General features: G+C 43.1%; 7 protein-coding genes across 16 annotated transcripts; 4 read left to right on the forward strand and 3 right to left on the reverse strand.

The window, feature by feature from the left end:
• Positions 1–685: 685 nt before the first annotated feature.
• vdac2 (voltage-dependent anion channel 2) lies at positions 686–7,996 on the forward strand. Its single transcript, XM_018730117.2, has 9 exons — positions 686–928; positions 1,885–1,956; positions 2,257–2,306; positions 2,577–2,729; positions 2,813–2,865; positions 3,886–4,113; positions 4,693–4,843; positions 5,700–5,757; positions 6,477–7,996. Exons 1-9 carry the CDS (start codon positions 715–717, stop codon positions 6,566–6,568), a joined length of 1,071 nt encoding a protein of 356 aa, XP_018585633.1. The 5' UTR covers positions 686–714; the 3' UTR covers positions 6,569–7,996.
• An 80-nt stretch (positions 7,997–8,076) lies between these two features.
• lrmda (leucine rich melanocyte differentiation associated) lies at positions 8,077–19,132 on the reverse strand. The gene is made up of 7 exons (XM_018730118.2): positions 18,971–19,132; positions 15,400–15,500; positions 12,699–12,825; positions 12,284–12,423; positions 11,483–11,609; positions 9,889–9,973; positions 8,077–9,728 (listed from the first exon to the last, which is right to left on the reverse strand). Exons 1-7 carry the CDS (start codon positions 19,010–19,012, stop codon positions 9,649–9,651), a joined length of 702 nt encoding a protein of 233 aa, XP_018585634.1. The 5' UTR covers positions 19,013–19,132; the 3' UTR covers positions 8,077–9,648.
• Positions 19,133–21,706: 2,574 nt separating this feature from the next.
• On the reverse strand, positions 21,707–41,017 carry washc2c (WASH complex subunit 2C). 5 transcript variants are annotated; one of them, XM_018730218.2, is made up of 31 exons: positions 40,865–41,017; positions 40,315–40,461; positions 38,850–39,014; positions 38,577–38,645; positions 38,219–38,392; positions 37,583–37,676; positions 35,285–35,346; positions 35,001–35,054; positions 34,615–34,719; positions 34,136–34,223; positions 33,945–34,001; positions 33,494–33,609; positions 32,797–32,866; positions 32,143–32,202; positions 31,759–31,965; positions 31,438–31,592; positions 30,409–30,519; positions 30,141–30,233; positions 29,721–29,831; positions 29,442–29,549; positions 28,052–28,221; positions 27,556–27,673; positions 27,039–27,215; positions 26,357–26,536; positions 26,041–26,169; positions 25,816–25,914; positions 25,228–25,284; positions 24,018–24,233; positions 23,413–23,880; positions 22,640–22,811; positions 21,707–22,519 (listed from the first exon to the last, which is right to left on the reverse strand). In XM_018730218.2, exons 2-31 carry the CDS (start codon positions 40,459–40,461, stop codon positions 22,392–22,394), a joined length of 3,960 nt encoding a protein of 1,319 aa, XP_018585734.2. In that variant the 5' UTR covers positions 40,865–41,017; the 3' UTR covers positions 21,707–22,391. The 5 variants fall into 5 exon arrangements, with proteins under 5 accessions (XP_018585734.2, XP_018585739.2, XP_018585733.2 ...); XM_018730223.2 differs by having other exon boundaries at positions 23,491–23,880; positions 31,438–31,595; XM_018730217.2 differs by having other exon boundaries at positions 31,438–31,595.
• Positions 41,018–41,115: 98 nt separating this feature from the next.
• LOC108921029 (graves disease carrier protein-like) lies at positions 41,116–48,020 on the forward strand. Of its 2 annotated transcripts, none has more exons than XM_018730232.2 (10): positions 41,116–42,073; positions 44,671–44,830; positions 45,084–45,176; positions 45,605–45,738; positions 45,863–45,926; positions 46,046–46,167; positions 46,273–46,339; positions 46,756–46,918; positions 47,371–47,439; positions 47,864–48,020. In XM_018730232.2, exons 2-10 carry the CDS (start codon positions 44,734–44,736, stop codon positions 48,018–48,020), a joined length of 966 nt encoding a protein of 321 aa, XP_018585748.1. In that variant the 5' UTR covers positions 41,116–42,073; positions 44,671–44,733. The 2 variants fall into 2 exon arrangements, with proteins under 2 accessions (XP_018585748.1, XP_018585750.1); XM_018730234.2 differs by having other exon boundaries at positions 44,675–44,830.
• A 2,742-nt stretch (positions 48,021–50,762) lies between these two features.
• Positions 50,763–60,319, forward strand: LOC108920855 (graves disease carrier protein-like). Of its 3 annotated transcripts, none has more exons than XM_029247410.1 (9): positions 50,763–50,779; positions 50,916–51,073; positions 51,819–51,911; positions 52,180–52,313; positions 53,865–53,928; positions 57,337–57,458; positions 57,605–57,671; positions 57,792–57,954; positions 59,272–59,344. In XM_029247410.1, the coding sequence occupies exons 2-9, from the start codon at positions 50,977–50,979 to the stop codon at positions 59,342–59,344; spliced, it is 813 nt and encodes a 270-aa protein (XP_029103243.1). In that variant the 5' UTR covers positions 50,763–50,779; positions 50,916–50,976. The 3 variants fall into 3 exon arrangements, with proteins under 3 accessions (XP_029103243.1, XP_029103241.1, XP_029103242.1); XM_029247408.1 differs by lacking the exon at positions 50,763–50,779 and adding an exon at positions 59,765–60,319 and having other exon boundaries at positions 59,272–59,340; XM_029247409.1 differs by lacking the exon at positions 50,763–50,779 and adding an exon at positions 59,765–60,319 and having other exon boundaries at positions 57,849–57,954; positions 59,272–59,340.
• A 3,034-nt stretch (positions 60,320–63,353) lies between these two features.
• Positions 63,354–76,101, forward strand: alox5a (arachidonate 5-lipoxygenase a). Its single transcript, XM_018730229.2, has 15 exons — positions 63,354–63,637; positions 67,486–67,684; positions 67,784–67,865; positions 68,966–69,088; positions 69,490–69,596; positions 70,196–70,368; positions 70,815–70,961; positions 71,359–71,562; positions 71,750–71,836; positions 72,238–72,416; positions 72,561–72,682; positions 73,067–73,167; positions 74,370–74,540; positions 74,999–75,209; positions 75,357–76,101. The coding sequence occupies exons 1-14, from the start codon at positions 63,488–63,490 to the stop codon at positions 75,176–75,178; spliced, it is 2,025 nt and encodes a 674-aa protein (XP_018585745.1). The 5' UTR covers positions 63,354–63,487; the 3' UTR covers positions 75,179–75,209; positions 75,357–76,101.
• Positions 76,102–76,222: 121 nt separating this feature from the next.
• marchf8 (membrane-associated ring finger (C3HC4) 8) lies at positions 76,223–105,942 on the reverse strand. 3 transcript variants are annotated; one of them, XM_018730185.2, is made up of 9 exons: positions 105,690–105,942; positions 96,389–96,558; positions 86,629–86,679; positions 85,212–85,291; positions 83,926–84,660; positions 80,710–80,890; positions 80,470–80,605; positions 79,929–79,943; positions 76,223–78,635 (listed from the first exon to the last, which is right to left on the reverse strand). In XM_018730185.2, the coding sequence occupies exons 2-9, from the start codon at positions 96,482–96,484 to the stop codon at positions 78,331–78,333; spliced, it is 1,599 nt and encodes a 532-aa protein (XP_018585701.1). In that variant the 5' UTR covers positions 96,485–96,558; positions 105,690–105,942; the 3' UTR covers positions 76,223–78,330. The 3 variants fall into 3 exon arrangements, with proteins under 3 accessions (XP_018585701.1, XP_018585700.1, XP_018585699.1); XM_018730184.2 differs by lacking the exons at positions 79,929–79,943; positions 83,926–84,660; XM_018730183.2 differs by lacking the exons at positions 79,929–79,943; positions 85,212–85,291; positions 86,629–86,679; positions 96,389–96,558; positions 105,690–105,942 and having other exon boundaries at positions 83,926–84,684.
• Between the last annotated feature and the right edge of the window lie 2,508 nt (positions 105,943–108,450).

Consider the following 108,450-nt stretch of genomic DNA (forward strand, 5'->3'; position numbering starts at 1 on the left):
TTAAGAGCTTTAAATACATACACACGCGACCGTGGCGTTTTTCCGCGCGCTCGTCTCTGGAGAACAAATCTACAGAATCGAGAATTCAGATGGGAAATATCAAGGGCTTAACAGATAGTGTGATGCAGATTTATTTAGTCACTAGTGGTCACCAGTGCATCACTCACTGTTCTTAACCATGTGTGTCCCAAGTCAGGGTTCCGGCAGCGCGGAGCCCATCCTGGAAGCACACTGACTCTCTGGAGTCAACAACTCGTCAGAAATACATGATGTTTTTGAGGAACGTGCAGCAGCCGGGGAAAAGTCACGCGAACATTGGGAGAACGCGTACGGTCCAGACGAACCGAACCGGAACCCAAGTCCGAGCCCGCAGCCCAGAAAGGGCGGGGCACCAGCGCTACGTGCTGCGCAACGTGACCTGTAGCTACTGCTCTGTGCTGTTTTCTTCCCAACCGTTTCGGTTGCGCCCCAAGCGGAGTCACATAATTTAGGCTGAGAGTTGTGCAATAAATACTTCCTCCTCACAGAAAAGACATTTTTTGACGACATTTTAGCGCGTGTGCCCCACAGATAATTGAAAACGAATACTAAGGTAACTGCGCCAAACTAGCACTTTCTACACACGAACTCCAACCGAAACAGGTAGTGTGTCTCAAAAAAAAAAAAACAACTAACTTTAAGTAATCATTATGGAGCACAGAATACCTTTTATAAATGCCTGTGTATATTTTTGACATTCTGGTTCTAGAAAAGCGTTTTAATTTCATTTTCAGACAGGCACGTGTGCGGCCACCCCGCGGCAGGGGTCCTGATTCGGGGGCTCCGCTCTTTCTCAGTGGAGCGGCGGAGCTGGACGCTGCTGTTGCCGTCACTTCGCCTTCTGGCCCAACAAACAGCCGCGAAGCGACCCCGAGGTCACCTTGGACCAGTAAGCGGAGCTGCGGGAGTTCGTCACAATTACGACGGATTTAATATCGGAATTCGGCTGCGTTATTATCGCAGCTATTTTAAGAAATAAGGGGAAAAAAAAGTCGCCTGACGCGTATAGCTCGGCAGCAGAGCAGCGCGGTGCGCGCGGTCACGTCACGTGTGTCCGCGCGCATCTGCACCGCCGGTCCGCCGTTTGAACCTGTGTGTGTGTGTGTGTGTGTGTGTGTGTGTGTGTGTGTGTGTGTGTGTGTGTGTGTGTGTGGGAGAGAGACAGAGAGAGACAGAGAGAGACCCATCCATCCATCTGCGCTCCGGTCCTGTGTTTAATTTCCTGCTCATTGATTGTCATTGTGGCCATAGTGCAGACTCACTGCAGCTGCCATAGTGTCAAGGCAAATAATATTTGGACATGTGTGTGTGAGACACACCTTCCTCCCCCGGTGTGTGTGAGGTGAACGCTTCACCCACCTCTGAGCCGTGGTGTGTGTGTAACACGTATGGAGTGATACGTTGAGGGTTGGGAACCGGTGGGCCCCGACATGGAGAGGAAGGCATTCCCCCCCCCCCCCCCCCCCCGGTGTCTTTGCACTGCTGGGGGTCTTGAGGGACACCTGGGGACACACGTGCTGCTGGAAGGAACCCTCGGGTAGAAATCGCTTGTATTCCGACAGCACTGGGTTCGTAACGTAGACGTGGAGATGTTTACCTTTACTCCGCAGGCCCAGGGCGCCGTCGCTCCGAGCCGCTGTCCGTTCGGCCAAGAGTCCAAAGGGTCCTGTCCCGCTCTCGGTATTGCGCTCCCGCGCATCCCTACGGCAGTACGGGTGCAGGCTGTCCGGGTGCTTGCTGGGGGGCCCTCCTGCCATCAGCCCAACCCCCCCGAGAGTGTGTTGGGATCCCAGTGAGGCCGTTCTCTGGGCTACACCTTCAGCTTGCCGCCTTCTCTCTTTACAGGCACTATGGCTGTACCTCCAGCATACAGCGACCTTGGAAAATCTGCCAAGGACATCTTCAATAAAGGATATGGTATTGTATCCAGGCACAACTCTTACACTTTGCATAGTCTTGCCTCTGAAATCCATGCCTGCAAAATTATCTTTACGTATTAAGAGAGATACAGAGCGACAGGAAGTCATTTACTCTCATGTTAATTGTGATTTTTGCCCTGATAAATGTTGGGTAGTGTCAGTTAGTATGTTTCAGGGGTTACCCCACTGAAAACCTGTTAATTTAATTTAATTTAATTTAAACGTTAAGTCTAAAATAGCCCGTTAATCCATACTGTAGAGGTAAGCAGATATTTAACTTTTTATCCGTTCTTCCTAGGTTTCGGTATGGTAAAACTTGATGTCAAGACCAAGTCTGCAAGTGGAGTGGTAAGTTCATCAGTGAATTTTTCCGAATTAAATGAAAGCGATGATTTTTCAATAGCAATTTTCTAGAGGCTGAAACGTTTCTGTTGTCTGCTGGGGTTTGTTTCCTTCAAACTGTCTTTTAATGACTTCACATTATTCTCGGGGGAGCAACAGTTTTAGGTTTGGAGTCTAAATGTTTGCGCACTTCTAGATAGTGTGTGTGTGTAAATAAACAGTAAACCAAATGGGATTTACTGTAAAGTCTGTTTGTAAAATGTGTGTTTTGTCCAGGAGTTCAAAACATCAGGCTCCGCTAACACTGACACTAGCAAAGTGGCCGGGAGTCTAGAAAGCAAATACAAGCGTTGCGAGTACGGACTGACCTTCACGGAGAAGTGGTCCACAGACAACACGCTGGGGACCGAGATCACTGTGGAAGACCAGGTGGGGAAAAGAGACCGTCGAGCCGGTTACCTGCATAAGGGCCGACGAACTGCGCTCTGACGACTGCTTTTCATTTTTCACAGCTTGCCAAAGGACTGAAGCTCACCTTTGACACCACTTTTTCGCCAAACACTGGGTAAAAATTTTTCTTTATTATTTTATGACTATTACGACCATTGTATAACTATGTCGTAGCTATTACAAGTATTTTATGTTATAAAATCCAAGAATTAAACTTAAGACGGTTAAGTATCTTATTGACACTTTGCAATAATTATTTTCAATATTAGTGCATGGTTTTGTGCGGTATTAAACACAACTGATTTGCAAATTTAACGTGTGAGGTATTAGGAGGTTGCAGATCCGAAATCCGACAAATGTTATTGTTTTTTTCGGCTGATCCGATTTTGATGTGGGGAATGCAGTCAAAGCGACGCAGCTCATTATAAGTTTTATTTTTTATGTACGTATATGCATTGCTTTCTGGAAGTGTAGGCGCACTTGAGAGAGAACGTTCATCAATGAGTGTATTTTACTACAGTAAAGTACTACATTCACACTGCTATATACCTTCATATTGATTATGCAGTGAAATGCATTGTTCCTACTTTGTAACACTTTGCATACCATTTACGTCTTTGGTCTTCAGCGTAGTGAACGACAGTTTGTGTAAGTTCACATACATGCAGCTTGTTTTGAGGTTTTAAGTGGAAATACTCATACTGATATAAATGAATGTTTATATTGTTATGAATATTTAATTAGAGTGTAAACCAAAGGTTTTTTTTTTTTTTTTTTTTTTTTTGTTGTTGTTGTTGTTGTTTTTTTTTTCCTCTCTCAATTGCCGAAAAGGAAAATGAATCCAGTGTGTAAAGTTGAAACCAAATAAATATTTATTTTTATCTTTTAAGTGATGATGCGGATTAGTAAAAACGATGCTTTTCATTTTCATTAAAAACCGCATCCGTACGGATTTATACGTTTAAATCCGCATTCGACGGATGCAGATTTTAATCAGCTCTGTCACATCCCTAAATTCCGCTGATTGTTTGCAATATTTCTGATGAAACTGTGCAGCGTGTCATGTTTTTGCGAACAGCGCTAAGTGAGAAACGAATGGAATAACATGACATGGCATCTCATTCCTTGCACTCAGCAAGAAGAGCGGAAAGGTGAAGACTGCCTACAAGCGTGAATACATCAATGTTGGCTGTGACGTGGACTTCGACTTTGCTGGGCCCACCATCCACGGTGCGGCTGTGATCGGCTATGAGGGCTGGCTCGCCGGGTACCAGATGACCTTTGACACGGCCCAGTCCAAGCTGACGCAGAATAACTTTGCAGTGGGCTACAAGACCGAGGACTTCCAGTTGCATACCAACATGTGAGTGTGAGCTGAGCTTCTGAAAAGCGATAGATGGTAGGAATGTATGTACTGTGTACCGGCCTTTACAATTGTCCTTTAGTGATTTCACACCGGTCCTTACTTGTGTGGGGTCTCAGTTCCTTTGTACACGTAATGTACACGGTACCATATGAGCACATAAAATATTACATGTCTGGTGTCGTTGAGTGATCCTGTGCGCTGATAATGTGATTTTTACAGACATGTTACAGCTTGTTTTGCTTTATATAGAAATAGTCATTTGTGACTTGGTGCTGTGATGGGATATAATTACTACCTTTACCTGTGTCTTAGCTTTTCTGAACAATGGAAGCCATCCAAGATCAAATTGTTCACTCTGGAGAGAGATTTTGCTTTTAAAGCACCAATGTTAAATGTTTAGTGTATTTTGAGTGTGTATAGCTGAAAACAGAGTATAGACTGTCCACACTGGTGTACAGTGCTGCTTGAAACCACATGAACCCTGTTTCAGTGCTGCTGCTACATCTCTCTGCTGATCCAGTCCTGTGGCCACAGCGGGCCAATAAGCAGTGATCACCTGTTCCTCTGTTGTCGCAGAAATGATGGCTCGGAGTTTGGCGGTTCCATCTATCAGAAAGTGAACGACAAGCTGGAGACGGCGATCAGCCTGGCCTGGGCCGCCAGCAGCAATAACACCTGCTTTGGCATCGCTGCCAAATATCAGCTGGACTCCAGCACCTCCGTGAGCGTAAGTGGTACCGGTTAGCGCTGAGCTCATCATCACCCACCGACTGTACCAGAGAGGTTGTTTATAAACGAAACACTGGTCCTGAACTTATGAACACAAGTGGCCTCGGCAGCGTGTTCATAAATCTAAGCTGTACGCCACAAACAATAAAACCAGAGTAATACAGATGCCCCTCCCTTTTCTTTTTCAGAACCTGATCCAATTTATTCATGGGCTACATTCTGTAAAAAGAAAACCCGAGATAAAGCTATAACGAGCTGTTAATTTGTGGTAGTACTATTTTTTTAATTAATTTATCAGCTGCTTGTCCCTTATGATGTGTCTCTATGTTCCAGATCCTTCCTGGAAGCATTGTGTACCAAGCAGGGCTCACTTTAGATGATAAGCAGTCCATCACAGGGCTTTTCTTTTATTAACTTCAGACATCATCACAATTAGGTCTGCTTTAAAATTACTCAAAGAAAAAAAGTTATATATATAATATACACATTTGAATCCAACGCCATGCACACACTTGTACACTGTGCCACTTTTTTGGCCCTGTGGGCAAACGTAAGTTGTAAATTATTTACTAACTACATTTACTGTACCAACCCAACCTCGTGGTGTGCAGGCAAGTGCAGTTACTGGCAGCACTTCAGTCCCTGGAAACACCTAGGCAATGACTGTACGAATCTTGAATTGTTCTGGTAAAAATTGCCCAGCTGTATAAATTGGTCAATAATTGTATGTAACTTAGTAAACCTAACATTGCACGTTGCTTTGAAGAAAAGCATCTGCTAAATGAATAAATGTAATGTTTTGCTGATGTACGTCCTCTGTTGTTTGAGGTTAATGGTTATTTTTGTTTTTTCAGGCTAAAGTAAATAACACCTGCCTGATTGGAGTAGGCTGTACCCACAGTCTGAGACCAGGTACAGTATGTACAGTTTATCCTCACACATGGTGACAGCATTATTCTTCTTACTCCTATTGCTCCTGTTACAGTGTCCTGAGAAAGACCAGAGACACTTATTTAGAAATTATAAATGTCTATGACCTTTCATGTGTTTTGTTTTTGAAAACAATCGTGCCCATTTCTGGAAAAAAATATATATTTACATACAACACATTTAGTAGAATAGGCAAAACTGTTCTATTCAAACATTACTCATGTTTTTTAATAACATAGGGGAAAATATTCCATTGGACAGCTGGTAGTGTTGTGGTTGGAGCTACTGCCTTTGGATGCAAAGGTCGCAGGTTCGATCCCCACCTCTGCTTATAGTACCATTTGAGCAAGGTACTTACCCTAAATTACCCAGCTGTAATAAATGGGCTGATAATTGTGACCTTAACGTTGTAAGTTGCTTTGGAGAAAAGCGTCAGCTAAATGAATTAATGTAAGTTGTTGTAGGAATACATTTGGAGATTTATATTATATGCCAGGAGGCTTAACAGGTGTTTGTATGAAGGAATAGTAATTTTGTACATTGGTTAGTCCCTAGTTGTAATGAGGTAGTATTTTCAGGGCAACGGCACCTCGTTTCTCTCTTTTAAATCCTGATGTGACCTTAACTGCACATTCTTATTTTGTTCATGATTTTTGCATGTTTCTAAAATTGAATAATTTAAACCAATGTCCTTATTACAGGTGTGAAGCTCACACTATCTGCCCTGGTAGATGGAAAAAGCATCAATGCTGGGGGTCACAGACTGGGCCTGGGCTTAGAGCTGGAAGCCTAGGGCTCCCATTTCCCCTCTGACCCGGAAAACAAGAACTCAGCCAGCAGCTGATTGTTGACAGCAGTGTGTTCACTTGGAGAAACCAGTTAATTTCAATAGAAACCTAAATATTTATCCCATAATTGTTTTCTGAGCACCCATCATAGCAGACATGGCTCTAACTTTAGAGAATGAGAGAACTACTCCTTGCGTGCTTACATTCCCTTTTCCATGGTGAACACTTTCCTTTTTCATTCTCATCTTCGCCATGGCAAACACTCCCATCTGTGATGGACTCCATCTCCTCTTCACTTAAGTACCCTTTCTGTGATTGGTACGTACCCAGTCCGTGCATTTGTGTGTATTATTTATTACCTGTTAAAGCACTTAATTACAATGTTAATTGTCGTGTTTTGTTGGCAAGGTATAACTGGTGCTCAGTTGTGCCAGTAGCTGGTTACCAGTTTACTGCAGTCACGTGCAGTCAGAATTTTGAAGTTTAAAAACCCAGTAAGTAATAGTTTATCATATGCTTCAAAATTGTAAGCATCAACTCATACTCCATTTTTTTTTAATTTACTGAGAAGTGTTTTTCTGGCATCAGCTTTTTTGGAACACTATTCAAAGGTGGTAACTGAGCTGTAATACATGAAATAGCAAAAAAACTTGGCAAAGTTTTCTGTTAGCAATAACTTGAAATAAAGTATTTTGGTTTAATCAGTCATTTGTGTCTTTGAAAGCTAGATTGTTGATGGGATAGTGAAAAGATCACTGGCATTTAAAGAAATGGCAGCTGAGTCTATAAATATAGCTCAAAATGTTTATTTTGTGCTGTAACCTGAAAATCTGACCTGTTAAAAGGTCACTTTTTTTAGCAAGGTACCAAACTATGCCGTAAAACAGGTGGCTACAGAAAATGAAAAAACAAAAACTCAAGGGGGGAAAAAAAAAAAAGGTTCATTCCCAATATGAAACTTCAAAAGGTCTGTCCTGTATTGTAAGAAATCGCTGCTCTACAATCATGAATGATGCTCAAATTTGTCATCTGCAAAATGTGGAAAAGGGCCTTTTCCTTTTCTGTATTTTTATGAGTTCTGTTTCGCCACTAAAACTGAGAAAGTTTGAACTTTTTTTTTTTTTTTTTAAAAATTGTCAAAGAATCCGGTTTCAGGTTTCACGGAAACTACCTACAGCAGGTCCTCCACTTAAGATGGGGTTCTATTCCAACAACCTCATTGTAAGTCAACCTTGTCATCTTAAACCTCCTGAATACATTGTATAATAGCACTGTTATTTTTCTTAATGCATTTGTGTTAATATACATATACAGTATTATATTTTCATGTTGTGCTATTTTTCACTTTCATTTCTCAATCTTTCACGTTTAGTTTTCCGTGCCACCAAACTCAATTTCATGCTCGGCCTAGTTTATTTTAAAAAAAAAAAAAAAAGTATGGAATCAAACAAAATGTTCTGTAAAGAAAATGCAATCGCTGAAAGATGCACTAATGCCATAAGAAAAATGGTGCATTGCAGTAGTGCAGTCGTCATTACGAGTAACAAATCAGCGTTGAGCCTCCAAAGTAATAAGGTTGATGGTTGCTATTGTCGCAAGTTACATATGTCATAAGTCTTAAGACCACCCGTAGCTGTTTTGTCAGAGTTCTATGATAAACTATGAAAAACTCAGTTTTTCTGATGTATTTGTATGTAGCCATACTGTTGATTCTGATGTATTCCCTACTGCTGTTTTAAAACTTCTTGTTTTATAAATGAGCTGTTCATAACGTTTAGCAACATGTAGCAAAATACCTAATATCCATAATTTAAGAGCAGCATGTTTTACTTTCATAACCACTTGTCTACTTGGAATGCTACAGGTATTAATCAGTATTGACAGCAAAAATAAATTAGAATCATTTAAAGTAATAAATAGACATTCTATTTCAATTACTAAAGGATTTCTTTACACAAAATAAACCTGTTTTATTGCTATACTGGCTCCTCCTAGTGCAAATATTCAAGGAACAACTGACTATTTTCCAGTTTAGTTTAACTACTGCGTTTAGTACAGCAATTGGTCAGTGATGTGAACTTCACCTTTATTTGCCAAGCTAAAAGGTGGCTTAAAGTGCATGCACCCATTTAAATTAGTTTTAATATCACTCAAAGTGAAGAAAAGTATTAAACTTACTTATTTTCCATCCATTTTTACATAACCTATTGTAACTGGCAAATAAATTCAGGGGCAGCTGTACTGTTGAGCTTTTGCTCATTGTAACTTCCTGGGTAAGACTGGAGATGTGAGCCAACCTATGGTCCCAACTACATTCACACATTGAGGAGCCAGTAAGCAGAGCAGAGTTAATTTACTGGATTGAATGGTTGAGTTGTCAGTCCAGTGTATGAGTAAAGAGCTGTTATATAGCTCAAATTGCATTCAGACAGGACATCAGAAATATTTCATAACGGGGAGGAAAAAAAATGCAAACTTTCATTCCTCATTCAAAAATATGCAACAATAAGTAAAAGGAAACTCAGTAGAAAGTAAAGCACAATGCAGTATGCCAGTATATATTCAAAACAAATGCATCACTGCTTGCCTACAGTCTCTTTGAGGATAAAGCAGTGTATAGTAATAAGTTTGCATATACTATTAACTGGCATACCTTTCACTAAAGCATGTAACCGTAACTGTTACATCTTCAGAAAATGATCAGAAAGGACATGGGTCTCACACTTAATTGCCACATACCCTCAGTACAAAAGATTCTCACATGAACACAGCAGCTGATGTAAAATTTGGGCTTGCTTACTGTAATGTTGGTTTCTTCACAAGCTGTCACAGAATTTAGCATTTTTCTGAGAAAAATATTCTTCTGTGCCCATTTGGGAAAGAATAAATCAAGGGGCTAAAGGTACGGACCCACCAACTAAGAACGCGCTCAAAAAGACAGGCACTTGTCACAGGGTTGTGTGTCGTGGTGAGCCAGGATTTACAGTAGCAACAGGGCGAAAAGTCCACTGTGCTTCTGCTTGATGGAGGTGTTTGCAGGAGCTCATGTCTTTGCAGGGCTGGACCACACATATCCAGAAGCTCGTCACAGTTGGTCATTTCGAATGAATCGGTTGCCCTCTGAGTGTTTTCCATAATAAACATAGCGGCACTTGGCAAAAACCCCTGGAAAACACAGAAAACCCTTCAATAACCCGTTTGGACTATTTTCTGGTTAACTTTATTGGTGACTACTTACCATGAATTGGTAATAACTTAAATTGTAGTATTCCAGGAAAGCCAATCCATTTTTATGTTCTTTACACCCCAAATAGGATCCACCTACCTTTGTGATTTTTGGCATCTCTGGAGCCCTTTGGTAAAGGAGTATATGGTGTGAGCACTGGGTCATATCTCAAGTTACTGGATTCCTGTAGGACAGAGCAAAGAAATGCTTATTATTCTGGTGACTGTCATGGTAACAATTCCTGCTCCCAACAGAAGGGTTCTGGAGCCCTTTCAAAGGAGCCCCAAGATGTGGAAAGCCCTCCCATCTCTCCTTAGGGGGTGACTTGAACCACCTGATCTCAAAAACTATACAGTGGCTGTTCCTCTGACAAAGGTGACATTTTTAAAGTTACAATCTACTTTCACAAAAATGTCTTACTACTATGGATCTGTTTTCTCAAATTTCAAATATGAAAGATGGCAAAGTAACCCCAAACATTTAATCTAGAATGCTCAGGAGGGGTGGTCAGCCACTGGCACTTGGGCCCCCAAAGTTTTTATTCGCCCCCTCCCTTGACTTTCAGTTGGGAGTTTTGTTCCTTTCCTCCATGGCCAGTAAGAATAATTATAGCTTTATAAAAGCATTGATAATGTATTACACTAGTCTGTAGTCAACTGTCTCCTTTCTTTGCCTTATGGCTGTGTTCAAGTGCTCTGTGTCACTGCCTGAGAAGAGCGCTCTAAAAATAAACTGAATTTGTGTGTTTGCCAGATGCTTCTCTCCAGCTGAGTTAAACTGAGTAAACGAGAGGATCCCACAGACAGCCTAGATACATACACACAATATTTGAAGCACAGCCTGTTTGATGTTGCCGATTTCATAGTGCACATATTCCAGTAGCTGCCCATACATGATATACAAATAGGAAAATGGGTGGATAAGTAGTAGCAGGTAGCAAAACTGAAGGTGAATATTTTATAAAAATAAATTCAAAACCTCACTGACATATTCCAAGATGTTTTTACCATTAAGCTTTTATTTACTGTGATTTAGGGGTAAACATGACTTTGGTGTCATGTAACTCATTACAGCCTTCTGTCCTAATTGTGTTTGTAAAACAAGTAGGCCAGTGTATATGATAGACTCCTCAGTTAACGTAAAAACTTGCTCAGCCTTGATTATATTTAGGTAAAGAATCTAGAAGCAACATGAAAGTGAAACTAACAGTCGTATTTAAATCAATGACATTTTTTCCATACAGTGCCTACATCTTAATACAGAAAATGTAGTCAATATCTAGAAAAGTGGAATGTCAAAGAATGACAAACTGACTACAAAACCAGATTATAAAAGTTATCTGAAATCAGTTTAAACTGAAATGTTTGTCATTTTTTTTGCAAGTGACCACAAACTACTCAAGTTACAAATATTTTGTATTTCATTAACTGTTGCACTATATGCTGTAATAGAATTAAGTTATAATTAGGTTTGTCCTTTCAAGGTATTTTCAATACTTTTTTTTTAAGGTATGTGCAATGAACCTTAAAGTAGTATTTCATTAAGTGGTTATTTTAATTTCTTGGAAACAAAAGGTATCTCGAACGCTAAACTAGATGAACATTTTTATGCCAAATTAAGAGTTCTTGTTCACATTTAGATCCATTTAAAAAATCTATTTCTGTACACAAGTGCAGCTCCCTCAACTTCGTACCGTGTCAGCCTTGGGCTTCACCACCTTCATGAAAGCGCCACGGGCCTCTGCCTCCGCGCGCTCCCTGTCCGACACCTGTCTGCTGTCGAGGAACTTCAACTTTTTCAGTTTATGCAGTACAAAATACCTTCCAAGAAACCACACAAATCATTTATACACACACACACACACACACACACACACACACACACACCAAACAAAACAATTAGTTTCAAATTATCAAAGCATTAACCTGCACATCAGTAAAGAGATATATATGTGTACCGTTATTGACATTTCTATGATGTACATGATAATGGGGGAAACTGTTGGGCGTCATGCTGTACAACACTAAAGTCAGAAGGTCAAGCATGGATCCCAAGAGAGAGACACCTATTGGGAGGTCAGGACAGGTGTATCTATGGTAAAAAGCACTGACACCTCGCAGAACACCAACACAGAACATAGTGAAGGTGCAGGTCCACGATGAGCAGAGACAACTCAACCTCTACCACGGTCAACGAGTCCTACCATGTGACACGATGACACCTATGTTAGCAAGCTGTCAATTATGGAGGAATTCCTCAGGTCCATACAAAACGTAGCAGGAGAGGTTTAAAAAACAAAAACACCCCTGACCACAGAATTTAGAGACAAATCACATGCAGGACTACTTTGTAACTCGAAATTTGACTGAAGCAACGTGCTCAGAGAGGATGGAAAAAATGCTCAATAGAGCATTTTTCCTCTGTGTATTTTGCAGTTCAAACACCATAGTGTAAGACTTTATTTTAATCCATGCTGTTGTCAGGCAGCACTTACCTGTAGCGCTGGTAGTCATCCTCATCTTTATCGATGCTCACCAGCTGGTTTGGACATGCCTCGTTACCAAGTAAACTCAGGTATTCCATGGAAGGTGCAACCTCATGTAAGTGCTCCAAGAGGGCTTCAATGTCAGTGATGTGGGCGAAGGGTCAAGGATGTATTCTTAAAGTAAATAACTCAGCGTTGTCCCCAGTCGCCACCTCCCAGTTCAGGGCCATTTCCAAGGGAGCTGAAGGACACATGTGCCAGCTTTGCCACTGCAGTAGCTCAGCTAAGAGGTTCCATTGATCCCAATGCTCTTATTCCATCTTTCATATGTATTGCAATGACTCAATAGTGGAGAAACAAATCGCCATGAGAGATGTAAGTATTGTTAAACAATAAGCTACCTGCTGTTTCCAGATAAGGATATTTTGTTCTTATTGAGGGTCAGGGTGTGAAGGTGGGCTAACCTAGGCAACTCAAGGTTGTTCCCCAGGAGATTGTTGTCCACAATCAGCTCTTCCAACTCACAGAAGTCCTTGAGACCTGCTAGTGACCTGCAATGATGAGTGAAGGGGAATATGAAGATGAATCAGCAAAGTCATGTATTCAGTGGAACCGTGGTGTATTTGTTTTTGGTTCAATCCAGTAACCAAGTGTATAGCAGGTAACAGTTCCTCGATCTTCTCTGCCTCCTGTAATTTTACCATCACTTATACTGACCAGTAATTTGTGCAGTTAAAAAAAAAAAAAAAAAAAAATTCTATACTGTTTTTGGAAGCACTGCCCTCACGGGGGGGGGGGGGGGGGGTGCGCTTAAGACTATCCGATGATACCATGATAGGTCTAACTTACAAATATTCATTTCCTTATGTCTGAGGATGAAACAGGCATGTAATGCTCAAGTTAATATTTCACGTGTAATATGACAAATGTGTACAAAAAACCTGAAAGACTTTCTCATTTGGGATGCAGGCACAACTAAAGTTGGCCAAGTTACAATAATTACGGATCGGCAACCAAAAATCTCGGCACACCCGTAGTTGTGACCATTTCTTCTTCGTATGCTGCTGGATTGCTAAGCTGTTGTGCAACTCACTGAAAGCGACCGGATATAAAATCCGGTCCCTGATCTGTCTGTATAACCTAAGCCTGCAAGTGAGAGAATTTGAACATGCTTCCCAATAACCATAGCTGTTGTGTTGCTCAGAGATGCCGTGTTAAGGAGCTGCAGAGACGCTCACAGTATAGTCCATACGTTCCGATTTCCGCACTTTGAGCAAAACAAATGTCCAGCGCAACTCAAAAGTTCTCCTAAACTGTTCACTCACTGCAGGAAGCATGTGATTTCATTTATCTCTGTGATCAGCCAGAATGCTGTCATTAGCCAGACCCAGTATCTCTTAAGTAAAACAAATAAATAATGATCACAATTTAACACACCAACTTCCACTCATCCCATGGGGAGGCTTTATGAGGTCACAGATATTGCAATATCTCTTCCTTCAAACATTTCATTAAAGTTATTATTGACCTCTTCCTTAGTGCATTTCCCATAAGAAAAAAGTACAAGCATATGGTGTTTTGGACATACTGTGGTATTTACGACATTAGGACTGCTGGAAGAATCATCGGCACACCCCCCCCCCCAGCCCTCCAAGAACTGTACTCGTCCAGAGTCAGTAAAAGGGCTAGCAAAATCATTCTAGACCCCTCACATCCAGGCCACTTCCTCTTCGAACCCTTGCCATCTGGCCGGCGCCACAGAGCACTGAGCACCAGGACAGCCAGGCACAAGAAAAGTTTCTTTCCTCAGGCCATCTACCTCATGAACAGCTAAATCCCCCCTAGAGAGTAAACCAGTGCAATACACAACACTATTTATATCTATTTATCACATCATGTCTTACTCACATTCCCTTGCATTTGTATGGAACATACCTGTACATACATATAATGTCTAGTGACTATTTTTTGTATATTGTGTACATTATATTTTTATATATTTATCCTTTATTCACATATTCTATCTTCTCATCTGTCTTGTCACTATCATTCTGTCTGTGCTGTGGAAGTTTCTGTCACCAAGACAAATTCCTTGTATGTGTGAACATACTTGGCAATAAAGCGCGTTCTGGTTCTGATAAATCCGTGTAGGTAGATTACATTAGGTCACAGATTAATTAAATCCATTTTGAGGAAATCCTCTGTTTCTTATGCAACAACCAACTCTTTTTGAACACACATTCCTTTGCCTCATTTGAAACGAGACTTTTTACATCTTAAATGGCTCTCAGACACTACAAAGGACATTACTTTAGACTAAGTCATACTTGTTGTCATCCCTAACACTTCCATTTTTATGGATAAATGGCCATTTCCTGCATTATAAAATAATTTTACAGCTCTTTTTCTGAAGATGTTATTTAACAGGCTGCTCATTTTTTATGTGCCATTTATGAAAACTACAGATTTGACTATTATGTACAGTTTCATAACAAGTCTACATGGTATACGGATGGAAACGCACTGAAAATATAATGTGCAATACATTGCTGGAAGTGTCAAGCATTCAGTTATTTTTGTACTGCATAATCTAACAAAACTTTCAGCAAAATACTTATGACAGGGCGAATGTATCACAGAAACCTACTTCCTCATATACAAATCCATTAAATGAGGCAAAGCAATTTCTCCAAACCTAACCCTTCTGTGCAAAGCATTCTAAATTACTGAAACTGTTTCTGAACATGTATAAAACAGACTGAACATTTCTCATTTACAAATTAATTTCAATAAAACTAGACAGGCAACACTTTCAAAACATTCCAAAGGGCAAACATCTTGTCAAAGCATTTTCTTCAACTAGAACAATACTATATAATTATCTACAAATAATGTATGTGGGGGGGGGGGGGTGGTATAAAGGTCATGGGGCTTTATGATACTCCCTTAATACAGGAAGTAAAAGAAACAATGCTCAACTGTCAACATGGCTTTATATCCGCAACAGGAGCTTGGACTACAGGCTGCGCTCAACGGTAGAAAAGCAAATATATTGCAAAAGAGACCTGGAGCCATTGGTCAACGAAAAGCCCACAGTGTGTGTTGTCGTGCTCATCATGTCTTACCTCAGCTGGTTGAAGCTGAGATCCAGACGCTTTGCCAGCTGGCCGTACCGCTCTCCTAGAAAGGCTGGGATCTGCTCACAGTCATGTCCCATGTAAGAAACCTGGAAATATAACCAGGCAGCGTAAAAGTGACCTATTAATAATTCTGGTGTTTGAACATTGTCATCCAATTTAACATTTGTCCCATACATGTGCTCGTGAGCACATACACAAACTCCTATGAACAAAGAACAAATATCCTTTTTCCGTTATTACTAGAACTGGATCATATTGCATTTACACTGTACTGGTCACATTAAAAAAGATTCAAGGACACCATGTCTGGAGAGAGGAACCAAACAAGGGGGGAAAAAGAGGAGAGGAAAGGGGAGAAAAAAAAAAAAAAAAAAAAAACCACACACACCACCTGCAGCTGTTGCCCACATCAGCTTTTCACAGATGGAGAGATACACACGCACACATGTGACTCACAGTCATGTGACTGAAGTCAATTAGTCCAACAGCACTACTTTTTCCTGAATGCACTGTGTTAAAGCTGTACGAAGAAGGAATTCACATGAAGTTTTCACTGTGTTTCAACAGGGAAGCAGTGAAGATTTAGGGAGCAGATCAGGAGAGGAGTAAGTGCAAAAGGGATGCATTTAAAGACTCTGAGTGCTGAGCAGAATTCAGCAATTCAGAGAAACATCATTTCACCAAACTGGAGCCAGAACAAAGAACCTTCTGAATGACCTGTGCCCCATCATTCTGGATCATCTGGAGAAGACCAAACGGGACAGTTTCCAATAGTCCAGGTGGGGTATCAACATGGCCTGGATCAGAAGTTGCATAGAGTTTGTTGCGAGATGAGGGCAGAGTCTATAGATGTTACACAGGAATATCTGCAGGACCAAGTTACAGCTTCAATATGCTGAGAGAAGCAGACTTGAGTCCATCTTTACTCCTGAGCTCTTAACTGATGAGATGAGCGAGTTGTCAGTTTGATAGTGTTACTGGCAGATGGATGGATGGATGGATGAGCTGGAGATGAAGAGTCTCTGTTTTGGAGCAGTTCAGTTGTAGATGGTGATCCATCCAAGCAGAGATCTCCAAAAGGCAAGAGGTGATGATACATGTGTACAGTATACAGCAGCAGTGAGTACACCCCTGTGCAATATCACTTAACTGTCAAATGATTAAAAATTGTATTACCTCTCAATAATTGCATTATTTCTTAAGCAGAACAGTAGCACATGCAAAATTAAAGAGGTTAGATTTACTATATTAAAAAATACAGGCCCGGCAGTAGGAACTAAATGCAACAAATGTCAGTACACCTTTCATTATACACACACACATATTCAAATTTGCTTTGTATGTCCACGTTTATTTTGATGACAGACTCAATCCTCCTTGGCAGGGAGGATACCAGTGTTGCACAAATTTTAGGAGAGATATTCTGCCATTCTTCAGAGAAGTTTTTTCAGCTACTCTTCACTGGAGGGGTTGCATTGTTCTTCCTTTCTCTTCAAAATACCCCAAAGGTGTTCTACTGGATTCAAGTCAGGCGACATACTTTGCCAGGTCAGTTTTTACTTTTTGTTTTCTTTAGAAACTCTTGTGTGATTTTGGCAGTGTGCTTTGGATCGCCATCATACTGGAATATCCCTCTTCTGCCAAGCTTCTGAAGGCTAGGAGTCATCTTGTCAGCCAGTATTTTGGTATATCCACAGGCATTCATGGTGCCACCTATAAATGTCATCTCCAACACCTTTTGCACTCATGCAGCCCCATATCATCACACTCTCATCTCCATGCAGTGTCGGGACTACGCATTCACTGTGGTAGTCCTGGCCAACTTCACGCCAAACATGCTGGACCCCATCAAAGCTGAACAAATTTATCTTGGTCTTATCTAACCAAAAAATGTGGTCCCAATATTTATAAGGCTTCTTCTCATGTTCTTTAGCAAAGTTTAATCTTGCAGTTTTGTACTGAAAAGCAAGCAAAGGTTTTTTTTTTTCCCCCCCTCTTGGACATCACCCATAGGGGGCGAAGTTATCCAATGTCCTTCGCACTGTCTCTGAGCTATCACAGAAACCCTGATTTCCACTGATAAGCAGCCTGTGCCAAGTCTGAAGCACTTGCAAGTCTGTTTTTCAGAGCTAGACCGTGGAAGTAGAACACTGTCCGTGGCGTCATTTTAGGAGGACGGCCACTGTGGCTCCGATTAGTGATACTAAGGCTCGTTATATACCTCCCGATTACTGCTGCAACTGCGTTCAAACCGATTTTCACTTGGTCAGTGATCTTCCGCTATCCTTCTCCATCTTCGTGGTGTCTCGCAATCAGAGTTAATTCCTCTGAGAATTCTTTTCCATGTTGAGCCATGCAGAAATGCAGACAGACACAGCCCATAGGTCCAAAAATTGAGAAAGCTCTGGTGTTCGCAAGTCATTTTATAACTATGTTCGTGCAAATTAGGCTGTCAGTGGTCAGAGCTGTATTCAGTTTTGTTGCACTGAGTCTCTGCTTTGGGGTTTGTATTTTCAATACAGTCTTTCCAAAGTATTTGTAGGGGAGCGCAGCGGGTTTGGCCGTGGCCTCCTCTCTGGTGGGTCTGGGGTTCGAGTCCCGCTTGGGGTGCCTTGTGATGGACTGGCATCCCATCCTGGGTGTGTCCCCTCCCCCTCAGCCTTGCTCACTGTGTTGGCAGGTTAGGCTCCGGTTTCCACAAACCTGCTCAGGACAAGCGCTTTCAGCCAGTGTGTGTGTGTGTGTGTGTTCATAAGAGGAAATACTCCACTACTCTTGTCAACTTAGAAATAATGCAATGAGAGAGAAAGCAGCGTACATGATGGGTGGGAGAGTCAAGGGCCAAGTACTGAGACCATGACCTAGCAGACCCCCCTCAAAGTGAGGCAACTGAATTATGTACAATATTATATATATGAATATGTAGCCGAGACCCTTCTCCGAACTGTCAACAAGATATTCACACTTATTTCGCGGACACTTTTCTCCAAACCAAAAGTGACCAATGCAACACACTAGTTGCAACGGGCTGTCGGAAATGCTGGTAAATATACTGTACAGGCCAGGGAGGGAGAACAAGACTCAAGAGTTACTTATAATCTCCGCGAGCCTGAGCGGCGCTCGAAGCCACTTCCTTTCCAGGCGCCTCCCGGCCGGACCGCGGCGCGTGACAGAGATTTTGCGGGACCCCGATGCGACACGACGTTCACCGCGCGGACAACTCGGAGACACACACTTTAAAAGTGCACAGCGGCGGTACAAACAACGTGCGGTCCGGTCCGGTCCAGTCCAGTCATAATAATATGTCATGTGTTACACAACCGGGCGGCTGGGCGAACAAGACCAGAAACGCCTCAGAACTCGACACCACCTCGGTCACGTGCCGAGGCAACGCGCTCGCGCGCAGCTCCCGGCACTGACTGCGTTCACCCACAAAGCGCGAGCCCCAACAACCACTACTAGTACTCGCAGTTCTACACAGTACAACTTGAACAAGACTTGTAACAAGTGTAAAGTAAAAGCGACAAACTTAAGGTCGCTCGTGACGGACACTTACTTGAGCTCCATCCGTGAGCACCATTATTTCGCCGCCTGCCATTGCCGCGGGGATCGCTGACCGAGTCAGTGACACACCTATGTGTGTCGTGTGTTAAGGAGGTTCGCTCGTTTTGTCGCTCCGCGCGGCGCTGCCGTAACGTTTCTCATTTACAGCTTCCGCGTGCAGTCAGCTGACCCGGCGGGGAAGCGCGAGCGCGCGCGCGCTCCTGCTGAGTCCGACGGGCGCGGCAACTGCAGTTCCTCCTGGTTAGACCGCGAATAAAACAATACATTACATGCGAGCGAATGAATGATTCAGTCAAAAAAGAGGTAATATTCTAAAAATCTCCTCCATGCACGTGACATGTTACAACACGAACTGCGCAGTAGGTAAAAGTACAGGTTCGGAGGTCTAATATGCATATTGATGAGCTTTATGCAAATCTGCTGTAATGTGTAATACCGTTGAGGCGCATAGACAGTCTGTGCAATATTCTCTCCTTTTCTTCTGTGATTAGGCTTGAAAGAACCTTGACAGCTGTCATGACCCCTGAGTCCATCCACCTCAAGCTTTTCCCAGAATTACTGCGTTTACCTGCTGTTTAGAGCTTTGTGCTCATTCATTGGACTTAAGTTTGAATCCCACCTCCTGCTTGACCCTTGAGTAATTCATTTACTCTGATTTGCTCCATTCAGGACCTGCCAGCTGTGTATAAACGGGTAAATATAAATCTCTTTGGAAGAAATCGTGGGCTAAACAAATGGTGTTTTACTTCTAAATGTCTTAGTCGTACATCTGTTCAACGAGTAAATGTAAATACAGGCAGTTCCCGGGTTATGAACGTTCAAGTTACGTACACCCTGTAGTTACTAACCACTCCCGTAAAGCCTCATATATTGAAAAATCAAGTGACATACGAAGGGTTCATAAAAACAAACGTCGTTACTTTGCGACGCGCATCAAAACATTGTGCGTCTACAGCGGTTCGTGAGCCCAAGGTATGACAAGGACTTCCTTCTTTTCAGTCGGACCACGTTGCTGTTAATGTCTTGTGTGTTACTGTATTTGGCTTTAATTTTTTGTTTTTACCCTCCTAGCTATGACACCAACTCCACAATAGATGGTCCCAAGCCCAGCTGAGAAAGGAGGAGGGCTGGGAATGGGGATAGCTACTCCACACCGTAAAAACCTTGCCAGCTGCAGAAACGCCAACAAAGAAACTTCATGACATCTCAGCTCTTAGGGACACCTGGAGCCCCTTTGTTGGCAGCCTATGCCCCAAGAGGGGTGGAAGGCATAAGAACCATGGCACCAAAGCGTAAATGTGATGCATCAAAGAACAGGAAAAGTCATGATTAAAACTAAAGTGGAAATAATAAAGCAAAAGGTGAAACGCCAACAAACATTGGAAAAGCAAACAGTTTAACTTTTTGCACATGGCATTCACACTCTCTAAGAGAGCACTTGGTTATAAAAGACATTTCTCAGCCTCTTCCCAGTTGCACAATCTGAGTCCACACAACTGTCCCCCTCTGCATTCTAAAACTTACCTCACCTTGCTCTTCCAAGTCCTGTCCTTCATCGATCCCGTCCTGTTCCACGTCTCTTTGACATTGACCACCCGCCTTGTCCCTCGATCACAATTTCAAATCCTCGCCTCTGTTCAGTTTGCCGATCGACCAACCGACCATTCACCCGTCCCAGAGCATGAGAACAAGTCTAGTCCTTTGATTCTGAATAAATGATCCTGCGCTTAGATCCGACGTCCTGTGTTCATCATGACAGTAGTAACTATCTCTTTATATGTCTCTTTATTATAAATACTGTAGCTACATTTGTCATTATTACATTGTATTACTACTGTATTATGTTAAAGATGTTTTAGTGTATCTAGAAGTATTTCTTTAATTTTTTTATGCATAGAGGTACACAATATACTAAGACAAACATCTGACAAACTGATGTTAGATACCCACCATACCTAACTGTTCCGACTTGCGTCAAAATCCAACTTAAAAGAGACTTAGAAACAGAACTCGTTCGTAATCCGGGAACTGCCTGTATGAGAGTCCAGTCTTCTCACGACGTGTTCAAAGCCTTGCCCTCACATGAAGATCATCTCAGAATAGCTTGATAAAACTATCGCACAATGACGGTTGGTTACCGAATGGAGAGACTTGTCTCTGGTCATTGGGAAAGAGTTGCTTTGTTTTTGGTTCTCAACCTTCACGAATAGCAGGAGCAGTAAATTCCAGTTATCAAAAGTAACTACCTGGTTAGCTCAGCCAACAATCCTTGTCGCTGAAGATTCAGAAATTGTATGACAGCGACGATAGCTTCCATTTGCTAGGCGGCTTTCCATTGAGAGGCGGGTAATAAGTTTTCAGGTTTCCCAGATTTCTTCGATTACCTTATGAATGTTCATCTCCAACAAGTGAGATGTTACTGAAATTACTTCAGTGCAGAGATGTAATATTTCAGCCTCTAGGAGACAGTTGTGTTGTATTACATTTCTTGGGGCATTATCCTCCAGTCCTTAGAAACAACACAAACACAGTATTTTGAAAAAGTACACTGTTTAATGTACAGTGTTGCTTGAAAGTATGCAATCCCCTAATGCAGTTCTCTATTGGACTTGGAGTTTACTTATGTTTGCCTATGCACAGGTTAACTTTTTAAAATGAAATTTTCTTTTAATCATTAACATGCATCAAGTCTTTTGAACAACCGTTAGAAGTTATGGGGGGGGGGGGGGGGGGGGTGCTTTCCTTTGGGGGAAAAAAAGGACTTTTGATTAAACAAACTTACATTTACAGAACTACATTTTGGGTCCACATGCTCAGAAGCAGCACTATTCTACAAGTAGTAATTCTACTACATTTAAAAGTTTATGCATATTGCATATCATAGGTTGCATACAGCACATCCTGTTTTTGAAAATGGACTTTATACATTTTTAAATTGAGTTTGTACATTATAGGAAACGTTTTATAAACACACTACTGAACAAAAATTAAACTGCAAAATGCAATTCACTAGTCTGACCGTAGTTCTATGAAATTACATCCTGATGCAGGAATCAACATCAAATTCCACTGTATTTGATGAACTATAAATGTTTCACCCAGCATTTATTAGCAAGTAATTTATTATCTTGGATAAATACATACTCAGAGAACTACAGAAATGAAATCAAATGGAAACTGTATGCAAGTTATTAATAATTGTTATTCAGTATGGAAAACATCTATAAGTCTGAAAATGTCAGTAGCAGTTAGGTGGTGTACTATTAAAGTGTATACATACACATATTTAAATTTCTTTTCAGAATTTAACAACTGAAATTTATGAACAGTCTATGGATAGTACTATACCCTTTTGGTTACTTCAAACTGCAAGTTTCTCTGCACAGTATTGTAGGTCTGGCCTCCGAAATACTTTACTTTCCACCCAAAGCATTTAAGGGATCGTCAAACAAGCTGCTGCTGGGCTCTTGGGCTGGAGCGCTTCTTTTTGATTTCGCCTGTTTGGTCACTGGCTTTGAGGGGCCTGATGAAAAGATGTCATCTTCGGGGAGAAAGAGAAAATGTGTGAATTCAGCCCTGGGAAGCTTATAATTAAAGTTTCACCTCATTGTCCCAATTTAGAAGTATGACATACAGTTGCATTTTATGTGATGAGACTTACCCATATCGTCATCAAATATAGACTTTGTTTCCACTTTCTTTTTTGACTTCTTTTCTACGGGAGCTGTTGTAGCTGTCAAGTCAGCAAAGATGTCAATATCATCATCAAACAAACCAGCATCCAGGGTACGTTCTTTCGCCTTCTTGGGAGCTTTCTTTCGGTCCACTTCATCCTACCAGGCAATACATATTTAGCGATGATGGATCCTTACAGTCAAATAACACATTAGATCTGTAGTTGGCCACACTATGTTGGTAAAGAAAGTATTTTTTCAATGGGATTATGATATGAAAAAATGGTATCGTTTTAAGTTACTGCATTGTGTAATTTTTGAAAAATCACTACTCAACAAAAAGAAAACAGAAGATGGCATAAGGGTGAAAAGCAAGAGAAGCACAAACTGGTATTTACAACATGTCACGAAAACAGAGGGTACATGCACTTCTATTTCAACATCAGACTTGTGGAAAGTGGCTCTCTGCAAAGTATTTTTGAAACTGATTTCTATGGATTTCACAAAAAAAAATCTGAGTTGATGGAAGTTCTTGATGCATTTCTGTTACACCCATTAGTCAAAACAGCGATTAAATAACGTTATTCTAGCAAATGGGTTTTTTTGCCTCTAACTGATAAATTCAGAGGGTTTTTATATACCAAGCATGGCAGATTTCATGCTTCATTCCCTGCACCAGTGGAAGGTCTCAAATTATGTCTCCAACTCAGTACTGGAATTGTCCACATCGTTGAACTTCCAGACATATTGCATGCATTACCTGAAAAATGTCGTGCTCTGGAGACTCAGCTTTTGTCTTAGTTTCTTTTGTAACCTGCACATCCGTGTCCTTCCTCACCGCAACAAAGTCTTCCTCTTCATCATCCAGGAATGGCACAGCCGTGCTCCTCTTTACAGGTGTCTGCTTGACATCTTGGAAGAGCTTCTTCCCACGGTCACCTCCATGGCTGTCGAAGAGAGACGCAGCCCTTGGCGTTTGCTCCAAAGTCCTGCTCTTGGGCGTCGTCTTGGCGACAGTGGTATACAGATTATCTGTCTTGAAAGTGTCCTCTGTGGCAGCAGGTACCCTTTCCACATGTGTGGGTAGCACCAACTCTGACACCTTGGCAGGAACGTGCACAGCAGGAGGTGGAGACGGGTCGAAGACCTGGCTGGCATCTGACTGCTGAGCTGCCAGCCTGGCAGCCCTGGTCTGGGGTCGCCGGTGCCCTGCTCCTTTGGGTCGGCTCTGTAGAGAAGTCAGTTTCACAGTGGCACATGTTTCACTGTCACAGGGTGGGTGTCCAGTGCAAGAGGATCCTGTGTATAGAAAAGCCACCTAAAACTGGGCAGGCTGTACAGGACAGACTCAGGCTAGGTACCCACCTTGTTGGCACTCTGTAATGTGGTGACTTGGGCAGGGATATCAAAGCTTACCCCCCCCTCCCATGTGCTCCCAGAGGCAGAGCTGCTGCTAAGGCTGGGGAAAGATTCTGTTGGGGACAGGGGTTTCTCAGAAGGGTGGGGTAGCGCGCTGGCAGTCCCAGGAATCCGTGGAACTGCCCCGGGAAGGAGGCTGGAGGGATCAATAGCGAGGTTCACCTGCATGAGGCACATGCAACGGGTCAGTACCAACAGTCAGCATTCGTAGCACTGGTCCTCAGTCCTTGTCTTTAAAACCCTTCTCATCTATGCTTTTTGTTTATAGTGAATTTATAATTCATTAGCCTTGACTAACAACGAATAGCATGATTCATGTTTAAACTAAAAGCATGCAGTAGAGGACTTGTGAAATTTGTATTAGTCAAAGTATGTGCATTCTTTCCGTGGTGACACAGTGAACAAATCCATGTTTGTCCAAAAAGGACAAGTTTCTAGGCCATGAATTACAATAATTTTTTTTTTTTTAATACAGACTTTCCTAACTGATAATCACTATGTTATAAAGTTCAACAAATTAATTAATTTATTAGCAAAAAATATGCCTGGAACAGATTTCCAGGATGCTTAATAATGGCACTTTCATTTTTAAAAAAAAAAAAAAAAAAAAAAAAACTGAAAACTCAACCAGTCCAGAAATAATGTTATATTTAACTTTTGTTGGCTTGGGCAGGTTATTCAGTTAAAAAGTTGAACAAGAAAACTATTTATCTGGAATAAAAGTATGGGAAACAAGACTAGGGACTGACATTTTGGAAGAGTACAGTGTTTCCCCTCAAGTGCTCTGTAATCACACACAATCCATGAATTACAAAATTCATTCATCTTTGAGATCCAGTATTTCACATTTAACAACTTTCACTCTGACCTGATTTACATGTGAGATTTCGAGGGAGTTCAGCCAAAAGATCAGCAGGAATAAAGAAAAACAGGCTCAAGCATCAAGAGGTGAGCGTTGTCAAGAGGCAGCAGCAGCAGCCTGCACACTATTGCACTGAGTAGAATGTACATTTCATTCTAAATTTTTGTGACCGACTGATGAAGTTGTCTTTTGATATAAATGATGTTCAGATCTGTAGAAACAGGCAGGTGGGAAAAGAAGCCTACAGACTGATAAGGAACAAGATTAAGGATTTAGGAGCAAAGTAAAATTTACTTGAAGCTTTCCAATCCGTGAAGAGGGCTCTTTTGATTTTATGACGACAGCAGGTTTCTGTACAATTGGATAAAATAAGTCACATTCAGTTCACTGCATCAAAATAAAATTATTAAGTAGGGTACATTTTTGGTCCCAACTCCTGACCTGCATGGCTTAGAGGCAAATTTATCCTACTGGTAGATATCTTGACATCAGATTTTAAAAAAATCCCACAAGGTCATACTCATTTCCCCCATATCCGATTTTTTGCCATTTTGAATTTCATCCATGCATCTTAAAAATACTCTGTGTCTCTTAAACAGTAAGACTGATTACCACCAAAATGAATAAGAAGTTTGAATTTTTGCTTGACTCCCATTTGCCTAAAAGATACACATTTTTGGTTAAAAACCCAACACTTCTGAGAAGTGAAGAATTTGTGACTCTTGGTAGCTGAAAAGAAAAGAAAAAAAAAAAAAAAAAAATTATATCTATATATATGCGCACGCACGCACGCACGCACGCACGCACGCACGCACGCACGCACACAAAAATTCCTTCAGACTGCAGAGTGTGATGGCCTTGTCCACAGGAAGAAAGCCTCACCTGAACTACTTTTGGCCTGGCAGTGATAATGGAGTCATCCTCATCATCCTCCCCGAACAGTGAGGTGGCTGCTGGTCTAGCAGAGCTGCCCTTGGGGCTCTGCAAGTGAGACAGCAATCGTGTTTTAGCACCATGCCTGGTAATGAACACCAGAAAACAGCAGGTCACCATTTCAGTGACCAGTGTAACACACATTTAGAAGCATCACAAGTCAGACAAACGTACGACAGATTTTCGCGGTGGGGCAAAGAGGTCCACATCTGGGTCGTTGTCCTTCTGCTGTGTCTGGCTAAAGAGCAGCTCCTCATCCTGGAACACCCTGGTGCTGGTAGTGCTGGGCCACTGCTCCTGAGGCTGAGAACAAAATCCCAGTGGGGTGTTATGATATGAAATTCTACATTCCCCACATATAAACTATAATATCAAACATGTAACCATGCACTTGCACTGTACAGTCTCATGTCAATGGAGGCCTTCTTTCATGTGTAATAGTCACAGTAAGTAAGAAATGATGTTATCAGATTCAATACTAAAAGCCAACCTTCTGTGTTTTTTTAGGTAATGTCTTGGGGGGTGTAGCTGTATGCGCAGTTTCTTCGTGTTCATCATCATCCTCTTCATCATCATCAAACAGGCTCAAAACCGTCTTCTTGGGTTTGGGACCTTCCTCCATCGGTGGTGGAGCATCAACCTGGTCAGTGTTCCCCAGGGTACTGTTGACCTGCAGATTGACAGTTCCACCATAAACACAAACACACTGACCATCTGGCCCCACCACAGAGGGCTCCTACCACACTCACGACTACTTACGGCAGAGGTTATCAATCGTTGTCATGAGCGTCTCCATGTATGTCCATTTTTGCTCAAACTGACTTTGCACTTAAGTCTAATGTTCATTAAAGACACGCGCACGCACAGTCTACAACCACTTGTCCCAAGCAGGGTTGCATTGAACCGGAGCCTAACCCAGCAACACAGGGGGGCAAGGAACACACCCCAGAGGGGATGCCAGTCCACTGCATGGCACCCTATGCAGGACTCGAACCCCAGACTCGCCACACAGCAGGCCCCGGTTGCGCCACACCCATTGTGCCACCGCACCCCCCTTGTTCATTAAACATTGCAATTGAAATAATGGTAAACTAACACCACTAGTTGAGGACAAATTGTATTATTCGCAGAATACCTACATTCATGTAATAATGAAAGAACATCAGACAAACCTTGGCAACAGTCTGTTGATCTCCCAGCACATCTATCCCACCAAATAAGCTGACAGCTCCAGCTGGGTGACCCCGGGCCTTGCCATTGTCACTCGGGGACTGCTTTGTGGCCTCTTTAGCCTCCTCCTTTACAGGGCCTGGTGTGACCTTGGTCTGGCTGTCAAGTATAGAGGGGGCCTGAAAGAGGAACACATACAACCATCTGAGGCAGGACTTGAATAGGAAGACAAAGAGCTCAGCTGAAGGCCAGGGCTGCTCACACCCATTCACATTCAAAACTAAACTCTTCTTTCAACAATTCTCACAATGAATTATTACACCTGAGCAGATCAAACACTGCCTGCGTGTTAACAACCCTGGGATAATCAGAGACCTACAAAATGATACATTTGAATAGGCAGGTGATGCATGAAACCTTAAAGTATTCGAACACAGAAAATGACCAAATCCATATTATAATAATGTGTTGGAGATTAATTACTGTTAAAACTGCTGGGACCAAAAAAAAAAAGCTTACTTTCTCAACAAGTATAGGTTTGCTGGATGATGACTTGAAACTGAAGAGTGACCCCTTGTCTTCATCAGTCTCATCTTCCTCCTCAAACAGTAGGGACACTCGCTGAGCCTTCTTCTTGCTGTAGCACCCAAATATGGCAACGTTAAAGAACGATGAAAGGATTCTACATTTACATTTATTCAGTTAGCTGACACTCTTCTCCAAACCAACTTAAGTGTTAAGGTACTTATAATATTCACCCATTTATACAGCCAGGTAATTTTACTGAAGCAATTTTTAGGGTAACTACCTTGCAGTACCTAACTGGAACACCTTATTTTCTGACAGCTTTTCTCTATCAGTCCACAAATTGCACTCTACATAATATCTTACGGCTCGGTACCTAAGGAATACTGAAAGGAATCAAAAGGAGCCACCGACTTCCTGTAGAATGAGCAATATTATATCCTTAGAATCATATTTAAAGCCACAAAATAACCCTGAATTGCAATAGTACCTGGATTCCTTTGTGGCAGCAAAGAGGTCACTGTCATCATCTTCATCATCATCGAAAAGGCTGTTTTTTTGTGCTGCCTTGACAGCAGGCTGCTTGGAAAGGGAGCTGGTGGTTCCTGTGGTCTTTGCTACCGGTTTTTCTACTTCAGGTACAGAGCTCATCCACTGATCCTGGCACAGACAAACAAGGAATGAATACAAAGGCAAAACTAGGACACTTTTTGGTTTATTTCCTTTCTTGGATTCATCTTGTAAACTCCTAATCTAAGCATCAACAATCTAAATGAAATGCCTTTTTAGTATCATGTCCCTTATTTCTCTTTACTCTGTAAACATTCACATAAATGCACACACTGACAATAGTCACCAATGCAATATTCAATATGCAAGCCACTAATGCACCCACTGCACCACCATGCCACCCATTTGTTCACTACAATATGCATAAAACAGTCTGTGCCCCCCCCCCCCCCAACACAATTCAAATTCATAGTCTAGAGTTTACACCTTATAATCACACTCTGGTTTAGACAATTCTTGCAATGCATTCTAGGCAAAGTTCAGTATTTTGTGCTTTGTTAGTTTTGAAATCTAGGAAGTATATTATCGATGTGCAACAATTTTAGACTGAAAGCACCATCACCAGCAGGAAAGGTATAGGGAAAAAAAAGTATAAAATATGGGGGATGAGTGTTGAGCTAATTATGACATTTATTACAACTGAGGACAGAGTCATTTTCAGAAGTTTAGCTACTGTTAACTGTACATTTTATATTACAAAAAGTACTACAGTGAGTCCTATTCTGTGTTATACAGTGTTAATTTATATAATGAAGTAAAAGGAGATTTCTTCATCCTGCCTGTCATGTACATTGATAGGACATAATTAAGAAGGTATTGAAAACTTTGTAGTGGCAAAAAAAGGTGCCATTCTTGGAACTTTGTCCAAAAACAAAAGAGACAACAAAAAACAACTTCACATATTTCAACGGAGAGACTAAAATTGGTTAACTGCACAAAAAAATCTAAGTCCATGTCAGGTCATTGTGGAAATTTGCTTATTTAATGAAAAAGGGGAAATAATTAAAATGCCAATGACTGATTTATAAACTGTCTGCAGTATCAAATCACTTCACACTAAAAATAGAAAAGTAAAGGAGATGTGTAAAGAAAAGAAAAGAAAGACAACCGTCTTATCCCTTCAACATGGCAACAGTAGCAAGAGGATACATGGATTCACAGTGCTCTACCGGGAAAAAGCACAGCAGGACGTCACCTGTGCAAGAGGACATTTCAAAAAGTAGCAATTGGGGCAGTGAGGGGCCACAGCCTGCAACATGTGTCACCATGGGGCACCGTGAGAAGTATGGGCAAGAGTGAATCCAACCTACCTCATCATCACTGAAGAGGCTGCTAGAGGTGACCTTGTTAGATTTTTGTAACGTGTCATTTTTGGCTTGGCTTGTTTTGACATTCACAGGTGCAGAAGCAAAAAGATCCTGATGGGGAAAAATGAGGGGAGCAAAAAAAAAAAAAAAAAAAAAAAAAACACCACACACACCACAATATTCAGTGAATACAAACACAGTCTTCTGTACATGTTTTTTCTACATGGCGTATTCCTGTCTTCCAGAGAGTTCGAAAAGACTTGCAGCTCTCAAAGTGCTCACCTGTTCTTCCTCGTCATCAAATAAAGACAGGGGTGCTTTGCTGGCTTTGCTTGGTTTAATCTGAGGTGAAGGATCCGGTTTTGGCGGACTCTTAGTGGGGGATGGAAAGATCTGTAAAGGTTAAACAAAGTCAGGAATTAACAGTTATAAACTGCCTAAACCTTATGGAATACTATGGAGTCCACTCTCATATATTCTAAAAAACAGACTGAGTTTCTTACTGAAGAAACTGAGAAAGTGAATACTCGGTTTCTAATTGATCCCTAAGCAACTTTGAAAAGCGAAAAGGGTGCAAAATGTGACTTTTCAATGTATCAGCATGTCAAGTGACAGAGAATAACAGGAAAATTCTGGCAGTGAATAAACTTCCAAAAATGTTCTACATTTTTACAGATCTGTGAAAAGCCTGCTGTTCCCCACCTGGGAGTCTTCATCATCGGAGAACAACCCCCTGACCTGGGGCTTATCTACAGCCTTTGCTGGTGTTTTAGCACTATTTACAGGAGTGATGTCCTGCAAAGAGGGGGGGAAGAAAGAAGAAGAAGAAGAAGAAAAAAAAAAAAAAAAAAAAAAAAAAAAAAAAAAAGAGGCTCACATACCACACCAAAGAGGCAAGACTGATTAAATAGTGCAGTGGAGTCTGAAGATGGAAAATAGGACGATGGGGAAGGATATAGAGGTCCAGTACCTCCCTGGGCTTTTGGGATTCATCACCAATGGAAGGTTGACGTCTTCTCACTGCATCCTGCAGCAAGCTGGTGGTCCCAGGGCTAAACATGGATGTGGCACCCGCAGGGAGCTGGGCAGTTGCAGCACAGCAAGGTTAGTGATGACCAGCAACCTGGCCATCTTACACCTGCAAAACTGAAGCCTACACTCATTATGCTTGTGTCTGAATATACAAAACACCCAAGACATTAGGCAAGAACACTCAATAAAAGAATGAAGAGACCAGCACTGACTAATGAGCTATGAAAAATAACTAACAACACAACGACATAAGGTCTGCATTGAAATCATTGCCAAGAAAAAACATCACTGTAATTGATGGGAATGCCACAAAAAAAAAAAAAAAAAAAGAAAAATCAGTGAAGGTACTAACCAATTTCTCATATTCTAGACATATCATGAACACTGGATTCTCTCAAAAAGTTGGTAATGGCTGGAAAAGTTGAAGGAGAAGAGGAGGACAACCAGCATCCAGATGGAAGGACTAAATTAAAATAACTATGGACGCAGCCCTTTCAAACTTTAAGGTACAAGGGGAAGAAACGACATCCTGGAAGTACTCCATTTGTCTGGTTGCCAAGAGTTGACATCGTCATGACAGCACTTAACAAGAACAACACTGCCGCCGTTGCCGCCAACACCTACTATGAAGTAGCTTATGCCCCATGGCACCAACACAGTACAAGAGTGTATCCACATTAAAGTGATGGAACCTTTATCCAAAACTCAACCTTCTACACTTACAGGTCTGAAATTTCACACCATAATAATGTGAGTCTTGTATTTAGTGTTAATAAAAACATACAAACCCAGAACTACAGTTCACACTTAAAGTTCCAGATTCTACAAGCACTAGAACCTGCACCCAAAGGAGTACAGCCTTTACACAAGGTAATCCTTCTAGTGGATCCAGGGACTCCATAAATGTTCCTGACAAGGTTCCTATGACACTATGTCACCCTACAGAAACTTTCACCTCCATGTGTACCTTTTTTTGAGGCACCTGAATCACATCCTCCTCTGGCTTCTTGCTGTGCCCTGATGGGGCCGAGTTAAAGTTTTCACTGAAAATGTCTCCTTCCTCATCGTCTTCACCTGCTCCAAAAAGATCCAACACCTTCTTCTGCTTGTGTTTCTCCAGTGCTGCTGAACAAGGAGGAATCACAGTGTTTATTGCTCTGTCTACAAATGAACACTGTTCCAGACTACCAGAGTTACTGATATCGTTTCAGGGATGTTTACTCTCCGACTTCAGGTAGTAAACATATCAGTGATGTGCACTGCAATTGTTTGTGTATTTAAAATATACCAGAGCTGGACTTTTTGAAAGCATTGCCACTGAAGAAGTCATCGTCATCGTCATCCTCATCCTCATCATCGAACAACCCACTCCCAGGGGTTGATTTGGGTCCGGTCTGGGCCTTCTGTTGGGTAGGAGGATTCTGTTGGGCAGAACACCTGCTTTCTCTGCTCTCTGAGGAGTCTGAACCCTGAGGGGAGCCAAACAAGCTGTTTCCTAGGGAAAGAAAGCAAGTTAAAATTAATATGACGACATCACTTTAGTGTCCTTTTAAAAATTGTTCCCCAGAGCACTTCTCGTAAAAGTTCACTGAAACAAACCACCGAAAACAATTTAATATGTCGCATAAAACGCAGAAGGAAAAGCACCATACTAGTAGCAGTTGCTTCTTACCTGGGAATATAGAAACCGCACCAGCAGGTATCTTCTTATTGGGTTTAGACAGAACAGTTTCTGGGGAGAAAAAAAAGAATATGGAACCAACATAGATGATTTCCAGGTTATATAACACGTGACTTATGTACTATGCAGCCATGAAGGGAACTGAGTTAGGAGCCTGAGGGATACACATCAAGAATGAGATCACACACAAACCCAGAGGCTGCACATCCTTGCAATAAATATAAAAAACACATGTGATGTAACGTTATTTGAATTCTGCTATGCGTTCGACAAAAAAACCCTGACCCCAGTAGTCTGGAAGTGTGATAATGACTTACACAATTAAATTGAATCTGCACACTCCAAAAAAAAACATTGGAACAGAAATTAAAACATAAAAAAGTTCTATAAAATGTTACATAAAAACAATTTGCAATTTCTGGGTCTACAGAAATATCTGCAATTTTTTTTGTTTAAACAGACACATTCTAAATACTCTACATCGGCTGAAACGCGTTATCTTGTGTATCAATACACTGCTACTGATTTATTCTGATACTTAAAGTGACACTTGTATCCGTTTCCGCTGTAAGACCCACCACAGTGGACACTAACGTCCATTAAAATGAAACAGAAAGAAAACAAATCGCCTGCTCTTGTACTTACCGTCGTCAGCTAGCGCTCTGCTACTGCTCTCTTCTGCCTCCTGTTTGGGTGCCTCAGAGAAGAGATCACCCTATGGAATAAACAGCCAAATAATGCACATTTTACCGCATTTAGTCTAATATTCAGGTTTACACAGAGGATTAAAAACTGCAGAAAACAATGTAGCATAATGGTTACAGCCACTGCCTTGCAATCAAATCCCTACTGGTGTTGCAGTACCACTGAGCAAGGTACTACTTACCCTGAACTGCTCTGGTAAATCTTACCCAGCAAAGCAGGTTATTATAAACAGCTTAGTATATAAACCTAACATTGTAAGTTGTTTTGGAGAAAAGTGTTTGCTAAATCAATATATGGATGTTTCACATTTAATCACTGTATTGTATGCCCCAATAAAGCATATATATATTTATTACTGCAACTTCAACTGGTGTAATACTCAAAATAACGAATTATTTGCATAACATTTCATAAAGCAAAATGAAAGAGAAGCAAGGTCAAACATTTCAAAGTCAGGTTATGTTTCAGTTTTCCAGCTGGGCTCGGGTAGTGACTGTACGTATGTACGTACGTCAATGCACATTTGTATGTTTGAATAAACCTTTCCATTAAAGAGGGACTGGGACGAGCCTCGCGTGCGTCCACGCTGACACGACCATTTCTCAACGTGTTGAAAAACAAGGCAGTCCGCTCTTACCTCATCGTCATCATCAAACAAGCCCCTCCCCCCGCTGAAGAGTCCTCCCTTGCTGCCGAACGGGGAGTGTTCAGCATCTTCCATGGGAGGGGGCTGGAAAATCTCCTCTTTTTCCTCTGTCACCAGGGGATAAAGCAGCAAATTAGGTCTTTTGACTCTTAATAATGGGTGAAGCGCACAGACAGTATCAAGCTACGCTTTATATTCTGAATAGTTATGATGTTGCTAGTAATTAATGTGGAATGGAATGGAGGTACATGTATTACATGGAGCTATGTCCTCAATACCACCTCAACATGTTTTGCTCTTAGAACTAAATCAGTTCTTTCTGCACCATGTCTCACTTTGACAGTCCCTCATTACAACTGAGTTCTCGCTCCAAAAGTCATGGCTGAGAAGGACGTTAGGCCTTCTAATTAGGCCTCAAAGTTGTCCACACCCTGGGTCTTACCAGCCTTCAAATCTTTCTTTACTTTACTCTTCTTCTTTGATGCGATGGATGGTGGCACTTCAGAGAAATGACACAAGCAAAAAGAATAATCATGCATGTTTGAGAGTGAGAAACGAATGGCCCCAGCTGTGAGTATCTGCGGACAACGACAACACTCAGGCACGTACGCTGCAAGTGCCGCACAGCCTTACCAGAGCGCTCGCCCTCAGGCTTGCTTGGGGTTTCTCCTCTGATACGCGCCGCGAGTTCATCTGCGAAGGAAGCTGAGCCTGTGGAGAGCTGCCAAAGACAGAGCAAAAACAGAGATAAATACCTCCACTAATGCATGTGCTCAAGAACTGCTTCAGGAATGTACTCCCACCACCAATGTGTCAGAGATTACAGTAAATGGGAAAACATGGTAATACATTGCAAAACAACTTCAAACCAATCCCACCAATTTGGTGCTGGTATTGACACCATGATACGCAGAGGACTCTGCAACATCACACAATTAATTAGATGAACAGAAACTCTTGCTGATGTGATGTTGTGTTTCTCTGCATCTTTAAGGTCACACGGCTGCTCCTGGTCACTGCACAATACAGTTGGAGGCCCATTCAGTGACCCAACAGAAGCTCCACACACGTCACACACCCAAAGGTAAGTCAGTTTGCTTCAGGATGGTTACCTTTTTGCCTTCTTCATCACCCTCCTTGTCCGATTCACCAAATATGTCAGAATCTTCATCTTCATCGTCCACAACTTCCTCTTCGTCACTCAAAGATGACTTTGGCTAAAGTGAGAAAATAACAGTATGATCTTTGATTTCCATCAACATTATCCAGCGCCAAGAAGAAAATAAATCAGCCTTCATTCAGACCTAGACAGGCAAGACATACCAGGCTGTATTGAGCCACCACACACACACACACACACACACACACACACACACACACACACACACACACACACACACACACACACACACACACACACACACACACACACACACCCCCCAATCAACAAGTACCTTGGGAGATGAGCTGCAATACAGAAATAATGTTGTTAACTTACTTTGGTGAAGCTGCCCTGTCCTGTATCATCCTGATCAAAATCTTCATCTGACTGCTGTGTAAAAACAGGTGGTAAAAAGACAGGTGTCTTTACCATTGTTCAGGCTAAACTCTAAATATCTTTATACTAAAACATGGAAAACGGGGGGGGAAAAAAAAAAAAAAAAAAAACATAAAAACCTATATTTTCACTGGGAAAGCATGTGAGCTCTGAATCGAATGTATGTCCCAACATTGAATAAGCACAAAAATTTCATAACCAGTGCAGGGGGCTAAAATACCGACCTCTCCATCTTTATCCTCCTCACTGTCTATGACACTGTCCCGCTCACTATCAATAGACATTTCTGCAAGGAGAAAATGTGAAAATAAAATTGTTTCAGTTAAAAGCAAGTTTCAAATCACTCACTGTCTTAAAATAACTGAAACCATGTAAATAATAATAATTTAAAACAAATGATGGAAAAATAAATTACAAGAAAGAAAAAAGATGTGTGGAAAATACAGCATTTTAGGTCCATAAAATCACAGATGTGTGTAGGGAGGGATTTCCACAAGCTGTGCAATAATGAAAGCCTGATGACCCCAACTATGACTGCTGACAAGGAGAATTAAAAACATTTTTGACCCGGGCAAGTAAACCAAGAGCATTAGAGGTCAGCAAGGGAGTTTTATATACAGCGGTTTATTTAAAAGGCAGCCAGGAAGCCAGGTAATTTTGATATATTGCCAGAGTTCAGAACAAACCTTCTACAGCAGAATGTGGCAAATATACCATCACTGATTCCACAAACATTACAATAATCAAAGCAAGATGCAGCAAAAACAGACTCTAGGCAATGAACTCATTTGGGGGAATATCTGAGAACAGAGGTGTTTCATAGTTGAATGAGCCGCTTCTTTAAATTAATATTTACCTACATTTATTTATTTAGCAGACACTTTTCTCCAAAGCGGCTTCCAATGAACTCTATGTAGTGTTACCAGCCCACACACCTTATTCACCGCGGTAACTTACACTGCTAGATACACTACTTATACTGGGTCACTCATCCATACATCAGTGGAACACACACACTATCACTCACACACGTCATGAACAGCATGTCTTTGGAGTGTGGACGGAAACCAGAGCACCCGGAGGAGACCCACACAGACACAGGGAGAACATGCAAACTCCACACGGGCTGAGTGGGGATCGAACCCACGTTCTGTTGCACCACCCAGGTGCTATGAAACACAGCAGCACTACTCGCTGTGACACCATGCCGCCCTGACACACTTCTCCACAGCAATTTACAATGTAAACGATTTACAATAATTTTCCCCATTTATTCAGTTGGGAAATTCTTACTGGAGGAATCTAGGGAAAGTTTCTTGCTCAAGGATGCATCAGCAGGAAGTGGGATTCGAACCTGAGTCCTTCGACTACAAGGCGGCAGCTCAACACTACTCTCAACTTTGCATCACCGGTGAAACCCAAATACTTGACCAGAGAATAGTGCACTAATCTATTAACACCTTTTGCCAAAATGCAGGACAGTTTCGGCAAAAAGCAGCAGGTCAATCTCCACTTAACATAAAAACCATTTCGCATCCAGGCTTTCATGCAGTCAAGAGTTGATGGAAGGACAGAAGTTTGCTTTTGCATAATAAATGTGGACTCCATGACCAGAGCAATGGCAACAAAGGCTACAAGGCCTAATGATGTCCCCGGGCCAACGTGACGGACTACGAAAGTAAAGGACTAATTGCAAAGTCTTTTAGGTACGCAAGCAAGAGAAAACGTGAATTTAATACTACTAATACTACTATTACTACTCGGATTCACAGCACATTTTCCAGGAGAACCGAGGAGTGGCTGTTTTACCGCCAAGCGTCACATCATTTGGAGGTGTGGTCGGAGCGGAGATTTTACGACCGGATTCCCTTCCTGAAAATCAACCTTCGCCATTTACGCGGACTTGGGAACGGTGAAAACTTGAGTTCACCAAGAGACAAAAACTGATGGTTCTTCTTTAAAACCTGGCAGTTTCTCATTTTGCATTAATATTTACATGTGCATTTATTCATTTAGCAAACGCCTTTCACCAAAGCGACATACATCCCGGAGAACAATACAGAAAGTGTACTACACCGACAGTAGAGATGTGGATGGAGACACATTACAGAGTACAGCCAATTTGTCACATACCACGGCATCAAAGTATACATTTCATGAGTAGCTGCATACAGGTTTTTAAAATATTTTTCATTATTATTTAGTGTGTGACCCGTTATATTATTTATCTTTAACATGAGGAGATTACAATGATTCATCCATTAATCCATCTAGATGCAGTTGTCCAATCAGTGTCCCCAGGATATTGAACCCAGAAATTATATTTGATCACCAACCAACAGGGTGCAGTTCAGAAGGTGATTAAAAGCTCTGCTGGTAGTTCAAATAAATATTTTAAAGGCCCGATATGATGATAATCATACTTGGTCAAATAATTTGCTTTGGCATGCAAATGATTTTGTGTACATATATAGTTACACAGGACAAGGGCATATCTTCTAAAGACAACAACGATGCCGTACCTTCACTTGAGAGATCACCCAGGCCTACATTATCTTGCTCCATGAAGAGCTGGGAACCTATCAGGTAAGGCAATGGCCTGTCCAGGTACAGATCCTGAGGACATGAAGGAGATACAAATACAAGGTTTTAAAAAGTACACTTATTCAAGTGAATGTTTCACACGAACACATTCGTATCACTGGTGCCGGCAAGTAATCATGATCAGGTTGCCTCTGGTACTGAATCTGTGTAAACAATGTGAAGACTTTCCTTCAGCTCTTCAAAACACAATGGATCCAGTGGCCTGGTGGATTCAGAATTCCACATACAGTCTACAGGTCCAGGAACACAATACCCCCTGTGGTCTTCATGGCTATGATAAGAACCTGCCCTACAGATTTTATGGTGAGGCACATAAGGCACCCTGTTATTGGCAAGTTCAGGATCAAAGCTCAACCTATAGCCTACAGCTTCAGTAGCAAATTTCACCTGTGGAGCCTCCTACATCAGGACCAGAACCAAACCAACGGCCAGCTTGGTCAACACATCTTACAGTCTAAAGATCTACAATCAGAAAGGTGAAGATGTCATGTGGTCAATACCTTAAGGCCTCCCAGGGGTGTTCAATCGCGCAAAAGATCGTTCAGAAACGGTACCTTGGGCTCCAGAATAGGCTCCACTCGACCAATAGCCTCTTCATCCTCCGAATCGGAGTTCCCGGCCTTGATGTCCAACTGTTCAAAAGCCGACTCCAAAACTCTCAAGCCATAGTTCACAGCCTCCTGCACTTTAGGTATCAGCTCAGCTTCTTTCTGCTCTCGTGTCTTCTCCTGCGTGAGTACAAAAAACCCCGGACACGTTTGTCTGGACAAGAAAACCTAGGCGGTTTCCTGTAAGAAACAATTACAATCAATTCTTTTCATATTTTCCCCATCTCCACAGATCTTACACAAGTGTTGTAAATGTTGTCAAACCACGCTGCATTCAGAAGAAGCATCCAGCCAAGTACTTTACCTGCTCAGGTTGCTTCTCTGGAGCTTCAGGTTTGGGCATCGCTTCCTCCACCTCCTCATCATAAACCCGCTGAGAAATTCATGATAATTAGTATAAGATCTGGACTCGTACCAGAAATACAATAAAAAAAGTGAATCAAGTAAGACGGAATTCACCAATTCAGATGCTGCAAAGTCCCCACTGAGCTGTATGACTAAACGAATGAAGACACCACTTCGGCTTGCGTGCCGTCGACCGTACGTACAACCCTCCCGGAAACGTGGCACGACTTACATTTTCAATGAACTGAGTGTTAGAGAGCATGAGGAAGTCATTGAAGACCGTGTGCAGGTGGCAGTCTGTGGCCTTGGTGTCTCGCAGGAGTCCGTCCAGCTGTTTCTCGATGTCGTGCGTCTTCGAGAGCATCCTCTGAGAGAAATCTTGAAGGTACAGGAACAACTGCAGGCACCAGAGGAAAGCAATCCATAATACAAGAGAGGGTAACCATGCTATGTGGCTATTATTCCCGTGTTGTCTCAAAGGGTTCAATCACATGGTGATTCTTCAAGGCACAATAGCAGTATCTACAGGAGAAAAATGTTGAGCTAGAGAAAGTGACAATAATAGCCAAGGGTACAATAAACAAACAACCTTTTGGCAGGAAACTGAAGTCCACACATACACACACCAAAAAAAAAAAAAAAACCTCAAATTCTGTACTAGTGGGTTCCTCAGTAACAATCACAATTTCTTTTAGAATTAGGCTTTACTCATATTATAGGGTGTCACATGTTCACCCAAGTTGTGTACAGACAAAGCAATGATGGAAATAAATATAACCACATAGCATTAGAGGAATTTTACTAGGCGCAAGTTTTGTGTGATCACAGGAATCTTTCGCCACATTATCCATCCTTAGCTTTTAAACTGCGGGAATATTAGGGGCAGCTACTCTGTTAGACCAAAATTAATAAATATTTTAATATGATCAAACTGTTCAATTTACAGAAGCCCTTATATTTATTTATTCAATAGATGCTTTTCTCCAAAGTGACTTCCAATGAACTCTATGTAGTGTTATCAGCCCACACACCTTATTCACCACGGTAACTTACACTGCTAGATACACTACTTACACTGGGTCACTCATCCATACATCAGTGGAACACACACACTCTCTCTGTCGCTCACACTGTGGGGGAACCTGAACAGCATGGATTTGGAGTGTGGGAGGAAACCCATGCAGACACATGGAGAACATGCAAACTCCATACAAACTGAGCGGGGATCAAACCCATGTCCTCCCGCACCACTTGTGTGTGCAGCTTCCTTCAGGATCACAGAAGTTTTTTTTTTTTTTTTTTTTGTTTTAAACATTTACCTGACACTTTTTTCCAAAGCAACTTACAATGTTAAGGTTACAATTATTTACCCTTTTACACAGCAGGGCAATTTTACTGGAGCAATCCAGGGTAAGTGCCTTGCTCAAGGATACTACAGCCGGAGGTGGGAATCAAACGTGCAACTTTTGGGTCCAAAGGCAGTAACCCTAAGCACTACGCTACCAGCTGTGGCACCATCCCCACCTATCTACTCACTCACTCACTCACTCACTCACTTCTATAAGCCTCCTCCTGTCCTTGTCAGGGTCACGGTGGTGCGGAGCCTATCCTGGAACCTCTATCTGGGGACAGGGGTTAGTACTAGGGTACACAGTCAGAGGGAAGCCAACACCGCCGCCGGCGGGCCGGGCTCTTACACCAGAGTCAGCTGCCAGGGACCAGGTGGCGCTGCTCCTGCGCATCTCGTCCGGAGACCAGGGCCTCTCCCACAGCTGCTCGCCGTCGGGGTCGCGCTGGCTGGGGCCGTTCGCCAGGCTCGAGGGCGGCGGCGGCGCGCGGCTCATCTGTAAGACAGCACGCGGCGCTCAGCATCCGGGTCCTCGGGAAGGCGCGCAGGAGCCCGGCTTCGCGCCCGAGCTGCACGCGCTGAAAAGCGAGGAAACTACAACGCATTCGTTTCGCCGCCCCCCTCCAAACAGCGCGACCAAAATCAGCTGGTCTCGACTCGAGACAGTCGTCTGGCGCTGCACGTGCAGAGCCGGGGCAGAGGGAGTGTGGGGCGCGCCGCCTCCCCAGTTACGCAACGCAAAAGCATGCGACAACTGCACGTAAAAGACATGCATTCTGTATTCTTATTCACGTCGGAGAATAACAACTTAGGGAAAGCAGTTTTACTAGGAGGAACAGAATTAGGCTAACTACTGACAGAAAACGAAAGCCGAACAACAGGCCTGTCCTAATTCTCACCGTAAAAGCTTTTCTTCAGAAACCTTCTCGACTTTGTGACTTGCTTCGAAATGCACCAGTAACAGGTAGCATGTAAGTGCGCTAAGAGACCCAGATTCGGGATTTTTCAGGGACTGTCTGACAGCTCCGCCATGTTCTCTTAGCAGATAATCAGCTGACAGGAGTCACCTGACCGACGCGCGGAAGCGCGAGGCGACGAATGTGACCAATCGGATGTTCCCGGGCTTGGGAGGCACGCAGTTGCTGCGCAGAACGAAACTTCGTTTGGACGTGTCATGACATTTAAGCTCCAGGTGGAAAAAGCAAAGTTATGCAGTTGGGGAGCGCGGTGGCAACGATTAGCCTTCTGCAAGATAAGTGTCAGCAATGTGCTGCTCCCAGTTTTAAAGTTATAAAGCACGAGTCATTATTCTTCATACTACAGCGTCGTTTCAGATTTACTACTTGCCCTGACCGACGTTATTACTAGGATGGCCGCGTGCTTAATGAATAAGTGGAGCGTTTTGTTCGGAACCAGTGTGTCCAAGCTGTAGACATAGTGGTACTGATCGGTAGCTCCTCTTCTACAGTTGCTATGACGTCTAAGCCATTCATTCAGTCATTTCCTCATCATCGTGGGCGTTCGAAAGATCGCTTACACAAGTAGATGGAACTCAGAATTACTTTTTATTTCTGATTTTTCAAATTTTCTTTATTATATGTAGCAGTGTTTAAAAGATTTTGTAACCCGCATCAATTTTATCCCAGCGGATGGTAACTGAGAAAACGTGAGTATTCCTTCCGGAAAGGGGGAAAGGTTTCTCGCTGCGTTTCAGGGTACATCACAATTGCGGAGTAACTGCATCGCCACCGCCTTGAACAGTGGCCGGATTGCTCAATGCCATGTTCTTCACCAACCATCAGTCCATCCCGTAGAAGTGGAGATCTGGGGGGGAACTGCGCAGTTAGTTTGCAACTGCGATGCGAAATCATAGCACGCTACTGGACAGTGGAGTTCCACGCGCGCTAGCCACTCGTACAGATGTCGTTTCACGGAACGTGGTCGGGAGACGTTAGTTGACCGCGCGACCGGACACTCGTTGCTAATGCCTTACATTAGTGGAGTGATCGGCGTTTGCGGATGAGCTTTTCGGGGATCAGCCTGATTTGGGCAGACAGTAAGTGCTGCAGTGGAGGATAGAGAGAGAACTCAGAACAGAAACGCAAACGGTACGTTGCGACACACACACCCGTCGGCACTTGACCTTCTTCGCGGTAACTTTTTTAAGTGTCCCCTTGACCCGACCTTTGCGATAAGACAGACGAGATGAGAATCCGACTAGTACATGATTTATTGACGATGATGAGCCCACTCTCTGAACATTTAGCGTCGCTCCCGTCACCGCTGGCGTAAAACACTGTTTGAAGCGATGTGAGGGCACGCGCCACGATTTCCGAGCTCGCGCTCTGTCTGTCCAGCTGGGGTCCCGGCTCCTTCCACCGGTGCGCTGTGCGCCGGCGCGGTCCTGCTTGTGCGGGCGCGTGCACGGCGAGGGCCGCGGTACCTGCCCTCACCTTTCTCATCATGTCCAGACCTGCGATAATACTTTAATAAAATAACTCAAGGATGTTGACTACCTCAATAATGGGACAGCTGGTACCCTAGTCCAGAGCTGCTGTCTTTGGAGCCAAAGGTCACAGGTTCGAATCCCACCCCCAGCTGCAGTACCCTTGAGCAAGGTACTTACCCTAAATTGCTCCAGTAAGGTAACCGTGCTGTAGAAATGGGTAAATAACTGTAAGTGGCTTTGGAGAAATGCGTCAGATAAAGTTGGTGAAGTTCTTTACAAAAATTGTTGCCAAGGTCACCGGTTCCTTCCTTAGATCCTCCCTTCAACCTGTCTGGTGAGAGGTGACGTTTCCGCACAACCCTGTGTGGTGTTAATGATCGTACCGAAGATGTCAGCTATGTCCTTTTGCTCCGCTGTCTTTGTCTTTTTTGCTCCCATGTCTTCCTTCACATCACGGAGGGATCAAACACACAGGGACTCGTCTCCTGAAGGGCTGCGGTCCAGTGAAGGACGGAGTTGACAACTGTTAGAAATGTTGCATTGAAAGTGGTTTCATTATATACTGTTTAGCCAGTTACAGCTGTATGCTCAATAAATTTGGATTTCAAATAAAAGGATGAATGAGACAAACCAGAGAATATTCCCACTATCTAAGTATTTTTATACATACAGTAGATTGTACACGGCACGTTTTGTTCAACCTCCTATACTTTAGTGTATTGGGGAAAAGGGGTTTATTGATGATTCTAACTGCCCAGGTATTTTGTGTCGCATGTATGTACATAAGAGTTTTAAAAGTCTATGTATGATCAAGGTCCTTTGAAATTGCTTTTGAAGGTTTTCTGTTAGTTATTATTAAACTAAGATGAACTAATTCACTTCGATAATGGACGCACAAGTGGAAGACATTAGGACATCATAATGCTGCTCTGTGTAGTCGATCAGCACTCAGCATCAACTCATCAGCATCTTTGTTAAGTGAACTTTACAGTTGTGGGTCCACCAATCTGAAGAATCATTTTTGACCTATGCTGTTGTTAGGTACGTCGAGTCATGGTGACTCTATGGATAGTTGTCCTGAAAAGCAACTGCTCTTCAACCAACCAGCTAAGACTTGAAAGTGGGGCATCCGTGGCTGTGGTGATTGTGTCGATCCACCTGGATGGACAGCTGGCCTTCCTTTTTACGTTCACTTTCCACTTTACCCAGCATGATGTCCTTTTCCATTGACTCTTCTATCCGTGATGTGTCCAAAGTAAGAGAGTCGAAGCCATGTCGTCCGAGCTTCCAGTGACGTCTTTGGTTTGATCTGCTGCAAACCCACGCATTTGTTTTCTGGGCCATCCAGGGTAAACGCAGGATTCTTCACCAGCACCATAGTTCAAAGGAGTCAGTTTCCTTCCTGTCCATCTTCTTCGCTGTCCAACCCTCGCACCCATATGACGTGACTGAGAAGACCATGGCTTGAACCAGTTGGGCTTTTGTGTGCAGAGTCACATCCCTGTACTTGAGAATTTTATCCAAGCTCTTCATGGCAGTTTTGCCTAGAGCAATTTGTCGTCGGATTTTTGACCTATACCGTACATGTATCGTATCTGTGTCACCTCCCCAAATACATTTTCACTTGTTATGGGTCCCAAAGATGTTGGTGTTCTTGTCAAGTGACACAGCATATTAAATTCACCAAGCAGTCGCTAGATAGTGACATTTTGATAGACTATGTGGCCAGTGAAGGAAGGAGAACTAAAAAAAAAAAAACTGCTACACCAAGGAACTGGGAGAAAAATAAACTGTAGGGCCGCCCAACAACACCAGTCGCTGCCAGGTTCCCAGTTGGCCCATATGCTGGATCCTTAATGGCACCATGATGCTACCCAGGAAGATGAAGCAAGGATTGAAAATAAGTAAAAGTTGTAAAGGTGGACTGATCACAAGAAATAGTTGTGAACAAGAGAATAATTAAGTTTAAAGGTTAGTCAAACATTAACGAGTAAGGAGCACTTTGCAGTAATATGGGAACAGTAGCAGAAGGTGTGGGACAGGTTCAAAGAGTAAGGTGGTGAGTCTTTAAAAGGAGAAGGAACATCAGAAGACTATTACACGTGATGGGACTGCAATCGTGATGGGGTGAAAAATAGTCGGGCTTCATTTTTCTTTATTTCAGCCCTCATATTGACAAAATTTCTGTGTTCGATGGGACTCTGCAGACTTTTGAAATGCGCTGTTGGTCAGTTGATTGTGTTTATGTCTGTTCAGACAGGATTCTGCTTTTAGAGGCATCCGCGATATGGAAGTGTCTGAACGCTGAACTGAGACGAAATGGTGACAGAAGCCTCCATCTCAGCAAGTGGGCGAACTCAGATGACCAACCCAAGGCAAAGAGACTACTATTGGCTCCGGTCCTTCATCGCTGGGGGTGAGACCATGTTTGTCCATCGCAGACCAAACCCACTTGAATTATGGCAGTGGTTCTCATGTTTAATATTTAAATAAATCATAGCTGCATGAATACAGTGGAGGAAAAATGAAAATACCACTTTTGAGGTTTTTTTTTTCCTTTTTTCAATAGGTTACGGTCTGACAGAGAATGAAAAAGAAGTCAGACTGAAAGCTCTTAAAAACAGGTGTTGAGTTTGACACATTTACTGATGTCTTTTTTGAATCAATAGGTGTTGCAGGATGTTGTGCCAAAACCAGCATTGCGCCACTTGACCGCGTGAAGATTTTACTTCAAGCACAGAATCCCCACTATAAACATCTGGGTGTGTAAACCTTCTCCTGAGGTCAAAGAACTTAAAGTGGTTAAAGTTTCTGTGTCTTGGAATTTCTACAACAGACATATTAATTTGTGAAAACTTCTTTAAGCTGATTTTTAAAAAAGGTGATTTACAAACAACTGTATGTGTCAAGATTTTGAGAAAACATCTTTAGTCCCCCATACCTTGGGCAGAAGTAGATGAGCTCCAGGGAGGAACTGTAGACAAGTATCACGTACAAGCTGCTGTAGTAATGGTCGTGTGCCTCGTCTGCAGACCTTACCGTACCTGTGGATGTGCTCAGGAATTTGTGTTCAAAAATACAAGTTCACGTATGACATTTGTTATGTAAAGTAAACATGTTAGGTCTGGACAGAACAGAAATAAGCGGCCGTTGAACCCCATGATAGTGGATTCCTCCTCACTGGCGACAGGTGTGCTGGCTGCCTTACGCACCGTGCCAAGGAAGGAGGGATTCTTCAGCTTGTACAAAGGAAACGGCGCCATGATGGTGAGAATATTTCCCTACGGCGCCATCCAGTTCATGGCCTTCGACAACTACAAAAAAGTGAGTCAAGACAGCATTGTGACTGGAGTGTTGAATTTTAAAAGGTTTGATTTGCGTCAACTACGTCTTTGGATTATTTGCTAGCATATATTGAAAATGTGTGGCTTCCGATTCTTCTCACCAGCTGCTAAGCAAACGACTGGGAATATCAGGGCACATCCATCGTCTTATGGCTGGATCTATGGCGGGTAAAGTAGTACCTTTAATTAGCTTATTTATCGTTTATTTTGCCTACAGTTCATACATGAATCCACTCCGTGATTTTGGTTATGACTCCTCTGCCCCGTCGTTGCACTTTCTCCTTTAGGAATAACAGCTGTGATTTGCACGTACCCCCTGGATGTCGTCCGTGTCCGTCTGGCCTTCCAGGTGAAGGGGGAGCACCGATACACGGGCATTTTCAATGCCTTCCAGACCATCTACAAGAAAGTAAGCCTTCCACTCATAGGCCTGTTTATGCCACGTCGTGTGGGCCAGCGAGCACCTCTACAAGCAGCCACAGCACTCTTTGTTTCTTGTGTTTTCTATGTGAAGGAAGGGGGCGTGTCTGGCTTCTACAGAGGGCTGTTACCCACTATTATCGGCATGGCGCCATATGCAGGTCAGAGATCGCATACAGTGGGCTGTTTCTTCCAGTTTGTTCATTTGGATAGGAAAACAATGTTCCTCAAAGCCAATAGCTCGTCCATATTTTTTAAAAAGATATGTGCTTTAAGCACTTAAAATGATTGCTGCCTGCTATTATGGACATGGCACCATTTGCAAATCAGAGGTCACACATAGTGAGCTGTTTCTTTAATTTGGGAATAAACAGAAGGAAATCAATCCACAAAGTATTTGGGGAAAAAAACATCTGGTTAAAAAAGCCCACAGTTCATTATTTCGAAAGTATGAGCTTCATTGTTTAAAATAATTTATTTTCAGCACAGACTATATCTCTAAATGAACTGAGTCATACAGACTGCTCTTTTAGTCATTTTCTCACCGATGCACATCGCTCACCTCCCTGCTTTTCAGGCTTCTCCTTCTTCACCTACGGCACACTGAAGAGCCTAGGCCTGGCTCATGCCCCAGAGCTGCTGGGCCGGCCGTCCTCTGACAACCCAGAGGTGCTGGTGCTGAAGACCCACGTCAGCCTACTTTGCGGTGGCATGGCTGGAGCTATTGCACAAACCATATCGTGAGTGTATTGGTTCATCGGATGCTGCTCTGCTAACTTTCTGCTCTTGCAACACACAATGCAACTTGTTTCTGTTGTTATGTTTTCTTGACACCCGTAACATTCATTGTCCAGACAATACAATACAATATGTACAATGATGCTTACAAGACTACAGGCAGCAATCTTTGGATGGCACCTAACATGAAATACAGTCAACACAAGATGAGGTTGTGAAGAATCAGAACTGATGAGATCAAGTTGACAAAATGAATTGCAAAATTATGCAAACAATTGCAAGATTAATCTATGTTCAAGATCACATTCATAGAAGCCATCCACTGACAGAACAGCAGAGATAATAGCTGAAGGTGCAGCGAGAGTGCAATGTGTGTACTGTAATAATAATAACTATACAGATACATTGTAATGTGAGCTTTGAAATAAATGTTCTCCGACTACTCACTGTCCAGGTACCCTTTGGACGTGGCTCGTCGACGGATGCAGCTGGGGACAGTCCTGCCCGACTCTGAGCATTGTCTGTAAGTGTCAGCCTCTGCACTGGGGGTTTCATGAGCTGTTATGTTCTTAATATGGCATCACCAAGCGCAGCTAGTGCAGTCTAAGGTCATGCCCTTACCTAACTGAACAAATAACCGTTGTGACACTTACAGATGCCATTTACAAATGAACATTGCAGTCTGTATTAGCTAAAGTTTGTCCCAGTCAAGTCAGAGAAATACATTTCAAAAGGTTACGAAGGTGCACATGTTTTTTCCTAGGAGAAATACAGGTAAACATTACTGTTGAATTTCTTTACAACCAGTTCAAAAAGTGACGCCCATAATAGTGAGAATTTAAAAATGCTGTGGAATGGGATAGGATTTGAGAGTGATTTGCTGCTAGGTACTGAGTTGAAAATGAGGAAGTCTCTTGTATTTGATTTTTTTTGGACATTATGAACAGTACCCTGACCAGGACCCTGAAGTATGTCTACAGCAAGTATGGGGTTAAGAAGGGACTTTACCGCGGCCTGTCCTTGAACTACATCCGCTGTGTGCCCTCTCAAGCTGTGGCCTTCACCACATATGAGTTTATGAAGCAAGTCCTCCACCTCAACTAAAACCAAAGGTGTCTGTGTTGCTGCTGTTTGGTTTGTGACGCACCCCCAGTGGATTAGTCTGGACTTCAGGCTAAATCTGCAGATTGCCATAAATGTACACAAGTCTCCTGTTCTCATATTTTCACACATAGTACAGGATTCTAATGAACTTTCAGTGAGGGCTTCATGAAAACCCTTCCTGAAATTGTTCTAAGAAATTCAGTCTGATGTGAAACATTTGAAGGTTCAAAATCAAATCATCTGCCACAATCAGTTGTTAGATATCTAATTTAAGCAATTTGTAAAAGAGAGATTCCTCTTTCCTGTCCACTTTAATCTTCCATCATAGATGGAGGAGCACAGTTTTAGCCATACAAGGAATTGTAATTATTTGCTCCCTTTCATTTTCTAAAGTAATATTCACTTGTTTATGCTATTATTTATTGTTAAACATTGGGAGTGACTGAATTATATGGTTATTCAGAGATACCCTCTGTGTTCTGGTACCTCGCTGTAGTCCTCTGAAATGAGTCTGTGCCAGGAGGACTCTCATTCAGGTTTCCCAGAATGAAAATAATCTGGTTTTTGTTCCATCTCAGCTCCAAATTTTTCAGCCATCGTTTAGATCTCGATTGAATGCATTGCACAGTTCAAATTTACTCTCAAATGAATTCAGCAGGTGAGCAGTTGTGAAATCACATTAAGTGTGTATCAAGGAATTTCTGCATCATAAGCATAGCTCTCTAAATATTTTCATATCCAAAAATAATTTCAATGAATCAGCGCTTAATTTTTTTCTTAACAGTCATGTACTGTTCAACGCCGAGTGATTGAAAAACTTTATGAAGTGTTCGTTTCTTTAAGGGACCCTAAAGGAAATAACATAAGCAGAAATGCACCGGTAAAAGATTTAACATAAAAAGTTCAGAGAGTGCATCTATTTTACTATAATTTGAATAATGCCATACATTCAATCAAAACTCATGGACAAGTGTGAGTAAGTAAGAGGGCAGATGAATGAAATCCAGTGTTCACTCTGGTCCACGCTGTTTGGATTTGGGATCTCCTGGGCTTGGCGGCACACGAGTCCCAGAGCATCTTCACTGTGCTTTTAGACACTGTCTGTCACATGAACATGTGGGTACTTTGTCTGCTACTGAGTCCACTATTAATTTATTGTTTACTTGAGTGTCATAGATGAGTGACATCTATACTTTTGCAAATAAACTACTTCTAAATTGTATCTCAGCTGACTGAATGATGAGTTTATGAGCATGGTCACTGTCACATGTATAATACATAACCTTATATTGTTCAAGTGTCTTACCATTATGATACATCTACTGTTAGAAGTACAGCCTACTGTGCTTATTGTGAAATGTTTATGTTTTGTGCCTTTTGGTGGACAATGGTGTTGACATGTACAGAATGTTAACTGACATGTCGCTTCCACGGTGCACCATATCATTTGTCGCTATGAATGTAAAATGGGCAAACTGCTAAATGCTTTGGGATTAGTTGCTTTCTGCAACTGTCATCCCCTGTAAAACCACCAAACATCTGAACAAATTCTAACAGAAAATGAAATGATCCAATTAAAAGGAACCAGTATTGCACCTGGAATGATACCATGTAGGAGTTGAATGCTGCTGAAGGCTAAGTGGGTCATGCTCAGGCTCTTTAGCCAAAGGTCAGCATAGACTGTGAAATGAAATGGCAATTATTAAACATGTACAAATTAAAGCAGTTATGCATGATTGGTGCAATTAAGTGTCTTAATGAAAAAATTACATGCTGGCATGGCTGGCATGTACATCTGATAGTACGATTACTCACAAAGTAATAGTGGGAGTTTAAAAATGAACCCACTCATCGGGGCTTTGTTGCAAAGGTTGGAAAATGGAATAAACGAACATTCACTTATAAACTGTGCTTTTACCTTTTAGACCAGTTGAAGAAACTGTTTCATTTGAACCAAACCTTGTGAGTTTGACACTCTTTTCCTTCATGTTCTGTGTTAAGTATTAAGCAAGGACGTAATGAGGGAGCGTTTATAGTGAAATAAACACAGTAAACAGCAACAAGGGGTGAGAGAAGGTAGCACACAGTGTCCCTGTCATTTACAGGTATCTACAAGTTTTTCATTGTCTGAAACTTGATCATGGTAAAAATAAGAATCATTAGTTCTAAAAGCACAATTCATAAGCTAAAGTCCCTGAGAAACTTCCCTGTAAATGAATATTCCTTTGCAGGGAGCAGATACTGAGAGCCCCAGACTGAGTAGCGTTTTTGACAGACCATCAAAACTCTGCAAGATGACAGCTGGGGGGGCAGAGGTGGCAGGATTTCACTCATTAACACTGCTTGTAAAAAACAAATCAGTGTTGGTGTCATCATTTAGACTTAGAACAAAACACGTGCAACTCATACTGGAGTACGGATGTTTTTACAAAAATTTACACTTAAATAAAAACACTTAGAAGCTGATGGATTTACACACTTACCCATAATCTGGTATCTGGAACCGGCCTGTTAACATCGGCTGCACCTGCCAGACAAAGTACTCGATGAACCTGGAAGTCGATAAACATTATATTTCGCAATGAGTCTGATGAACAAATGGCAGCCATAGAACCTTCTAGGGGGGCCCATGACAACTGCAGCTATTTGGGATACAAAGAATGTTCTGGCCGCTTCCATGACAACAACAACAACAGCAATGCAGATAAAGAATTTTCTAGTGGTCATGTCATATGAAGGGTTGGTTCCACTTATGTCAGGTAAAGCTCTCCCAGTTATGGGTCAACTAAAACACGAGGCCCTGAGCGCACAGATTTTTGACCTGGACTGTAGGGCTTATACATCTGTTCTGCTGACCTGTATTGGTTATGTTTATCTATATTTGTCTTTATTCAGACAGGATTCTGTTTTAGATGCATCAAAGGTATGGAAGTGTTGAACACTGAACTGGGACAAGATGGTAAGGGAAGCCTCCGTCTCAGCAAGTGGGCGAACTCAGACAACCAACCCAAGGCAGAGAGACTACTATTGGCTCCGGTCCTTCGTCGCTGGGGGTGAGATCGTGTTTGTCCATCATAAACAATAACCCACATGAACTACGGGAATGGTTGTAATGTTTAATAATATCCGTGTTATGGAAAATGAATATTGGCTGCAGATGGACAGTGGAAAAAATAAAAACGCTACATTTAGTGTTGTCCTGGCTGTTTACTCTTTCAAATTAAGGCTTAAACTTTTTCAAATTATGTTGCATTAATGAATGAGTCGCAGTGCTAACCAAATCATACGGTTATAGCTAGGTGAAGAAGGCAGTAAAATCAAAAACTGTGTGTCAACAAAGCTGGAACTCAGCAGGCTGGAAGAGGTTTTTCTTTTTCCCGCTCAGTATCAAAATTCTGCAGGTGGTCACAAACATTTACCAAAAATGAGCAGAAAATAAGTTGGCACTCCTGTAAAAGTGTTGAATTATATATTGATTCGACACATACGGGATTTGACATTTTGGGTAAAGAAACATGAGAATTCAGTCTTGAAATATATTTTCAGTTTATAATAATATAAACCACTATATAACCACTATGCTACCAGTTCTCGACAGTTGGTGGCGTAGTAGTTAAAGTTACTGCCTTTAGATCCAAAGGTTGCAGGTTTGATCCCCACCTCTGGCTGTAGGAGCCTTGAGCAAGGTGCTGCTTTACAGAAAAGCATAAGCTAAATGTAATGTGGCTTTAGTTTAAATAAACCAGTTTGATGGAACAAGTGTTTGTTTCTAAAACATTTTCTTTGTTGAAATAATAGGTGTTGCAGGATGTTGTGCCAAAACCAGCATTGCGCCACTTGACCGCGTGAAGATTTTACTTCAAGCACAGAATCCCCACTATAAACATCTGGGTGTGTAAACCTTCTTCTTCTCCTGAGGTCAAAGGCACACGTACAAATTGATTAAGTTTTCTGTATTTTGGAATTTCTGCACAAAGCCATGTTTTATTACTTATTTAGGTCTGCACAAAATTAAATGATAAGCCACCAGTGAAAGTTGTATTAAATACAAGTTCACGTATGACATTTGTTATGTAAAGTAAACATGTTAGGTCTGGACAGAACAGAAATAAGCGGCCGTTGAACCCCATGATAGTGGATTCCTCCTCACTGGCGACAGGTGTGCTGGCTGCCTTACGTACCGTGCCAAGGAAAGAGGGATTCTTCAGCTTGTACAAAGGAAACGGCGCCATGATGGTGAGAATATTTCCCTACGGAGCCATCCAGTTCACAGCATTTGAGAACTACAAAAAGGTAAACGATAATAACATTGTAACTGGAGTTGAACGTAAAGCGTTGAATTTTAAATATTTCATTGACCTCTACTATGTGGCTAGATTGCTGGCAAAACTGGGTACTGATGAGTTACTTTTACTCCATGTACTGTATGTGTACTTAAATAAATTCTTAAATTTCTTTTCACAGTAGTTTTTGGACTCAGTAATTTTTTTTTTACTTTTGCTAGAGCACATTTCAAAGAATAAATTAACTTTTACCTCATTACATTTTTTCAACCTTTTTCTCATTTATTTTTCACATTTAATATTTCAATTTTATGGGGGGCACGATGACACGGCAGGCCTGGCCTGGTCCCGCTCTCTGGTGGGTCTGGGGTTTGAGTCCCGCTTGGTGTGCCTTGTGATGGGCTGGCATCCCGTCCTGGGTGTGTCCCCTCCCCCTCTGGCCTTACGCCGTGTGTTGCCAGGTTAGGCTCCGGCTCGCCGCGACCCCACTTACGGACAAGCGGCTTCCGCAAATGTGTGTGTGTATATATAAACCCCAACTAACTATAATCAAATGATTTTTCTCAACTTGAGTAACCATTGCTGACTATCATTCCGTTTTTTACTCTGCAGTGAGGCCAAAAAAAGCAGTAAAACACCCGGAGACATAAAATTGCCATGTTACCAGGGTTACCAGCAAAAAGTGCCATTGTACTGAATAATTAACCCCTTGTGTAAAAAACTGTATATATTTTCATAAGCCATTGTAGTGATGTCCCATTGGATGAGACCCCGCTATGAGCTCAGTACCCACTTTAAAAACCAGCAAGTTGTTGCTCTACCAATATCCTGCTAGCTGTTCATTAATCACTAAAGTTTATAGACTCTTCATGCTTCCCAACGAGAGCAATCCTATCAATCAGTGTCAGAATTTGTAATGAATATCACATAAATAGATAATCAGACAACTAACGATACAACTTGTATTCAAACCAACGCTTACTCCTGTCTATTTGATGTCCTACTTGATCCGTTGCCTTTCTGCTGTAAATGGGTTAACATCTAAAAATTGCTTCGGATAAAGTTATCATCTAAACAAGTAATTTGAAGGCAGTGTGTAGAGTTACTGGAGCCCTGCAACCAAGGGGCATGCATTTGAATCCTACTCCTGACTACCCTGAATTGCTCCAGCACACACACAATGTCTACAACCGCTTGTCCTGAGTGGGGTCGCGGCAAACCGGAGCCTAACCCGGCAACAGAGGGCAAAGGCTGGAGGGGACACACCCCGGACAGGACGCCAGTCCATTGCAAGGCACCCCAAGCAAGACTCAAACCGCAGACCCACCACACAGCAGGCCCCGGCCAGGCCCCGGTCAGGCCCCGGTCAAATTCTAAAATGCCTCATTTAAATCAAAGGAACTTAATATTTCAGTAGTTTTTTTGACCTGATACATTTTTTTTTTTACTTTAATACATTTTTGGACAAGAACTTTTACTTGGTTATTGTTTTTGACTGCTTTTCCCATCTCCGTTTACTGGTGTATGTTGGAAAAGGTTGGCTTGTAATTCTTCTCATTAGCTTCTGAGCCAGCAGCTGGGAATATCTGAACACATCCATCGGCTTATGGCTGGATCTATGGCAGGTAAAGTACCTATAGTTGAACACCTGCTCCTTATGACTGGTTCAGTTATGGATTTTGGAAGATACATTCACACATGCACACACACTGGCTAAAGCTACTTGTTCCAAGTGGGGTCGCAGAGCCTAACCGGGCAACACAAGGCGTAAAGGAGGACCCAACCAAGCCCGCTCCGCCACTGAACCCCCTCAAGATACATTCATTTTTCTAGAATTTTGTGTACTCATATATTTACTTTAAAATTATTTAACTTAACCCTAACCCTACTTATTTATTGTATTTTTTTTAAATGTAGAAACTTTTACATTTCTTTATGTTTCTTGAAAATAATACAGAAGTCAGAAAGCCAAACCAACAGAGAGGCTAAAGAAGAACCCATCCAGAGCTATGGAAGTCTTTTATGCCACTGGGAGTCTTACTAACAAGAGTCTGTTTCAGATCCTCAGAGAATATTAAAACTCTCATTTTCATTCAGTATAAAACAGAGGACACTTATGCATATATATTTCTAAGATCTCAGACAATGTTTCAGCTACACTCCCACAACAATGTGAGTGGAATTTCTAATCATGCCAGAATGGCATAAATGAAAGAATCACATTCACAAATCACAATCATTGCAAAAATAACACATTGTGCCAACTCTTGAGCACTGGCTGCTCATCACTGATATCAGGGAATGTTGGAGAATTATTTGGACTTCTTTTAAGGGGAAGACAGCACATGTTTAGTTATTCTCCCACCCAGCTAATGTATTTCATTAAAGAAATGAAGTCAGGCTGTCACTAACAGAAAGGTTATCAGACATTATATGAAAGAGGAGAGGACTCAAATGACCATCTCTATCGATGGATCACATGGTCCTTTATCTTTTTTCTAAAATTTCTGTTGGCAGCACAACAACCATGACCTCTGTTTACATTGACAGCTGATATCAGTAAAACACAGTAAAATAGAACAGGAATCCATTACAACCTCAATCAGCTCTCAGCTTCAGCTTCCAGCTCTTCATGTTTCCTACAGTTCATACATGAATCCATCCATCCATCCATCCATCCATCCATCTTCCTCCGCTTTATCCGGGGCCGGGTCGCGGGGGCAGCAGTCCGAGCAGAGTCCTCCAGACTTCCCTCTCCCCGCACACCTCCTCCAGTTCCTCTGGGGGAACCCCAAGGCGTTCCCAGGCCAGCCGGGAGACATAGTCTCTCCAACGTGTCCTGGGTCTGCCCCGAGGCCTCCTCCCAGTGGGACAAGCCCGGAACACCTCCCCAGGGAGGCGTCCAGGAGGCATCCGGAACAGATGCCCGAGCCACCTCAACTGGCTCCTCTCGATGCGGAGGAGCAGCGGCTCTACTCCGAGCTCCTCCCGGGTGACTGAGCTCCTCACCCTATCCCTAAGGGTGCGCCCAGCCACTCTGCGGAGGAAACTCATTTCTGCCGCTTGTATCCGCGATCTCATTCTTTCGGTCATGATCCAGAGTTCATGACCATAGGTGAGGGTAGGAACATAGATCGACCGGTAAATTGAGAGCTTCGCCTTACGACTCAGCTCCCTCTTCACCACAACAGACCGGTACAATGACCGCATTACTGCGGACGCCGCACCGATCCGTCTGTCGACCTGCCGCTCCATTTTTCCCTCACTCGTGAACAAGACCCCGAGATACTTAAACTCCTCCACTTGAGGGAGCACCTCCCCCCTAACCCGGAGGGGGCAATCCACCTTTTTCCGACTGAGAACCATGGCCTCGGATTTGGAGGTGCTGATTCTCATCCCCGCCGCTTCGCACTCGGCTGCAAACCTCCCCAGTGCACGCTGCAAGTCTTGACTTGATGAAGCCAACAGGACCACATCGTCCGCAAAAAGCAGAAACGAGATCTCGTGGCCACCAAAACAGACACCCTCCGTTCCCTGACTGCGCCTAGAAATTCTGTCCATGAAGATAATGAACAGAATCGGTGACAAAGGGCAGCCCTGGCAGAGTCCAACATGCACCGGGAACAGGTCTGACTTACTGCCGGCAATGCGAACCAAGCTCCTACTCCGGTCATACAGGGAACGAACAGCCCGTAGCAACGAGCCCCGAACCCCATAATCCCGAAGTACCCCCCACAGGATGCCACGAGGGACACAGTCGAATGCCTTCTCCAGGTCCACAAAACACATATGGACTGGTTGGGCAAACTCCCACGAACCCTCCAGCACCCTAGTGAGGGTATAGAGCTGGTCCAGTGTTCCACGGCCAGGGCGAAAACCGCATTGCTCCTCCTGAATCCGAGGTTCGACTATCGGTCGGATTCTCCTTTCCAGTACCCCGGCATAGACTTTCCCAGGGAGGCTAAGGAGTGTGATCCCCCTGTAGTTGGAACACAATCTCCGGTCCCCCTTCTTAAAAAGAGGGACCACCACCCCGGTCTGCCAGTCCAGAGGCACCGTTCCCGAACTCCACGCGATGCTGCAGAGGCGTGTCAGCCAAGACAGCCCCACAACATCCAGAGACTTGAGAAACTCGGGGCGGATCTCATCCACCCCCGGAGCCTTGCCACCGAGGAGTTTTTTGACTACCTCAGCAACTTCAGCCAGGGTAATGGACGAGTCCCCCTCCGAGTCCCCAGCCTCAGCTTCCCCTACGGAAGGCGTGTCGGAGGGATTGAGGAGATCCTCAAAGTACTCCTTCCACCGCCCGAGAACATCCTCAGCTGAGGTCAGCAGCGCACCACTTCCACTGTAAACAGTGTTCGTGGAACACCGCTTCCTCCATCTGAGTCGCCGGACGGTTTGCCAGAATCTCTTTGAGGCCGACCGAAAGTCTTCCTCCATGGCCTCACCGAACTCCTCCCAAGCCCGAGTTTTTGCCGCGGCGACTGCCAGAGGCGCGCTCCGTTTGGCCCGTCGGTACCTGTCAGCTGCTTCAGGAGTCCCATGAGCCAGCCAGGCCCGATAGAACTCCTTCTTCAGCTTGACGGCATCCCTTACTTCCGGTGTCCACCACCGTATTCGGGGATTGCCGCCGCAACAGGCGCCGGAGACCTTATGGCCGCAGCTCCGAACCGCCGCCCCGACAATGGAGGCGCGGAACATAGTCCATTCAGACTGAATGTCCCCCACCTCCCTCGGGACCTGGTTGAAGCTCTGTCGGAGGTGGGAGTTGAAGACCTCTCTGACAGGGGCCTCCGCCAAACGTTCCCAACAGACCCTCACTATGCGTTTGGGCCTGCCAGGTCTGTCCAGCTTTTTCCCCTGCCATCGAATCCAACTCACCACCAGGTGGTGATCAGTTGACAGCTCAGCCCCTCTCTTCACCCGAGTGTCCAAGACATATGGCCGAAGGTCAGAAGAAACGACTACAAAGTCCACTCCGTGATTTTGGTTATGACTCCTCTGCCCCATCGTTGCACTTTCTCCATTAGGAATAACAGCTGTGATTTGCACGTACCCCCTGGATGTCGTCCGTGTCCGTCTGGCCTTCCAGGTGAAGGGGGAGCACCGATACACGGGCATTTTCAATGCCTTCCAGACCATCTACAAGAAAGTAAGCCTTCCACTCAAAGGCCTGTTGAAGCTGCATAAGGTCAGCCAACAATTTCTTTGAAGGGCAACCCTAATGGAGCCGAACTGTACCAAGCCCCTCCATGAGGAGTCATAAAACTGTTTGTTTTCTTGTTTTTCTACGTAAAGGAAGGTGGCGTGTCGGGCTTCTACAGAGGGTTGGTACCCACTATTATGGGCATGGCGCCATATGCAGGTTAGAGCTCACAGTGGCCGGTTTATTCCATTTGGAAATAAATAAATCCACAATTCCACAAATCTTTAATCTTGTCAGTATATCAATAAAAATAAGATTGCTTAATTCTTTGCTCTTTAGGTTTCTCTTTTTTCACTTACGGTACACTGAAAAGCCTGGCGCTTGCTCATGCTCCAGGGGTCCTGGGCCGGCCGTCCTCCGACAACCCAGAAGTGCTGGTGCTGAAGACCCATGTCAGCCTACTTTGCGGTGGCATGGCTGGAGCTATTGCACAAACCATATCGTGAGTGTATCGGTGTACAAGGCACTACTCTGCCATCCTGTTGCGACACATACTTTAACTGGACGTACTAAGTCACGCATATCCTACTGGGTTGCACTGTCACTGTTAGCCTTTTTCCAGGTTGACATGGAATGTGAGAATTGCAGAACAACACTGACAAAAGTACAGCGCCGCAATTGTATTATTATGTTTATGATGAAGTACAGTTAACATGTGATCCACCTATGAAGAAGCACACTTGACAAAGTCAAGGTACTAAAATCAGACTGCAGGCTTGCATAATGAACACAGATATTATGAGATCTGGATTGCCCAGAAAAGTTCTGACATTCTAGGCTTGGTTTTGAATTAGACTCCATCAGTCTTTAAAAGGTAAGGCAGCAATTTTTGGTGAAAATAACGGTTGATCCTTTTGTGGTTCAGGAACATATGTATTTTTCCCCTTTCAGTTGATGGTAATTCAGCACTCAATTCTGCTCGATGGAATAAAACATTTCAGTTTTAGTTGTCTTGATATTTAAAGAAATGCTTAAATATTTGGTTTTTTTTATATATATATATATTTCTGCTACAAAGAAACACCAATATTTTTAAGTAAGACTTATTCCTCTTTCTCCACATCACTTCCTCTAGTCTTGATGTATTTTAGGACTATTTTGAAACCAATCTTTTTCAGACACACAGGATTTTTGAAATCTCAGCAATAAGTCCCAGTAAAACTTAAAAATGTGTTATTACTGTTCTGCAGAATATCATTCCATCACATCACTACGCACACAGTTGAAAAGGACATACAGTCGTGTTGATGTTGATGCACCTGTGTGTCTCCCCCATGTGTCCTGTGTACTTGCAGCTCGCCCCCCCAGCATGTCCCCATTACATCTTTTATCACAGCCTGAAACTTACTCATCACTATGTTCTTAAAAGCTAATCAAGGCTTCTTAGCCTCTATTCCCAATCTATGGAAAATAATCAAGTTATTCCGTGTTCTGGATCTCTACAGCATACAATTCACAATACTGGGTAAAGAAACAATAAAAAAAATACAATGAATGAGATCATGAAGAGTAGTAAGTAATCATGTAGAAGAGTAAAAAAGTGAGTACAACAGACGATACACAATTTTGTTTTTCATTGTAACCAATGCTTTTCTCTGTTACCTCGCATTAGTGCTGACATTACAGGAAAAGCCACTGTGTGACACAGTCAAGCCCACAACACACAATGTAATTTTTGCAGGTTCTCGAGCTCATTTCCTTTTCCCTTCAGTGACTCAGCTACTCTGAAAACAATGTTTTCTCACCCCTCTCTGTCCAGGTACCCTTTGGACGTGGCTCGTCGACGGATGCAGCTGGGGACAGTCCTGCCCGACTCTGAGCATTGTCTGTAAGTGTCAGCCTCTGCACTGGGGGTTTCATGAGCTGTTATGTTCTTAATATGGCATCACCAAGCGCAGCTAGTGCAGTCTAAGGTCATGCCCTTACCTAACTGAACAAATAACCGTTGTGACACTTACAGATGCCATTTACAAATGAACATTGCAGTCTGTATTAGCTAAAGTTTGTCCCAGTCAAGTCAGAGAAATACATTTCAAAAGGTTACGAAGGTGCACATGTTTTTTCCTAGGAGAAATACAGGTAAACATTACTGTTGAATTTCTTTACAACCAGTTCAAAAAGTGACGCCCATAATAGTGAGAATTTAAAAATGCTGTGGAATGGGATAGGATTTGAGAGTGATTTGCTGCTAGGTACTGAGTTGAAAATGAGGAAGTCTCTTATATTTGATTTTTTTTGGACATTATGAACAGTACCCTGACCAGGACCCTGAAGTATGTCTACAGCAAGTATGGGGTTAAGAAGGGACTTTACCGCGGCCTGTCCTTGAACTACATCCGCTGTGTGCCCTCTCAAGCTGTGGCCTTCACCACATATGAGTTTATGAAGCAAGTCCTCCACCTCAACTAAAACCAAAAGTGTCTGTGTTGCTGCTGTTTGGTTTGTGACGCACCCCCAGTGGATTAGTCTGGACTTCAGGCTAAATCTGCGGATTGCCATAAATGTACACAAGCCTCTTGTCCTCATATTTTCACACGAGGGCTTCATGAAAACACTTCCTGAAATTCTTCCTAAGAAATTCAATGAGATGTAAAAAATTTGGGAGGTTTGGGAGGAACTTTGGTGGTATGAAGTCAAATAATTTCCCACTACAAATTGCTGGATATCAAACTGTGGCACACTATGATCAGGGAGTGACCGGCCAGGGAGTGGTAGTGGGTGGACTTATAGCTCATCTTATTCCTTTCCCCCATATTAATTTAATACAGGCAATAGGGGCACAAAAAAGACAACAGCAAAAGGAGGGCAAATAATTTAACTAAAAACCTTCAAGGGTAGCACCTTTAAGCAAGGTACCTACCCTAAATTGCTCCAGTAAAATTACCCAGCTGTATAAATGGGTAAATAATTGTATGCAGTTTAACATTGTAAGTTGCTTTGGATAAAAGTGTCAACTAAATAAATAAACATGAATGTAAAGCTGAACATAAGAAAACAAAATTGTACATGTATGGGGTTTTAATACCAGATCCTTCCAATTTCAAGAAAAAAAAAAAAACAAGGTTGTATAAAGTAATTGGCTGTGCCTGGTGCTCATTGTCTCAGTAATAAGTTGTTGCCGCATGCAAATACCAGTCTTGGGAATTGAGTGTGGTCAGCCCAGAGCCTGCCACACTAACTTTACTCATCTGTAAAAGTCATTCCCCTCTTCTCTTCACCTTAGTTTTTTGTGATATGAAATGGAAAGCAGATGTTTAGCTACACAAAGCATGGAACATTTATGATTATAATATAATAATGATGTAAACATTATTTGCTCCCTTTTGTTTTCCTAAAATAATATTTGCTTCTTTTTAAATGCTGTTACGTATTGCCATGCCTGCAGTGGTCCAGAGGCTATCCCAGAGGCATCAGCCAGGGTACACCTGGGACAAGGTGCGAGCCAATCACAGAGCAGTCTCACACCCAGTGAAGTGGTACTGGGGGTTCATACCAACCAACCAACCAACCAATGTTAACAACCGCTTGTCTGTCTACCTGTATTGTGTGGCAATAAATGTTGTGTTTTTACTCTCCACAAGAGGGCAGGTTTTAAGTTTTTTTTCTCCCAGGAACAGTATTTTAATCTTTCTTCTGGGTTCTTCCAGTTAATGTAAACCAATGAATTCCTGAGGTTTTTCCTCCATACAAGTGTTACGTAGCCATACTTTGCATCTTATTAATGAGAAGATGGGGATACATATACAGTATTTTGCATTTATCCTTTATATGGTGCTTTTTCCAAAGCAACATACAATGATTTACCCATTTATACACCTGGGTACCTTTTGCTGGAGCAATTTAGGGTTAAGTACCTTGCTGACGGGTACTACAGCAGGAGGTGTGATTGGAACTTGAGAGGAAGTCCAGAGGTGGCTGTTCTAACCACTATGGCACCTACTGCCCCTATATTTACCTAATGGTACTAAATGATCGAGTGCCCTAAATTTTTATGACTTTGCTGCACATCCTTTCACTTCTGTTTGCTTTGCATATACACAATGTAATACACACTAACCTGAATTTTTCATTGCAAAATGTTGTTTTCATATGAACTCCTTTGAAATATGAAAGTTCTTCCAGCCTGCAGCCTCAACGTGGCATATGTGAGCCTGAATCTGTGTGAATAATGTTTGCGCACGAATACTATATACACTTTAGTCAAGTGAAATGTGTCCACTCTGCACTTTTACCCTGAAAAACCTTGATAATATGAAGCAAACCTTGAATGGCTTTTTTACAATTCTAATTCCAAGATTTAACAATTTTTTAAAAAAAAATTTTTTCTTTGTTTTGTCATTTTCCTAAATTTGTGAATTTATGTGTGAAGTGTAAATATGAGTTTGTCACCAATAAGGACTTTAGTAAAGAAGCTAATTGTTGACAGACCATAACTGTCTGGGCTTTTAACCAAAAGGTACATCTTATACAGATGCTCTTCCACTAACAATGGGGTTACGTTCTGATAAACCCCTCGTAAGTGGAAAAATCGTAAATGCAAAAAGAATACAGTAGTGCCCCTACCAAACATCATAGTCCAGCCTAGCCTACCTTAAACACGTACTATAGCCTACAGCTGGCCAAATTTAAGCAGGAGACACATGGGTGTTTAGTAGACGTGGCGCGATGCGAAAACACAAAAAACACTTTCAACACAGTATCGGTCGTTTACACTTGTTGGCGTGATCAATACAGAGACTGCGAGCGTGGTTGAGCGGATGCTGCGGCTCACTGCCATCGCCCAGTATCTGGAGAGAATGTCGTACCGCATATCGCAAGCGCGGGAACAGATCGAAACTCAAAATTCTAAGTACGGATTCTATCGAACGTGTATCGCTGTACCATTGTAACTTTGAAAAATTGTAAGTCAAGCCATCCTAAGTAGAGGAGCATCTGTATTTGGTTATCGGTAAGACATAATATCGAACGGGCCTGGCACAGCGGCTCTATCTTTGGCCTGGTAGAAGTTGGGCTCCAGGCTCATTCATGAGGTGTTGGCCACCAGCAGTGAACACACACATCTTTGTCCTCCCCTCATCCACCGCTGTTCCGCAAACACGTTTTGCATGAATTTTCCTGAAGTCTTGCAATCGACAGCTAGCCGCCAACACCCCTTATTTGACTAGAAAATGTACTGTAACTGGATTTGTTTTGTACAAAATGAGTCACCCTCACCAGAATAGTGGACCTATAAGTCATCTTATTAAGAAAAAGACTGGAAGTGCCTCACCGTTGAGTATTTTTACCTGAAAATTTGGCCCACACAGGTACAGGTCATGTTGTGATGCTAATAGGGGTTATTTTAAAGTGTCGGTACATTGATTCGGATGAACTTCTGCTTCTGTGTGGTTAGCGTGCTTCCCCCACTTCATTTCTGTGTCATTTTCACAGAGTAAATGTTTTCTTTGAATTTTCACACTTGTGGAAAGGATACGTATGTGTTTTCTCTGAAGAGACACATCCTTTTTTACTGTTTTAACGGGCAATACTAACTTCTGCTGTTATGTACAATCTCAACACAGCTACTTCATTATCTATGATGAGTTGTGGAATTTCATTAGCTATATTTTAAAATAACTCGTCGAAACTTTGTGCAGAGAAGCATTCTGAGGCGATTCGGCTGAACGACGGAGGGCTCGCGAACGTTTCGCGCGCGCGACTGCAAGTACAAGAAGCATCGCAGCATACTGGTGTTATCGCTTCGTTTCATCGCTGTTTGTTTACACATTTGCTTAGTGTAGACTTCATGCAAAAGCAAAAAAAAAAGTTAGTGTTTGGGGTGTCAGGGGGCAAGAGCGCTCGTGCAGAGAAAGAGGAACACGCCGCCTTTTTTTTCCCGCCCGCCCCCCTCCTTCTCTCAAGACGTCGCGCGGCTTCGCCAACTTCATTCGCGGCAGCGGCACGAGGAGAGCCGGAGCAGCGCGCGCGGGAGCGACATGCCCAGTTACACGGTTACCGTGGCCACCGGCAGCCAGTGGTTCGCGGGGACGGACGACTACGTGTACGTGACTCTGGTGGGCACGGAGAAGTGCAGCGAGAAGACCCTGCTGGACAAACCGCTGTACAACGACTTCGAGAGGGGGGCGGTAAGAGGCGACCTTCTTCACCCTGATGAAGTTGTCGAATTGAGCTGTTGAACTTCGGCCGGGGTAAAGTACCTCAGTCGAGGGTACGACAGCGGGAGCGGGATGCGAGTGGCAGGAAGGTGACGGAGCGCTAACCAGTGCGCTCCCTAGTGGTCAACTCGATGACGATGGGTGGGGGAAAAAAGGTCATCGAGCGCCGGGAATTCAGTAACAAATCAAGGTTTGTCACAAGAGACAATTTAGTCTGTCTGCTTCATTTTTTATCACGTTATCTTTTAGGTGACTAACTCTTACTGCAAGATAATTATGAAGACTGATGAAGTTTTCCACAGCTCTTCTTGCGATGGGCAGACAAAACCACATTTACCACATGAACCATATGAGGAACTTGTGAAGGACTCAAGTTTGGAATTTACCTGAGTTTGTGAGGCATGCAGTATCACAATCATTCTGAATTGTTACATGGCTTATAAAAAAAGTTAATTATTTATCCATTAAGGGGGGCACGGTGGCGCAGTGGGTTGGACCGGGTCCTGCTCTCCGGTGGGTCTGGGGTTCGAGTCCCGCTTGGGGTGCCTTGCGACGGACTGGTGTCCCGTCCTGGGTGCGTCCCCTCCCCCTCCGGCCTTACCCCGTGTTGCCGGGTAGGCTCCGGTTCCCCGCGACCCCGTATGGGACGAGCGGTTCAGACAGTGTGTGTGTTTATCCATTTAGATTACACTTTCTCCAAAGTGACTTACAATGTTAAGCTACTTTACCATTATTTACCTATTTATACAGCTGGGTAATTTTACTGGAGCAATTTAGGGTAAGTACCTTGCTCAAGGGTACCACAGCTACAGGTGCGATTCAAACCTGCAACCTTTGGGTTCAAAGGAACCAGCTCTCTCCGCTGTGCCACCCGCTGTCTTCGCAACTAGTTATTTATCATTCACTGAGAATAAATACATTTGCATTGAGGTCAAAACGTTTTGCACTGTGCACACGCACAACATGTTGTTCTCATTTGTGTGCATCTCTAAAAAAGAGGACATCCTAAAAGCTGTTTGGAAGAAATGTGACGTGAACTTTGACGTCTGTCTGCGGTTCTATCGCAGTCTGCTCGCTGATATTCACCTAAGGTGAGACAAATCAGTGGGGTCTCAAAAGCTTTTTAGGAAACATTGAGTGAGGTTACGCTTCCCCTGCCGGGCTCCCACGTATCCAGTTGGGGAAGAATCGCCTGTTTGACTGCAATTTTCTAGATTCTTAGGAGAACTGAGAAAGGTTCATGTTTATGAACCTTTCTCAGTTCTCCTATATAGTATACGTTTATGAAAAGCTGGGGTCTTACCGTGTTTTTACTGCTTTGTGTGATTTATGGTGGGCTCTGGGGGATTTCTGAAGCTAGAGGTGTATGAGCAGGATGCATCTGTCTGCTTTGCTCGTGCTGCCAGGATGGTAACGTATAGTTTGGGGGGGTTAGAGTTTCTTTGGCGTGGGATGTAACTTTTTTTCTTCACCTTGTTTGTTTTTTTCCTTTACTTCATACATTATTTGTTTAGTAAAATTTCTTCCTTATGAATTTTTTAGCAGTTGGTGTGAATTAGTGTGCAGAGTATAGCTCCACACACACATTGTCTGAAACCGCTTGTCCCAAGTGGGGTCATGGCAAACCAGAGCGCAAGGGGACACACCCAGGATGGGACAGCAGCCGATCATAAGGCACCCCAAGCAGGACTCGAACCCCAGACCCGCCAGAGACCAGGACCTGGCCAAACCTGCTGCGCTACCGCACCCCTCCTTAGTTTCATAGACATAAATTTATATTTTTTCGTGTTTTTCATTCAAATGGTTTTGTGCATTTAGAAAATTTGTTTCTACAATAATGGGTTTCAGTTTACAATAACAGGCTTGGATTCACACTTTAATGTTTAAATATATCCAAGATAATGAAACGAACCTGTTCACATATTTTTATGCACTACAAAGCAGCTTTCAACAGTAAAACAACTTGTCCGTGTAACCATTCATATATGTGATGTAAAACACAGAGTTTTAATTTGATAAAGTACAGCAACTACTGTACATCTGCAGAGAACAGCACTTGTCCTGTTTGATACAGTCTGATATCTGTTCCGATGGGTGTGTGGTGGTTATGTAGGAGATACTGGCGGTAACAAGATTTCCAACTGAAGCGTGACATTCCTTCATCGATTCAGTGAAAAGGCATAAATTGTCTCAGTCGACTTTACTGACAATCTTTTACAGCAGGATTAATCAATTCAATTATCTGAATTATCAGTATGAAACCCAACAATTTTTTGTATTTTTTTTCAAAAGTAAAGAACTTTACTCTTTTTTAAATTTGTTCTGTGATTGCAGTGCTGCAGCATAAACCACATTGTTGTTTGCTGTCCTTGTGTCATTAAAAATCTAATTTAGCTGTAGCGAGGAGATCCTGCTGGTGTGAGTCACATAATGACAAGTGCGTGCATGTAGGGTGTACAGTGTACTATATTCAGGTAATAACACAAAGCTTTACTCTAACATCTCAAAAACTCCATCCTGCACATTATGTGAATTATTTTAATGAATGAAGGGTAAAGCAAAGTAATGGGCATTGGTCATTGTAATATACAAATCAGATTCATATCAACTCTCATTCTGTTTTTACTGAAATTTGTTGCATATTGCTCTTGTCCCTCTGTAGAGGGTGGCCAATGTTCACTAGGTATTTCAAGTGCTGTTTTCTAAGCGGTCATGTCCTCTTCCTCAGCACTTGATCTAATACTCACTTCCTGCTGCTGCGGCAATAGTGGCTAATATTCTCAGTGTGTTTATTTCTTGCTTCTGTGTTTCCACCCTTTGGCGGTCCTCCACGAGCAAATTAAATAGCAAAAAGCAATGCATTCTCAGTAGGTCTGAGTTTAGCCAGCAGTTTTACGCCTTGAAACATAAGATCAGAACCATTCCCTCTGGGCCGGAGGGTGGGAAGTGCCTAAAATTCAGATAAATTTTGTTTTGCACAAAAAAAAAGAAAAGTGCAGTCTAGGCTGATGTGAGAGAATAGTTCTTCCCCTTCTGCAACATTTCACATGTCACACGGGTCATCATATCTGCAGTAGTGAGTACTGAAAATTATGATAAAATTTAAAAAATCAACCATCTGCAACAGAACTGGTCACAAGCATGGTACACGGAAATAAAACCGTCCCTTGAAAATGCTTAGATTCTAATACATGACAAATGCATTTGAAATCTTTACTGTAGTCAGTATTCCCTGTAGAGTTGGAGCATTCTACATTGTTTTGGATAATTGTTAAAAAGGAGGAAAATGGCAAGTGCGTAACTGAACCATATTAATTAAACTACTACATGTGTACCGCAAGCACAAGTACCATGATCAAAGGGTACTAAAGTAGGGGTGAGACTAGAACCAGGATCCTTTGTTATTGCATTAGAAGGTCTACACAACCTACTGTACACATGACCTTTTACTGAAGTAATTAGAAAAACAAAAGTGTACTCTGAGATTGGACTATGCTTTGTCAGCACTTTAACATACTGTGTATATTGTGCATCTTTGGCCACCAGTGTTTAAAAGGATATTGCTGCATTACAGCTGAACGCATAACAACAAAAATTACTTTTTCATACAACCTTCTCACAGGTAATTCAAGCCAAGCCTCTTTAACAAAGGTAGCAGAGATTTATGAGCCGAGGATGAAGAATGCACATTTCTTCAAGGCACTGATTAAGCATATCCTCAATACCTTTTTTTAAATCAAAGTCAGGAAGTCATGTATGAAGTCTCTGATGATGATCAAGGCAACTCATAGCTATTGCTGGTTCTATTTCAAAAACAGGTGGACTCGTATGATATCAATGTTACAGAAGATCTTGGCGATATCGAGCTGGTAAAGATTGAGAAGCGAAAGTATTGGATGCAAGATGACTGGTACTGCAAGTACATCACCGTGAAGACGCCAGCGGGAGACTACATAGAGTTCCCCTGTTTCCGATGGGTGACCGATGACAAAGAGATTATCCTCCGAGATGGACGTGGTACGTACTCACAGGGGACATGTGTACCTCCTTAGACATTGGTGGGTGTGTGTCATTCTCCATCTATACGGCTCTAATTCTTCCTGTTCTTGTCATCAGCACGACTACCACAGAATGACAAGACCAGAGTGGCAAAGCAGCACAGACGCAAAGAGCTGGAGTTACGCCAGAAGGTGTACAGGTGGGCCATCCTAAGAGAGCCTCTGCTGTCTTAACATAAATACAATACAGTCAACATGACTTATATAGGCAATTAAATGTTGTCTTATGAAAGGATAATCTTATTTAGTCTATTAATATGATCACAGAAAAAATCCAGAATCCAAAAAACTGAGAAATCAAACTCAATAATCAGCAGTTAATTCCATTAACCTTCTGAAATCACTGATGGTTCATCTGCAGTGCAAACTCAGTTAAAGCTTTACTTCCAGTTTTATACTGGACAGATTTGGCAGTAATGGGGGTCTGGGGTATGGCTATGTAGCTGAAACCCCCTCTTAATTCTACCCGCTCTTTCCCGTTTAAAGTGGCAAACTCTGGATTTCGATACCCAGGTGTCGCAGGTTCGATCCTCTTGAACTTGAACAGACTTGCTGTGTGTGGGTATAGAGTCCACTTCACACCACCGGAGACTTAACATCTTTGCCTTTCATTCTGAAATTTCATAAGATCCCATCCCAAGAACTTTACTTGGCAAAGAAACGTATTTTCATGTTGTGGTTAACTCCTGAAGTTCCCTCTCTAAACATGTAGATGACAAGTGTTTAAATTTCTACGATTTGAAAAACTGACATTTGATTTGCACGATAATCCTAATGAACTCTGGAAAATGTGGACACGCTTCTGGAAATTACCATAAAGCGCTGAATGATCATACCTGGGATAAACTGGGACTTTTTGACCCCGAGCCCTGTTTGTGGACATAGTTGCTTGTTCTCGGTGTACCGTCTCTTACCTGTATGCTGTTGCGAGCCTGTGCTGTTTATAAAACCAATAAAAAAAAGGAGTAAGAGGATTAGCATGGTTATGAGGTATTGGCAGCAGAGCCTGCAGTGACTTCAAACTCTGGGAATGAGGTAAGAGGAACTTGCCTGGACAGAGTTAACATAAATTACCAGTGTCAGCAGCCCTGCAGCCAGAAGTCTGCATTGTAACCTTTGGCTTTGAAGAACAGCACGATGTGACCAGGGCACAGGAGCAACTGCACCATTAATCGTAGGTAATTGCATGGAGAAGCGCTCTAGTAAGGCCTGTACTACCTGGCTTTCTCTTTTTTCTAAGGTGGAGGGAATGGCACCCCGGCTTCCCAATGAGCATCGATGCCAACACCCACAAGGAGCTCCCCCGGGACATCCAGTTTGACAGCGAGAAAGGAATCGACTTTGTGCTCAACTATAGCAAGGCGTGAGCATGACATCCAGTACCACGGCTGTTCTTCATCTAAGGACTAGTGGTGTTACATAACCGGTTAAGGGTTTCAGAGAGACTCATTCATGTTGGTTGGTCAGTCAGTCAGTCAGTTACAGCAATCGCTGTGAGATGAATGGTAAGACCATAGGCACCATGTTACGCCTCCATCAGCGTTGCAACGCAGCTACAGCGCAAATGAAATGAAACCAGCAATGAAATAAGCCGAGCTGACAGGAAGCGAGGAAGAGCTGTGAATGCTGGTGTTAACCTATCCTTTATTAACTCATGACTAATCAAATATTTTCGTAACACGAATTTCGTGCCTCCAATTCCCCTTTTACTTCCTGTATTTTACAGAGCTAAGTAAAATGAGCGCTTGTGCCTGTCTGTTCCAGGATCGAGAACCTCTACGTGAACCGGTTCATGCACATGTTCCAGTCCTCGTGGAATGACTTTGCTGATTTTGAGCGCATCTTTGTGAGAATCAGCAACACCATCTCAGGTTGGCAGTGACTCAAGGGCTGCTCTTCTGCAGCTCGTATTTGGCGCAAAGTGGGGCAATCGCACATGAACCGAGTGCAGCGATTCCGAATCCTTAGGAAGGTCCTTTGGGAAGGCCCCTGAGCGGTTCAGACAGGGTTCACCCTGCCATTCCAGGCTTTTCATGCCATAAATCAACCTCGGAACTGCAATGCAACCCCAGTACGAGTTGGTTCAACTCCCATTACAAGTGGTTGCTAACTTGCACAAGGGAGCAGTCTTGAAAACACATTTGCATAGCAGTGGTCAAGGGCTGAGATAAGACAGTTTGTTCTAATGCACGTAAGCAATGTTTACTATGAGTAATCGCAAGCTCACGGAGGTGTTTCCAGTAAAACATTGCAAATGAAAAGACACCTCCCATATATGAAGCCCATGCTCAGAGCGATAGCCACCAAGTCAAACTTCAAATGTCAGAAACTCAGCTGATGGGGGTTAGGGTCATCCTTGAGTACACATCGGCGACCAGATTTTGAGCGTTGAGGTGTCTCGAATGATCGGTCCACAGGTTGACGTCATGGAACCTGTTGCATGACCAATATTTCCTATTGTCCCTGGCAGAGTACGTGATGCAGCACTGGCAGGAGGACTTCATGTTTGGGTACCAGTTTTTAAATGGCTGCAACCCGGTCATGATGCAGAAGAGCACAAAGATTCCGGACAATTTCCCCGTCACCAGTGCCATGGTGGAGTCCTGCCTGGAGAGGGATCTCACCCTGGAAGAGGAGGTGAAGGTGAGCCTATAAAGCTCACCTTGGACCCACAGAGGAGGTCAATGAGGAACAGCGCCTTAAAAAATGTTCCCATTTACTGAGGACATTTCCCTCAGCCATGGTCATCCAGGGGACACTGCTGAGAAACACAAGAACCATCTTAAATACTATGTTCTTGTTCTAGGCTCTTTCCTAAGAGTTTAAAAAGTCCTTTGACAAGCTTCCTCATATTCCACTTGTGTGGGAATAAAGACATTTAGAAAAAATTCTACTTTTTTTCCCCATTTAATTGAAAGGAACTCTAATTAGCCTTAAGTGGCACCACTGAAGTAACATTAGTTCATATAACAGATTTTTCCATGTATATATATGTATGTGTGTGTGAATACATATAGATATAGAGAGAGAGCCATTGGCCTTCAGGTTGCATGTGGATTTTTCTCTAATCTTCGGTGTGTTGTGTGTAGGCAGGAAACATCTATATTGCAGATTACGCCATTATGGAAGGCATCAGCCCCAATTCCACGGACCCCTGCACTCTGCAGTATCTGGCGGCACCCATCTGTATGCTGTACAAGAACGTCCAGAACAAAATCCTCCCAATTGCTATCCAGGTAACATACCACTCCATGCAGGGCAGCATCAGTGACAGTCCTTCAGGAACCGTATACCATGTACCTTTACGTGCTGCTTGCTTACAGTGCATGTAACACAGTGGTCAGAACTCAGAGGTTCCAAGTATAAATTCCACCTCTTGGTGTCGTACCCTTGAATGAGACACTTCCCCATAAAATACTGTGGTAAACACTCCCCAGTTGTATAAATGAATAAACCATTGTAAGTTGCTCTGGAAAAAAAGGAGCAGCTAAATGAATAAATGTAAACAGATGGTTGACATGGTACATTACTGTGATTTAGTTACTTTGAATGAGTAGATATTCTGCCAAAGTCCAAAGTCGGACCAATACTTTCACAGGCATTACTAGAGTAAGGATTTTGTCTTTTCTACAGCTGGGACAAACTCCAGGGGAGGACAACCCCATTTTCCTTCCCACCGATGACAAATACGACTGGTTGCTGGCCAAGATCTGGGTGCGGTCATCTGACTTCCACGTGCATCAAACCGTAACACACCTCCTGCGTACTCACCTGATCTCCGAGGTGTTTGGGATCGCCATGTTCCGGCAGCTCCCGGCCGTCCATCCAGCGTTTAAGGCGAGTCCCGAGATGGACTCTCGGATGATTTGCTGTGGAGGGCAGTCATAGATTCACAGTGCAAGGCATCACATTGTTTCGGGGGGGGGGGGGTTGCTAATTTGCATGGTTTCTTACATTTCTGAGGCAGTACTACGTACCGCTGCATTTTTTTTTTTACACTTAGTGTTTTTCCCCCCCCCCACAGTTGCTTCTTCCTCATATTCGTTTCACCATCGCCATCAACACCAAAGCCAGAGAGCAGCTTATCTGTGAATGTGGACTCTTTGATAAGGTGGGTTTATGTCCGTTGACAACCAAACAAATGCTCATTAAGATCTGCTGCAGAAATTCCACCTTCATATTTTCATAATGGGAGGAGGGTGTTTTCACAAAACCAGACGCTGCAGAGAAGTGTGTTTCAGGTTTGCGGCATGATGTTGCAATGGTGTGAGAGACTGTGCTCAGTCTGCAGAGGCACTAGTGTGTGTGTTGGCCTCTAGGTTCAGTGTTGAAGTTCAAATTGTTTTATTGTCATTCCTCTATATAGCTTGTATACAGTGGAACAAAATTTAATTTCTTCGGAGACCATGGTGCAACACAGAGCGAGGAGGGAGACCGACCATTTGTCCTGGGGGAGCTTGGGGGATGTCAGTTTGAGGAAGTCTAATGAGATGACATGTGTTTGGGCTGAAGGCTAATGGCACTGGAGGGGGAGGCCATGTGGAGCTGGTGCAGAAGTCCATGAAGACCTTCACATACAAATCCCTTTGCTTCCCTGAGGCCATCAAGGCCCGTGGCCTGGAAAGCGAGGAAGAATTGCCCTATTACTACTACCGAGATGATGGACTGAGGGTCTGGAAAGCAGTCCAAAGGTGAGGTCAAGAGATGCTGGTGATGATGCATGTCATGCAATTGGTCTGTTCCTGTACAATTCCACAGTAACTGCTTTCTTTAGTGCAACTCTAATCATCATCACTGTCGAACTGATCTCGTAATGAGCCTCTGTGTTTCGGTAGCTTTGTCACAGATATAGTGAGCATCTACTACAGCAGCGATGAGACTGTGCAGGACGACGAGGAGATCCAGGCCTTTGTCAAGGACGTGTGTAGCTTTGGAATGCAGGACCAAGACGAATGCGGTGGGTAAAACCAGCTCTGCTCTTTTCCTAAAACTGGGTGGCTCAAAATGACATCGTGAGACGGATGATATCAAAGAAAATAAAGCAGAACCACCCAACCACTGTAAGGGTGATGCATGGATGTGAGGGTTAGTTAACTACGCTTCCTGTGTCTTGCATCACAAAGTAGATTTCCTCTAAACGGCAACTTCCTGATGGTAAACCAAAAAAGACATTTTGAAACCAAAGGACACTTCATACCACTTCAAAACCAAACTCAATGCTCCCCTCAGCTAGGACTATCAAAGAAATCCTCATCACCCTTCTAAAACATGCTCACGGTGAAATGCTGTAAATGACCACACTACATGCAGGGCCTGCTTGTGCCTGTTTGTCTGACCTCAGAGTTCCCCAAGTCCCTGAAGACGCGGGAGCAGCTCATCGAGTACCTGACAACAGTGATCTTCACCGCTTCAGCACAGCACGCCAGCATCAACTTTGGACAGGTAGGCACCCCAGCAAGATGGACCTCGGACCTTAAGCTACGTCATACCGAACGGGCACACACTTTCCTCTTCCACTCAAACGGAAGAGACCACAAACCACCCAGAGAGTGACAGTCTATTGGTTGGTGGTGCCACCATCTGGCGGAACCAGTCAGCTAGCCATCAACAACTGGTGTTAGAAAACACAGTGAAATGTACTGTAATAATCAGTATGCTAGACTGTGAAAGAGGTACCTAGGTGGCATGCAGGTTCTTTGTTGAAGAGCTTATTCTGAGGTCAGCTCTGCTGCGTTTCCTAAATTAGTGCCGTCAGCAGTATCTACTTCCTCAGTCTAGTATGAGCCTCCCCGTCTGGAGCCCACACAGGAAATGGTAAAACAGGCCGTGGTTGAGGGTCTCGTCTCAAACGTCAAACCATCTTCCTTCTTCCTAACTGGCTGTAGGCAGTGCACTCTAGTGTGGTGTGTCTAGTGTTGGGAGACACCTTAGATACTGGTGTTCATTGAGAGATGCCTTGGAGAAAAGTGTCTGCCAAATGGATCAGTGGACACACTACGGGCAGCTCAGAGTCAGTGGTGTCCTCAGACTGAGAGAGGAAACAGGAGCATCTTTAGGAACCTGAAGAACACAGGAAGAATGTGCAAACTCCACACAGAGCGAGTGGCAATCAAACTTACATCCTGAGCGTGGGTTCCTGCAGGCACCAGTGCTACCTGCTGTGCCACCCACATGCTCTGCTATGATACAATTTAGTCGCATTTATTCTTTGTACCATCTCAGTATGAACACAGGAAGTATTTGACCTAATAAAAGATTTAAAACAAATTGTTTTCACATACAATTTTGTCAGTATAAAACAGAACTTTGTCCTTTATTGTGAAGTTTCACTTGCCACAAATTAAGGATTTTGCTTTTAAATCTGAGTTCATTGTGACTGAATACAACTGCAGTCTTTGCTACTTAATTCTAAATTGCAACACGAGTTATTCGTATATTTGATACAAGACTACATGGACCTTAAACTGGAGAGCACAGCTGGCTTGACGCACGCAGCAAAAACAGATGTTCAAAAGTGCATCTGGCTGGTTTCAGTAAATTAACAGCCACAGCAGTGCATTTCGAATTGCCGTATGCCCCACTCTGGCAAAAGCTCTTCGGCCGTCTAGAAGTTTCCTGAGGTTTCTCTGTCCTCTCTGCTCCAGTATGACTGGTGCTCCTGGATCCCCAATTCTCCCCCCACGATGCGCAAGGCACCACCCACCAAGAAGGGCACAGTGACGGTGCAGCACATCATCGAGAGCCTTCCCGACCGCGGTCGCTCCTGCTGGCACCTTGGCGCCGTGTGGGCCCTCAGCCAGTTCCAGGAGAACGAGGTGAGCCAGCAAACCAGTTCGTAAACCGCCCTTTCTTCACACACAAGATCCTTCGGCAAGAACTGATGGCCATGAACTTCACATTCATCGTGAGCGTGCCTGGACAGTAGTAGTATTCATGTGTGAAAGCAACTGGATTGTGTTTAATGTTCCTCTTGAAAAGGTCTCCACTGTGCAGTGTGTTGCACCGTAAACTGTACAAAGGGGGGGGGGGGGGGGAAGCGATACACCCTAGAGCACCACAACCTTTGTTTTCACTACCCCAGTTCACGTGAAGAGAAAAGCCTCATTAGTACCTGCAATGGGACTTTGCATAATAAATTCTGTACAGACAAATGACTTCCTGCGGAGGAAAGTCCTACAAGAACCAGTGCAGTAGATTCTGCGCTCGGTGCGCCAACGTCACGAGAGCCCTTGCAGGACCGATTGTGACACTCGTGCACCATGTTTCCCCACAGCTGTTTTTAGGCATGTACCCCGATGAACATTTCACGGAGAAGCCAGCGAAAGCAGCCATGGAGAAATTCCGCAAAAAGCTCACGGAGATCACCAGTTTCATCAAGAGCAGGAACGAGGGCAAGAAGCTGCCCTATTATTACCTGTCGCCGGACCGCATCCCCAACAGCGTTGCCGTGTAGCAGCCCTTCACCGCAGCTTTTCCTGAAACAGGTAAAATACGTCTCCTCGCTATGTTACAGATGCAATGGAGCCGACGGGTATTTTGGGAGTACCATGTTGCAAAGTGTTGCTCTGCGGTTCAGTATGACAATGTTATTTTTATTTACGTTTTTTTTTTTTTTTTTTTTTTAAATGCAGTGTCTCCAAGCTGAGAGGAAATGAGTCGCCAGACGTTGAGACAGACAGACAGACAGACGCGCACGCACACACACACACACACACACACACACACACACCTGTGAACATGGGATGCAGCTCAGGAAACATAAGACGACTCCACATGCCCTTTCACAGGATACTTCAGTTGTCTAATACTGCTGTTGTCATTGAGTTTGATAAATGTTTTAAAATAGTCAAGAGCACTGAAAACTGCCATATTCATAAAGACGTGAGCAAAACTAAAATATACTGGTCTTTGGACAGATATGTACGCTTTTGTTTATTGCTCTGGTCAGTCACCTGTTTAAAACATGTCATGTCAGCCAAAAAAAAAAAAATTTTAAAAATCTAGTTACCTTCTGAGCCATTATAATTGGGAAAGGTATAGCGCACCTACAAAACACACACGCGCTGCTGCTCAGGGGTCTTACAGTAGCGCTTTTCGTCTAGTTGGGGAGTCAGAAGACTAATGGCCTGGATGGACATTACAACATTTATAACTTTATGGAGAAACATGGGCAGACAGCTGCAGAAATAAAAAGGTTCATATCAATTTTTATTACTTTTTTAAACAATTGTTTAAAGGGAAAAAAAAAAACTCAAAAATCAATAAATTTATAACAGTACTTGCAACCAAATTCCACACAAATGCATCAAATAAATTCAAAGTCAGAATACGAAATACAGTTGGGAAATATCAAATATCACCACAGAAAGGCGAGTCAAGTATTGTGATTTTATGCCTATCATACACTTAAAGCAAATTGAAAGAGGAGATGTGAGAGCACATGTCAAGGACCACACACGTCCACGGGGTGAATTTGGTAGCGTTTTTGTGCCGTGTCTTTTTTTTTTTTTTTGTTCTACACTTGATGGGAAAAGCTTTGCGAATTGTGAACTTTCGGACCAGGTTCAAAACGATAGAGCCGCTTACAGGGCTTTCACTGTCAAAGAAGGTTTAATATTACTACGAGTTCCAAGAGAACAAACCAGACCAGGGGAGGATATATTTAAATAAGGAGCAATCATTTGGACAGAAAGCGTTCAGTCTGTCATTGTCAGTATTTTCTCATCCTCAGTCGTCTGGAGTCGATGATGCTCTCCGGAACTTTCCATGCCACCGCTTCGCAATGGTCTCTCAACTGTAACAAAAACGTACTACCCAAACTTTACACTTTAACTTTAAAAAGTTCACAGCACACACTAGTGAAACTGATCAGGGTACAAAACTGGCTGTGTGGGGCAGGGGAACTGTCCGGAGAGCCAGAAGTGTGTGTGGCGCAGTCAGGTTTACGGGCGAGGCATCTTTACCGGAAAGGGGAGGATGGGGACTGAGCTGGGGGAAGATCGGTAGTCATCTCAGTTTCGCACCTGCAACTTAACATTTACTATTGTTGCTATACAGAAACCACACTTAAAACGGTAAGAAACAAAAGTCTGTTTTCGTCTTTTGTCTACATATACAAACAGAATAAACGGAACCAATCCACCCTATAAACAACATCAACAGGAAATGGATAAATCATCTTTTTAACAAAGGATAATTGCACTTCAAAACAGCCATTTGCACCTGCTTTGGGGATTATAACATGTTTATGATACATTTATGAGGCCTCTGCCAAAGTGACATTCCCTCCAGCAGGTGGCAGCACTGCTCTGTGACGTCATGGGCAGTGGGGCTTCCAGGAACAGACATTTATCGCTGTTGGTTACGCTGTCTATGTTTTTAAAAGTGACAAACAGTGTGGCATGAAAGGAACTTGGAAATGCTGAAAATGTACAAAATGTAACTGATGGAAAGAGCCATATTTTACCCACTGTTAATTTTCTCCACCCAGCAGATGCCAGTGGGCTGAATTCACCACCTTCTAGTTCCATCAAGCAGCTATAGTTATACTTGTGCCCCCAATCAGGGAAAAGGAATTTTACTGACCAAAAACCGCATGATGCTTTTGGGTCACTCCTTCGAAAATTAATATGACACAAAACGCTGCGTGATTGGCTGAGTGAGACAATGCTGTCGGAAGCCAATGAAAAGAGGCGCATCAAAGAACACTGAGGAACATTGAAGAGAAAAGACAAAACGGGAGACGGACGAACAGATAAACCATTCAGGAAAACACGGTCGTAACACCAGGTGGACTCAGGAAGGGTTAATGAAGCATGAGGAACAATTTTATCAAATGGTCTGCACACGATCAGGAAGGAAAAAAAAAAAAAACAAAACATTTTAACAAGGTTAAAAACAGTGCTGCAAAAAAAAAAAAAAAAAAAAAGCCAGTCCTCGTGAAATGTTGCATCATTTTGACAGATTTGGCAAGAAAATTCTCATCATTTGTAGAAAAGTGTATGTAAAAAGCTGACATTCTCTCAGTTCTGATGGGTTCACCTGGGGGAAAACCAAGTATGGTTTACTTTGACTTGAATGACCGAAAAAGGCAGGGCGTCACTGGTATCATTAACCACAGCAACAAAACTGGCCACGGAACCAAACAATCGGACCATTTGCGCTGAAGTCTCAAAAAAGAAAAAAAAAAAAAAAAACCCCACAGGAAATCTTTTCAACTTCACCTTTTTTTGCTCCACACAATGTATGAATTTGGGCATACAAAATCATATAAAAAGGAACATTTAACTTCAAGTTTCTCTGTATAATACACACATTATAAAGCAATTTATTCATAGTAAAAGAGGAGAGCTGTTGTAGTGGAAAGAAAAAGTGCTTGAATACATGGTATGGACATCAGACCTCGCATAAGTAACCTTAACTCACTTACCAGGTGTGGTACAACAGCAGTAAACGGCAGTAGTAAGAATGCTCGCGGTCCGTGTCGAGGGGCTCATACCAAGTAGTCCACAGCGCACAGGAATGAGACCAACGCAAACACTGCAGAGCCCTAGTGGCAGTGGCTGCAGCTGCATCGCACCTGCAGGGGGCGTCATACCCGGTGGGTCATACGTGAAGGATTTCCATGCCGTAGTCCTCCGTTTCGGCGTACTGCGAAGAGTTTGTGTCCGACTGCATAGGTGCCAGGGCTTCCTTGTTCTCGCAGTTTGGCTCCATGAGAACCGGTTTCTCGAAAATTATGTGTTTACACGTCTCTGGGCGGTTCTGCACATATATGACTCTGTTGTAGGCCTTGAGCCTCCGCCACAGCTGGATGTACACCTTGCATTGTACGTACATGAACACTAGTCCACCCGTGAAACCGATGGCCACCACCACCAGCTTGGTCCAGAACGGCCACTCCAGTATACCTGCGGTGCAAAGGCACAGCAACATGGTGTAAAAACACACACGTCCAAAGCCTTGATAATGAACATAAGATCATGAGTGCAGAACACACCAACACAAAAAACTGTTGTCGTATTTCTTGAGGCTACACCAAGATTTATTTATTTTAAATTCAAAGAAAACCTTTCAGCTATTTTCAGATATGCCAAACTGTATGGATAAACGTTGTGAAACATCATTATTCCCCCAACGGTTTTTCTTTTCGGTCACTTCTGTATCAGCCTGCACTATGTCCATGTCTGCCAGGAAGTAGAGGGCAGATGACACATGGTCCTCTGGCTCACATCTCCCCTCTGCTGCTCTGGTTCCTTTCCTCTTTGCACTGTCTGTTTGTCTGTCTGTGTGTGTGTCTGTGTGTGTGTGTGCGCGCGCAACATAATTTCAACTACTGGAAACCAACTTGCAGGAACCTGGCAGAGAAGCAGAATGCGCCTGTGCAGCAGCCCAGCTCAACTCAAGCACTTCCCCAACTGTGCCTTGGTTACACAGCTGCTGGGAGCCTGGCTGGCAAATGACACCTCACACTCGAGTCACGGTGCGCATACACACTTACTCATAAGTGAATGACAAAAAACTTGACACACCATGTTCACATGGGCAGTGTGTATTTGAACCAACGCTGTGGCCTGGGATACCTGTGCACTCTTGGTGCTCACAGAGCCGGGATCTAACACATAGTCCAGTGGCTGACGGGTGGGAGGAGCGCGGGCAGAATGCAGGATCAACACGGGCTCTGCTGCCCTGATGGTCACTACTGAACAGTAGGCCTCGCTGCTTAGCTCACTGCAGCAACCGGCGCTGCTGCCGATTGCTGGGTAGCAGAGGAGCACGATGCCATGGTAACAGTGTACACCATGCCCCATTTGCATACTCGTAGGTTCGACTGCCTCCTACTTCCTGCACGCGTGTCCCGGGGCAGACTGCACACTTCCTCATGTTCCTTCACTGCTGAGACAGTTGCCACCTGTTGCCGTGTGTTAAGTTCATGCACAGCAAGACACACACAGAGAGCTCCACTCTACAGCACACAGGGTAGCGACCGCTTCCAGGTGCACTGCCGTTCTCAAACTGCAACACACACGTGCCAGCGAGGATGCGCAATCGTGTCAGATGCATGTGTGCATGACGCCATGATTTCAGCTCCGCCATGCTGGAAATGGAGGGGTGGTCACAAAACAATGACGTTCACCTGTTACTGCTGCAGTGTGACGTTTTAAAGGTAAACAAGGTGATATATTAAAGGGAGAAATGTTTACCTGGTATTCTTCCGGCTGCATGGTTAAAAAAGTTCATGGATAACGCATTACTAAAAATATGCGGTAGCCAAGAGAAGACTCATTAGTGGGTCATGTTAGACATACAGTACATTCAGTCTAAGAGGCTTATCTTTGTTATTCCAAAACACCTCAGCTCTGCTGTATCTGTTTACTAACCTCCCCCGCACCACTGCAAGCTTCTTGACAATCATTAAAATGATATCTACAGTGACCTTCTCTCCTAGGTACATTTTCATCCCACACACTGCAATGTATTCCTTTCACACCATAGGCTGTTTAACCCATTTTAAGTTATCAGAGCTACCAAAAAGTTACCATACTAGGATCTGGAGTCGCCTTTAACGAATGTTTTACCACTTCATGAATGAAAAACAAGTAATACCACTAGCCCTTGTACAGGTAAAAGCTCATAGTTAGACAGAAGCTTGAGGCTAGCACTAACATCCTGTAATGCCAAACACAGGAGAGAAAGATACAGAGCGAGAGGAGCCAGGCTTTGGCTATATACCACTAGCCTGACCTTGTTTGAGTTCCTCGGCGGTGCGGTCAATGAGCACATACAGGGACCACACCACGCAGGTGATGGCGATGACGTGAAAGGTGACGGAGCACATGATCTTCCGCCTCTCGCTGGGCGTCATCTGGAGCTTTTCCCACTGAGAAAAAGTTGCAGACGTTAAAACACTGGAGGAGGAAGATGAAGCGACAATGTGAGGATCAAAGACGCTCAGATGTAGCCCCGTCGGCACGATCCTCCCACCTTGCGCAGTGGCTTCAGCTTGGTCTCCATGATGAACTGGAACTTGCAGAGTTCGCAACAGCGTGTGTCGGAGCTCTTGATCCATTGCTGCAGGCAGGACTGATGGACAAAGCGCAAGCTGCCCGTACAGTGACACGGGGTGATCAGTGGGCTATCCTCGTCCCCCTCGCAGTGGCAGATCCTGCAAGTGTCAAAGACTGCACTCGTTTTCAGGTTTTGGCAACATCAGTGTAAGTTACTGCTTTACATTACACCATCTACCCAAGAAACTGTGATGAGAGCAATAACTCAATGTCCCAAACAGTCTATAAAACGTTACGTTTCCTGTATGAGCCTTCAGATGGTTTAACTCCCTGCTGAAGGTGCCAAAACACCTTCATTTTACATATCCTAATGGTGTGCCCTGTTACCCACTGGTTATTTATAGGATTATTTCCCCTCTTTCAGAGAGAACTCATACAAAAACACTTGCAGGAACATATAAAGCTCTCCTCTGATCACCGATGTATCACATTCAGCCCGTTGGCCTTCGGTGAACCGACTTCTCTGCTGGGGCAACAGAACAGCTCTGTTAACATTAATGTCACCCTAATGAATATAATGGGATGACACACAGGGAGAATATTGGGGAACTTTATTATGACCCATTACAGCACTAATTCACACAGACATTCACAACTCCTTAAGCGTAGTGTCGATCCTCTTTACTCTGTGCGAAGTTCAGAGTACAGTCTAGTACAAACTAATGACAAATTACAACATTTCAAAATCCCAAAGTAAAAACTAAATCAGGCTAAGTTTAATAACTCTACCAAAACCAGGGCAAAAACTGATCTATTTAATTTAGAAGTAGCCATACTGCATTTAATGTCCTATTACGACTAGTACACCTAATGCACTCGCATGTGTATGTTACCGACGTGGCTAATAACGCAACAAATTCAAAAAGATGAAGCAGGGTACGTCAGAGAAAACACACATCACCCAGAAATATTCGCAAAACAAAACCCTACATGTTGTACAACTGGTATATAAATATAGTTATTAGTAAGTCACAAGCCTGCAGTTTATGCAATTACACTTTAACCCATCATCCTGTGTTCTTCCCCTTTGCTAATCCCGATTCACATTCCTAAAAAAGACTTAACCCTAAAGACTACTGACATTACGTAACAGAATCGACTGGAATAGCTGACACACTAGGGGTTTTCTTTCTGAAGGAAAAGAAAGTCACTCCAGAAAAAATTAGGAGGAAATCTAATTTTCTCTAATGATAATATGAAGAAAGTTCTCTCACACTCACATACACTCACACGGCGGGTCGGACTGGGTCCTGCTCTCCGGTGGGTCTGGGGGTTCGAGTCCCACTTGGGGTGCCTTGCGATAGACTGACGTCCCATCCTGGGTGTGTCCCCTCCCCCTCCAGCCTTACGCCCTGTGTTGCCAGGTTAGGCTCTGGCTCCCCGCGACCCCGAATGGGACAAGCGGTTCAGAAAATGTGTGTGTGAAGAAAGTTAAATCAGTCAAATTTACATTGTTAATGAAGTTACTGATCTCCTCTTTCAGAACAGGGTAACTGCCAGCCTCAGAAGCCCCTTAAATGAGTTAATATGTAACTGGTTACGCTATAAACTTTAGTCAAAGCAATACTTTCTGTTCCTTTTGTTCACATTTCATTAAGTAAATACAGAACAACCTAATCAAGGCTGCCAGGACGAATTAAGAAACTGCACGCTAAGTTACACCATAGCCTTTCCCAAACTTCAACAGAACAAGACGTAATCTTGTAAACATTTAAGCATTTGTCCATAAAGCGCCGTCCTCCCAAATCATTTGAACGCAGAGCAGCGGTGATTTCACCCCAGAGCCCAGAGGACACTTTCCACCAAGTGTGTGTGTGGAGCACAACAGCTGCATTGATACCTGCCAACACACAGCAGCTGGGACTCAGGCTTACTGAAACATAAGAGCTGTTGTGCACATATAGCCCCTTCATTACATTGGGTGGACATTTTTTCCACAGTGTGTGCCGACAATGGATGTTACTTGTGATTTTACTCAGGAAACAAACATTTACATTTATTTGACGCTTCTCTCCAAAGCATTTACATTTACTCACTTAGCAGACGCTTTTCTCCAAAGGATACTATGCAGTGTTACTAGACCACCCACCTTATTCACCAAGGTTACTTACACTGCTAGATACACAAAGCAACTTAAACTGTTAATCTACTTATCCATTATACAGCTGGGTAATTTTATTGGCGTAATTTAGGGTAAGTACCATGCTCAAGGGTACTACAGCTGGAGGTGGGATTTGAACCTGCAGCCTTTGGGTCTAAAAGGAACAGCTCTAACCACTACCCTACCAGCTGTCCCAAGAACAACACATTTTTAACAAGTGTTGGTCCAAAACCTGCACTCCAACAGCTGAACTCTCCAAGGCTGGAGACACTTTGAGAGCTCTCTCTGCAGACTCTTTCCTAAAGATGTGTGTCCTGTGGCCAAGACTCTGAAGGGTGTGGACATGGGATTCATGCCCAGGGACCCAACTGTGATCTGTGCGACACGGCAGCCATTTAGAAAAGCCGCAGAGGCTTCGGAAAAATTCAGAAGGTTGGTGTCCACACCAATCAGCATCCAAAAAGCACTTCAAACACACCCTCTCTTTGGCTGAAGCTGCATTCTTACGGAGATTCAAAAATCATGAGGAGCCATCAATTACATCTAGGGCAAATCTCAGGCGAGCTACAGGGCATCATCCACGTGCCGTGCTTCTCAGAGGACGCTAAGCATTTCCGAAACTCAGGGGGTCATAAACAGGTCAGATGGTGGAGTGATTAAGTGTCTGCAAGGAAACACCACCTTTGAAGATGAATCTACATACACTGGAGGTAATGCCACCGCTATGCATTTGGCTCACTGCACCGCCATGAAATGTCACAGTATCACTTGGATTTCGCTGCAGCGAAATTGATGGTGATCAATGAAAGGCAACAAACACGTGAACTAACACCTTGAAGCTGCTGGCCAACTATAAAATACACGTGCCATGCAGCTCTTGTGTGTCATGCCAGGGACTTCATCAGCTAACACACAAACACAGAGGACTGCCCCTGTGCTCTGAGGAGGGAAGGGAAGGGAAGGCTGGACAAGAAGCAGGAAGCAGGCTGTAGAGGAAGCTGCAGTGGGGTGGCAGGAGTCCAGGGCACCAACCTGCAAGAATCACCCGAGAGCGAATAGGGTGAGAGCGGGGCGGTTTTCTCAGACAAGGGGGAGGAGCAGCGGTCCAGATCGCTGTCCTCCTCCAGGGAGCAGAGGGGAGCTTTGTGCTGCCACGCAGGCTCTTCCTCAAACACTTCATCATCGCCGGGTGAGTCGACGCAGCTGGAGTCGTTGCCCCCTAAGAGGGAGCTGGAGGACCGGGCCACATGTAGGCGAGAGGCATAGCTGCCCAGGTTGCTCGTGGTGGAGGAGTTTGGGAAAGGGGGGAAGAGCTGCATAACATGTGGTCTCCTCTGCAGGTCTGGCTGGAGAAAGAGGCCTTCAAGAGCCTGGCCTGGCACTCCACCTATCAGCTTGAAGTTTGTTGTGAGGGACGGAGCGCCGCCGTGGAAGGGTTGGGCTAGGGGTGTCCAGGGCTGAGGCTCAGGGGCCAGCTCACCCTCTGAGCACGTCCTGTCAATGAAGCGCAGGCCGCTAGAGAGGCCATCGAGCCGGGACCCCATATCATTGAGCGACCTGGAAAACCTGAACGGACTGTTCACCTTCAGCAGGGATAGCCACTCTTGGCTGAAAGGACTCCTGGCCTTGGCCTTAGGGGCAGGGCCTGGGCACAGGGTTGCCACCGGGAGCCCCGTTCCACCCGAGCTCCTGGCACTGGGGCCTAGGAGCACCACCGTGGTCTGCATGGGCTGCGCGGGGGCAGCATACACACTCGTCACATGTGAACTGCATGCAGGGCAGGGCCGGTGATGTAAGGAGAAGGGGAGAGGGGAAAAAAAAAGAGGCAGGAAGAAGAGGAAATGAAGCAAAAAAGAGTTAGTCTGTAGACAAGCTTTGAGGATGGACAGGGAATCGTGTCCCTGTGTGACAAGCTGGATCGCCGTTCTGGAGATTCCACACCAGCCCCTAAGAGATGTGTCCTTGTCTTTCCAGACACGTAACAATCCCCACGGTACATTCCTGCCGTTTCCCGAGTAACCAGTAATCCTAGGGCCTTGTGGTAGCCCGGTGCTGCAAACCCGATCCACAGAAACTCCACAGTGTGTGTCCCAGTTGAAGACCAACCCAGCTAACTCCCTGCAAGCAACACTGCTATGGGGTCTTGAGGGAGTTCTCAAAAAAAAAAAAAGAAAAAAAAAAAAAAAAAGAGAGACAGACATTGAACTGGTTGGGATTTCTTACAACTGCATCCCCCACCCCCACAGAACACCCTTAGTAGCCAGCACCCTACCTATGATGCCCAGCTATTTGAGGAAACCTGGGTCACTGAAACACACCTGCAGATGTCCTGGTTGGAAGGCGTAACAGATGTCCTTGTGAAGCTGCAGGGCACGTTCATGGAGGTGGGACTTCCTGCCTGAAGAATCAACGAAGCAGAAGTTCCTGTTAATAAATCTCCGCTGCTTTATTTTAAGATTTTTAGGAAAGAAAAAAAGAAAAAAAAAAGTGGGCATTTCTTCATGATCTGCAGCATAGACTTCAAACTGCAGAGTGATCATGACTTTCCCATTTATCAATAAATCTACACATTTACTCAGACATGTCAAAACCATATTAGTGTGTATTAGCAATAATGCTCATTGTCTAGCAACCAGCAGGAGACACCACTCGCTGTCAGGATTTGAGAAAGATTTACCCGAGAATCAGAGGAAAAACTGTAATTCTTCTGTACCTGAAATGTAATTTAAAGCATGCCTTAGATGAAACTTTCTGCTTGTCCAGCTGAATATGACCACCATAATGTCTCTTACACATATGCATTATTTTGTTACTGGGTAATTTTTAGTTCTGATCAATTGTTCAGATGGGTTCCTCAGCAACATGCAGAAACATGTCATCTCATGTATCCTCTATGATGGACAAACGAACAGAAGGAACCCACTATATGATATCCAGCTACACAGACTACATCCTCAGCGTGGACTTTGCTGACATGTACAACCAACCAACAAACATGAAGACAATACATCAAATATTTTGATATTTACTCTCCATCAAATGTAACCATATCCACAAGCAAAGGCAACAAGATGGCAGTTTTTTCCCCAGAGTACAGTTTTGAGAATATCTCCATCTTCTGCTTCCAGTGAAGCTTCTCCACAAACTCAGACCGAAACTAGCTGGAGAGGTCAAAGGTGAAAGATGGCCAAGAGACTGCGGTAAGAAGGACCTCTGTGCGGACTGCTACGCTCCTCCCTCTCTGCCCACTTGGTGGTCCCACACACAAAAGGTCCAAAACTCAAAGCACAAAAGGTTTTTGGTTCTGGCTCCAATGTGGTGGAATGACCTACCACTCTCACTCAGAACTGCTGAATCCCTCTCCACATTTAAGAAGAGTCTCAAAACTCACCTGTATTGGACTCACTTCTCTCCTTATCTCTTAAGTCCATGTTAATGTATAAATGTTTATGCTCAATAACTTTGTGATTGTAACTGTTGAATAATGGAAGAACCTTCATACTGGTTCATATGGTGGAATGCGACAAATTAACTTGTCTTTAGAATCATGTGTTTCCATCCAAGCCTCTCCATCTGTTGATGTAATGTACTCTTTGTATTTTTCCTCTGAGATGAATGTCACTTTGTAGGAAAGTGTCTTCCAAATGAATAAATCAGAAAAATGCAGATGTGTGGATGTCAGACTCGGGCAAGGAAGGTGTGGAAAGTGAAGAGAGACTACATAACCAACCGTACCTTGGAAATGTTACTGGAACGGCTTGCCGAACGGCCCAGGGGCTTGTCGTTCTGCAAACACGAGAATGAAGAAACTGGTTGGAAACCGAAAATTACACCAAATGCCCTGCAGCTGGACTGAACTCAATGAACAACAGGTAAACTCAGTCATCCACAAACACACATTTACATGAAAGGCACACCGACAAAATAAACAGAAATAAGAAATTACTCTCAAACTGCCACATGTAGTGAGTAAACAGTAAGTCAGTATTGTCCAATTGTTAATGATTCATATATAATTAATAAAACTAAATAAAGGCTCTTAAATATCAACCTGAATCTTTCACTTTTTTCATCCACTCCAGCAGCATTCACAAACAGAAAAAAAAAAAAATCTTCCACTGCAAGCTTCCTGTCCAGCAGTCCTATAGGGCTTCCACCTGATAAACCTAAATCACAAAGTGGAACTTTAGGGGAACTTCCAGAGACTGCAGAGATCCACAGTGTTACAAGCCATTCGGCTTCGCCTGAAATTCTTTGGCTCCAACCAAAACTATTCCCAGCTGTGTAAACTGTAGATGAACCCCAGAACAAACCATGCGGTTTATTTGACCATGTTCCGCATCTATTTTGACTAAATGACTTCTAAAGGCACAAAAATGTCAAGTGCTCTGCAGGAAATCTGTTAACACACATGTCTCCCAGCCTCCCTGGTTTGGGAACTGCTTTATCAACAATTCAGAAGTCGCACCACACTATCCTGAGCGAAGTTCACGTTACTAAGTCTGAGACATGTCTGAAGGAGGAATGTCTAATCTGTTCACCTGACATTTCACCCAGGAATGTATAAATTACGTAGTGAATTCTGACATTTCTAAATTTAGCAATGTCGGAATGTTGAGAGCACAGAGTCTGAGAACTGTAAAACACGGATCACAGATTTGTGATCAAAGTGGTTTTCTAATAAATACTATTATTTTTCAAATTCATTTTACATTTGCAGATTGGGTTGTGAATTGCTATGAACAAATTATTGTCCATCATCTATGACCTACGGTCTCATTTAAAGGCAAAACTAGCACAGTGGAAATCCAAAGTAGAAGTGTTCCCACCACATTTTTCGAACCCTCACAAAGGGATAAGCCACCCATCCTGATCTATGGATTAACGGAACGTATCTGACACATTAGCCGGTATTTTTCCATTGCAAATGTCATCCTTAAATGTACACTAGACAGATGTACGTATTTTCTCATGTATGTGATGACTGATACAGCATGTACAATGCTGCTGGAAAGTGTGTGAACCTTTGTGCCCATTAGTTTAACCACAAAATAGTTTCTTAATAAGAATGAGTGTTTGTCATGTGACATAATAGGTGTGTAATGACCAAATCCATGTTTGTTTAGAAGAAATCGTGTGTCATGAAAACAAGGAAGTAGTGCAGGTGTAAAAATAAGTGAAGCCGAAGCTGAACTGGTTAAAACAAGTATGTAAGTAGAATCAGGGGTGTAAAACAGTCATTTACTTGTTTTAAGATTTAACTTTTAGATTTTATACTTTTAATATTTTATCCAAGCATAAGGGCCATCCCTGTAAGGTTCACACACTTTGAAGCACTGCTATTCCTATAAGGAACATCATGGTGTTTTTTGCAAAATTAACAGTAGCAGTGCTGGGGGGGGGGGGGGGGGGGGGGGGAGTATCTGAAGCAGAATTATGTTCAATGCCAAAAAAAAAAAAAAATACTTAACAGGTTGATGTGTCACATTCCACCTGAACCCCCCCTTTATTTAAAACAGGTCTTCCTCCAAAGCAAAAAAGTAATTGTGTATTCCTGTCCATGCAACACTAAGAGAACCTGGTTTGCGGTGAGCACACACACACACACACACACACACACACACACACACACACACACACACACACACACACACACACACACACACACACAGTGTTGCATGTCCTTCCCAAGAACACAGGTGCCACACCGAGTGACAGCAGACATCTGCTTGTCAAAGAGAACCTGCCACAGGGCTCCACACTGAGCCCCACCCCCAACCATGGTTGCCATTGCCAACTCGTTAAGCCCAGCGTGACACGTGACCGCTAATCCTCCCCGCCCATCAGCCCCCACTTTAGGGATTTCACACAAAGCCAGCGATTTGGACTGTCCGTCAGTGATGCGATTTGCTAAGCCTGTAGTTGGGTGTTCGATTTTGCCATGAGGGACAGAGACGGGTGCAGTGGAATGTGCGGGCAAAGAAACAGAGGGGGCACACTACTTTCTGTAGTGTTACAGCCAAGGGTGAGAAAGCCCCTCGCCGGGAAGTCTTAGCACTGTTGGGAAGGTAAGATGAGCCGAGTAAAACAGCTGCCCCACTCCAGGAAACAAATGTTCTTCTGAACAATGTGGGACGTGGAACATGTCTCCAACCCATTTCCACAGTGGTGTTCGGTTTGCCATCAACCCAAACAAGCGCCTGCTCAGCCTCAGCACCAGAGCTGCCAAAGAACAGAGAGGAAGTGCTAGTGACTGTGCCAGGAGTTGGGGACCAGGTGACAAACAGCCACAAAGGCCCGGTGAAATGCACACAGACACACGGTTACGGTGAAACCATCAGAGAGACACGTGCTCGGCTGAAGAACACTGAGGGAACAAAAAAGAATAAAACTCCAGCCAAACTTACCCAAAGTTTCATTCTCCAGCAAGAATACAGGTATATCCTTGAGTGAAAACAAAGCCTCCCACGTGAACACACACACACACACACACACACACGCCTACCTTACTTAGGCTCTGTAGGAAAGGTCCAGTGTGTGGAGGCATCAGGCTGCCCGAGGCACCCCTGTTCTGGGAGGGGCTGTGCCAACTTGCCGGGGCCCGTCCTCAGACTCCCACACATCGAACCAGCTGCCCTCCCCAGCCGCTTCCAATCAGAACAGGGAATCGGCCGCATAATTCATGAGGGCCCCCCTCCTACAGCCCAACCCAAACATGCCCTGCCCACGGTACCTGAGGACATCCATGTGAAGTTGTGCACTAGGAGCCCTTGTCCTGGTGAGCACCAATGTACTTGAACCTCCTTATTTGTACTAATCTTGCAGGCTCAAAGTGTTTTTCTGTGGGAGGGGACACGTAACCTTAAGCAAAAATGACCTGCAGTGTTTTTTTTTTTTTTTTTTTTTAAACTTCCTGCACAATTGTTTGCTATGTTAAGTGGCTGCATACCCTGTCAATAGCTGACATGAAGGTGGGCAACAGAGCTGCTGGGAATAGCTCTCCCCAAAGAAACCCCACAACTGCCGTCACCTTTCACGTTCCCTAATGTGCCTGTAAAGAGCTCCGGCTCCTACAAGTCCTGCTAACTGAATTATGCCACTGACCCTCCCTTCTCCAGTGGACTTTGGTTAGTTAACTCAGCACGGATTACAGATTCTGAACAGCCCATTCCTTATACCGTCACCAGGACACCAGGCTTTAGAACAATATAAACACATTAAATGTGCTCTGAAGAAACTGTTACACTGCTCTCCATGTATGATGGACAAATAAATTGTTTAATATGTCTATCAGAAAAATTACACAATTAACACCAATAAACTGTTGGTGCAGCAGTTAGCACTGCTGCCTGACAGCACCTGCGCTGTTCAGGTGTAGGTTTGAATCCGGCTCAATCTGTATTTGTGTTCTCCTCATGTTTGTGTGGGTTTCCTCCGGGTGCTCTGGTTTCCACTAGTGTTTTCCACCTAGAACAAAGCAGCCATCGGGAGTCTACCCTGACTGCCATGTACACCCAGCAAGGGACAGTAACACCCTCAGTTCAGCATCTGCTGTGGGCAACTGGTTGTCAAGGACCTGACCTAGACATAATGACACAACTTCTGTTACAAAGAAAATTTCCAATAAAATACGACTTACAATTAAGAGACATGGTGACCTTCCTGGTACTGAAGTCAACAGAGGCTCAACGGTGAAGAGACAGCAGTGAAGAGACAACGATGAGGAGTCAGCAAAGACTCAACAATGAGGATTTCAACATTTAAAAAAAAAATCATTTTACCATCCAACACTTAAACAAAAACAGCCAAAGAACTCAAGGCAGCTGACCATATAGGGGTGAAAATAAACTCTTTGAAGCTCCCTATATGGTAAAAGAGCTGCCGTGTGTGGGGAATTCAAACATGTTTTGAATGGGAATCTATAAATGGCTTACTGAACTGTGCCAACATGCCTGAGCATTTGGCTGCATTACAAGTGAATTCTCAGATTAAAGGAGGGTACTTGTGTTTATTGGAGTAAGGGAAACAAACTGGATCTAGGACAAGCGCACACTTTATGCAGCAATTCCTTTCCAACATCAGGTGGCTTAACTGTGTGGGAAAGAAGCCCCACGTGGCTAAGAGAGCTCACGTACAGTACAGTTTGTGTTTGATGACACAAAGTGTGTATAACAAGCCCTTCAGGGACAAACCCAAAGACCTTAATCTGCAACCAAACAAACAAAGACGACAGAATGCTGCAAGTCTCCTTGGCTGGAACACTCAACTGGTGTTACTGGGAACATGCAACTGGAGGGCTCTGGAGGTTTGAGAGCCAGGGATCAGGTTTGACAGCCCATAATTTCACATCTCCGTTATACCCAATGATCAAAGCCAAATCTGTGAAGTCAGTCACTAGACTCATCCCTTCCCCCTACTAACCACATCCAGTTAAACCACATTCTTCCCTGAAGTGAATAAACACATGAATAGGCAAATGAAATCACAGCAAAGAGTCTCCCCCACCTTCCTTGGTCATGAATACACGGCAGAGCTGCCAATGACTAACAGCACAACCAGCAAGAGAGCACCACCGGCGTTTAGAGCCACTTACTGATTTCTCTAGTCTTTCCAGTACAAGACACTGCCCAAAAAGCCTCTTCTACCACAAGTACTGCATTTAAGTCATCTAACCTTTAAAAAAAAAAAAAAAAACTATTAACCTATTTAACCCTAACTACATGGTAGACCTAGAGTTGCAGACAGACAACTGTGGTAAAAATCAATAACTATGGTAATATTCCAAAGCACCTACTAAATTCCTCTGACATATGCAAAGCAATAATTCTACCATTCCATTAAGACAGTGGAGAGACTAATACCAGACATGGCAGTAAACAGCAGTGTAAAAGTGTGTTTAGCAGGAAATGTCTACAGGAACATTCAGAGACTAGTACAATAAATCCATACCACAAGATTTTAAGTGTGTGTTTCATGCTGAAACAGTGGCATCAATATTTATTACAAAATAAATATTTAAGAATAAATACATGAAGTGAATGGCCAAACATTGGTATGAACTGTACATAGCACTTCAAAATGCAGTTTGCCATCAACAACAGCTTCTTTGTTGCATTGCTCTCATGTATAAATGGGTCAATGATTTTGGGAAGTTAGCTGTACTACATCTAGTACTCAGCATATTAGTTATGATCCTATAACTAATTATCAAACCCGATCTCTCATTTTGGCTTCCAAAAAAGTTTTTATAAGGAAAAAAGGACAGCTTGTGCAAATACATGGACTAATTCAAGGCTCCCATCAGATCCCAGTGCAAAGTCTACATTGAGCACTGGAGCAGATGGTGGCATTTTCTGGAGAACATCTTCTGGCTTAAAACCTGCAGATCTGGGTTGTCCACGTTCTCCTCCGATAGCCATCATACTAAGAGCCAAACTGAACTCTTACAAGAACAGCTCCACTATAGCCTTTCCCTATTTCAGTCCTACCATTCAAAACCTTCTGGACAAAGATGAATATCAATAAATTATTGAAAATTATCTTTTCTATGTGCATTATGTTCCATTTATTTATAATGTCACAGCAGTACATACAAAAATGATAAATATATACCAAAATGATATATACTAAAATGGATCTGCTTTTGAAAAGACTGGATTTTTCAGTTATGGTCTGTAAGCTATTTAAAGAACCATAAGTTTCAAATAATGTGTCTTAATGAGATTTGTAAAAACTTTACAAAACAGCTATAATTTAGACTGCCGTTAAGTCTGATTTATTCACAAATGTTACAGAATATTATTTGTTAAACACTTTGGCTGGATTCCTAATGAGAAAACATATCTCTGCAGTTGATGGCAATTTCTGAAGACAAGCTACCATTTTTAAGGAGCTGATCAGTTCAGTCATGCTAGAGTCCATGAATAACTGAAATGTCAATTTTACTGCACAGAACTCAGACAAGTTTTAGTTGCGAATTTGAGCACCGAATGAAAACGCAGACGTCCGACCTTTCTGCTTCATTGACTGCTCGCTGGACTAAAAACTAGGACTCCAAGAGTAGCAATAGTTTACCTGTGAATGACCACAATTCAATACTGTATTAGGTAATTCTTTAGGTAAACCCCAGTTCAAACATAAGGCAGAAAAAAGAATGCAGCCTTCTTTCACAATGGTCTGTAAAACATGTATAAGTGCAGTGTTTGTACTGTATTGTCTTATGCTTTAAGGAGGAGAGAGAAGAAGAAAGAAAAAAAAAAAAAAAAAAAAACTCATACTATGCCCCCATCACAACATTAAAATACCCATCCCGCATGTATTGTTTTGTGTTTTTGCTCCCGTTTTTTCTGTTTGCCACTGTTTCGTATGCATGCTGTCGTTTGCCGCTTGGCCATAGCTGCAGGTGATGGACGTCGACTGCCAACGGTTAGTCTGGAATCTGGCAGCCAGTACTGGTGCATCAGCAAGAAGAGGACAGACAAGGTAAAAACTTAAAACTGCAATAACGGCAGAAGGCTCTGAAAAATCTGGCTTCTTGCCTTAACTTGTTTTTAGGATCTGGAGGTTGACTCTACAATAATCTAAATTTAGGTAGTTGTCTACACTTTTTTTCTGTCCTCCGCTTATTTTTTTTAAAAAAAAGGTAAAAATTTGGCAATATAAAGACACATAACAGCATGATGAACATTGAATTTTGCAATGTTCCTCAGTTCCATCTTAGAAAATTAGATAATTGCATTACACTCTTGACTTTGTACTGATGTACCAGTTGTTTCAGCTAAACCAACAGTGAGCATCTAACAAACCTAATATGACCAAACACTGTCCAAAACGACAGTTCTGCATTTACATAGCTTGGTGTTTTTTTTTTTTTTTTTTTTTATACACACACACACACACACACACACACACACAGTTCAAAGCCCATGTCCCCCTCCTGTCTTATTTATTTACTATCTGGTACTCCTGTGTAGCACCATGGTCTCCAGAGAAACAACATTTTGTTCTACTGTACACAGGCTATATAGAGGAATGACAAAAACTTGATTTTATATATACACGCACATATAGTCACCAGCCACTTTATTAGGTACACCTGTTCAACTGCTCGTTAATGCAAATATCTAATCAGCCAATCACATGGCAACATCTCAATGCATTTAGGCATGTAGACATGGTCAAGACGATCTACTAAAGTTCACACTGAGCATCAGAATGGGGAAGAAAGGTGATTTAAGTGACTTTGAACATGGCATGGTTGTTGGTGCCAGATGGACTGGTCTGAGTATTTCAGAAAGAGCTGAGCTACTGGGATTTTCATGCAGAATTATCTCTAGGGTTTACTGAGAATGGTCAGAAAAAGAGAAAATATCCAGTGAGCGGCAGTTCTGTGGGCGAAAATGCCTTGTTGATGCCAGAGGTTAGAGGAGAAAGGCCAGACTGGTTCAAGCTGATGGAAAGGCAATAATAACTCAAATAACCACTCGTTACAACCGAGGTATGCAGAAGAGCATCTCTGAACACATAACATGTCGAACCTTGAAGCAGATAGGCTACAGTAGCAGAAGACCACACCAGGTGCCACTCCTGTCAGCTAAGAACAGGAAACTGAGGCTACAATTTGCACGGGATCACCAAAACTGGACAATAAAAGATTGGAAAAACATTGCCTGGTCTGATGAGTCTCGATTTCTGCTGCAACATTCAGACGGTAGGGTCAGAATTTGGCGTAAACAACATGAAAGCATGGATCCATCCTTGCATCAACGGTTCAGGCTGGTGGTTGTGGTGTAAGGGATATTTTCTTGGCACAATTTGGGCCTCTTAGTACCAACTGAGCATCATTTAAATGCCACAGCCTACCTGAGTATTGTTTATGACCATGTCCATCCCTTTATGACCACAGTGTACCCATCTTCTGATGGCTACTTCCAGCAGGATAACGCACAATGTCACAAAGTTCAAATCATCTCAAACTGGTTTCTTAAACATGACAATGAGTTCACTATACTCAAATGGCCTCCAGTCACCAGATCTCAATTCAATAGAGCACCTTTGGGATGTGGTGGAATGGGAGATTCGCATCATGGATGTGCAGCCGACAAATCTGTAGCAACTGCGTGATGATATGTCAATACGGACCAAAATCTCTGAGGAATGTTTCCAGCACCTTGTTCAATCTATGTCACGAAGAATTAAGGCAGTTCTCAAGGCAAAAGGGGGTCCAACCAAGTACTAGCAAGGGGTACCTAATAAAGTGGCCTGTGTGTGTGTGTGTGTGTGTGTGTGTGTGTGTGTGTGTGTGTATATATATATATATATATATATGACACACACATACATATAGAGAGGTACAGATAGTGTGTGTGAATACATATGTACATTCTTTTTCCATTTTGACATATACATACACATTCTCCCCACACAAATACACAGAAGCATCTTCCATGGTGCAAGCACACAGGCACCAGAGACATAAGGAAATGTAATTTTCATATGGAAAACTGAAGTGGTCAGTGATCAGACTGATCCACTAGTGCTGCACTAAGAAGCACTAGTTAAAGTCATTCCAGCAACTGGCCATTAGGGTCTATACAGGGGCCTCCTGCTGTCAGTACTTCTTTTTAACTATTAATTGCACACTTTATTTGCATTATTTTATACTTGTCCAAATGTGATATTTACTTATTTCAGTGTTGGTTCCTTGTTGTATGAGGTTACATTTGCATACATACACTTTCCATTGGGATGGAGGGACAGATAGATAGATAAAACATTTATTTTTATTGTTATCCATCTGTCAACTTAGCTACCAAAACACTGTGGAAGTGAGTTCAAGTAAGCTGGTCCTACTTTCTCTGTCCATCTGGACATGCTTTACTGACACCAGTCAACTGTACATGGAAACAGAGGTCTGCAAAAGACAGGAATGTTGGAGAACAGATAAGTGGAAAAAATGTAATGAAAAATGTATAAATATAGGAATGTTCAGACACTAACAACTGAGGCGTTCAGAGCACAGAGAACTAGAGTATAATGGATGTAACGGCAGAGACGCTCAGACAGCCAACAAGCGAGTTATTGATTTCTGCAAGCTGCTTCTGGATGGAGAAAGCAAAAGCATTTCTACAAAAAAAGGCACTTTCAGAGTATCGCATTAACTTTTTGTTCAATATTATTGTCACTTTTCATAAAACAGTGTGCATTATTCACAAAGTAGGAACCACAATGGACAATAACTAGCATTCTGCCCACGGAAAAAATGTGTCTTTCAGTTGATTTTATTTTTCCTTCTGCACAATTTGCTTTATTTACTTTGAAAAGGCACCACCTGTGCATTCTCCCAGGTTCCAGGCTGCCTGGCTATGAAACGTTCCACCCAAGTTGACCATCTTCCCCATTATACATCACCAGTTTCTATACATTTCCAGACTCTACTGCAGCATGTAGACATTGAGAAGATAACAAAGCTCCTCACTTCTGCCATAGGGCTTACCTGTCGGTCCCGCTCTTTGGTCTTGCCGCTCCCCGATAGCCTAGACGAAGTGACATCACGGGGGATGACAGAGACCTGGTGCAGTGGCATGTTCATCCCAACCGACAGAAGGCGTTCACACAGCACAGACGGGTCCTTGTGCCACTGGCATGCTGGACCACGGCACTGATCTGTAACCACAGACATCCTGTCATGGCCACTTCTGGACCACCAAAATGTACACAGTTCTTAGGGATGGTGAAGGGACAAGATACCAGTCATCAAGGCACAGGACATTCACCCAACTGCTAAATGGAATATATTCCACTTATAGACAAGGCTGAAACATTTGACACATTTTTGAGATTTCTACCCTGGTAACACTGTTGGTTACAGGAAATTAAAAAGCTTCCACAGTTCTTGCCCAAACATTTACAGGATGTGCATTTTTAGGCAAGTGTGTAGTGCTTACATTTTATATCATGGATATGAATTAGTATCATCTCTTCTACGGAGACCTTTTACAGGATTCCACCCCAACGTACATCCTGCACAGTGAGAAACAGCCACCAGGCCAAGCTGCCTTAACCAGCTTTTTTGGCATTTCTCTAAGTGCATGAAATATGATTGGCTTCCCACTCCTGACCCTTGGGTTTCAATTTGCATGTTAGTCTAGAAAACTGTTAAAGAACCAAAAGAACAATCACTTTCCCTGCATTGTTACATTAAAAAGTTACTATAAAGACTAGGTATTAAACTTTACAAATTGATTACTTAATGTCTGCAATGAACTGGCACCCTGTCCAGAATGTACCCTGGCTTGCACCCTAAGCTTCCAGGATAGGCTCCACATCACTGTGACCCTGCCTTCAGTCAAGTGGTTGCAGATAATGAATAAATTTCAGGTGCCAAACAAGTAAATTAACAAATGACTTGTATTAATTGACTGGATACAATTGTAAAAAGCAGCTGTGTAAAGGTCTCCAACATTAATAAAGCATATACTAGAAGTACCTAACGCTTGAAAGAATTTCTCTCTTTTTTTTTTTTTTAAATTTAAAAAAAAAAAAAAAGACTTTTTATATACCAAATCATTAGCCAATGTCTGACTCCTAGCTGTGCTTCATTCAGCTGAGGAACATTGTGCGACACAGAGACCTTAGATGTGAGTGATTCTACAGTCCATCTGCAAGTACTTCCAACAGGGACTTTATTTTTCTGCTGGAGTCCTACTGAGGAAGGCTTCAGTGCTGCCTGGTCAGTGCCATCCTCTGCACAATACCTTACAATATCAAATTTACTTCACTGACTTCCCAGTGTGGGTGATTTTTAAAAGTCAACTATATAATGTCAAGGATGTTATCATGAGACTTCATTAATGAAAAAGCCAGAACCTCTATTGTTAAAGCCAATCAAAAGTAAACTTGACCAAAATAGCTTTGTTAAATTTTTAAATACCAAATTCAGTTGGTATCCATTTCTTGTAGTAATGCAATAGTGATTTTGACAGTTAAATCTTTTCTTAAATCACATTGATATTACAGGTACTTTTAAGTGTGAAAAGTTTTACCACAACATAAGTTTACTCCCAGTGGTACAGTCTGACATTATCAAAAACATCACAAATAAAAACAAGACGCCCTGGGTAGGACAAGCAGGAGAGAAAGAGCAAAACAAATCCAAAACAATCATCATGGACCTCCAAAAACCCTTTTTTTTTTTTTTTTTTTTTTTTTTTAAACACATCTCCAAAGTTGTCAGAGAAGCACCCGCTGACTCTGGCTTGTCAAACACATAAGTGTTCCCTTTAGACCAGCATGTGAGGCGGAGCAGGGTACAGAACACCACAATACGTGTTGCACTGGGCTGAAGCATTAGACACAGCTCTGAATTCACGTGTCTTCAGAGGACATCAGCAGATGAGTCAGGACAGAATCTTCAAAGTTAACCTTTCATTTCTTTACTGCAGCTCTTCAAAATTCTTCCTTACCAGTGAAATGCAAAAATCAGACCACATTATTTCTCAGGGTGGTGGAGGGCTTTAGGTCAGGTGCAGAGTACCTTGAGGGAAAATTTTTCTCACCCACAGAACATTCTGCTGAAAATGAGTAGGATGTTCCTTTCAGCATTGTCAGGTAGGCCCACGACTTCCCAATAATTGGGCCAGTTCTTGCTTTCACAGCTTTTCCACTTTGACTTGGTACAGCTCCACTCTTTGCTTCAGGGAAGCTATTGATTCAGCCTGTGGTCAGTCTGAATCTGCAATATCACTAAGCCTATACTTCATATTATCTATATCAAGTTCTCAAAGTTATTCACAATTGGTTGTATTATTTCTATAACCAAAATGTGAAACAAAAGAAGCTTCTGTCTCATCAACATCATCCAGCCTGGCAAGCAGAGCTTATATTCTGCTCATTTGGTCAAACAATGCATTTCTGGCACACCTTCATCTGTCATTCAAGTTCTTAACTTGAGTATGAACTGATATGACAAGAAACTGTAGCAAAAGCAGCCATTTCTTCATATACTTCAAGAACAACCACCCAGGACTACAAGCCCCAAGTAGACTTCCTTTCCTTGATTTCTTCATTGTTTTATTTACTTTGACAGCATGTTGTAAACATACACTGGATATTCCTTGTTGCCTCTGAAGCAAGGCATAGTGAAGTTTATCAATTCAATCTCCTTGGAACTGGTAAAGGGGGGGGTTGTGGGTTGCTAGGTACAGGAGCCAGAACTTAAGCAGCCATCTTTGATGCAAGTACATGACTCCCCCACAATAATACACTCATTCAATCAATCACCATCAATAACTCCCTAGCACACAAGGGCATGTGGGTTCAGGTAGTGACCAGACAGGGAACAGCGGTGGGTGGATTTAGAGCTCTTTATTCTCTGCCCCCCTCCTCCCAATGTGAACAAAATATAGAGCCACAGTCAAAGCTCTTGTAAAAGAGAAAGGGCACCAAAGCAGTGAAGAGTCAAAACCACTTAGACTGAGCAATTAAATCAAAGCAGCACCAACACCAAACTTCACACCACGGCCAACACTATCGTACAGCCACAACTTCGAAAGTAACACTCTCACGATGATGCTCTCCCAGCCTCTGAGTCTGGGATTTTTACTGAATGCTTAGCTGTACCTGGGCTCACAGTCACATTAACAGACTGCTCCCAGGAGCATCTGCCAGGTCTGTGGATTGAGTTTACCCAGGCTTTAGCCCCACACAAACTGCTTACGTTAAGAAGGGTCGTAACAGGCTGGAGCCTATTCATGTATCACAGGGTGCTAGGCAAAACAAGGTACACCCTGGGTAAGACAGCAGTCCATCATAGGATAGCCACACACAGGCAACTTAGAGTTAATACACTTTCTCACAAATAACAAAGCACTCTAAGGAAAGTTACAGTTCATTTTAAACACTTAAGTTAAACTCAGAATAGCTGTTTTTATTCCTTTCCAGGCCCCCTACAGTGTATGTTTCCTTCAAAATAATCTTATGTATAATTAGCTTTGATTGAGGAGCTTACAAAAAGAACAGCACAATTTAACTGGGTTAAACCAGTTAAAATGTCCGATTTGAGGATGTCTATGTTTTCAATGACATTACAGCAGCGGTGTTTAGAAATACCCATTTTAGGAAAGATTTTTTATATATATATATATATACACACATACACACACACACACACACACACATATATATTATACACACACACACACACACACACAAAAACCCCCATCTGGAATCCAGAAGCTCAGTTTCAAACTGACTCTATGATAATATTGTAACAGAGGAAAATATTGCTTTTCTTATTAATATTCATTGTTGCATTCTATAAAGAAAACCTATAGCAATCGTGTTGTATCAGGTGAAATGAACACGGAATGGAGACTGAGGAAGATGAAGGAAGATTTCTACCAAACTCAGTTTTCCAGCACTTAGTAAATTACAGGCATCACCACTACAGTCAGGGGCACGGTGGCACAGCGGGTTCGGGATTCGCAGCCCGCTTACGGTGCCTTGCGGCAGACTGGCATCACGTCCTGAGTGTGTTGCCCCCCCCCACTTCAGCCTTGCACCCAGTGTTGCCAGGTAGGCTCTGGCTTGCCGTGACCCCACTTGGGACAAGCGGTTGTAGACATTGCATTACCACTACTGTCTAATCACTCAGCTCTTTCAAATATACACTGAAATTATCTTCCCTCAACTGACACCTTTATGCAAGGTAACAAAGTTAGCAGCTTTACAATGAGTTACACAATTATGCAGCAGATCATACTGTATCAATGCAAATAAGTTATTCAAGGCTTCTGAACCAGAAGTGGGATTAAAACCAGCAACCAGACTGCAAGCTAACAGTTCTACCCAAGATGCAACAATGCTAGTTAACAATGCTCCAAGCGGATTTTAAATTTTTGCTAGTACTTTCATCTTTTTTGTTCATTTGAGCCCACAAATTTACCAAAATACAACTATCAAAATTAAAGTGTGCATACAAGAAAACACAAAGACAAACTGAACCAACCAAAAGTACACATAATAGCGGACAGAGTCTGTATAACAGGTAACATATATAAATTCTTGAAATCTAGGTAAATCAAGGTCCATGTAACACTAATCTGTACAATGAGAAAACGGTGCAGCAGGGTGTCCATAGTCTCTCTTTAGTGGCCCAAATCATGTAAATGAAGTGAAATGTCACTTCCCAGTGCTCCAAGGGAGAATAATCTGTTGCCAGTCCAACAGTTTTCCTGTCTAAAGGGGCAATGTGTTGTACGATGTACAAGGAAAAGAATAAAACTCAACTCTCAGCTAATTCACAAAATACAAATCAACATATATATGAATTCTTTGTTTATTTGTTCATATTAATGTTACTTTATTTCTGTGGTCTGTATGCTTTCTGGGAATGAAAACAGAATTGCAGACAGACTGAGGTACTAACAGCTTGATCCAAGAACCTTTCAGATACTTTTTAATTGAATGGAGAGCTTTAATAAATGAAAATGTGACAATGCCTAATGGCAAGAGCTTTAGTGACAAAAGGTTGTTGATGGCCCTCAGTGTTCCTACTGTCCAGCTGATATGTCTAGAGCAACCCTGAATGACCCTGTATAAGTTTTTGAAAGAAGAACTGCTGGACCTTCTTCAGATTTAAGAGTTGGACATACTGAACAGGCTCCAAGGTTCAAAACAGAAAACACAACATGCAAAATTAAAGCATGACTGGAGGTGCACTGGTAACACCCAACTGAACCATAAAGTGCTTGTAATGTCCAACAGATGTGTGGAAGCCTGTCTTTCTCCAAATAAAGTTTGAATTCAAAATCATATCCCTTAATTAGAAAAAGGCTCTAAAGGATTTAGCCCCTCCTCCACCATGTGTCTACCACTAAAATAGTTTCATTTTTAAGTACTGAATTTGAATGTCAAAAGACTGAGTAATAACTGAAATGTGAGCAGATACTGCAATGACAAAACAGGATTTAACAGCTGATTATGTTTTAATGGGAATTAAAAAGCAATGACAGGATTTAAATTGGACCTTAACCTATTTTATACTGGATAATAAAAACTACTTATAATAGGTAATGGATAAGTACAACTGATACACGGCTGTGACTTCTTGAGCACCAGACATAAGGGAAGTAGTTCCACAGGTATCCCTTCAGCACTGTGCAGAATGCCAAATTACTCCCAAAGAATGGGGGGGGGGGAGCAATATACATATGATGCAAATAAATTTGCAAAAGTTATAATTCAGAAGAATGGGCTGATGGAGTGACTGTTAGTTTCCCCTTATTATTTCTGAACACTTTCTTGTTCAGCTGAAGTGGAATGTGCATTCATAAGTTAAGTCACTGAAGGTGAAGTGTTTGAGATGTCCCAGTTTAAATAACCTTTATGGATTTGTAACAATACTTACAGGCACCCATGTCAATAGCATCACTGCAATTACAAAAGTAAACCCCCCCAGAATGCACAAAACAGTTTAACACTGAGCCCAGAGCAGCATACTAACCCTAGATAAAAGAAGGCTGTTTCGCTGCATTATTGAATTAATAAGTGGCAGACACCTATAAATTGAAATACAAGTCCTTTTGTGTAAAATCTCCCTGAGAACCTTATCCATTTTTTCGCTTCAGTAAAGTGCTCCACAAACAATGACCTATGAGAAGTGTGCGCAAACTTGATTTATGGACCGAGAAGGAAAAAATATGGTCAAAGACATCTCAAGACATACAATAATATAACATTGTTCCAGTGTGAAACAGATTATTTGGCTGCATTATAGGGATAAAACAGTTTTGTGTTTTTGAATACATGGAGTTCCATTCTACTACGTAGTCATCTGTGCTGCCTGAATTCTGAGACGGGCACAGGACTTCCAGACATTCAATATATTTTTCCTTCCTGGAAAAAAAAAAAATAAAATTATAAAATGAATTATTTTAACATTTATATTTTTGAGACAATAGCAAACCACCTGGTTAGACTTTTCCTTTAATACTTCCATTAGACAGGATTTCTTCATCTTATTTAGCAATTAGAAACGTTATGACAATAATGTACCATACTGAGTACAGTACAAAGTGTGTATTGTGGTTTGTATTAATGTGTGAGGTCACTGGTACAATATTGCATTCATTTCAAAACCACCATTTATCAACCTATTAATTTACTTTTCCTATATTTGTGTAATATTAATTAATTCACAAAGATTCTGTGATATAAAAACAAATTTCAGAGAAATCCGACAAAGTACAACTACGATGTCTCCAATTACACTACATGAAAACTCAACTACAAAGCAGAATTAAATTTAAATGCACTGAACCTCAGCTACGGTCATGTACAAAAACAGACGAGAGAGACAGAAGTAGAAGTAACGTCATGTGAATTCATTTACATTTATTCATTTAGCAGACGCTTTCGTCCAAAGCGACGTAGAGCTCAGGGAAAAAAAAAAAAAAATTATGCATTAAGACTGTACTTTTCAGAGCCCTGTCTAAGGCTTCAGCCAAGTTGAGAATGTACAAACAGTTAATTTAAAACTTTCTCCTTTTATGACATACTAACTCCCTTGTGATAAATCAGGAAAAGTGTGGAAAACATCACCGTTGCCCATTTCAGTTTTTGACAGAGGCGCAAACACTATTCTCTACTAGTTTCAAATACCTACAATGTACCAACAAAATAGCGACAATACTTTTATTTGATCAAAGCAGAAGTCGGGAGTGTGAGGGTACGGTTGGGAGTAGCTATGGCCACCTGGGCCTTCTGACAGGTTGACCACATCATTCCCCAAATCAAGGTCTTCACGCATCTCCCACGGTCACTGGCCAGAACAGCCCATACACCTTAAAGGCATCTTCCTTTCCGACAAGCCAGTCAGTCCATGCTTGCAGCCCTCAGTTCAAGATCACCGAATTAACCCCAAGTACTAAATAAAACAAATGCTCTCGCTCCTTCTTTCCAAACAACTTCAGATACCATTTACAAGGACTGCATTTGGTGACGATAACGTCCGCAGACGCACCGAGCTCAGATGGGCTAGCAAATGTTTCAATAACACTCCTGCTTTGGACACGTCAAGCAGAGGAGATGTCGAGGACCCACCTTGTCCACCGCACATGGATCACCGCTCTCTAATCCAACACACAGCTTCAGCAAAGGCTGCTCCAGTGACCCTTCGAACACGCTACCAAGTTCCACACCTCCAACCAGGGCGACACGAACAGCCAGCATTACATTCCGAATCCGGGTGCACGTGCGAGAAATCAAACGGGTTGATCCGGCACAGCACCGGGGAGCAAGACTCTCAGAAAGCTTCCTCGACTACTCGCAAACTTGTTGGTATTCACGAAGACACAGCAGCGCAGGACTCAAGTGCACAAGCTTCTCCGGGACACAGAGACGATCTGCTCTTACGTATTTGGTAAGGATGCATTTTCACGTTGTGGTCGACACATGAAGGTCCCTCGGCGAACGTGGATGACTACTGAACCCGAAGGAACCTGGGATGACAATCCTAATGAACTCTGGAAAATGTGGACACCCTTCTGGAAGTTACCACAAAGCACTACATCATCATACCTGGGGGATATACTGGGACCTTCTGACCCCAAGCCCTCGCTCTGCGTTTCTGGACATATTTTGCTTGTTTTCGGTGTACCGTCTCTTACCTGTATGCTGTTGTGAGCCCGTACTGTTTACAAAAAAAAAAAAAAAAAAAATTAAAATTTAAAAAAAGAGGAGCCTGTGGGGTTACTGAGAGTAAAAGAAGCTGCTGACGAAGACAGCTCTGAGCCTGAGGCGCTGGTCAGGTGTGCAAAACCCAACAAGAAGAGCTACGATGAGACGACGTGCAGACCGAGGCAGCTCCAGTTTTATACGTGAACCCGTGTTGAGGTAAAGAAAAGCTACGTTCACGACGAAAAGTCTGAAGGGAAAAACAAACAAGAAAATTTTAAGCTGCTGTGCTCCCGGACGGCGGTCGAGCGAAAGGTGCTGCTGCTCGGGATGACGGAGTGTCGCCCGCGAGACGCGCCTCGCCGCGAAATGCTACGCGCGCGCGTCCCTCCGCCGCGCGACCGCCTCGCGTGCTCGCCGCGTGTTCCCCGCAAACTCGCCCCCCGCCCCGATGGCCCATATTCCGCAGGAAGGTAACAATGGCACATTTGGAACTGAAAATCCATGCATGCGCTGGAAAACACCGCCGCGCCGCGCGACACACACACAGCCGTTCAAAGCGAACAACCGCCGCGTCACCGACGCACAAGCACAGCAGCAGCGGCTGATACAGACTGTGTGTTGGAGTGAGAACTGAACCGGAGCGCAGTTCTCGCCGTCGGTCGGCTCATATTGCGAAGCTGACCGAGAGAGAGTAACTCACCGGGAGGAGAAGAACTGCAGACTGTGTGTGTGTGTGTGCGCGCGCGCGCATCAGCAATCTCTCCTCTCCATGATTCGCGATTCGCACCACCGGGACGCGGCGGCGGCGGCGTTCGGTTCACACACACACACCGCTGTATTTGCTCGAGAAAATGAGCCCGTCCGATTTATTTCACATTATCGCCTAAGTTACGGCAAACCTGCGAATGACACGTTATTTGAATTGATCCCCTGCAGCAGCGTTTTTCCCTCGTCTTTTTGCGTGGGATGGCCATGCTGCTCTGAAAGAGAAGCAAACAGTCTTGCCGAATTTTATTTTCCGTACGTGTCGTCCAAACATTCTAATGCCGGCCGTCGTACTATTTGTGTATACAGTTATCGCCTGCTATTTACAGTAGCGTTCAGCGGTGATAACTTACCTACCTAGTGCTGCTTGCCTTTTTTTTTTTTCCCTGTTTTTTTTTTTTTTTTTTTTTCTCCCCTCCCAGGTTGAACAGCAAGGCTTTTATGTTGCGCTGTCCATCTGACCGTTTGCGTCACCGACTTCCGCGTTCGGGAGACAGAAGACGGGAACGCGCACTTGAGGGACATGCGCAGAGCGGCTCGCATGGCTTCTGACAATCCAGATGCGGGCAGATGTGGCCGGGCACAGATCCGCTCCACAGTGACCTGGTCCGAGGTGAGACGATATCCAGTGTTCGTGTACGTGCACTGGGAGGGAATCATTAGGTCTGATGATTCATCTCTCTGATGCTATAATGAAATTTGAAGCCATTTTTGGTGACCACGTGCTCTTTGTTCCAGCAGCATGATTTCCTGGCCATGCCGTGATGATGGCTCCAGGTTCAAGACTGGCTTCATGGACAACAGGATGAAGTCAACTGTGATAAAACCAAAAGGCTTCTTTGGCCTCCCCAGTCATAAGATGTAAAAAATTGTCTTACATTTACATATTTAGCAGACACTTTTGTCCAAAGCAACTTCCAGTGCACCCTGTAGTGTTATCAGCCCACACACCTTATTCACCGCGGTGACTTACACTGCTGGATACACTACTTATGCTGGGTCATCATCCATACATCAGTGGAACACACACACACACTCTCTCTTTGTCACTCACACACTATGGGGGAACCTGAACATCATGTCACTGGGCATGAGATGCACAGGCTACAAGGTTTAGGCAGCATGAGTAGCTCTCCTGAGCTCCACCAACATGACCTTATGCTCTAGCACTCCTTCCCACATCGTTCGTACACCCTGCTGCCACATGCCCACCATTCCATTCTTCTGTTCCTCCTGTATTGCTGTGGACACCTCCTCCCGAATGGGCTACTTGTCACACTAGAGATGGTAGAGAAGATTGATGTTGTTCGTAGCTCGGGTTGTTGATTCAGATGTTCAGGTGTTTGCCGAGGTTGGCACCGAGACTGCAAACGTTTCATCGCCGGTCGAGGTGACATCACCATTGCTTAATGTGTGTAATGCTGGTTTGAATGTCACACATTATATTGGGTCTGGAAGCTGGAAAACTTCCTTAGCTTCGATTGGATTGGCTGATTTGAGATGACCTTGAACGCTGGATTCCATTCTACTCTCTGGCTGGCTGATCAATGCAGCTGTAACCGGTTCTAAGCTGGTTTTACTTGTCACACGCTTTACAAGATTCATGAGTTGCTCCTACATGCCACAAGCTGTGGTCATACAGCTTCCCAGAGCAAGCTGGCTTCCCCAACAAGATAGAACCAATGTACTTCCTGTGGTAAAGCAGAACTTATAAATAGACAAGCAATGATGAGTCATGCGTAAAAAAATGGCTTCATTCATGACATCTGTCATCATTATTCCAGTTTTTCTTTTACAACCCGAGTAGAGATGTAGAGCTTCAGAAACAATAACGGGAAACAGTGCCAGAGGTTTGAGCCTGGTGGGGGTTCGATCCCCACTCAGCCTTTGTGGAGTTCGCATGTTCTCCCTGTGTCTGTGTGGGTTTCCTCCGGGTGCTCTGGTTTCCTCCCACACTCCAAAGACACACTGTTCAGGTTGGTGAGTGACACAGAGAGAGAGTGTGTGTGTTCCACTGATGTATGGATGAGTGACCCAGTGTAAGTAGTGCATCTAGCAGTGTAAGTTACTGTGGTGAATAAGGTGTGTGGGCTCATAACACTACATAGACTTCATTGGAAGTTGCTTTGGAGAAAAAGCATCTGCTAGATAAATAAATGTGACTGCACTGGATTTTCTGACACTTCTCCCACTATCTTTCCAACTTCCCTCGCCTCCTTTTTGTATGAACTTCTTTGATCCAGAATGAGGGTCAACATCACTCAGGTATTTTTCTCCTTGTGTTCATAGTAAACCGAAGTACAGGCCGATACCAGGGTTCGTAGCACAGGCTCCATGATTGCATTCTGGAGACAGAGACACTACGCCTTGAGGTCTTGTGGAGGACTGAATGCCAAAAAAGAGCTCTTTTCCAGATGAGGCCCTGAAGCCAGGCCAAGGAATCCCTTCCTGAAACCATATCAGCTTTATAACAGATGGTTGGATTCTTTGCATGCATGATACCTGGAACACAAGCCTGTTATTTAATGTCCCTTTCTCTGTATGCCAAGTAAGATGCATTTTTGCTGCGCACTGTCAATAGTTTGAAACTTTTTCTTACGATGTTCTTACTCGGCATAATCTCCGCTCTTCATTTGTAATACACGAAGGACAATATGGACAGCGCCAACGAAGTCACACTTTGGAGACCGCTGGATGATGCTCTTCGACCAAAGCTGTACGATCCCGACAGTCTGATCCCATTAGGTAAAAAGATGCCTTTTGACTCTAAATGAAGGTGCAGGATGATGAATCCTATGTGTTGGACATTAAAAGGCTGCCTCTGGACATACGTTAAGGTGGAATTAGTACAGCTGACCCCTGAACAACACGGGTTTGAACTGCGCCGGTCCACTTATACGCAGATTTTTTTTAAAAAATATATTGGAAAATTTTTTGGAGATTTGGAGATGGACGAACCGCGTAGCCTAGAAATATCGAAGAAATTAAGAAAAAGTTAGGTATGTCACGAAGGCATAAAATGGATGTGGATAATAAAATATACACTTAATACATATAACATCTATAGTGTTTTGTATCATATATGACAATATCGATGTAGGTACTGACAGACAG

The sequence above is a fragment of the Scleropages formosus genome, chromosome 21 (assembly GCF_900964775.1).
Source record: "Scleropages formosus chromosome 21, fSclFor1.1, whole genome shotgun sequence".
Lineage (NCBI taxonomy): Eukaryota > Metazoa > Chordata > Actinopteri > Osteoglossiformes > Osteoglossidae > Scleropages > Scleropages formosus.

Bases quoted from the DNA above. Each gene is read 5' to 3' on its own strand.
- vdac2 (XM_018730117.2), top strand. From the start codon at position 715: ATGCCTGTGTATATTTTTGACATTCTGGTTCTAGAAAAGCGTTTTAAT. The intron at 929-1,884 runs GTAAGCGGAGCT...CTCTCTTTACAG, and splicing joins CCCGAGGTCACCTTGGACCA to GCACTATGGCTGTACCTCCA. The intron at 4,114-4,692 runs GTGAGTGTGAGC...CTGTTGTCGCAG, and splicing joins TTCCAGTTGCATACCAACAT to AAATGATGGCTCGGAGTTTG.
- lrmda (XM_018730118.2), bottom strand. From the start codon at position 19,012: ATGGCAGGCGGCGAAATAATGGTGCTCACGGATGGAGCTCAA. The intron at 15,501-18,970 runs GTAAGTGTCCGT...TTATATTTCCAG, and splicing joins TGCTCACGGATGGAGCTCAA to GTTTCTTACATGGGACATGA. The intron at 12,424-12,698 runs ATATCCTTATCT...CCCTTCGCCCAC, and splicing joins TGACCCTCAATAAGAACAAA to ATCACTGACATTGAAGCCCT.
- washc2c (XM_018730217.2), bottom strand. From the start codon at position 40,461: ATGAGCCGCGCGCCGCCGCCGCCCTCGAGCCTGGCGAACGGCCCCAGC. The intron at 34,002-34,135 runs GTAAGGCTGTGC...ATTTCTCTGAAG, and splicing joins GCCTGAGGGCGAGCGCTCTG to TGCCACCATCCATCGCATCA. The intron at 29,550-29,720 runs GTGAGCACTTTG...TTTCCCCATCAG, and splicing joins TTGATGACGAGGAAGAACAG to GATCTTTTTGCTTCTGCACC.
- LOC108921029 (XM_018730232.2), top strand. From the start codon at position 44,734: ATGGTGACAGAAGCCTCCATCTCAGCAAGTGGGCGAACTCAGATGACC. The intron at 45,739-45,862 runs GTGAGTCAAGAC...TCTTCTCACCAG, and splicing joins CCTTCGACAACTACAAAAAA to CTGCTAAGCAAACGACTGGG. The intron at 46,168-46,272 runs GTAAGCCTTCCA...TTCTATGTGAAG, and splicing joins TCCAGACCATCTACAAGAAA to GAAGGGGGCGTGTCTGGCTT.
- LOC108920855 (XM_029247408.1), top strand. From the start codon at position 50,977: ATGGTAAGGGAAGCCTCCGTCTCAGCAAGTGGGCGAACTCAGACAACC. The intron at 57,672-57,791 runs GTTAGAGCTCAC...TTTGCTCTTTAG, and splicing joins GGGCATGGCGCCATATGCAG to GTTTCTCTTTTTTCACTTAC. The intron at 59,341-59,764 runs GTAAGTGTCAGC...CATTATGAACAG, and splicing joins CCCGACTCTGAGCATTGTCT to TACCCTGACCAGGACCCTGA.
- alox5a (XM_018730229.2), top strand. From the start codon at position 63,488: ATGCCCAGTTACACGGTTACCGTGGCCACCGGCAGCCAGTGGTTCGCG. The intron at 63,638-67,485 runs GTAAGAGGCGAC...TTTCAAAAACAG, and splicing joins ACGACTTCGAGAGGGGGGCG to GTGGACTCGTATGATATCAA. The intron at 70,369-70,814 runs GTGAGCCTATAA...TGTTGTGTGTAG, and splicing joins CCCTGGAAGAGGAGGTGAAG to GCAGGAAACATCTATATTGC.
- marchf8 (XM_018730185.2), bottom strand. From the start codon at position 96,484: ATGAACATGCCACTGCACCAGGTCTCTGTCATCCCCCGTGATGTCACT. The intron at 86,680-96,388 runs GTAAGCCCTATG...TCGTGTTTGCAG, and splicing joins CCAAAGAGCGGGACCGACAG to AACGACAAGCCCCTGGGCCG. The intron at 80,606-80,709 runs GTGGGAGGATCG...ACTTTTTCTCAG, and splicing joins AGCTGAAGCCACTGCGCAAG to TGGGAAAAGCTCCAGATGAC.